Raw genomic sequence first — 144179 nt, forward strand, 5'->3', positions numbered from 1 at the left:
TCTCAATTGCTCTCGAAAAAATTATATTTTCTAAATACACAAGACACATAGTGGACTTTAAACCTCTCAATAACAGGTCAGTGAATCAGTGGAAAGTGACAGGTGCATTCTTAGACCAAAAGGCATGTGGAGAAACTCATACAATGCAGAAGGAACCACAACAGCCGTCTTCGGTCGATCTTATAGTGCAATCGAAATATCATGGTACCCAGAGAACATGTCAAGTGTGATAATGTGTCCAGTGTTTTGTCGATACAGGGTAGACGGTGTCAGGTGTCATGATGTTACTTACCACTCTCATATCACTGCATAGATCGTAGGTTTTTTCTCCATTGACGAACTTCTTAGGGACCACAACCATTTGTGTCGACGATGGGCTTTAAGAAGGATTAATTAACCCAATAGCTACCTGCTGTTGAATAATATCCTCAACAAAGGATTGTAAGTGGAATGGTACTTTGTATGGTTTCTGAGCAATCAGAATTTCTCGTGGGATTTTCGTACTGTACAAGGTGAGTTGCCGACAAATAGTGCCATTCCTCGTATAGCCACGCATATTCCTCCAGAACTCGGTACAGAAGGCTCTATTCTGACTCAGGCAGATGTACTAACTTCTCCTGTAAGTGATTTCTTAGCCAAGCTGTTATGGCATGAACCTTTCTCACTAGAAGCTTCCTCTTCCTATATATTATGTCGAATCCGCTTTTCACACTGAACCACTTCTTCAATTACTTTCTCTCCACTGGTCAATATAGTTCTGCATGGTATCTCAATATCTCTATGACCAAAGTTATTAACACTAATTGATACCTGATCGTTCGTTCCTAGTGCTTCTGTTTAAGTTATACTTCTTTTGACATGGAATTGCAACTGGAGAGGAGTGTTGCTCTAGCTAAGCAGATCTACCAGGAGGTCTAATTTCATCAGTATCTCAGTTTTGACATCAATCCAGAGAACGTTTTCCGTATCTCCACTGATTTGGACAGTAGTGCTAGTTTTTAACACCCCTGTATACATTATCATCGAAACATGTGAAAGAGATCTCACATAACAGATTCCTTGTGACTAGGGTGCACGCTTGCTGCCAAATCAGTGACTTGCCCCATCGGATTGTACAGTTCACTTCTTATACTCTATCATAGGCTGAAAACGGTTTAGGAAGTAGTTCCACAAATTGACATCGAAATCTCGTTGGTGTTTCCCCACTACTTCCATGTCCAATTCATATTTACTCCAACAATCTGCAAATATGCCAAACAATTACCTGCAGGGACTATTATCTCCCCACCCAACTCACTTATTTCGTATCAAGGCAGCTTGAATGCACATCTACCATTTTATGAAACAAATTCTGAGTTCCTCTATCGATTAACATTGTTTCAGCCCTTCCTTTGAGCTTGCCTTCTAAGACCATGTTTGACACCATTCTGATTTCTCCGATTCTCGTTGGATTCATTGTTCTTGTAGGGTGGGTGGGTGGCAGAACCTGCCCATCTCGTTTTCCCACTGTGCATTTGCATTTCCCCATTCCGACCTCTCGTTTCGCCTATTTCTTTGCAGTGAATTTTGCTGTGGAAGCCCTGCCTCAGATTTTATGTGCAGCCATCACTGGTATGCCCTGTGGTACAACATGAGAACAATTCGTACAACAAGGAATGTGACAGCGCTGAGCCAAGTGTTCAGTTTTCTACACTGCTGCCAGCTTGTACCATTTCGATTGATGTGGCATGGATCACTGCTGTGCACAGTGGCTGAAACAAATAGACCTGCTTCCTCACGCAACAAAGCCAATCTGATGGCTCTGTGTAATGAGGTGGAGGATGCCTTCTTAACTTCACTCCCAAAATGTGGAAAACTCCATAAATAAATACGTCAATAGCTCTTGCTTCGGTTTCTTCAATTAGAACCGCTTTGCCCAGCGCATATGTGTGGCAAGGCACAGTTCTTATTCTGTCTGCAAAAGCCTAGAATACATTGTCGTTTTTTTGGCGCAAAGTGGACGACCAGTGTCGGTAGTAACTCACATACTGTGTGATCAAAAGTATCCATACACGCCAAAAACATACGTTTTTCTTATTAGGTTCGTTGTGCTGCCACCTACTGCCAGGTACTCCATATCAGCGCCCTCAGTAGACATTAGACAGAGAGGACAGAATGGGGCACCCGTCAGACCTCATGGACTTCGAATGTGGTCAGGTGATTGGGTATCACTTGTGTCATTCATCTGTACACGAGATTTCCACATTCCTAAGCATCCTTAGGTCCACTGCTTCCGATGTGATAGTGAAGTGGAAACGTGAAGGGACACATACACCACAAAAGCGTTCAGGCCGACCACGTCTCTCGACTGACAGAGACCGCCGACAGTTGAACAGGGTCGTAATGTGTAATAGGCAGACATCTATCCAGACCATCATACAGGATTCGAAACTGCATCAGGATCCACTACAAATATTATGACAGTTAGGCGGGAGGTGACAAAACTTGGATTCACTTCTGGGCAGCTGCTCGTAAGCCACACATTATGCCAGTAAACGCCAAACGACGCCTCGCTTGGTGTAAGAAGTGTAAACATTGGACGATTGAACAGTGGAAAAGCGTTTTGTGAAGTGACGAATCACGGTACACAATGTGGCGATCCGATGACAGGGTGTGGGTATGGCAAATGCCCGTGAACGTCATCTGCCAGCGTGTGTAATGCCAACAGTAAAATTCGGACGCGGTGGTGTTATGGTGTGGTCGTGTTTTTCATGGAAGGGGCTTCCACCCCTTGTTGTTTTGTGTTGTACAATCACAGCGCAGGCCTACATTGATGCTTTAAGCACCATTTTGCTTCCCACTGTTGAAGAGGAGTTTTGGGGGTGGCGATTGCATCTTTCAACACGATCGAGCGCCTGTTCATAATGCACGGCCTGTGGCGGAGTGGTTACACGACAATAGCATTCCTGTAATGAATTGGTCTGCGCAGAGTCCTGACCTGAATCCTATAGAACACCTTTGGGATGTTTTGGAACGCCACATAGCAGATGTTTTGCAGAAATGTGGTGACACTTTTGCTGGGTTTCCCCTAAAAGGAAGGAAAAATGAAACTGCAGAAAGAATACTAGCAAACATGTGATATATATATCACTGTTTCCACTGTAGATGCTCTAGAACTGCTTGCAGGCCTACAGCCTGTCTAGTTTCACGTTCACATTGATGTACTAGATCAGCAGTCTGCTCCTGTAACTGTATTTTATGTAATAACTGTGCATTAACCTGTTCTTGGATGAAGGGAGCATTATCTGTCTCAACATTCCTGGCAACAGCGGCTTCTTGCCATTCGTCCGGCCAATTCGCCCCAGAGCACATGCCAGGCATTGTTACAAAATTTGATACCGAAAGTGCTAGAGACCAGAGATATTAACAAACGTAGAGACCTAACCGTGTCGAAGTGCAACGGCGGCAGCTCGCAGAAAGACAGTGGTAGAATGTAACTTCTCGTAGCAGCGAGACTGCCATTCGTGTTTCAAGAGTCGGGTGGGGAGATGTGTCGACAGCAGTGTCAGCGCGGTCAGCAGCACAGTGTGAAGTGTCGGCGACGTTGGAGTCAGCAGGATCGGCGTCAATACAGACCCTCAACAGACAGCGCAGTGATGATGAGATGTGGCTTCGGCCTTCAGTGGCGACGGGGTTGACGTTGGCTGTGCTGGGATAGTCAGTGCAGCAGCATGATGTGTGGTGTGGGTGGTGCACAGCGAGCAGTTGCTGTATGTAAGGGGCTGCGTGTGTGGCAATGGAAGGCCTGGTGCAGACGGACACTTGGCAGTGCCAGCAGCGCATATCACTCACACACAAACGTGTGGCATGGCACGAAAGAGAGCGTCAAACACTAACTGATGGAAGTGGTGCAGTAAGGCAGCTCTCTCTCTCTCTCTCTCTCCCTTAGGATTAACAAGTGGCGATTATCTGCAAAGGCTATGCCAGCCCACATTGACAGGTTAATTCTGCCCCATAACTGACACCACTCTGTTCAGGCACAGACAAGTTAGGATGGTGGTGGGATGGGGGCACCCAGGTTTGCTAGGAAATTTCTTGAAATGCAGACTGTGACCAGAAAATTAACTATCACAATTGGAATGTATTATCTACAGATCCTAACATTAAAGAGAGGCAAGTGATGTGTTCTATGGCCGGTAGGCAAGAGAGCAGCTGTGTGGTCAGGTGCCCCTGTCGCTGGCGCCCACTGTTTCTAGCTTTCTTATTGGCTAGCAGATGGGTACCTTAAGGTATCGCATGGTCACTATGCCTTTGGAATAGCATCCCCTGTCAGCAGTACCCTCTGTGAACTGAGTGTGGGTAGGTGTGCATCGAGTAACATGTGGTATAGCACCAGTCCAGGCCAAGCAACTGTCTCATCATAAGATGCTATACCAGAACCATGAAATAAGAGCTTGAAAAACTCCCCACAATGTTTTAGATAATCACTCAGTCTGAATGCTCACCACTCTCATCATCACCACCCTCTTCACATTCTATATCATCATTAATGTTCACCACAAGTTTGTCATTGTTGGATAAATAATACCGGTAACAAATTTTAATAGTTATTTCATTTTTTGTCCCACTATCCACACACAATTTTTTGGAGATTGCTCGTAACTCCGCTTCTGAAAATGATGATTCAATGAATGACTTCTTAGCTTCAAGTTCACAAGGCACTGACTGAAAAGGGAAACAGGGAAATTCTCACAACTGTTTCTGATTACTTCTGCCAGCTGAAATTGTTCAGAAAATTAACTTATGTAGAGCTCTAATGGTTTTAACCAGTGAAGTGGTTTACTTTTCCGATTTCACTTAACACTGCCGTTTACAGAGCTTTCTCGCCAGCTACTTCTCTTTTTCACCACGTTTCAAATGTCTCCTTGTGTCGCTCTGCTACTGCTAATCGTCGTTAAAATATAAATCCTTGTCGTAGATACAAAATCACCAGAATCACATGTCGCTATGTCGTCGCAGCAAAACGACGCTTAGAAAAGTTTGGAGTAAACGTCGTGGATTAGACACCAAAACTGTGACAACACTCATGCAGTTGATTTCGGACAGGGCACCAAAATTTGTAGGAAAACCAGTTCCGACTTTCACAAAAAAAAACTATTTATTAATGTCCGCGTTACAATAACCATCAAACTCATGTTTTTTTTCCTTGACCATTATTTCTCCAGGAACAAACAAAACTACTTTCCAATAGTCAGCTTCTCTGGGGTGTCACTAGTCTCGTCAACAGAAAAACATTTAAACCCCTCATCTGAATTCAATAGTAGTGTTTATCGGGCCTTAGAAGAGATCATAAACATAAGAAGACTTGAATTTGCATATGCCATGAGTAGCATTATTTCATCATAAACATAAAAATACTTGCATTTGCATATGCCATGAGTAGCATTAAAATGACAGTACTGTTTCTCAAATCTAATAACGAACTATCTATTCTATCAGTTAAATGCAAATTGCTCCAGATGGGTAATAAACCAGATAAGTTTATGCTTACAGTAGTCACAATGGGATACAAAAGTGAGAGGAGTGCACCAAGAAAAAAAAGGCAGGGATTGGTTGTGCATGATTGAGGGAAAAGTGAGCATGCATGGGCAAACAGAAAATGGACTGAAAGGGTGGGAGGAACTAGAATTTAGGGAAGGAAGGTGTACAAAAGAGAACAGAATGGTGTCTTCATTTGATTGTGGAACCACAAGCTAGGCAAACACAATATTACTGTTTTTTGAAATGGTGACTGTCAATGTCAACACTAATAGGTAAATGTAGATGTCATGTTTAAATGACTGGTATCGACAGTCTTTAGATGCTGGGTGCAGTAAGATGATCTTTGTGAAATCTGCCTGGCGTGTGATTTTGGAATCAGGTGAGGGCTTCCTTCCATTCCCACTTTATTTGCATAGTGTTTACTGTTGTTTTGTATGAATAGTGACTTATTTTTTATCATCATATATTATTATTAAAACATTATGTGTGTTTGCATATTCTGCCAAGTATGATATTGTTTATAATGGCTGCATTCTTTATGATGTTAAGTAGTATATGTATCTGTTTGTCTATGCAAATTTCCAGTTCAAATGGGGTTGTTATTAATTTGGATGGTACACTGCTATATAAATTGTAATCATCCATTAGGACATGTGGTCCACAGTCTTGTCATAATGTTGAGGCATAATCTCCTATAGTTTTGTTCACTTCATCACCCCAACCATTCCCCCTCATCCTTCTATTTCCTATTTAGCTTACTTCTTCCCTTCACCATGCTTGCTTGCCTTCCCATTACTCATACTCAATCTAACTCCTCCCCCCCCCCCAACCCCTTCTCCTGCTGCATCAATGTGCACTCTGTGTGTTAAATTATGTCAAATCTGTAAAGGAAACCAAGACATGGTGCCGTTCAACTGAACTATGAGGTCCAGCACCTAGAACAACTTCCATTCTGTGGTGAGCAAAGAGTAAGATAGGTAGAGTCTAAACAGGCGAAGAATGTCTGGTCTTCTGGCCATTCAGGAAAATAAAAGAAATGTTGTGACCTGTCAAAGATATTATTAACTACAGAATGCCAGGGATTTATGATTCTTTGTGAGTGCGGCATTAATTACATGCGACAGTATGTGAGGCTGTTGCTAATTAGTGTGTTGAACACTGTCACCTTAAGTGCACAAACGTTAAAAACGCAGCAGTTTGTGGAAACACGAGATTACGTTTGTAGAGATGAGGAATCTGATTAGCATTTCAAACTGTTGGATCTCTGTGATTAGGGAAGCAGTAGAAATTAGACAGTATACTCACAACTTCAATAGAGACACTGGCAATGCACTTAGCAATTTATTTATCTGCTGATTATTTAGTGTGTTATGTAGATACAAGAACAGACCAAATGTTGCACAAGTGTTAGTATATAACACATAATACATATTTTAACTCGATTTCAAACAAGTTAGTATAAGTAAAACAGTATATAGAGGCATGCACTTGAGAAAGAAAATTGATAGAGGAAAACTTAACGTAGTTCTACATCTACATCTATCAGTTAAATGCAAATTGCTCCAGCTGGGTAATAAACCAGATAAGTTTACGCTTACAGTGGTCACAATGGGATACAAAACTGAGAGGAGTGCACCAAGAAAAAAAAGGCAGGGATTGATTGTGAATGATTGAGGGAAAAGTGAGCATGCATGGGCAAACAGAAAATGGACTGAAAGGGTGGGAGGAACTAGAATTTAGCGAAGGAAGGTGTACAAAAGAGAACAGAATGGTGTCTTCATTTGATTGTGGAACCACAAGCTAGGCAAACACAATATTACTGTTTCTTGAAATGGTGACTGTCAATGTCAACACTAATAGGTAAATGTAGATGTCATCTTTAAATTACTGGTATTGACAGTCTTTAGATGCTGGGTGCAGTATGATGATCTTTGTGAAACCTGCCTGGCGTGTGATTTTGGAATCAGGTGAGGGCTTCCTTCCATTCCCACTTTATTTGGATAGTGTTTACTGTTGTTTTGTATGAATAGTGACTTATTTTTTATCATCATGGATTATTATTAAAACATTATGTGTGTTTGCATATTCTGCCAAGGATGATATTGTTTATAATGGCTGCATTCTTTATGATGTTAAGTAGTATATGTATCTGTTTGTCTATGCAAATTTCCAGTTCAAATGGGGTTGTTATTAATTTGGATGGTACACTGCTATATAAATTGTAATCATCCATTAGGACATGTGGTCCACAGTCTTGTCATAATGTTGAGGCATAATCTCCTACAGTTTTGTTCACTTCATCACCCCAACCATTCCCCCTCATCCTTCTATTTCCTATTTAGCTTACTTCTTCCCTTCACCATGCTTGCTTGCCTTCCCATTACTCATACTCAATCTAACTCCTCCCCCCCCCCAACCCCCTCTCCTGCTGCATCAATGTGCACTCTGTGTGTTAAATTATGTCAAATCTGTAAAGGAAACCAAGACATGGTGCCGTTCAACTGAACCATGAGGTCCAGCACCTAGAACAACTTCCATTCTGTGGTGAGCAAAGAGTAAGATAGGTAGAGTCTAAACAGGCGAGGAATGTCTGGTCTTCTGGCCATTCAGGAAAATAAAAGAAATGTTGTGACCTGTCAAAGATATTATTAGCTACAGAATGCCAGGGATTTATGATTCTTTGTGAGTGCAGCATTAATTACATGCGACAGTATGTGAGGCTGTTGCTAATTAGTGTGTTGAATACTGTCACCTTAAGTGCACAAACGTTAAAAACGCAGCAGTTTGTGGAAACACGAGATTACGTTTGTAGAGATTAGGAATCTGATTAGCATTTCAAACTGTTGGATCTCTGTGATTAGGGAAGCAGTAGAAATTAGACAGTATACTCACAACTTCAATAGAGACACTGGCAATGCACTTAGCAATTTATTTATCTGCTGATTATTTAGTGTGTTATGTAGATACAAGAACAGACCAAATGTTGCACAAGTGTTAGTATATAACAAATAATACATATTTTAACTCGATTTCAAACAAGTTAGTATAAGTAAAACTGTATATAGAGGCATGCACTTGAGAAAGAAAATTGATAGAGGAAAACTTAACGTAGTTCTACATCTACATCTACATACACACTTTGCAAGCCTTCGTGTGGTACATGGCATGGCATAACTTATTCCACTACTAGTCATTTGCTCTACTGTTTCACTCACAGAAAGCACAAGGGGAAAACGGCTGTCTATATGCCTCCATATAAGCCCTAATTTTTCTCATATTACCTTTGGAATCCTTACGCAAAATGTACATTAGCGGCAGTAAAATCGTTCTGCACTCAGCTTCAAAAACCGGTTCTCTAAATAATCTCAATAGTGTCCCCTCAAAAGAACGTCACGTTCCCTGCAGAGATTCCCATTTGAATTTCTGAAACACCTCTTCAGTACTTGCGTGATGTTCGAACCCACTGGTAACAAATCTAGCAACAAGCCTCTGAATTGAAACTTCCTGGCAGATTGAAACTGTGTGCCCGACCAAGACTCGAACTCGGGACCCGCTGAAGGCAAAGGTCCCAAGTTCGAGTCTCAGTCGGGCACACAGTTTTAATCTGCCAGGAAGTTTCATATCAGCGCACACTCCGCTGCAGAGTGAAAATCTCATTCTGGAAACATCCCCCAGGCTGTGGCTAAGCCATGTCTCCGCAGCATCCTTTCTTTCAGGAGTGCTAGTTCTGCAAGTTTCGCAGGAGACCTTCTGTAAAGTTTGGAAGGTAGGAGACAAGATACTGGCAGAAATAAAGCTGTGAGGGCCGGGCGTGAGTCGTGCTTCGGTAGCTCAGATGGTAGAGCACTTGCCCGCGAAGGCAAAGGTCCCGAGTTCGAGTCTCGGTCGGGCACACAGTTTTCATCTGCCAGGAAGTTTCATATCAGCGCACACTCCGCTGCAGAGTGAAAATCTCATTCTGGAAGCCTCTGAATTGCTTCGATGTCTTCCTTTAATCCCACTTGGACCGACACTCAGACAGTATTCAAGAATATGCGGCTCTAGTGTGCTATAAGCGACCTCCTTTTGCAGATGAAGCACACTTTCCCAAAATTTTCCCCGTAAACTGAAGCCAACCATCTGTCTTCTCTACTACAGTCCTTACATGCTCTTTCCATTTCATATCACTTTGCAACATTATGCCTAGATATTTGAATGACATGACTGTGTCAAGAAGGACACTACTAATGCTGTATTCGAACATTAGGGAATTGTTTTTTCTATTCATCTGCATTAACTTACATTTTTCTACACGTAGAGCTAGCTGCCATTCATCACATGGACTATAAATATTGTCTAAGTTATCTTGTATCCTTCTACAATCACTCAACGACGACACATTCCTGTACAACACAGCAGCACCAGCAAACATCCGCAGATTGCTATCCATCCTCTTGGCTAGATCTTTTGTGTATATAGCGAATAACAGCAGTCCTGCCATGCTTTCCTTGTACACTCCCGACAATACCCTTGGCTCTGATAAACACTAGCCATGGAGGACAATGTACTGGGGTCTTCAAACCAGTCACATACATGGTAATCTATTCCATATGGGCGGGTTAAAAGAACAGTCTGGATCGCAATAATACTTTATTAACGACGGTTTGAACTTCTACATGAAATCGAAACAGGCCAATAATAAAAAGTTACTGCAGTCTAGATTGTTGTTTTAACCTAGTTGTATTCCAGATCTCTATTATTCATCTGCAACAATTTGACCAAATTTATGATGTAGTCTATATGAAATTCACCATCTGATATGAGTCATGATGCTGTAAACTATGCTGGGTAGCAAGCACAAACGTAACTTATGGGTACAGAGGACATCACACAAGCATACACCATCTTCCTGATATCATTATGATGTAATTTAGCCAATCAGTTGCCATCCACTGGGCACAAAAATGGTAGTTATACAGCAGTCCCCTGGTGATGGAGGACGTCATCAGAAGTTTTGGATTTGATCCAAATTTGATGTAGCATGTTAAATCCGAACTTTTTATCCATGCAAGTAAGAATATTGTTTAAAACTACTTGTTGACCATCTTACAGAAGCCTCTTAGTCCTTCGTATTCTTACATTTACATGTCAGTCTGTTGTCTCTCTAATGGTATATGTTGTTAATAGTGTGACTTATGATCATCAGTGAAATGAACCGGCGATATATTGGAAGCAAGAAAAATTTCCATGTTGTCTATCGATCCCTACTTTGGATTCAAAATGGGATTTTACATTATTATACAAAAATCTTTATTGGGTTGCTGATAGACATCCACCAGAATACTGGAAATTGCAAAATATTTATAAAAAAATACAAAGTAATGGGCTATCTTATTAGTCTTCCCTTCCATAATCATAATGTTTGGACATATACTACTTAACACTAATGTTCATATTAAAAGCTTTTTAACTTTACTGTTATATGTACAACCGATGGTGTTCCTTGTACAGTAATAAAATGGTTTATATAAAGTGTTACAGAAAATCAGCAGCTGAGTAAAAAACTATTCCTAGCTTTTAGGAGTCTTAATTCCTTCCTCCGGAAAGATGGACAAGTTTGAGAAGATTGGGTACATGAGGAAGGCCACTTGGACCACACATTGAGAGGGAACTACCTACACAGAACACTAGTGTGACCCATTCTTGCAAACAGCTTGAGTGTTTGGGATCCCCACCAGGTTGGATTAAACGATCACATGGAAGCAATTCAGAAGTGGGCTGTAATATTTATTAACTGTAGGATCAATCAACACGTGAGTATTATGGAAATGCTTTGTGAACTCGTATCAGAATTCCTGGGGGAAAGACAACATTCTTTTCGTGGAACACCACTGAGAAAATTTGGAGAACTAGCATCTCAAACTGGCTGCAGAAAGACTCTACAGCTGCCAACGTATATTTTGCGTAAGGACCATAAAATAAGAGAAATTAAGACTTGTGCAGAGGTATATAGATATCATTCCTACATCGGTCTATTTGCAAGTGAAACTGGAAAGGAAATGATTTGTAGTGGTACAAGGTATCCTCCACCAGCAAATATGGTATGTATCTGTGAATACATAGATGCTGAATACGGAAAAAATAGTGACCGCCTACTACATTAAAAAATTAGTTGATATTAGCTATTTCGTGATTTGTTTCAAATGATTTGTTCCACATTTAACACTGTACACTGTGATAGTCAGTGGCTTGCACGTATAACAGTCTTATAATTTGGAGATGTGAGTGTTGTCTACCTCTATTAATATTCCTCATTCAGCTCTGTTTATCAAACTGCCAAATACAGATAAACTGGATTCTGAAAAATTACATAGAGTTAGATGCACCTGACATGTAGCAATTTGTTTACATAACAACAATAAAAAAAATCAAGCATAACACGTATTGGGGCTAGAGAATATAAAATGAGGAGCCAAAACATTATGACCACTGTCCACTGCGAGGTTGAATGCCTTCTGGTGGTGTTGCGGGCGCATAACACAGTAAGAAAAGAATGTAAGTGGATGAGAGACGAATGGGCAATCATTATAGTGAAGATATGGGCCGCAAATGCGGAGATCCACTGATATAAGGGGTACATTGTTGTGGCGCTGCAGCTGGAAACGAGAATCTGTGAAACGATGAAGCTGGTCGCCTTTTGGCGTACTTCTGTCGTGAGCACTTACGAAAAGTGCTTCAAGGATGGTAACATAACGAGTAGGCCATATTGTATTGGACGACCACGTGTCATCAGGAAACGTAGCTATGTGTAATCCAGGATGGGCAGCGATCTGTGGCAGACCTGGCGACAATGCTGGGGCAGGCACAAGTATTTTGGAACACACCATTCAAAAATGGCTCTGAACACTATGGGAATTAAAAGGTATGTTCATCAGTCCCCTAGAACTTAGAACTACGTAAACCTAACTAACCTAGGGACATTGCACAACACCCAGTCATCACGAGGCAGAGAAAGTCCCTGACCCCGCCAGGAATCGAACCCGCGAACCCGGGCGTGGGAGGAACACACCATTCAAAGGCCAGTGTTGAAAATGGAGCTCCACATCATACGACCCTATGTGTTGCTGTGCTGACCCAGTGACACTGTTAGTTGTGATTGTAGTGGACGCAGCATAACTGAGTTGTCACAGTGGATCGGCTGAATTGTGTCGCCTGTCGAATGAGTCACATTTCTTGTTATAAACAGGTCAATGGTTGTGTCCTTACACGTCATCAACCAGACGAATGACCGCACGAAGCGTGCACTGCACCACAAATGCAGAACAGTAAGGGCAGAATTATGCTATGGGATGATCCTGTCTGTGTTGCAAGGTCCGAATTGTGCTACAGTGGTTTTAGGTGCATTATAGTGAAATCACATTGATGTTTTGGCCAGCAAATGTATCTGATCTGCACCTGTTGAAACCCATATTTTGGCGCCAGCTGTGTGCCTGTAAACCACCATTCCATAGCTTATGGGAATTGCTTGTCCTGTGCGTAGATATATGGTGCAAAATACTTTTGGAATCCTGTCAAGGACTTGTAGAATCCATGCTAAGCAGAATCTTTGTTGTACTGTGTTTTAAAAGTGGAACAACACACTGTTAAACAGGTGGTCATAATGTTTTATCTCATTGGTGTGTGTGGGATAGAGTATGATATTGCCTAGTATTTATGTTTGCGCCATATTTAAATGTACTTTGGTATATTTAACGCACTTTTTGTCATAAAAACTAAAACCCTATAGCAAAGCCCAACAATACATATTAGACAATTAAAAACCATCTGATGAATATTTTGATGCATATTATGTACGTACATCATATGTAAACCGCAAAAAATGGAAGAGAAATTCCAATATATAACTTTTACCCACATTTGGCCCTTTTTCCACATTTGTTACTGCTGCTATAGGTGTAAACACAAATTCTTAATTAAGTACTGCTAAGGCCTGATCATCAATTAGATTAGGAAGCACCGCTTTGTATATTGAAAAACGTTGAGACACATTGCAATGAAGGCGAAATAATATGTGTTATGCTATAAATCACTTTGTCATTCAATTAATAATTCATAGTCACTTCATTGGCTTCAGTCAATCATGTAACACATTAATCTGGGCTTAAGTTGGTGCTGCACCCCGCCACTACCCCTGAGATCCTGGTTGTGGTGACAGATTGATCTGTAGTGCAGCCTGAGGTCTAGGTTGAGACAAGTAATGAAGGTGAAATATTATTTGTTATGCTATAAATCATGTGTCATTCAATTAATAGTTTGTAGTCACTTCATTGGCTTCACTCAAGCATGTAATCTTGGCTAAAGTTATTTATTGGACCGTGTCCCTCCCCCTGAAATCCTGGTTGTAGTGACAGACTGATCTGTAGCGCAGCCTGAGATTTAGGTTAGGTTGGAAGGTGACAACTGGGTTGAGTTAGGGAAGCCAATGAATGTGAAAGCAGAAAATCTGGTTACAGTAACAAACTGGCTGGTAGCAAAGCCTAATATCTAAGTCCATGCCATATTGAAAAATGCAAGGGTGTCCAATATGTAAATATTACACTAATCTGTATCTGTTACTACGCTATGGACTAGTCTGTCACCATGGTCTCTCAAGATTATTCGTATTTGAACCTCTTTTCTGCATTTAATTCTCATGACCAAAGCTCCATTTAGCAGTATGTACTGACTTGACATTCCAAAATGGAGCTGCAGACAGGTCTGTATTTAAAGGCTTTGGGCAAGACATGAGCAACGTCACTTATGTAAACAGAGCCGCTTAAGACCAATTCACACTGTCTGTCATGCCACCGTCACAGCAACATCACATCACGGCGCTGTCACATCAGGGTGTATTCACGCCATCCATCATGGCATGGCACGTCAAGCCAATTCAAGTCGCGTGATCTCAACTCATATTACTGTCCTCAGCTGTTCTTTTCGTGGGAATTCCGATATTCGCAAGATGATTTTCACCTTTTTTACATGTGAAGTGCACATACACAACGCAGCAGCTTATATGTGTGGATGCTGGAGTCCAAATCTGTACGAAAAGGACATTTATTGGACTCAAATAGTTTGCAGCTTGCAGGGATAGCTTTTATATTAAAGAAGGGAATTACTGTTCAGAATTCGGTTTTGGTTGATATAATTCGTCCTTGCATTCAGTTATATTGTTCGAAGAATTTAAGTGATGTAGGTGGAAACAATATGCGGGTACAGTTAAAAGAATTGTTGAAGAGAGGCCTGTTACTGTAAACATCAAAAATAAACCAAGTCTAACGATTATTCATACCGGGCATGTATATTTGTTTCTAATGAAATGTAATAGGTGATGAGGCGCTATGGTCTCGTTTGAACATTGTTCATTCTAATTGTCATATTGGCCATTGTCTGTCTGTGAAGGAGGAGGTGGATACAACGCCGTCGCCATTTAGTCCGGAGACGCCAGTATAGGAGATTTCGTCCGATGAAGCATCGTGTTACTCGCATGATGAGACGACGAGCTGAGGACAATTTCATTAAGGAATAAATATACTGAGAAACAATGGTTAGAATACAAAGTTCCTTGAATAGGTTTCTACACGATCCTCTTGAATTTACACCACAAATGAGTCTTGTTACACTCTTTTGCACACTAAAAATTTTTGCTTGTTTTGACGAATTACCCCAGAATATGAACCCATATGACATAATGGAATGAAAGTAAGTAATCCCTGAAATTTAACACTGTCAAGCTTTTCAATATGCATGTCTTCATGTGTTATGCACATGCTGGAAGGAAATCTCCTACAAGTTCAGAACTGCTTATAGTGAATCAGCTTTAAACCATTTATTCATGTCAGTGAAAATTTGATTAGTAGCTATTTCTGAATCAGTACTTCACTTGGTACTTCTTCCAATGTTTGTATCATCTACAAACAAAACAAACTTAGTATCTCGTAATGTAACCGGTATGAGGTCATGAATGTACACAAGAAAATGCAATGGACCCAAGATAGAACGTTGAGGAACACCACATGTAATTAATTCCAGGTTATATAAGACTGACTATTTACTGCATAGGTATTTCGCAACGGCACCCTTTGTTTCCTAGTTAGATAAGAGTCAAACCATTTTGCAGCAGTGCCGGTGACACCATAATATTCTAATTTACTTAAGAGAATGTTGTGATTCACACGGTCAAAGGCTTTAGATAGATCACAGAAAATGAAGGTAAATAATAAAATTTTTGTTGATGGCAGGACTCGAGCCAAAGTAACCACATTTACAATTCAACTGCCTTCACCGATCATTACGTATGTTACCCACTGCACCAGAGTGGTTAACTGTAGTTTCACACTTTGTTCTGTTTCATATGCCAGCTGAAACTAGTAACCTCAATAACTCATTAGCTGACATTTAATGTCAATAAATTGTACCTTTTAGAAAGATTCTCAATGTATTTGTGTGGAACAGCATTTTATTATGTGGTTACAAGATAAAAGACACCAAATACAAGTTTGACGAAATTCAATATGGCCTCATGCAGGTGCTTCATCCAAAGTATATCTTTGAAAGGAGTGCAGCCAGAGTACCTCTCGTAACGTATATGCAAATAAAGGCATGTTCACATCTTTCCCAGCCATAAGCCCATATTATGCGGGAAGAGGATATGAACAGAATCAGTGTTCTGTGCATAACATAAAGCAGGCATGGAATGAAATTTTAAAAAATCTTAGTTCTCTGATCCTTCAATGGACAATGTGGGCTATATGTTCCCACATTTCACATCTACATCTATACTCTGCAAACCACCGTGAGGTGCACGGCAGAGGGTACGTCCCATTGTATCAGTTGTTAGGGTTTCTTCCTGTTTCTTTCACATATGGAGCATGGGAAGAATGACTATTTGAATGCATTGTGCGTGCAGTAATTATACTAATCTTATCTTCACGGTCACTATGTGAGTGGTACGTTGGTGGTTGTATTATGTTCCTAGAGTAATCATTTGAAGTTGGTTCTAGAAATTTTGTTAACAGACTTTCTCGAGATAGTTTACATCTAACTTCAAGAGTCTTCCAGTTCAGTTCCTTCAGACATTTGTGACACTCTCCCATGGGTTACACAAACCTGGGACCATTTGTGCTGTCCTTCTCTATAATGTTCAGTATCCCCAGTTAGTCATGACTGGTACAGATCCCACACACTTAAGAAATATTCTAGAACCAGTCACACAAGTGATATGTAAGAAACCTCCTTTGTAGTTGGATTGCGTTCCCCATTATTCTGCCAATAAACCAGTCTACCACCTGCTTTACCCAAGACTGAACACAGGTGATCATTCCATTTCATATTCCTACGAAGTGTTACACTCAGGTATCTGTATGAGTTGGCTTATTCCAAAAGTGATTAATATTATAGTCAAAGGATACTACCTTTTTTTCGTTTTGTAAAGTGTGCAGATTTACATTTCTGAACATTTAAAGCAAGTCGCCAATCTCTGCAGCACTTTGAAATTTTATCAACATCTGAATGAATGTTTATGCATCTTCTTTCAGATAGTACTTCATTGTAGATAACTGCATCATCTGCAAAAAGCCTGATGTTACTATTAATATTGTCTGCAATGTGATTCATATACAGCATGAACAGCAAGTGTCCCAACAAACTTCCCCGGACCACACCGAAGTTACTTCTACATCTGACGATGATCCTCCATCAAAGATAAGATGTTATAACCTCCCTGCCAAAAAGCTCTCAATCCAGTCATAAGTTTCACTTGATACACCATATGATCATACTTTTCACAATAAGTGTAGGTGTGGTGCTGAGTCTAATGCTTTTCAGAGATCGAGAACACAGCATCTATCTGATTGCCTTGATCCATAGCTTCCAGTTTGTTGCGTGAAAAAGTGGCCGTTAGGTTTTACGTGATCGATGTTTTCGAAATCCATGCAGGTTGGCATTGAGGAAGTCATTCTGTTAGAGATACCTCATTACGTTTGAACCCAGAATATGTTGTAAGATTCTACAGCAAATCGATGCCAAGGATGTTCAACGGTAGTTTTTTGGATCACTTCTACTACCCTTCTTGTAGATGTGTGTGACCTGTGCCTTTTTCCAAGAACTGGGCACTGTTTTTTGTTCGAGGTATCTACGGTAGAGCGGCTAACTCAGCCGCAAATTCAGTGTAGAATGTGATAGGGTTTTTGTCAGGCCCTGTAGATTTGTTTAATATTAACGATTTCAACTGTTTTCCAATACCACTGACACTAATACTTATTTCATTAATTTTTTAAGTGATATGAGGACTAAATTGGGGCAAATCTCGTGGGTTTTCCTTTGCAAAGGGACATTTGAAAATGGGAGTTATGTGTTTCAGGTTTTGCTTTGCTACCCTCAATTTAAGTTTGTGTCTCATCAGTAGGGACTGGACACTAACATGGTGCCACTAACAGTCTTTACGTATGACCAGAATTTCGTTGGGTTCTATCAAAGATCATCTGACAATATTCTGCTACAGTAGTCACTGAAGGCATCATGCATTGCTGTCTTGACAACCAAACACGTTTCATTCAGCATCTCTATATCTATAGCCTTAAGCCTTGTTTTACATGTATTATGCAGTAATCTCAGTTTCTTTAGAAGTTTCTTAATAGTGATTGTATACCATGGAGCTACTTTCCCATTATGAACTGTTCTAACATGTGCATATCTACCAGTACATGGTGGACTATTCTTTTAAACCTGAGCCAGAATTCCTGCCCCATACTGCAAGTTTTAAGCTCCTCATTGAGATATGACACTACTGATTTTTAATCTAGTTTACTGAATATATATATATATATATATATATATATATATATATATATACAGGGTGTCCCAGCTATCTTGTCCACCCAAAATATCTCTGGAACAATAACAGCTATTGGAAAACGACTTTCACCGGTATCAATGTAGGGCTGAGGCCCATGAATGTACATATTTGGAAACATTCTAAAACGAAAGCATATGTGTTTTTTAACACAAACTTATGTTTTTTTAAATGGACCTCCTATTTTTTTACCGTTGTTTCGGACCTCTTGATAAGTATGGAAGTGTGACTACGCATGTCAAACACATCGCGATTACGGGCAGCATGGGGTTCACGTGTGAGCCTCAGGACGTGCGCTAGCAGCGCATGTCGGGTGTTTCAAGTGCCAACTTCGCGTCTTAATATCTCGGGATGTAATGGGAATATTGCGATGCAATCAATGCCATTGTGTATGTGCTTTGTCATGCTATGGATTTCTGAAGAATATATATATATATATATATATATATATATATATATATATATATCTGCTTGTTTCAATTGTCCTTTGTACTTTGGTAGTTATGGTTGCTACAATCACATTGTGGTCATTGATACAAGTTTCAATGTGGACATCCTCAATAAGATCAGGTCTATTTGTTGCCACTGGATCCAATATATTTCCATCATTGGTGGGGTTCCTGGCTATCTGTTTTAGGTAGTTTTCAGAAAAGACATTTCATAAATTTCCACTGGATGTCTTATAATGCCTACCACTAACAAAACTATAATTTTCCCAATTAATTGTTGCATGATTGAAGTCTCTACTGATGATTACAATATGAGTGAGGAACTTACGTACAAGTGAACTGTAAAGCTTTTAATTACATTAGAAGATGAGTCTGGTCGACAATAGAAGGATCCAATTATGATTTTTATACCCACCCCTGATACTGACTCTTGCCCAAACGATTTCACATGCAGCTTCAATTTCTACCTAGGTGGATTTGAGATTCTTGTCTACTGTGACAAATACATCATCTCCGCCTCCCATTTGCCTATCCTTTCAATATATAATTAACTTTTCCTTATAAATCTTAGTGCTATCAATTTCAGGTTTCAACTAGCTTCTGTACCTATTATTGCATGAGCTCCACTACTCATCATTAGTGCTTCATAATCTGCTACTTTGTTGGGTATGCTTTGGCAGTTTACCAGTAGGATTTTAATATTCTCACCTGTTGGAGGCATTTGAGTAGCAAAAAAAAAAAAAAAAATAAAATAAAATAAAAAATAAAAAAAAATTAAAAAAATTGTGTGCATCCTGCGCACAGTTGTGGTATTTTGGTATTTTAATGAACTATCGTTAGAGGACCAAGTAGAAGAAAGTAAATTTTGCATACTTGTGCCTTTGATTTAAGTATGAGGACGAAGTAACTCTAAACAAATTATTAAATGTTTCACTGTCCATCCGCAGAAAGCTGATGTACTCATCGGGTTCTGAGTATAGCATTTCCATTAAGTGGTTTTTGTCATGTGTATATTTCTCTCTCATTTTAAACCATTCCATGGACCAGCGTCTTGTTTTCTTCTATAAACACAGTGCCATAACTGTGTTTGTAGCCACTCCCAATAGTGTTAAAATAGAGCATATACGGCACGAGAAACGTCTGCTTCAGAAGTAAGGTTACATTGACAAGGTTTTTTGGTACATGTACGAGCTTGTTTGACACTTCTATGGCTATATAAGAACGAGTTTGACAGACAAGTTTGTCCTTTTACTGTCGCCTTAACAAGTTAGTGTAAGTTTCTTTGCCCATTCGAAGGAAGTTGCTGTAATCTTCTTGTTCTAAGAGTAATATTTCCTTTGACAGATTATCATGTGTAAATCTCTCTCTCACTTTAAGGCATTTCCTGGGCAAATGTCGTGTTTTCTTATTCTTCTTTAAACACAGTACCGAAGTCAATACGAGGACTGCTTTGTCTCCATTTGTGGCAATTCGCCCTACTCTCAAAATACTCATGAACACAAACAATGTCTGCTTCAAAGTGGGGTTAAATTGACAATCTTTGTTTTTAAGTTCAGTAAATCCGCGGCTACATAAGGGCGAATCTGACAAACAGGTTTGCTTGTTTACTAGGGCCTTAATCACAGTGCAGACTGTGTGGCCTTGACGTAAAGCCGGGTTCACACTGGCAACAAAAGTATCGCCACTGCTGATGACGAACTGCAGTTACTTTGTACTTGCATAATCGAATAACGTCATTCGATTGCTACCTTGCGGCTGGATTCAAACCTTTCTAATGCGTATTCGTTCGCAGATATTGCTTTTGTTTGTGCGTTTGCTATTAATATGTCGAAAAAGTGTTCAACAGCGACAATTATGAGATTATTGGAGATGTATCAAGAACGAGAATGCCTTTGGAACCACAAAAGCGAATCATACAAAGACAGAAATTTGAGAGATGCTGCATTAATTGAAATAGTATACAGTATGCGTGAATATGTGCCTGGAATTTATGTAGCTACAACAAAATTAAAAATTCGAAACATTCGAAATGCTTACATGAATGAACATGAAAAAAGTACTGAAATCACTTAAGAGTGGTGCGTCTACAGACGGTATTTATAAACCCAGCCTTGCTTGGTTTGAAGCTGCATACCGGTTCTTAAAACACGTAGTCGAGACAAGAGAGACGAGAAACAGTTTGGTAAGTAATATTTTGCATTTATTATGTTTCCTAAAGATCTTATTTAGTAATACGTACAGCCATTTAATCAGCTGAGACAGATGACGCCATTTTGCAAACTGCGCAATCACGAAGAATTTGTGGCGTCCTGTGTGAACGGTAGCTCACAACGCCACTCCAGAATGACTTGTGGCGATACTTTCGTTGCGCGTGTGAACCCGCCTTAACAGCCACACGCGTACTAGTCGCGAAATGCTCCCCACATGAGGACAGGTATATCTTTGCCCTCTTTGCAGATCAGTAGCGTTAGTTTGTTCTTCCGCATTTATTATCTTAGAGCACAAGACAATAGCGTGTTGCAAAGTTGCTGCGAATTTATGTTTTTCCGAAAAGTGGTAAATTACGTTCTTCAGGTAATAGACAAGTGTCTAAGGATTAGGGACATGTACGAAGGAAAGACAACAATTTATTTTGGAACTAATTTAATACCTGAAGCAGTTCGCCAATGTCTTGTCATGGTGTAATGACTTCGTAACCCAATTGTATTTGTTTATTACGGTTGTTGGACACATTTGAACATAACTTTATTTGGTATTTAATTTTCTGTGACAAGATCACTTTCGGTGTATTTGGTTGTGGCTTTGGATGGTGTTATGAATTTCATACATAACTCTTTATTACAACTAAACAATTGCGTTACTTTCATCGAGTATGCAATTTTTCGTATTGCGTAAGGGAGTGGAATACTTAATAAAAAAGCCTTTTTCGTCTACTGTTGACAGTCATGATAAAGGCACGTTTTCACGTATGTGTAGTGTCTTGTGAAATGCTTGCTATTTTCGCAATGTATGATAAAATCGCTATGTGTGTCTCTCGTAACTTCGTAAAAGAAGCGGCCGAGAGTGTGATGTGAAGTTACTGGAACTGTTTCTCTGTGCTGTGATCCACGTGAAAGTCAGTGTTAAGTATTTGGTGACAGGCGGAAAGGGCCACTGTAAAGTTTCCCCATTGAAAATATTAGAATGGTTATGTTGACGTGCACACCGCATGTAAATATAATAATGTTTGTGAAGGGACAACCAGAAACAAAAGAGAATTTTTCTATGATCTAATGTATACCTCTTTCAGATTACAAAGTGAGCAGTTTGATTGTCATTTCTTTTGACACAGGGGCCCATAGTTATTACTAATCATTTCAGAGATTCGTTACATTGGGATGAAAGAAAGTGCTGTGTAATCCATTCATTCTGTTGGTTTTCAGTGTGTGTTTATTATTCGTCTAGTTCGTTCAGTGAATCGCTTAAGAATTCAAAGTGCAGCATAGAGTGGTATGATAATAATTACAGATTATATTCTGTTGTCACCATTTGTTAATAATGAAAGGATTATAAAACGCTTTGATAGTCAAGGAAAGCTTTGGAGTCCAACCATTTGTTTTGACCCTCGCTGTAAGCGTGTTATGTTGTGTGAAGTCCTTCTCCTGGGCCTCGGGTTTGTGAGTCGGGTCATGTCTGTACATAGTTGGCGTATTGCATTTGGTGGCGCGCGCTTGTGGGTGTTCATGTCGGAAGATGATTTATGTGTGGCATTCGGTGATGTGAATTTGTATAACAATTATGTGGATTTGCTGGAAGAACGTATTACAGTCGCCAGTGAGTTGATCTATTGTTTCAGGGGATTATGTGCTCATGTTGTTTGGTATGGACTGACATGTGTTAGTGTTTTCTTGTTTTTTGTTGGTATGGATATGACAGAAGAAATGTAAGTTATGCTATGCGGTTCCACAGGGTAACGATATGACAGTAATAAGGTTTATGCAGCGGTTCGGTGTGATTGCCTACAATGTGGGGTGTGGTGTGTAACGAGAATATGAAGTTAACTAAGAGTCCTGTCTCCTTGGATCAGTGACCTGTGTATGTGACTCTGACGCCACAACAATATTTTTAGATCTATTCAACGGAGGACCTTGTTTTAGGTATCAGGAAGATTGTTTTAGTCAAGTATTATATTGGTTAGCGTTCACCTTTCCATTTTTTTATGTGTGAATGGTATTAGTTTTTGTTTGTTCTATTTCCTTGTGGGTGTTGTGATTAGGACTAATATTCAGTGGGTTGGTTGGTTAAGGGGGGGGGGGGGGGAGGGTTGAGAGGTTGTGGTTGTTTGGAGGTTTTTGTTCCGTTTTTGTTAATTGTGTGTAGGGGGCACCTTGTTGTATTCGTTGGTGGCTGTGGTTGGTGAGTAATGTTTTGTTTTTATGTGCTTTTTAATGCCTTATATATGGTTTGTTTGTTTTGGTGTAGGCCTATAGTTCTTGTTTCTATTTTAATTGGCCAAGTAATCAGGGCGTTTCGGATTTTCAATTTGTCTGTGGGGTTTTGCTATCATTGGCTTTGTTTGAGCTATGTAGGTGAAGGGCATTAGTGATACAATGTTTTGGAGTTGCGCATTTTAGTTTCCTGATACCGGAGGCTTCATTTTGAACTCTGTAGTTCAACATAGTGTACATTTCGTGTGATTTTCGTGTTTGTAATGTTACGTTGTACGTTGAGAATTTTTTGTTTTTCACGTAGGATGTGATATTTACTTTGTGATGTTGTTTTTCGTGTCCTCGTAAATTTAGTGCCTACTTCCTACAGTTGTGCCGTTAGTTTCATTTTATTGCTAGAATGAAATTTTCTGGTGACGTTTGTATTTTTATTCACATTTGTAGGCAATGACATTATGGTCAACATATTGTATATGGTGGAACTAGGGGATGTCCTCACCTTGATGACGTCATGGGTCGAGCCAGGTGGGTGGAATCAGATGTTTCCGTAATGCACACTTACATTGTATTGTACCTCAGGATAGACTCAGAATCATTCCACTAACTTTGATGTAACAGATAACTGCGAGCTCCAATTTAACCTTCCTTTCATTGTCTGCAAAATTTGGTCAACTAGTGTACATTATGGTTTTACTTAGTAAATTCACTGTACTATATTAGTTTCTTTACTTGATCATAATGCCAAATGTAGAGTTCATCCAGATAAATCTCTCTCCCATAGTTCACAAAATAGTGCGATGTACCCTAAGCCAGTGCCCCATAGTGCATTATACCTTAAGCCGGTACTCTAAAGGAACTGTAGCAATCAATGTACATTTATAATACAATATTGCAGTGCCTGTATTGTTGAGGATGATGACACAATGGCTGTAGTTGCCGCAGCACTTATTCCTGCAGACATGCATGCATGTCCGAAGGAACATTGCGTCATTTCTCTTAACAGCACAGAAACTGAAATATCATATTTATTCACCAATACTGGGCAGTGACATCAAATTAAAAGTCCTCCCCTGTGTGGGAATTATGTAATGTGTGTATGAATACAGGTTGTGGCACAGGAACGATGACACACATAAGTTTGGGTATGGCTGTGAGTCGTGGATGGATAGCCAAAGTGGTTAAGGTGACCACTTGTGGAAAGCGGGAAATCCAGATTCAAATTTTGGTGCAGCACAGATTTTCATTGTCATCATTCCCTTAAACAGCTGATGGTTGTTGGTATTCGCAACTGTGAAAATATTTCAGTATTCATTTATTTGCATTGTACATGATTTTGAGATTGTGTTCTGACTATCTGTAAAAAATTAGGTCATGTTGGATGCTTGTTTCTTAGCCAGGGTCATATGTATTTCTTGTATAGTTTGTTGTTTGCTGCGGTCCATAAGAGACAGAAAATATTGTCTTTGAGCTATACCTCATAGTGACAATGGAAATTGAGTACAGCGGTTTTTATCTGATTGTCTGTTTTTCAGACGTGTACAGTGGCAGCCATGGATGACATGAATACTATCCGGATAAAACAAGAGATAACAGATGAGGTGCCTTCTGAGCTGGACCCTATGGTGAGTGGCTTCCTTTTATTTCATTAATTTCTGTGTGCAGTATGGTGTGTGAGTAAACATAATTCATATTTTGTTGCTGTATGAGTGAGTAATTCAGTCTCAATTTTCTAAAATTGAAGTGTATGTTCATGTGAAATATTACATGTTACAACACTACTTTATGTCATTGCTGGTGTGGAAGCTCTCTTACAATGGAGGTAGTGCACCAACTAATTCTTTGATGGTATATTTGGCTTAGTGAGTTTATTCCGATCTGATATATCTCTTTTTAAATGTCAACTTTATTGACCTACATAATACTAAAGTTCATTTTCTCATGAATGTTAGCAATGTCACTAAATATAAAAATGAAAAACATTACATCTTTTTACACTGTGTGCACCACGAATTTAGATTTCTATGGAATTGATTTAAAATAATTATTTCAGAAATGAGTGTGAAGACACACTTATTGTGTTCATCAGTCTGAGAAATATGTTTCATAATAATATTTACATTCTGCATTGGCTTCGAATATGCAAACGAGGCTTCAGTAAGGACTGATAGCAATTAAGTTCACTGTTAGAGGGATATCATTAATTGACATCAATTAATAGTTATGCAATTTCATATATGTATGCAGCTTTACTGTATGGTTAAAAGATAATGGCATCCTCTTGGTAAAATAGTCCCTCATTCGGTTCTACGGGCGGGGACTACTCGAGAGGACGTCGTTATCAGGAGAAAGGAAATTGGCGTTCTACGGATCGGAGTGTGGAATGTCAGATCCCTTAATCAGGCAGGTAGGTTAGAAAATTTGAAATGGAAAGTGGATAGGTTAAAGTTAGATATAGTGGGAATTAGTGAAGTTCGATGGTAGGAGGAACAAGACTTTTGGTCAGGTGAATACAGGGTTCTAAATACAAAATCAACTAGAGGTAATGCAGGAGGAGGTTTAATAATGAATTTAAAAAATGGGAGTGCAGGTAAGCTGCTACAAATAGCATAGTGAACGCATTATTGTGCCCAAGATAGACACAAAGCCCACGCCTATTACAGTAGTACACATCTATATGCCAACTAGCTCTGCAGATGATGAAGAAATTGATGAAATGTATGATGAGATAAAAGAAATTATTCAGATAGTGAAGGGAGATGAAAATTTAATAGTCATGGGTGACTGGAATTCGATAGTAGGGAAAGGAAGAGAAGGAAACGTAGTAGGTGAATATGGATTGGGGTTAAGAAATGAAAGAGGAAGTTGCCTGGTAGAATTTTGCACAGATCATAACTTCATCATGGCTGACACTTGGTTCAAGTTTCATAACAGAAGGTTGTATACATGGAAGAGGCCTGGAGATGCTCAAAGGTTTCAGATAGATTACATATTGATAAGACAGAGATTTAGGAACCAGATTTTAAATAGTAAGACATTTCCAGGGGCAGCTGTGGACTTAGACCACAATCTATTGGTTATGAACTGTAGATTAAAACTGAAGAAACTGCAAAAAGGTGGGAATTTAAGGAGATGGGACCTGGATAAACTGAAAGAACCAGAGGTTGTACAGAGTTTCAGGGAGAGCATAAGGGAACAATTGACAGGAATGGGGGAAAGAAATACAGTAGAAGAAGAATGGGTAGCTTTGAGGGATGAAGTAGTGAAGGCAGCAGAGGATCAAGTAGGTAAAAAGACGAGGGCTAGTAGAAATCCTTGGGTAACAGAAGAAATATTAAATGTATTTGATGAAAGGAGAAAATATAAAAATGCAGTAAATGAAGCAGGCAAAAAGGAATACAAACGTCTCAAAAATGAGATTGACACGAAGTGCAAAATGGCTAAGCAGGGATGGCTGGAGGACAAATGTAAGGATGTAGAGGCTTATCTCATTAGGGGTAAGATAGTGCCTACAGGAAAATTAGAGACTTTTGGAGAAAAGAGAACCACTTGTATGAATATCAAGAGCTCAGATGGAAACCCAGTTCTAAGCAAAGAAGGGAAAGCAGAAAGGTGGAAGGAGTATATAGAGGGTCTATACAAGGGCGATGTACTTGAAGACAATATTATGGAAATGGAAGAAGATGTAGATGAAGATGAAATCGGAGATATTATACTGAAAGACCTAAGTCGAAACAAGGCCCCGGGAGTAGACGACATTCCGTTAGAACTACTGGCAACCTTGGGAGAGCCAGTCCTGACAAAACTCTACCATCTGGTGAGCAAGATGTATGAGACAGGCAAAGTACCGTCAGACTTCAAGAAGAATATAATAATTCCAATCCCAAAGAAAGCAGGTGTTGACAGATGTGAAAATTACCGAACTGTCAGTTCAATAAGTCACAGCTGCAAAATACTAATGCGAATTCTTTACAGACGAATGGAAAAACTGGTAGAAGCCGACCTCAGGGAAGATCAGTTTCGATTCCGTAGAAATATTGTAACACGTGAGACAATACTGACCCTATGACTTATCTTAAAAGATAGATTAAGGAAAGGCAAACCCATGTTTCTAGCGTTTGTAGACTTAGAGAAAGCTTTTGACAATGTTGACTGGAATACTCTCTTTCAAATTCTGAAGGTGCCAGGGGTACAATACAGGGAGCGAAAGGCTATTTTTCAATTTGTACAGAAACTGGATGGAGTGGAGGGACATGAGAGGGAAGTAGTGGTTAGGAAGGGAGTGAGACAGGGTTGTAGCCTCTCCCCGATCTTATTCAATCTGTATATTGAGCAAGCAGTAAAGGAAAGAAAAGAAAAGTTCAGAGTAGGTATTAAAATCCATGGAGAAGAAATAAAAACTTTGAGGTTTGCCGATGACATTGTAATTCTGTCAGAGACAGCAAAGGACTTGGAAGAACAGTTGAATGGAATGGACAGTGTCTTGAAAGGAGGATATAAGATGAACATCAACAAAAGCAAAACGAGGATAATGGAATGTAGTCAAATTAAGTCGGGTGATGCTGAGGGAATTAGATTAGGAAATGAGTTTTGCTATTTGGGAAGCAAAATAACTGATGATGGTTGAAGTAGAGAGGATATAGAATGTAGACTGACAATGGCAAGGAAAGCGTTTCTGAAGAAGAAAAATTTGTTAACATGGAGTATAGATTTAAGTGTCAGGAAATCGTTTCTGAAGGTATTTGTTTAGAGTGTAGCTGTGTATGGAAATGAAACATGGATGATAAATAGTTTGGACAAGAAGAGAATAGAAGCTTTTGAAATGTGGTGCTACAAAAGAATGCTGAAGATTAGATGGGTAGATCACATAAATAATGAGGGGGTAGATCACATAACTAATGAGGAGGTATTGAATAGAATTGGGGAGAAGAGGAGTTTGTGGCACAACTTGACTACAAGAAGGGATCGGTTGGTAGGACATGTTATGAGGCATCAAGGGATCACCAATTTAGTATTGGAGGACAGTGTGGGGGGTAAGAATCGTAGAGGGAGACCAATCGATGAATACACTAAGCAGATTCAGAAGGATGTAGGTTGCAGTAGTTACTGGAAGATGATGAAGCTTGCACAGGATAGAGTAGCAGGGAGAGCTGCATCAAACCAGTCTCAGGACTGAAGACAACAACAACAACAACAACAACAATAATATTTACATTCTGCATTGGCTTTGAATATGTAAACGAAACTTCAGTAAGGACTGAGAGCAATTAAGTTCACTTTCAGAGGGATATCATTAAGTGACAGCAATTAATAGTTATGCAATTTGATGTATGTAGAATGAATCACTATGCAGCAGTGCAGTTGTGACAAAGCCATAGGGTTGCCCTTTGACTGTTAGCATGTTTCTTTGCTACCACCCTGTAAATTCATTTTCCATTGTCATTAATAATGTTCGTAAAACTGCAGGTATGATACAGAAAACCAAAGCAGTTGTTGGTGTAAATTAAAGGGCTACAGAGTTAAGCACTGTGAAGTTTCACTCAGTGCAACCAATTGGAGGCTGGTCAGCAATTGCTGGATAGACTAACTCACAGGGTGCCATTAGTCATTCTTACAGTGCTTCCTACAAGGACGGACGGGACTGACACAACTATGCAACAGTTGACTTTTGAACTACCTGCAGGTCCCAAATATGTTTCCTCAAGCATCTGTCAAAATCCTAAACTAGCTCTGAGAAAATTAGGGAAGTAACTACATATAATCAAATTTACTGAAAACAGTAATAGGTTGAGTAGAACCTGCTGATATCAGGCTTTGGCATTAACTCTTGATGTAATGAAAGTTGGCTCATCCTTAGGGTAGCTTAAGGTATAGGTTAATGTAAGGTGATTTTTTGATTTTGAGCTGGCAAAGCCAAAAAATGGGATATTGTAAGGGTCACTATTATTATTGTTGTGACATTTATTTTAGACCAGTTGGGTTTATTGACGGGCAGCTTTGGCAAGTTCCATATTTGGCATTACTGCCAGAAAGAGCCCTGTTACAATCTGGTAGCTTAAACTTACAATCTTTGCAAATTAATTGAAAATTTCAACTTTTTAGAATAGATGAGAACTAGTTTGAACTTCAACTCTGAAACTATTGCGAAGCCCCATGAAATCTTCTCACACTTCATTTGCCACTTTAGTTGGTAGACTGAATATTTTCGTTGACTTCTGATATTTATTTGGGTATGAATTCATTGAAAGCCACCTTTGTTGCCAAATTTAATAAAACGTAATATTTTTGGTTGGTTTATATATCATTTGCTAAACACATGGTGTCATCATTCTCTCCACAGTTCTACTTTGACATTGTTCCCATGGCTTTGGTCAGTGTCCATTTGAAGTCGTAATGGCTGAATGAATATTTGCCAGTTCCCATCTTAAAAGATAAATTAATAATGATGTCAAAGATTGTTGTATTTCCATCTGCCGTGAGGTTTCCATTCAAAAATTTTTTGGCCACCGGTCTGGTGTTCTCAGGAAATGTAGATAGCACTTTAATGATTCTGTTTCCATGCTGTCACTGTTTCATTTATCATTCTATCTCTTAACTTCACCATTAGTTTTTTCCACAATTCTTGACATTCTGCTACTTCTCTTTAAATAATAGATTTCTCCAGCTATCACACTTCTCTTTAGATCAATATTTAAAATCCTTAGTTCTGTTAATAGGACAGATACAGCCATTATACTACTCTCTCCTTTATTGTTGTTGTTGGAAATTTTCTTGTCTCACAAAAAAAATTCATATGCGTTATTACTTTTTTTCCTTTGTTGTATTCAGTGTTACGCAATCCACTCTTATCGGCACATGACCCCTAGATATTTAAAGCATTCTACCTGCCTTGTAAATGCTATGTCATTGATGTGTTTGTAAAAACTATCACTATTCAGTGTGACATATTGAGTTTCTGTGAGGCTCGCCTACAATCCCCGTTTGTCATATTCCTGATACAGTTAAGAGCCAAAGAAACTGGTACACCTGTCTTACATCATGTAGGGACCACGTGAGCATGCAGAAGTGCTGCAGCATGATGTGGCATGGCCTCGACTTATGTCTGCAGTAGTGCTGGAGGGAATTGACACCATGAATTCTTGAGGGCTGTCCATAAATCTGTAAGAGTACGAGGGGGTGGAGATCTCTTCTGAACAGCACATTGCAAGACATCCCAGATATGCTCAATAATGTTCATGTCAGGGGATTTGCTGTGGCCAGCGGAAGTTTTTAAACCCAGAAGAGTGTTTTTGGAGCCTTTCCGTAGCAATTCTGGCTGTGTGGGGTGTTGCATTGTCCAGCTGGAATTGCTAAAGTTCCTCGAATTGCACAATGGATACGAATGTATGCAGGTAGTCAGACAGGAAGCTTATGTACATGTTACCTGTCAGTTGTATCGAGACATATCGGGTGGGTTCCATATCACTCCAATTGCACAAGCCCCAACCATTACAGAGCCTCCACCAGCTTGCTGTGCTGAAATGCATAAATTATATTATTTGTAAGTTATTAATATTTATATTTGTTGTTCATAAAATTCATAACAATTGTAGCAGAGACATAAATTACACATATAGCACAGTGTTTAAAAGTCCCTGATACAAGCAGTGAAAACAAGCAGACATGGCAGCATGATTACCCCAGTCTGTGACAACTCCAATTTGTGTGGGCTTTTTTTCCTTCGTTTTTTACTATAGTTCAGTGTTAGAGCATGTGTAAAGTTGGTGTTCTGACTAGTCAGGCTGCAGCAGCAGTTGTAGCAAGAAGTTCATAAAGTGCTTTATTATTTTATGAGGCACATTAAGTTGCAGGACACTTACACATTAGGTTCTGACCACATCCTTTGTCACAAAATGAAAGAGAAACACCATTAATTCACACAAGCAAGCACACCTCATGCAAACATAATTACCAACCCTGGCAGCTTGGACCAGAGCTGCTTGGGGGTCCTGTGTGTGTGAAGTGTGCTTGATTATGCGAATGAATGATGTTTTTCTCTTCCTTCTTCTGATGAAGGGTGTTGCCGAAAGCTAATGTGTAAATGTCTTTTAATTGTGCCTGTCTGCAACTTAATGTGTTATCCGTACAGTAAGTAGTAATCTGTCTTTTCCTTGTGTTGTTGACATTCCAACCAGGAGTTTCCCTAGTTTTATTATCGAACAATTTAGATTTAAATTGGTTATTGTCAGCATTACCACGTCCCGTAAGAGCTTAAATATGGTCCAGGAAATTATATTCCACAGGTACAGACAACAAGCAGTCAGACAACAAGCTGTGCTCCAATTTAGAGTGGTGAGGTGTTCATTTTGTCTGGCGCCATTCGGCCATATGTCTTCCTACTGCACTTCCAGCGTCACATGTTGAGATTGTGGACGTCCATCACATCCTAATACTCCACGTGCTGCACCTCCCATCTGTGTCAACTGCCGAGAGCATCATTCACCTTGTTCGCCAGACCGCAGGATTTTACAGAAAGAGAGGAAAATCGTGGAATATAGGATGCTGGACCAACTGACCTACACTGAGGCTAAGAGGAAATTTGAGTGCCTACATCCTGTGACTATGACCTCCTCTTACGCTGGCGCTACAAAAACAGTTGTTGCCTCATCAGTTCCTCACATTCCTGTCGCCTCTCAGAACCAGGAGACTCCACCTGCCCCTTGATGGTGGGGGGCACTTCCTTCCCTGTTGCTCCCACACCCCCTATTTCGGAAGCAACACCGCCACCAACCATCGAGGATATCAGTCCCCACTTATGAGCCGGAGAAGTGTAAGTCTTCTTTGGCTCCTCTTGCTAGGAAGGGGTCCCTTGGGTCACTGCCTTCCCAGGTTTCTGCTAGTGGAAGGGATGACACCTGCCAGTGTCTGAAGAGCCCAAAAGCAGCTGGTCGTAGGGCTTCACGCTCATCCTCAGTCCCGGAGACTGAATGAGTGAAGTCCTCCCAGCCAGGAGAACCCAAGAAGCAGTGAGAGAAATCCAACAAGAAGGTCCCTAAGAGCAAGGGAATTGCAGTGGCACCCACACCACCACTACCTACAAGCTCTGCTTCTGTGGATGAGGCCGCTGAGGACCTAGATCTCCAGCCAAATGCGTTACATGTGGCAGGGTTCCCATGGGGGTGCATGTCCACCTCCGTCCCTTCGTTGCACCAACTGTATGGATGACCACACTGCTTCCTCTAGAGATTGCCCCATTTTCAAAGATGAATGGCTTACTCAGGAAACCAGAGTGAAGGAAAAGGTGTCTACATTTTAGCTCATAAGGTTTTCGCCTGTCGCTAGCCCACTGTGCCTCCAGCAGGTAAATATAGCACTGTCCTTGCATCTCCTTGGCCTTCTAAGGAGGCAGCCATGCAGACTTGTGATCTCACCTTTAGTGCCACGGTCGTCAGATTGGCCAGTGCAAAGATTGCCAATTCAACCTCCACACTATCACCTGCTCACTCTACAGCTCACCCTTCATTGGCACCTGCTCAATCACGAGCCCCAAAATCAGACACCCAGACTTACAAAAAAGAGCCTACTCGCGAAGATTTTTTACATACCCCAATTTCACAACCGTCGATTCCTCCCTCATCTCAATGTCCTGTTTCCAAGAAGGCTCATAAGAAACGAAGTTCCTCTCCTTCTCCGCCATGGCATCTGGCGGCCGATCAACTGACCAATCGCTGGTGGCAGGAACTGCCCCCGAACAACCTATGGATCAGGATCTTCTGCCTTTGACTGAATGCCGTTCCACGCTGTTGGCCTCCGGCTCTCAGAAGTCGTTGAGTTGAGAGCAACCGTGGTAAGATTCTTCCCTTTTCTGTCCACCCTATGTCAATTATCCACTGGAATATCTGCAGCATTAGAGCTTATCGGGATGAATTATCAATCCTCTCACGATCATACTTGCTGGTCAACTTCTGTCTTCAGGAAACAAAACTGCGTTCCCACGATCGCTTTGTTTTCCCTCATTTCCAATCAGTACAGTTTGATCTCCCGTCTGTTGATGGAGCTCCAGCACACGGGGGACTCATGATTCTTCTCCATGATGCTGTCGATTATCACCCAGTCCCCTTAAACAGTTCCTTCCAAGCTGTTGCAGTCCATCTTTCCCTTTCTGGATATGTCTTCTCTCTTTGTACCGTGTACATTCCATCATCCACACCGATGACAAGAGCACATCTCCTTCATCTCCTTGGTCAGCTCCCAACCCCCTATTTGCTGGTTGGGGACTTCAATGCCCACCACCCGCTTTGGGGGTCTCTGTGTCCTTGTCCGCAAGGCTTTCTATTGATTGACCTCTTCCACCAAGCAGATCTTGTTTGCCTCAACACTGAGGAACCTACATTTTTGTCTGCCTCCATGACAAATTTCTCTCATTTGGATCTTTCAGTCGGTACTGTTCAGCTAGCTTGGCGCTTTGAATGGTTCACTCTTGCTGATACACACTCGAGTGACCATTTTCCATGTGTCCTTCGATTGCAGCTACAACTGCCATCTGTGACCTGAAACGCTAGAACTTTGCTCAAGCCAATTAAACACTTTTTTCGTCTCTAGCGACATTCGATGACCGTCACTTTCCTAGCATCGATGATCAGGTCACCCATGTCTACCGAAGTTATTCTTACAGCTGCGGAACGTTCAATACCTCGCACCTCCGATTTGCCCCCGTCCCCCCAGTTCCTTGGTGGAATGAGGCGTGCTGTGACTCAGTACGCGAGCGGAGACATGCTCTTCGCATTTTCCGCCACCATCCTACTTTGGCCAACTGTATCCGCTATAAGCAGTTACGTGCGCGATGCCATCGCATCATCTGCGATAGCAAGAAGGCAAGCTGGGAGTTATTTACTAGCTCTTTTAACACTTTCACTCCCTCCTCAGAAGTTTGGAGTTGAATTTAGTGGTTACCTGGTGGTGCACCTAGTTTTTCCCTGATCACTGGGCTCACTGTCGCGCATGATACCTTAGTGGACCCAGTCGCAATTTCTAACTCATTGGTCAACACTTTGCGGAGATTTCGAGCTCTTCGAATTACCCGCCAGCCTTTCTCCCAAAGAAAGGTGCAGTGGAAGTGCGGCCTGTTGCTTTCTCATCTCAAAATAGCGAAAGCTATAATACTGTTTTCTCCGTGTGGGATCTCCAACACGCACTTTCTTCTTCTCACTCTTCTGCCCCAGGACCAGATCGTGTCCACATCCAAATGTTGCTGCATTTATCCTACCATAGTCTGCTTTACCTCCTTCGCCTTAATAATCAAATTTGGACTGACAGTACTTTTCCCAGAAGATGGCGGGAAGCTATCGCTGTTCCTGTACTGAAACCTGGAAAGGACAAACATCTCCCCTCTAGCTATCGCCCCATTTCTCTCATGCGTAGTAGTTTATGTAAGGTTTTAAAGTGTATGGTGATTTGCCATTTAGCCTGGTGGCTGAAGTCCCGGAGCCTTTTAACACCCGCCCAATGCGGTTTCCGAAAGCATCATTCTGCAGTTGACCATATTGTTGCTCACTCCACTTATATCATGAACAATTTTCTCAGGAAATGCCGAGTGGTAGCAATATTTTTTGATCAGGAGAGAGCGTACGATACCTATTGGAGGACAGGCATCCTCCGCAGAGTGTTCTCTTGGGGTTTTAGCTGTTGGCTACCCCTGTTTATTTGTGAATTTATGACAGAGTGCACGTTTAAAGTGCAGGTGAGCACTACTCTCTCCTTTACTTTCTCCCAAGAAAATGGGGTGCCCTATGGCTCCGTGCTAAGTGTTGTACTGTTTGCCATCATCATAAATCCAGTTATAGATTGTCTCCTTCCCGATGTCTTGGGCTCCCTCTTTGTGTACAATTTTGCGATCTACTACAGCTCTCAACGGACCAGCCTTCTTGAACGATGTCTTCAAGGATGTCTCAATCGTCTCCACTATTGGAGCATCAAAATTGGCTACCCCCTTTCCCCCAGTAAGACCGTTTGTGTAAATTTTTGGCTTCACACGGAATTTCTTCCGCTTTCCCTACATCTAGGCCCTGTCGACCTTCTGTTTGCAGACGTCGCTAAATTCTTGAGACTTGGGTTTGACAAAAAACGGTGCCTGTCCTCACATGTTTTCTATCTTTTGGCTCACTATCTGCGATCCGTCAACACTGTGTTCTGAGTGGTCCCTCCTGGGGAGTGGACTGAGTGGTCTTTCTCCGCCTATGTTGCGCCTTAGTGCACTCAAAATTGTACTATTAGCATAGTTTACTCCTCTGCTCGGCTGTCTATTCTTCGGCATCTCGACTCTGTCCACCACCGTGGATTGCTTTTAGCATCTGGAGCTTTTTAAACCATCCCTGTGGAAAGCCTTTATGCTGAGACTGCTGAACCTCCGCTGTCCAATCGGCGAGCTGTCCTTCTGAGTCGTTATGCTAGCCGTCTGTCTTCCATGCCTGCTAATCCGGCCCATGACCTTTTTTCGATGCCTCCATGGATTTGGGATATGCAAGACGCCCTTCCTCTCTACTACCAACAGGAGTCCACTTCCGTCAACTGCTAAGATCTCTTTCCTTCCACGTTCCTACAACTTTCTTGACAACTGGGCATACAGCACTGCCTTGGCTCCGCCTCTGGACCTGCCTGCTCCGTGACCTTTGTCAGCTTCTCAAGGATGGTACCCCTTCTCTCGTTTTATCGTTGGGCATTTGCTGCTCTATGCGCACGAATGAAGGATGCCGTATTTATTTACACTGCCGGCTCAAAAACATAATTTGGTGTTGGGAGTTCCTATATTGTTGGCGACACCCGCGAAGTCGTCTGTTATGCACTTGTCGGCATCATACCGTTCATCCGGAAGCAGAACTTTACCTCGCTGATGATCCCTTCACTGTAGTGGAGACACATTGATATTTAGGACTGGTTTTTGATGCCCTGATTAACTTGGCTTCCTCATCTGCATCAACTTGCTTGGAACTCCAGGCAGAACCTCAATGCCCTCTGCTGCCTGAGCAACACCAACTGGGGTACAGATTGCTCTACGCTGCTGCAGCTCTACGGAGCCTTTGTTCAATCCTGCCTTGACTATGTGAGTCTGGTTTAAGGTTGGACCCAGGGCACCACTGTGATGTTCGACTAGCGACGGGAGCTTTTAGGACGAGTCCGGTGACCAGTGGCCTGACAGGCTGGAGTTCCTCCATTGCAGGTCAGGCATGCACAACTGCTCACCAGTTACGTTGCACATGTTCGTAATTCTCCTGTGCATCCGAATTACCGTCTTGTTTTCCCACCCTCGGCAGTTCATCTCCAGCATTGGCGGCCCAGGTCAGGGCTTACAATTGCTGTTCACATTCAATCCCTTCTGTCTGAACTGAAGTCCTTGCCTTTACCACCTATACTTGAGGACCTTCTGCGTACGCCTCCATGGTGTACACCTAGGCCGCGGCTTCGCCTGGATCTTTCACATGGCTCAAAGGACTCCATTCACCCCGGGGCTCTCTGCCGTCATTTCCTCTCAATTCTTGACATGTACAGAGGGCATGAAGTGGTTCGCACCTACGGCTCGATGGCTGATGGTCACATTGGCTTTGTGTATGTCCATGGAGGACATATTGAACAACATTCGTTGCCTTATGGCTCCAGTGTTTTCACTGCAGAGATGGTGGCTATATCTCGTGCTCTTAATCACATCCGTTTATGCCCTGGGGAGTCGTTTTTTCTATGTACTGACTCGTTGAGCATCCTACAAGCTATTGACCAGTGCTACCCTCTTCATCCTTTGATAGTGATCATCCAAGAGTCCATCTATGCCCTGGACCAGTCTGGTCGTTCAGTGGTGTTTGTGTGGACCCCAGGACATGTCGGAATCTCAGACAGTGAACTTGCTGACAGGCTGGCCAAACAGGCTATGGATATTGGCATTCCAATAACTGACCTGCATTTGTTTTTACGCCGCCAGGTTTTTTGGCTTTGGAATACGGAATGGCATAGTCTCAGTACGCACAACAAACTGCATGCCATTAATGAGACTACGAATGTGTGGCAGTCCTCCATGCAGACCCCTTGCAGGGACTATGTGGTTCTCTGCCGGCTCCGCAATGGCCACCCTTGAGCAACCCACAGCTACCTCCTGTGCCGTGAAGACCTGCCTTAGTGTCAGTGTGGCACCTGGTTGACAATGGCCCATATTCTGGTGCACTGTCCAACTTTGACTGTCCTCTGATGAAACCTTTGGTTACCGGACTCGTCGCTAATTTTATCTGAAAACGTCTCATCAGCTGATTTAGTTTCACATTTTATTCGTGAGGGTGGGTTTTATCATTTTATCTAAGTTTTAGTGCATCTCCTTTTACCCCCCTCTGTCCTCCACCCTAGTGCGTTTAGGGTGGAGGTTTTATTGTGTTGCAGAGTGGCTGGCTTCTCCTTTTTATTCTCATGGTCAGCCAGCTATGGTAATCCGTTTCGTTGTTTTAATCTCTTCTACCTGTTACTTGTGTTTCTGTGGTTTTCTTCTCTCCTTTTGTCCATTTAAGTGTTCATGTGGTTTTTCCTTTCTCTCTGTTTTGTGTTGTCAGTCTTGCTTGTTATATTCTCACCCTTGTGGCATTGTTTTATTCAGAACAAGGGACCGATGACCTATCAGTTTACCCCCCCCCCCCCTTTTAAACCAACTAACCTTAATTACGAAGACTGCTAGCAGATTTTGAAGTGTCACATGAAGGTCTTTATTTACAACAAAATAAACATAGATGAAATGCAGCTATCGTGGTACTCACTAACATTTGTGTTATTCAGCTGTGGAGGCACGAAATGATAAAGACACCGTATTTCACACACACATAAAACCTGTTACATGGTACTGGTACCTGGAATACAATGCTACTGTAATATCACCAGACTTCTGGTGAGTTAAACAGTTCCAAGTTAGTGCTGGATCTCGGTTATTGTTTGTTTTTTCAAATTGTAAACATTTATCCATTTTTAAGTCAGTACCACTTTTGATATTTAATAAGAAATTCTCTTTGGGTTGAGCGTTTTCTGTAAATCTGTCACTTCTGCCTTCATTAAAGTTGTGCTCCTGCTGCTGTTGGAAGCTTTGAGCTGTGAAGTACAAATGGCTGCAGACAACAACAATAGTTGCTCATAGTGCTGTGACAATACTGATGAGGTGTTACCATAGATATGTGTTACAAACTCATGTTATGTCATTTGTTGTGATAGAGGTGCAAAGCAACCATACCAAACCCACCTATTTTGCTTGCTCTGCAATAGGCTTGTTTCTTCTTAGCTGCCCCGACTTGTGGTCGTGACTCACTAATCATCATGCCATTGTTGTTTACAGGTAATTATTGTTATTGCACATCCATTTTTAGTGCTCCGTCATCTCATATTCCTTTTATCATTGTGTTTTTTGTACAGTACTGCACTGTGAAGTTTTTAGTGCTTACTGTTTATTGATTGTGTGGCATAGTTCTTCTGTATTTGTTACAGTACTGTATATATTTGTGATTGTGTGTGCTGTACAGCTTGTGTGTGTGTGTGTGTGTGTGTGTGTGTGTGTGTTTTCAAAATGTCAGAAGTGAATGATACACATGTTACTCTTTCATTAAATGAAAAGTTAGCAGTGCTACGAAAACTGGACACAGGGTAATCACTCGAAAAAATTGCAAAGGAACTCATCAGAGGGTTCATGATAACTAAAGAGTAGAGAAGAATTCGGACAGACTTTGAATCATGTAGAGTGACAGTAGATGGTGAAAATGCTCTTAAGAATTGCAGAACATTGAAAAAGCCTAAATTTGAACTGCTTGATAATGCATTGTGGATGTGGTTCCACAAAGAAAGGAAGAAGGAAAGGAGCCTGATATCTGGGCTCATTATAAAAGAAAAGGCAATAGCTTTGGGGGGGGGGGGGGGGGGGGGTGATAGAAGCCAGAAGCGATTTAGCAGCTAGTGAAGGCTGGATTTATTGCTGGAAAACCCATGATGGCATTTGGTGTGTTTCAATTTCTGGTGGAAAACTATCTGCTGATACTGAGGTGGCTAAGGAGTTTTGTATGAAGTTCCAAGGAACTTCTGAAGAAAATGAAGTGTTAGATTGCCTAGTCTATAACGTGGACGAGCCAGACCTGAACTATAAAATATTTGCTGCATCAAATGAAACTGAGAAAGGAATGAAACATAAAAAGGTTAGGCTAATTGTTGCTTCTTGCAGCAGTGCTGATAATTCACACAAGCTTCCCGTTTGTTATTAGGATATGTAAGAAGCTTAGGGCATTCAAGAACATTACCAACTTATCTTCCTTTCAAGTTTATTACTGCAATCAAAAATTGCTTGTATGGACTGGAATCTTTTCAAATCTTTTTTTTGAGAAGTTTGTTCCTTCTGTTGTAAAAGACTTGAAACAAAAGTTCTCTCTTTGTGCTCTGTTGCTGTTCGATAATGCCTCATCAGATCCATCTGAGGAGGATCTCGTGAAAGGGGACAAAAACGCCATCTTCCTTCCATCAAATATCACATTGCGTACCATACCAATGGAACTGGGAGTAATGGTTAAAGAGGCAGTATCGCAGAAAGTACGTCAGCTCAATTTTAGAAAAATACCAAGGAGGTTGTGATGTACTTGAAGCTGTGAAATCCCTCAATGTCAGAGATGCTACCTATACAGTTGCTGATTCATGGAAGGAACTAAAATCTGACATGCTGCAAAAATCTTACCATAAGCTTCAGGTGGAAGTTATGACCGAATCTGACCAGTTTGAAGGGGAGCAGAATGACGTCACGCAGGATGTCATTAAAGATCTACATACTGTACCACCAAATGCCCGTGCTAGTGAAGTGAGGAGTGGATTTTCTAGTGTGACAAAGACTGTGAAATGAGTGAAGAGGTCCATGACGATCGTATTATTGCTGCTGTTTTGCAAGAAAATGGTGAAGAAATTGTGAAGGTCTTGGCTGGTGAAGACAGACCCCCTACCTGGATTTCACACATTGATGCCAAGTATGCTTTTGTTATTGTCCTTCAGTACATTGAGCAGAAATCAACTGCAACACCTATGGACATTTTGTAGACCAAGAAATGGAGGAACAATACAGCTTAGTCCAGAATTTTACCTTCTACACAAAAGATCTTTAACTGACTTTTTTCCTAAGTGATTTTTTACTAGTGTATAGGGTACCTTCAGTTTTTACTGTACTGTACATATGTATTCTGTGTATAGTGCAGTAGATAGATACTGTAGTGTGTTGCTCTTTTTCAGTATGTAATAATAAGGGGGTTGTGGAGTTTATTGCAGTGTTTTTACTGTAGAGAACAATATGCATATGTATAGTAGTCCCAAAACTGTGAACAGAGGGGTCAGTTTTACATGATCAGTGGTCATTGAATATATTTTTATTCTTGCAGAGAAACTTTTTTCTTTAAAAAAGAGCCATCATGTAGCAGCACAGAATCATGCTACAAGGTTTTAACATCTGCTAGACAGGTCTGTATTTCTGTACGTGTTTCCTGTGACTTCTTACAAATTAGTGTGGACTTTGCCTCTTTATAATCACATGCAACAGACCATTGTTTTGGTAACTAATAATGATGTTGCCAATGTGGAGCCAGTTTTACCCCAGATTTTTTTATTGAATCTGTTGGCTACTCCTTTAGGCTCTGTAGCCTCCTCTGTGTTCAGCATTTTCATCTGTTGTGTATTCCATATAGAATTTGAGATTTTTGTAGCTATTTATTTCTAGTTTCTCGTTTTTAATTTTGTTAGCACAGTGCTATTGTGGTTTGATTAGAGTAACTCTGAATCTTATCTTGAATTCTGCAGTTTTCTAACATAAGGTGACTTTGTGGCTCAGTGGCAAGTGTGAGGCTACAAAAATCCAAGTCTGTAAGGCTTCTTTCTGTGTGAGCTATGATTTCTCTTGTTTTGATGATTTCTGTGCATGCAGGTCAATGTCAACAAAATAATTTCGCATTCAAAGGAGGAAGTTGGTGATTGAAATTTCTTGAGAAGATCCTGCTGCAGTGAGAAACGCCTTTGTTTTAATGATGTCCATGCAAAATCCTGTATCATGCCCATGACACTCTTTCCCCATTATCCCGATAATATAAAAATGCTGCCCTTCTTTGAACTTTCTTGCTGTACTCTGTTAATCCGGTCTGGTAAGGATCCCACACTGTGAAGCAGTACTCCAAAAGAGGACAGACAAGTGTAGTTTAGGCAGTCTCTTTAGCAGATCTGTGCACCTTTAAGTGTTCTGCCACTGAAACACAGTCTCTAGTTTGTCCTACCCACATTTTCAATGTGTTATTTCCAATTTAAGTTGTTCATAATTGTAATTCCTAGGTATTTAGTTGAATTTATGGCTTATTGTGTAATCAAAGTTAAATGGATTCCATTGAGGCTTCATGTGGATGACCTCAAACTTTCCATTATTTAGAGTCAATCGCCAATGTTTGCACCATGGATAAACAACAGTAATATCTGCATACATTATCCCCTAAATCATTTATATAGATAAAGAACAGCAGAGGGCCAATAATACTACCTAGGGGAAATTTTGCCCAGCATTTCTTTCATTGCTGGCAATGATTTGTGTGTGTAAAAAATGCAAAGTTTCACAATAGTTTGTAGTGTCTGTTAAATATTAGTCAATGAAGAGGTCGGAGGAAGGTTGCGGCATACCACACTCGGTAGAACCATGCTTCGTAGAACACTGCAGTCATAACAACGTCTATGTTGATGGGAGGTTTAGTTAAGGTTTACATTTATTTTCTCTGACATTTCATGACATGTATGTGCCAATGGCGAGCAAGTGAGCCATTCTTAGCTCTGTCATGTCCTTTACTTAACTGCATCTAGGCTTTACAAAGGGCTCTCCAAATGTAAAAAAAATATGAGAGTACATTCCAAATGTACTGTGCTACTTACCTGGTTTCTTCCTGAGAGCACTGCACCCGTGGCTTCTTCTTTGTGCAGTAACATAGGCTGCAAAATATACAACTGAGGCTATCAGAAATTCAACAAAGAGTTTGATATGAGCCTTCAGCTCTGCTTGGAACTGGCTGACTGTCATAGGTGCAGAACATGATACTGTTAATTGAAAGCTTCACTTCTGACTTGGTAACAGATGTAATCTTCATAACCCTTTCAGCCGATGGCCAAAACAAGAGCTGAAGAGGACTTCAGAGTCCATAAAACTTAATTGTTGCTACATCTACATCTACATCCATACTCCGCAAGCCACCTGACGGTGTGTGGCGGAGGGTACCTTGAGTACCTCTATCGGTTCTCCCTTCTATTCCAGTCTCGTATTGTTTGTGGAAAGAAGGATTGTCGGTATGCCTCTGTGTGGGCTCTAATCTCTCTGATTTTATCCTCATGGTCTCTTCGCGAGATATACGTAGGAGGGAGCAATATACTGCTTGACTCTTTGGTGAAGGTATGTTCTCGAAACTTTGACAAAAGCCCTTACTGAGCTGCTGAGCGTCTCTCCTGCAGAGTCTTCCACTGGAGTTTATCTATCATCTCCGTAACGCTTTCGCGATTACTAAATGATCCTGTAACGAAGCGCGCTGCTCTCCGTTGGATCTTCTCTATATCTTATATCAACCCTATCTGGTACGGATCCCACACTGCTGAACAGTATTCAAGCAGTGGGCGAACAAGCGTACTGTAACCTACTTCCTTTGTTTTCGGATTGCATTTCCTTAGGATTCTTCCAATGAATCTGTCTGGCATCTGCTTTACCGACGATCAACATTATATGATCATTTTAAATCACTGTTGTGCACTTGAACTGTGACTCATAGCTGCCCAATAGAGTTTACACCACATCTCAGATGAGATCCTCTGGCAAACCTGTAGTGTTGACAAGTCTCTTCTGTCCTGACAAAGCTGCTGTTTCTCTCCGACATTGGGGCTCCTAGTGATGACCCACAAACTGAGTGGTGTGTGTGTGTGTGTGTGTGTGTGTGTGTGTGTGTGTGGGCGCGCGCTTGCGCGCATGCAAGTACACACGGATTATTACTTGTGAAAATTAATTGTGTGTATATATTATAGGAACTACAGTGTATGTATTGTAGCTATCAACATGAACATAAATTAGAAACTCTCGTACTTAGGTTAAGGAGTACAGGTACCTGAAGTGATTGTCCTCTGATTCAATAACTGAGACAGTAATGCAAATGACTAATGAAACTCAATTGGTAGTGAAATATTTGACACATTGTTGGATATTATTAAGGACTCCTCCATCAGTTTTACACCTGTTGACATAATGATTATCAGAAGGTAAGTACCATTCATCATACAGTCAACATGAGGGTCATACACAGCAACAGAAACAGCCATAGTAGAGTAACTTGCTAATAGCAGCTCCTGACAGAGAAAATAAAAATAAATCTTAGTACATCATCATTTGTGCATAAATATTGAGGGACGTGCCACTGTACGTACTGTCGCAAACTTTTTTCGGTTACTTTCTGAATGAGCCCTATAAGCTTCATATTTTTTCTCTTCAACAAAGTCATGCAACCAAATTATCATAATGAAATTACAATGAAATCCAGACCATCAGCTGCTTACAGGCGTTGATAAGTATCAGCGGGGACAGTTATTTATGTGATGTTTGGATCTCACTTTCAACAATCACGGTTACTGTTTGTATCTATTATAAACTCCATCACAAAGTCCATGGTCCATGAAAGCGTTTCTATATGCCTGTATCTCTGTACAGTTTACCATGCCTCTGCACAAAACTAGCATAGTCCCTGTGGGTATTTAACTATCAGATAGCAGTTACTAGTAAGATGAAAGGTTCTGAATGACTCACATCTACATGTACCTCTCCATCAACATGGCTACTCCTCAAATTGCACTTAAGTGCCTGGGAGAGGGTTTATTGTACAATCTTCACACTAGTTCTCTATTATTCCACTCTCAAACGGTGCACAGAAAAAACGAACACCTGTATCTTTCCATGTGAGCTCTGACTTCCCTTATTTTTTTATGATAATTGTTTCTCCCTCTGTAGGTCGGCATCAACAAAATATTTTTGCATTTGGAGGAGAAAGTTGGGGATTGATATTTGTAATTACTAGGAATTTAGCTGAATTTACGGCTTATAGATTTTATTGATTTACCATGTAACTGAAGTTTAACAGACTTCTTTTACCACTTGTGCAGGTGACTCATGCTTTCCTTTATTTAGGGTCAGTTGCCAGTTTTTGCACCATACAGCTATCCTATGTACATTGTTTTGCAATTGGTTTTGATCTTGTCAAGATTTTGTTAGATGATAAACAATCTACGGTGGCTGTTCAGATTCTCATAAATCATTTACATAGATAAGGAACAGCAGAGGGGCCATAACACTACCTTGGGGAACACCAGATATCACTTCTGTTTTACTCGATGACTGTCAGTCAGTTACTATGAGCTGTGACCTCTGACAGGAAATCACAAATCTTGCCTCTCTTGAATATTGGTGTGACGTGTACAGCTTTCCAGTCTTTGGGTTCAGATTTTTCACCAAGCAAGTAGTTATATATAATTAACTAGGAGTCATTGCATAAGCATACTCTGAAAGGAGGTAATCTGAACACGGAAGACTTACTTTAATTGATTTAAGTTGCTCCACTACTCTGAGGATATCTGTTTCTCAGTTACTCATGTTGGCGGTGTTCTTGATTCAAATTCTGGAATATTTACTTCATCCACTTTGGTGGAGGAATTTCAGACAGCTGTATTTAGTAACTCTGCTTTAGCAGCACTGTCATCAGTGGTGTTTCTGTTGCTATCATTCAAGAAAGCTTTGAATGTGCTTTGCCGCTAGCCTACTTCACATATGATCAGAGTCTTTTTGGATTTTCTGCCAGGTTTCGAGACAGTTTCACTGTGGAAACTGTTATAAGCATCTCACATTGAAGTCTGTACTAAATTTTGAGCTCCTGTAAAAGATTGCCAATCTTGGAGATTTTGTGTTCATTTAAATTTGGCTTACTTTTTTCATTGCTTCTGCTAGTGTTCTGACCCATTTTGCATACCATGAGGGATCAGCTCAATCTTTTGTTAATTTATTTGGTATAAACCTCAGTTGCTGTTGACACTATTTAATAAAGCAAGTAAGCTAAATGCTTTGCACAAAGAAAGTACTTTCGGCTGCTGGAACTCACCCTGCTTATTTTTGCAACTGGGGTAGGTTTTCAATAGTTGCTGTTCTATTCAAGTCAGCTGACAGTGGCATATATAGCAGGGCAAAGACGGTCCACAAAATTTATACATTTGGCCTTATTTCTCACAAACACACAAGTGATAAAAATGAGCCTAAATATGCCCTGAGAAAAGCTTACATATTCTAGATGAACCTAAATGTGGACTGAGAAAACCTTACATATTCCTGCTTATTCAGTAACACACAGTAAAACAAACAAAATACCTTGTGGAAAGAACATTCTGCACTTGTTCTGTATGCACTACGTGACCACTTTAATTTGCCGAAAATGCTACAAGAGTTTTTAAGTTCAATGGGACAGAAAATAAATTCATTAAATCACTGCAACTGTATAGATAAGTTCATGAAACTAGGTTTGATTGATGTGGAAACAGTCCATCAATAAGGTACATAAATTAAATGAAGTAAAGAATCAGGGAAAGAATAAAGATGGGTGTGAATGGAGGGCAGTTGCTCAAAACTGACCTACTGTAGCCCACCTTGTCATTCACTGAAAGCTGAAATTGTGCCAAGTGTGTGTTTGGGTTGTTTAGACTGGAAAGTTTTGGGGAGAGAACCACTAAGAATTTGTACGTTACTGCATGTAAGGCAAGTGGTCACTGCTATTTACTTCAGAGGCTGTATTCATTCATAGTCCTGGTGGAAAATTTGTCTTTAGTTTTGGATTAATACAATAATGGTCATTAGAGTGAACATGGCATATACACTAGCTGTTTTCTATGATTTATGTAGTCTTTCTAGTGTTGTAGGTGAAGCCAGTATATTTTTATCTGTACAAATTTAGGATAATTCATAATTTGTATAATTTCAAGTGTAAAATAAATGTTGTGGTTGATAAAGCCTCCATAATTTACTGTCTCTGTAGCATGACAGTGGTATTAGAGAGAAGGAGAAGGTTGTGTTCTATTTTCTGTGCAGAAATGAAATGCCACTCTGTGCAGAATGGTGGAACTTCTAGTGAAGAAAAATAGCGGATCTTGTGTGTGTGTGTGTGTGTGTGTGTGTGTGTGTGTGTAGTTGGTATGTAAGAATTAATTTTTGTTGATATTTGGTGGTTTATCTTCTTCTGACATGGCAGACTTCCAGAGTGAATAGACATTTGGTTTAAGATGTTTGACTGTGGCATCCACATTTCCTTGCTGTTTAGGGATAACTGCTATCTACCTTTGTAGCTGAGGGGTTAGCATAGCTGACTGTCATAAGAGTGACATATGTTTGATTCCCAGGTCGATCAAAGGTTTTCCTTGGTGGGAGGACTTAAATGGGTTGACCACATGCCCCCCCCTCCCCCCCAACCCATACCACATCCAATAACACTATCTGCAGCAGATGATATGGTGAGACAAGCCAAAAAGTGGAAGGTTAGAAATTTAATACTAATCGTTACTTCTGTGACATCATTAGTCATTTGAAAGCATTCCCTCCACTTTCCCCTCCTCCACCCCTCTTATGAGAGAGTCACATACAGCCAAGGTACAGAAGTTTTGATTGCATTATTTTTTTATTTTCTTAAAGTTCCATTGAATAACCGAAATCCTAGTGTTCACTGCTTGTGAATGGCTCTGAGCGTAATGTAAGTTTTTGAACTTTGTAAAAATATTTGACATGTAAGTGATGTATGAAAGTTAAATGAACACTTATAAGAAGCGTAACTTTATTAACCGTGACCATTGGTGATAACTTTTTATTACATGTATAAGTAATGGATGCCCAACATCTACATGATTACTCTGCAATTCACATTTAAGTGCTTGGTAGAGGGTTCATCGAACCACAATCATACTATCTCACTACCATTCCACTCCTGAACAGCGCGTGGGAAAAACGAGCACCTAAACCTTTCTGTTCAAGCTCTGATTTCTCTTATTTTATTTTGATGATCATTCCTACCTATGTAGGTTGGGCTCAACAAAACATTTTCGCATTTGGAAGAGAAAGTTGGTGACTGAAATTTTGTAAATAGATCTCGCCGCGACGAAAAACGTCTTTGCTTTAATGACTTCCATCCCAACTCGCGTATCATATCTGTCACACTCTCTCCCCTATTACGTGATAATACAAAACGAGCTGCCCTTTTTTGCACCCTTTCGATGTCCTCGGTCAATCCCACCTGGTAAGAATCCGACACCGCACAGCAATATTCTAACAGAGGACGAACGAGTGTAATGTAAGCTGTCTCTTGAGTGGACTTGTTGCATCTTCTAAGTGTCCCGCCAATGAAACGCAACCTTCGGCTCACCTTCCCCACAATATTATCTATGTGGTCTTTCCAACTGAAGTTGTTGGTAATTTTTACACCCAGGTACTTAGTTGAATTGACAGCCTTGAGAATTGTACTATTTATCGAGTAATCGAATTCCAACGGATTTCTTTTGGAACTCATGTGGATCACCTCACACCTTTCGTTATTTAGCGTCAACTGCCACCTGCCACACCATACAGCAATCTTTTCTAAATCGCTTTGCAACTGATACTGGTCTTTGGATGACCTTACTAGACGGTAAATTACAGCATCATCTGCGAACAATGTAAGAGAACTGCTCAGATTGTCACCCAGGTCATTTATATAGATCAGGAACAGCAGAGGTCCCAGGACGCTTCCCTGGGTAACACCTGATATCACTTCAGTTTTACTCGACGATTTGCCATCTATTACTACGAACTGCAACCTTCCTGACAGGAAATCACGAATCCAGTCGCACAACTGAGACGATACCCCATAGGCCCGCAGCTTGATTAGAAGTCGCTTGTGAGGAACGGTTTCTTCCGGAAATCTAGAAATACGGAATCAACTCGAGATCCCCTGTCAATAGCGGCCATTACTTCGTGCGAATAAAGAGCTAGCTGCGTTGCGCAAGAACGATGTTTCCTGAAACCATGCTGATTACGTATCAATAGATCGTTCCCCTCGAGGTGATTCATTATGTTTGAATACAGCATATGCTCCAAAACGCTACTGCAAACCAACGTCAATGATATAGGTCTGTAGTTTGATGGATTACTCCTACTACCCCTCTTAAACACTGGTGCGATCCGCGCAATTTTCCAATCTGTAGGTACAGATCTATCGGTGAGCGAGCGGTTGTATATGATTGCTGAGTAGGGAGCTATTGTATCAGCGTTATCTGAAAGGAACCTAATCGGTATACAATCTGGACCTGAAGACTTGCCCATATCAAGCGATTTGAGTTGCTTCGCAACCCCTAAGGTATCTACTTCTAAGAAACTCATGCTAGCCAGCTGTTCGTGTTTCAGATTCTAGAATATTCCATTCGTCTCCCCTGGTGAAGGAATTTCGGAAAACTGCGTTCAATAACTCCGCTTTAGCGGCACAATCGTCGGTAACAGTACCATCGGCACTGCGCAGCGAAGGTATTGACTGGTGTCAGTGTATGAAGGAAGATTCCTCCCTGCAGTAATTGTTGCTCTGTTAACCTGCCTTAATGTTACATTGCTATAAGAGAAAAGCTGGTAGCCATAAGCAGTAAAATATCTGGTTGGTATATATTTGAAACTTAGTTGTTACTGTTCACTGAATACTTAAAGTTAAGGAAGATGGTTGTATCCAGTGCACAAGGCATACATTTGAGTTTTAATGCACAAGTCGCACCAATATTCATGAAAGGTAGTAAGAGTAATCCACTCAATTACAGGCCCATATCATTAACGTCAATATTCAATGGGATTTTGGAGTATATATTGTGTTCAAATGTTATGAATTACGTTGAAGAGAATGGTCTATTGACACACAGTCAGCACAGGTTTAGAAAAAAATCATTCATATGTGTCTACAACTATCTCTTTACACTCACAAAGTGCTGAGTGCTATTGACAAGTGATTTCAAATTGATTCTGTATTTCTATATTCCCAGAAGGCTTTTGATACTGTTACACACAAGTGACTCATAGTGAAACTGTGTGCTTATGGAATATCGTCTCAGTTATGTGATTAGATTCGTGATTTCCTCTCAGAGAGGTTGCAGTTTGTAATAATTGACAGAAAGTCATGTAGTAAAAGAGAAGTGATTTCTGGCATTCTCCAAGGTAATGTTATAGGCTCTCTGCCGGTCATTATCTATATAAATGATTTAGGAGAAAGTGTGAACAGCTGTCTAAGGTTGTTTGAATATGATGCTGTTGTTTATCATCTAGTGAAGTCATCAGAAGATCAAAACGACTTGCAATACAATTTAGAAAAGTTATCTATGTGGTGCGGAAATTGGGATCTGGCCCTAAATAACGAAAAGTGAGAGTTCATCCACATGAGTGCTAAAAGGGATCTCATAAACTTCGGTTACATGATAAATCAGTCAAATCTAAAGGCTGTAAATTCAACTCAATACCAAGGAATTGCAGTTACGAACAACTGTAATTGGGAAGAACACAGAGAAAATGTTGTGGGGAAGACACAAATCTACCAAAGGGACTTCCTACACTGCGCCTGCCTGTCCTCTTTTGGAGTACTGCTGCGCAGTCTGGGATCCTTACCAGATAGGGTTAACAGAGTATGCTGAGAAAGTTCAAAGAGCAGCAGCACAATTTGTGTTATTGCGAACTACAGGATTTGGGGTGGACATCATTTAAAAGATTTTTTTTGTTGTGACAGAATCTTCTTACAAAATTTCAGTCACCAACTTTCTCCTCCAAATGCGAAAATATTTTGTTGACGCCAACTTATGTAGGGAGAAACGATCATTGTAATAAAATAAGGGAAATTAGAGCTCGCACGGAAAGATATAGGTGCTCATTTTTTCTGCGTGCTGTTTGAGACTGGAATGATAGACAATTATTGTGAAGGTGGTTTGATGAACCATCTGCCAGGCACTCAAGTGATTTGTGTAGTATCCATGTGGGTGCAGATGTAGAATGGAGCATTGCATTTCCTAAACAGCATGCACTGAAAAGACATGGTGACAGTGTGAAGCTGTGTAAATAGCACAAAATTTGGTTAATTCTATTGATACTGTATTCATTTTATGACCAAAAATCACTTTCTGTTTGTGGGTTTTCAGTTGACAATGCAATCATTTGCTGTATTTCCTGAGTTTAATTAATTTTGAAATGTTATATCACCTCTCCCCTGCCCCCCCCCCCTCCCCCACCACCACCACCACCACCACCACCACCACCACCACCACCCACACGAGTGTAAGCTTAGGATACAGCAGGTCCTCATGCGACTCAGAGTAGATTTTGACAGAGATAGGTAATGAAAGTATGCCAAGAAGATCATTCGTACAAGCAGAATCAAATTTATGTTCTATTGTAAGAAAAAAATGAGCATAAAGGAAATATCTACAAATATGTGATAGAAGACTCCGGTATGTCTGTGAAGCTAGGAAGTTTTGCAAGTCTCAATATTTATGGTGGATATGTAGCTAGACTTACACATTTTATACACTATCTGGTCAGAAGTATCCGGACACCTATTGCTGAAAATTAATATGGAGTGTCCACTTTTCTTCTTTATGAAGGCATGAACTCTGTGGGACACTTTCAGTGATGTATCTCAATACCTGATGGCAGCTCATTCTTCCTTAAGAGCAGAAACCAAGAAGGCAGTATCGATGGATGTTGGGGACTGAGTGGTGGTGGATGTTCTGTCTAATCCCAAAGGTGGTACATAGGATTTGTGTCAGGATTTGGGTTGGTGTAGGCTAGTGCAATTCAGCACCATTATTGTCCACAAACCATTGCTTCACAGATGCTGATTTATAGCAGGGGGCATTACCATTATGATACAATAAACATCTCTGAACTGTTCCTGTACTGTATACACTGTATTCAGCACACAGAACGGTAAAACATGTTCGTATCATTCCACATTTAGCATTTTCTTAGGTGCAATAAGAGAAGCACGCACCAGCCACAAAGTACAGCCCTATACTGTAACTACCTGTTCTCCATACTTCACAGTTGGCACTACACATGATGGGAGGTGACATTCTCCAGGCATTCACCAAACCCAAAGCATTCCATTGGATTGCTGCAGCATATAGCATGATTAATCAGTCCAAATCACTTATTTAGTCACGCATGGCCCAGAGGCATCATTCTTTATACCACCACGAACATTGCTTACCACTGACTACAGAAATGGGTAGCTTATGAGGATATGCTCAACTGTTGTAACCCATTCTTTTTAACCCCCTACACACAGTCATTATGCTAGCTAGACTGCTGGTAACAACTTGGAACTCAAGACTGTTTCCTTCCATTAATTCGAAAAGTACTGAGAAGAAGGGCAGGATGATAGGACTCATGTTAAGACATTGGGGAGTAACTTCCTTGATATTGGAGACAGCTGTAGACGACAAAACTTAAGGGGAAGACAGAGGTAGGAATACATCCAACAAATAATTCAGGGCATTGAATTTGATACAGATACAGAAGAGGGCAAAAAATACAAATATTAATGTTACCCATGTCAAACAGGATCTGTAAATGAAGTACAGTTAATTGTTATGTAGTGCATAGCAGAAAATCATGATACAGTGTCATGAGAGAGGCTCAAAACTGTAAGTAATTTATTTATTTACTTTTTTCCTTGAGAAGCATGTGTCATAGGTCCATTTCCAAAGGACACAGTAAGAAGAGTCTGAAATTGTAACATTTATTCTAATATATGCCTCGCAAAATGACTGCGATGGCGAAACCAGAGGCTGTAGAACCCATAAAGATGCTTTCCAACACTTCTTCTTCCCAAGCACTTGAACTACACAAAAACATCTGAAATCTTTAGATGTTTTTATAGTTGTATCTCTCTTGTTGGGAAGTGGGAAATATTTGTAATGGTGCCAGAAGCACACTCTATAATATACAATAAAGTGGCTTGCATGGTTAAGATGTGACTTGAATGACAGGTCTCAGGGATGAGCATGTGGCATAATTTGTTGTAGGCAGGGATATAGACTGTAAATTACATATTTAGTGTGAAACACATCTTGGAGATGTTCCAGGAATTGAAATAACCCATGTCTCCAATATTTGTAGATTTTACAAGAGTGGACAGTAATCAGACATCGATCATTCAACAGTGTGGGGGAGTGTTGGAAATCAAGGAAGGTAGTGTACTTAGTGAGAGGGTGGTAAGAAACAACGGTAAGGTGATACAGTAGAACCTAGCTAATGTGACCTCGGATAGTTCAATTCCCCACTTAGTCTGACCATGCCATTTCTGGTTTTTGTGTGCATACCCCGTCTGTCACTACAGTTAGTTCTGTGATGTGGATCAGTAGGCAGGTGACCATTGATAGATGCAGTAATTCGATCAGTTTTAGTATGAAATAACTTGTTTCTTACCTGATCAGTAAGTGTTACTTTGAATTCATTTTATAAATTAGTGACCATGTTTTTTTTTACATATCGAAGTATGTAATGTTTTTTTTACATATCGAAGTATGTAAAATTAAATTATAGCATCAACTAAACGTAAACATGTGATGCTGTCTTTAGCAGAGAAACTGATAGGATTTAGAAGGTTTGCTAAAGAAGTGTCTCTTTAAAAAACTGCAAATGAGGGGATGACAAAACAACAGTTGAAGAATGGAAAAAAATAGAAAAATTTATGAAAGTGACACAGTGACGATTGATGAGAAGAGTGAACTGAAAATGAGAAAGACTTTGAATAACACCAAAAGTGAAATTCTAGGTGATGCTTTGTGGGTATAGTTTGAGCAGGAGAGAAGAAAACAAAACTCTGTTGTGTGGACTAATTGTAAAAGAAAATACTGGCTGATCAAAAAGTCAGTATAAATTTGAGAACTTAATAAACCACGGAATGATGTAAATAGAGAGGTAAAAATTTACACAAATGGTTGGAATGACATGGGGTTTTATGAGAACAAAAAACAAAAAGAAGTTCACAAAATGTCTGACAGATGGCACTGGACAGCACAAAGTCAGTGACTGCACATGACAATCGTGTATAAAAGGAGCTGTAATGAGAGAGAGAATCAGATGCGCCAGCAGTCGCAGCAAATTGATGTTACTTGAAAAGGCGCATTTAATGAAGCTGTATTATCAGAATGGGGAATGTGCTTGTTCAGCGTTACGGTCCTATTGCTATAGGAAGGGGATTCGAATGGGTAAAGGTCCATTGACAAATGCAGCTGTGGCGAGAATGATTTCGAAGTTCGAATCCACGGGTTGTTTAGTCGATAGACCCCATAGTGGCCAACCGAGCACAAGGCGTAATGCTGCTGAGACAGTTCAGGAAGAACTGGAGACTGTAGAGGGTTCGTCCACGCACAGGGAAGTCAGCGCTCGTGCAGTCGCACCAGCATTCCATACACTACTGTTTGGTTGGCACTTAGGCGTACCCTCTGATGCTATCTGTAGAAAAGCCATCAGCATCATGAACTGTTACCTGGCGTTTTAGTGAAGTAGAGGGCATTTGCGGTGTGTGCATTTCAAAAGATGGCGGAAGATGACAATTGGCTGAGTAACGTGTTGTGGACCAACGAAGCTCATTTCACGCTCCGAGGGTCTGTCAATGCCCACAACTGCAGAATTTGGGCTACCGAAAATCCTAGAACTGTCGTGGAAACTCCATTGCACGGCGAGAAAGTCACAGTGTGGGTTGGATTTACCACATCTACCGTTATCGGGCCTTTTTTTCTTTGAGGAAATGCGTGATTCTGGTTTTGTAAGTGCTACCGTGACAGGTGAGAGGTACGACAGGTGAGAGATACGCCGATATGTTACAGAATCACATCATCCCCAGTCTGGCTGATAAACACCCACTGGAACGTACGATGTTTATGCAGGATGACGCTCCACCCGATATTGCTAGATGAGTGAAGATCTCTTGCGCATGTTGTTTGGTGATTATCGTATGCTCAGCTGCCACTTTCATCATGCTTGGCCTCCCAGGTCCCCAGACCTCAATCCGTGCGATTATTGGCTTTGGGGTTACCGGAAGTTGCAAGTTTATCATGATCGACCGACATCTCGAGGGATGCTGAAAGACAACATCCGACACCAATGCCTCACCATAACTCCGGACGTGCCTTACAGTGCTGTTAACAACATTATTCCTCGACTACAGCTATTGGTGAGGAATGATGGACATATTCAGCATTTCCTGTAAAGAACATCATCTATGCTTTGTCTTACTTTGCTATGCTAATTATTGCTATTCTGATCAGTTTTTTTGTTCTAATAAAACCCCAAGTCATTCCAAGCATGTGTGTCAATTTGTACCTCTCTATCTACATTATTCCGTGATTTATTCAGTTTTCAAATTTATATTGACTTTTTGATCACCCGGTATATTGATTTTGTATGAAAGATTAGGAGGAAATATTGGAAATGCAAAGTCTGTAACAGCCTGTAACTGTAACATCAGTGGAATGGCATTTGAAATGTAATTATTTTTGGTATGAAACTGTCTGCTGACAAAACAGCTGTCAATGAATTTGTTCCAAAATTTGAAAAAATTATTAAACATCAAAAGCTGATACCTTGCTAAATGTATAACATTGATGAGTGTGGCTTAAACTACAAAATGCTCCCTACAAGATCTGTTGCTGCACAAAATGAGTCTGTAATACATGAATAACTTGCAAAAGATAGAATAACTATTGATCTCTGTAGTAATGCTAATGGAAGCCACAAAATGCCATTGTTTGTAATTGGAAGAGGAAAAAAAACCAAGGGCGCTCAAGAACAGTGATATGACATCACTACCTGTGTATCGTGGTAACCAAAAGTCAGCATGGATGGAATACAGCCTCTCTAAGAAAAGGTTTTATGATTAGTTTATCCCTACCATTACAGAATGAAAAAAATAAAAATAAAAAAACCCTCCCTCAACATGTTAGATTGATACTTGACAATGTGACATCTCATCCATACGAAGATGAATGTGAAAAAGAAGTAGTAAAACTTTTTCTACCTGACAGTTTAACATATCTAATCCAACTCGTGGATGAGGGTGTCACTGAGTGGCTGAAGAGGTGATACCATTGAAAATTCACTGGATCAATTTTAGAAAGGATACAACAAGGTAGCAGCTTGTTTAAAGCTATGAAATCAATACATGCAAAAGATTTAAACTGTACAATTTCCAAAGCTTGGGAGGAAATACTGGCATCAATATTTGAAAAATCTTGTCAAAAAATGAATGAAAGAAACAAGTGAAGAGAATTAAGGTGAAACAGCACGTGCAACAAGTGATGAAAGTCAATACGTAGAAACACCAGCAGTTCTTAGAGATTTGCAGTCTTTACAACCATATGTTGAGGTCACTAGTCTGAGTGGATCAGTACAGCTGAAGTTGACTGCACAACAGAAGAAGAATTAACTGATGACAAAATGATTGATACTGCAACTCAAGCAACTGATGAGAATGAGGAAGATGATGAAGACAATGAACGTGCAGCTTGGTTCAGATCAATAATCATATACAGGTGCTAGAAAAGCATGTAATAAGCTCTTCAATATATCTCACATTTTGTGGATAGGAAATGGCAGAACAGTGCAGCAAAATCAAGCTTGTCATCTGCTGAGCAAAAGAACATTACAGACTTTTTCATCCTGCTAAAGAACAGAACATTTTTTGTCATATGAGTTCTCATGTTGTAATCAGTTAAGTGGAAATTAGTTGTGTGTCAGTGCAGTACTGTAATAAGGTATGTGCAGATGTTAAACTGCAAGAATAAAAGGAAGCCAACCAGTTGCAATAAATGATGGGTTTCAAATAATCTTTAAATCTGTCTTCTTCATAAGGAAAAAAAAAACATCAGAATAATACTTCATTCAGTAAAAGCTGTCTCCACATTCTGTCTGTATTGGCAATGGCCAGTATATCCCACACACTTAAAATAAGACCATATTAGTTGCTACATGCAGACCCTACTGCTAGTTACTAATGTGGTGTGTTATTTTAAGTGTTTGGTTTTACTGATTTGAGAAACCCTTGATTCTAGGGCCCTTAATCTTTACATATGGATATGCAAACTGTTGCCGATACATGTAATGTAGAGACAGCTTTTACTGGATGAATTACTAATGTGAAGTTTGTTTGTTCTTCTGAAGAAGATGGGTTTAAATCTGTCAAAACCAGGGTAAAGGTTGTTTGAAATCCACCATTTATTGCAGCAGGTTGGCTGTGGTTTATCCCTGCTGTTCTGTAACCATTGCTGTTGTGCAGCCATGTTCAAAATAATTCAAGTTGTTAAATTTTCATTCATGGTAACACTATCTTACTGTACAATACAGATGTATTTTAGACTGTAGGTAAGATTTTTTAGTGTATCTACATTCTCTTTGTGTTTTGCTTCTGTTTTAACAGTGAACACTATTTCAGACAGCACTTCCAGTAGAAAATTAAAGTTGTACTAAGATGTTATGGGTCAGTAAAAGGGTTCCTATGATAAACAACTTTTTTTGCATTCTGACCATGTTACTGGTCTGTAGCGGACAGATTGGCGAGGTAATACCTAAAATATTTATAGTGAAAAGTTTCTGTGCATGCACAGGTTGATGACAAGCTTATGTCGCTTGTCCAAGAATATTCATCATATTAATTAATAAATTAGAAGAAACAGCAAAGGTGGTAACTTTACTGGCAAATACAGGAGCTGAACACAGGACAATTTTATACAGCCATGGCAAAGTCCAGAGATGGGATGATGGTAATAGTGAGGTTTGTAGCCAATAGGACAGATGGAGCTGACCTGGACAGTAATCTTGAGAAAACATACATAATAGTTTTTTGATTCTTTCGAGAGGTCTAGTGCAGACTGCTTCACTGCAAGCTGAGAATTTTATTTTTGAGCCTAGGAAAATTTTTAAATATGGGTGCAACATACAGCTGCATATAAAACAATGGAGCATTCCAGAAAGTAATGTACTGCAATTTTTTTCTTAATTGAACAGAATGAGGATTATGCACACAAGAGAATGGTATTTTATCTACACACCCTATTTTTCCACGTAATCTCCATCTCATTCTAAGGCCTCCTCCAGTACGAGACAAGGGCCTCGGTGTCCTGTCGGTATCAGTCCTTGTCCTGATGGTGGATGCAGTGCTTCACTATGTGACTCGCCACCTCATTGTCCTCAAAGTGCTGAGTTGTAATGTGTTTGTCCTCACAAATGAAATCAGCCCACTACAACATGTCAGGTGTGACAGTTGTTGGTCTCCCGACAGCTGCAATTCGTGGAGCTCCACCAAACCGCCTTCTGACAACCTCACTCTTCATGCCCAGCTACTAACTGTACTTTTGTCTACAGCAGATGCTCCATAGACTTTGCGCAAGCGTTGTTGAATATTCCCCATAGTTTCTTCCTCTGCAGTGAGCAATTCAATGAAGGCACGCTGCTTGTAATGTACATCACCTACATATGCCATTTTGAAACTGTCTGATGGAAGTGATGGAAATTTGGCGTGCTCACTCAGGAGACTTCAGATTATGCATACATAATGTTTTGCATATGTAGCATATGTTTTGGCTGAGAAAGAAAATGTGGTGCATTACTTTCTGGGCAACCCTCGTTCATCCATAACCTTGCAAGTACAACAACAATTGACATCACACGCTATCCCAAAAAAACTGAAATCAAGGCATATAATGCAGTTACATTCCCAGTGTTGATTTATACAACTGACTCCTAGAGTCTTAAACCCAGATGATGATGAAGCTTGAGCTCTAAATCTCCAGTATCTTTGGTCCAGTGGAAGGTTCTGGTGATGTCTGGACAGAAGGAGAAATCAAAGGAAACAGCTGAAATGACAATGTAATGTTGTCAGAGAATGTCTTGTAAGCCAAAATACATTCGACCCAGAGCTGTGAGCATGAGAATTTGTTAATTTTGCAAACTCGGACAGCACATAGTAGGCGAGTTCATTAAATATGGAACAGAAGTTGTGGTAAATGACGAGGTGATGGAGGCGGCAAACTATTAGGTCAGCACATAAAGGTAAAGATCAGTAAGTGCTGTAAAGTATGCTGCATAGCAAAAAGAACTGGATCTTTGTAGTGCAGTTCAGCACAAGTTGAAATCATGGGAATGTGTGTTGTTATACAAGCAGCTCAATAAATTATGTTTCTAAATGTATTTGAGCATAAGTGATCAGAATCTTAGAAAGAATGGATGAGATTCACAAGAAAGAAATATTGAGATCCATATCAGGAGAGCAGCTTTAATTGAGAGATTGTTTCCTTTTTTTTTTTTTTTCAGGTTCTTGAAGATCCAGAGGGGAACTCCTGCCCCACTGACTTTATCAAAGAGGATCCTGAACCAAATTTGCATGTGGATGAAACTGAGAATATTGTAAGCATTCACATCTCTGATTTATTGCATATAGAGTGAGGAAAAATGCCTTTGGTTGTTTAATGTAAAGGATGTATTGCAAGGAATTAGGCATATATTGAGAGTTTTCTTGGACTAAGTGCCCTTAATAATTTTCCACTATTCTTGTACTATTAAACTTGACTTGGATTGTGATCTATTATTTGCTGACAGTTATGATTAGAATCTGAGCAGGACTTTTAACAATATGTGTAAACCTATTCTCAGCAACCCTTTTTGGTACCAAACATTTTATATGTGATGGATGCCTTGCATTCACATTTAGTAGATGTATAAATTCTGATGGTGTAGGTTGTTTATGAAATATTCCTATTTTCAATAACTTCTGATTAATGCAATTGAGAAGAATACGTTGGACTTTTTTACCTTTTCAGTGAATCTTTGATATATGTAAGTTTATGCCAAGATTCTTAATGGGTGGGAAATTTGTTAAACGTTACAATATTTGTGTGTTCTAAATCATCCTTGATACTTCAGTTTCAACTCATTGTACTTGCGCATATATGTGAAATGTTGAATGACTAAATTAGTTTGCCAATACTTGTCACAAAGATAGCTAATAATTTCTTTAATCATTAAGTTTATAGAGAATTTTATATTTTCTCAAAAATATTTAAATTCCTAAATGAGATTTGGGTGAGTTAATGTGAGATGAGTCTTAATTTCTGCTGTAAAAGAATATGAGTCATGTTGAGGGGTTCAGAGGATCTATGTGCCACTGTATCTCAAAATATTGTATATAGAATGTGTGGATCAGATGTGTGTTGAGCTAGTTACACAGCAAAAGATAATTAATTTTGTTCTGAAAGAATATTTTCTTTTGATTCTCTGTGGACCATTATGATGAATGGCCCAGACTATGATTTAAAATGTCACGCGTTACCAGTAAATGGTGGAAGCATTCAAGAAAAATTTATTTTGCATAAAGAAAAGGCATGAAAGGATTAGCAGGGCCTCTTAATTAGTTAAGAAATTTGTTTCATTGTAGAAATGACTGACTCATTTAAGACTATTCAATATTATTATTTAAAATAATTGGTATAGGTAGCATGGTTATAGTCTAGCAGTGAAAATGCATAGGGGTACAAAAGATTTGAGTCGTTATGGGTCAATTGAATCACAAGGGAAATTTGTTCGATTAAAGAGCCATGTCGTATAGTCACTCATTTTTCACTACTCAGTACGTTAACATTTTCTTTCCTAAATGACTAATATTGCATTCAGACACTTGTCTGAACAGAATTAAATATAATCCATGAAAGAAATTTGGTTTTACATTGTATTTCAGCCAGAAAATTAAAGGTTCCATATAGATTATGAAAAGTACCTTGCACCACACAAGAATGTACGGATTCTAAAAATTCCAAGAATTTATTGGCATTAAAAACCTACCATTAAAATTCAAATTCATGAAGAATGAAATACTTCAGCCATTCAGTAACTTACCTAAAACTTGAAATGTTGCCCAGAAGGGGAGGAAGAAACAAAATGAGACTTCACAGGTTTATGGTATGTTAAATTATTTCAGTGATTATAGTATCAAGTCAAATTTACAAAGAAATTGGTGATATGAGGTCACTTATCATAATGATGTACTTTCTCTGGGTTGCATGCTTACACTGAGTTGGTTGGAAAGAGTTCCATAAAGTGATTGCAGGTGCTCCTGAGGCAAGCTGATCCACAACTATTTTATGTAACTGGTTGTAGGTAATGTTGATACTGGTATTGGGAAAGAGTTGACATACAAGCTGGTTCCACTCTTCATTTACGGTGGTCAGATTTGGGAATCTTTCTGGCCGCAGGAGTACCTCAACATCAGACAAACAGCCTTAGAGGCATGCCATATCTTGAGCATTTTCCTGTTGAAAAATAGTACCACTACACTGTCGCATGAGAAGTAATGCGTGAAGGCACAGAACATTTCTGATGTACGAGGGTGGTTTGAAAAGTGCTCAAATCACCATGAGAGGTCAGCACTAGTGCAACGAGTAGTTCACGTGATATTAATTGGAGTGCTGCCTGTAAACATGTGCTGCATCGCTGTTCTTGGAAGAGAGCTGTGGCAGTGATGTGGCTCTGTTGTTGTTCCCACATAGTGATTTGTGAAGATACAAAAAAATTGAGATTCGAGCAATGATTTAGTACTTCGTAAAGAAAAGTATGAAAGCAAAGGACATTCATGCTGATTTCCAGAATACATTGGGGGACTCTGCTCCTTCATATTCGACTGTTGCCAAGTGGACAGATGAATTTAAATTTGGTGAAGAGGATTTAGATGATGATCCGCGCATTGGTCGGCTAAGATTTCCTCCAGAAATCATTGCAAAAGTGCACAAAATGGTCACAGAGGATCTGCCGATTGAAAGTGCGTGAAATTGCTCACGCTTGCCAGATGTCATTTGAAAGGGTATATCACATATTAACTGAAGAATTATAAACGAAAAAATTATCTGCAAGATTGGTGCCACGACTGTTGATGCGCTCCCTGTGTGCCATCGCCATGACAAAATTACACGAACTAATGTATGAATTGTTGCCACACCCACCTTATTCACCCGATATGGCTCTGTCAAAACTTTCATCTCTTCCCAAAACTGAAAATTTTTCTTGATGGACAAAGATTCACTTCAAATAAAGAATTGTTAGCCATAGTTAACAACTATTTTACATGCCTGGAGGCAACTCTTTTTCGAGATGGGATCAAGGTACTGAAATATCGTTGAACCAAGTGCATTAATCTGCAAGGAGACTACATTGAAAAATAAAAAAAAGTTTCGGTCTTGTAAGTATTTTTTTCTATTCTGTTCCGAGAACTTTTCAAACCACCCTCGTACTTTTATGCCATCATAGTTCTTCCAGTCACTATCAGACATGACTTGAAGTCACACATGATGGCTGTGCACGTAATGATGTCAGGAGTAACACTATTGTGCCAGTCAAAAACATTGGAAGAACGTGATCTCTTCCCAGGCATTCCAGCAGGCCGTGCTTCCAAGTCAAGGCAACACTTCGAAACCCAGTGATTTCTGTTGTGGTGTTAATGGCAGCGTACCCATAGTATAGTAATTTCCTAGTCCGGCTGCTGCTAGTTTCCGAACAGTGGTTCAGGATGACAGAATGTTACAGGGAGCCTATAACTTTTTCTCAGATGGTGGGCACAGTTGTGAAGAGACTAAAATGTGCTTTGTGTGTAATGCAGCGATCCTCCCTTGCAGTGGTGGTATGTGGTTGAACAGAACCTTCATGATGAGTATGCCTGTCCTCATACGTGAGAGCCCCACAAATCTGGATACTGCTGCACAACTGAATCAGCTGACCAAATGGGCACCTGCAGTGAAACAGCTTCCTAATTGTCAGGTGCTGATAACACAGTCTCGCAAGCGTGCAAAACATCTTGGTTTCCTTCACAGTGCACTCAACATCTGACACTGTTCACACTCCTTATAAGGAGTGTCTAAAAAGTATCCAACCTTTGATTTTCCTGCACAAAACAGAGACGATAGCACAGCGCCACTGGACACAGTAAAGGAAGAGACCTTTATATGCATGCATTAATTTGGTCCCCGCCTTCCAGCACGTCAGTTGCCGAGCGAGATGCTACACTACGTGTTCGTTGGATTACCAATTCTCTCAAAATGATGGAAAGTGTTGAGCAAAGATACTGCATCAAATTTTGTTGATAGCTTGGTGATTCTTGAAGTGAAACAATTTGTAAGATTCAGCAGGTGTTCGGAGAAGATGTGATGGGTGTAACACAAATTAAGGAGTGGTTCAACCGATTCAAATACGGCCGCACATCAGCAGAGTGTGACCAGCATTCTGGCAGGCCTCAAACTGTTTGGAGTGCAGCTGTTGTCGAGAGGGTGCAAAATTTGGTGATGGTAGATCGTCGATTGACTGTGTGGGATATTGCCCAAGAGGTTGGAGTGAGTAAAGATTCTGGACATGCAATTTTGCATGATTTGAACATGCACTGAGTGGCTGTGAAATTCGTGCCAAAGTTGTTGTTGCTGGAACAAAAAGACTTCCGTTTTGACATTGCACAGGATCTTGTGGACACCACCAACACTGATACTGGGTTTCTGAACGCCATGATAACTGGAGATGAGTCATGGGTGTACAGGTACCATCCAGAAACAAAAAGACAGCCATTGCAATGGAAGCATCCCGAGTCTTCAGGGCCAAAGAAAGTGCAGCAGGTGCGAAGCAAAATCGAAATGGTGCTGACTGCCTTCTTTGATGTCCATGGAATTGTGCATCACAAATAGACACCGGAAGGATGAACAGTGACAAAGGATTACTATCATGATGTTCTCCATGATGCAGTTTGGCGCAAAAGACCAGATATGTGGCTGGTGAAAAACTGGCAACTGCATCACAACAGCTGCCCTGCACATTCATCCCACTTGATCCAAAATATCTTGGTCACAGCTGTTCACCAGCCTCCCTACTCTCCAGACATAGCTCCTTGCAAATTTTAGTTGTTTCCAAAATTGAAGATGCCACTGAAAGGATGCCCTTTTGAGAGTAGAAAAGAGAGAATGAGTAACATGGCGACGGAGCTGAACACTATTCCAAAAGAAGACTTCCAGAGGTGTTTCCAGCAGTGGAAGGATTAGAGGGCTAAGTGTGTGCAAGCATAAGTGGCCTACTTTGAAGTGGATTAGAGCCCAGATCACGTAAGAAACAGATTGCCCGATCGCATGGTCTAGCAGGCAACCCTTGTCAGAGAACGGCCACCAGGCGGCAACAGCGTCACACCCTTACTTGTGGAATCAACCACTAGATGGCACTCCGTTCTGTGAAATATGTGGCAACATCGGCCGAACGCGTGCAGCTTTCCACTATTTGGCGTCTGTGAAGTACAGCTGTTTCTGACATACCGGTGGTAGTGAAACGAGTCGTCATGCCATGGGCCTGCGAGTATATCGACTGTAGAAGGAGTAGACGAACAAATCCTGAACTAAAAATGTTCAGATTTCCTGTCAAAGATAAAGAAAGGTTATGCGAGTGGATTTTAAATTCAGGTAAATCAATAAATTAGTTACGAGTAAGAATTGATAAAGAGCCCTAAGCATTCGATCCTATCTAAATTTTGTCGATCTTATATTCTGATATAACATGGCAACCCTTCCTGTACAAGAATCATATCATATAATTTTTAAATGAAATCTTTGCTGCGATTTGGACTTTTTTAAACTGTTTACTCACTTCACTATCGTAATTTTGGCTGTAGAGGCATCTTTGTGTGTAATGTGAAAACTGAAACCAATATAAGATATGGATAACAAAATGCAAAGCATAGTGTGGTAACATTTGGTAAACAATTTAAGAAGCATTACCTTACAAGACCTTTCCCTTGGCACTTTAAAATGGTTCTAGAGCTGAAATCGCAACAGTGGAATAAATGAATAATAGCGATCATCTAACTGCTAGGTCATCGGTCCCTCTAAATCCTGGTATATACTAGAGCGAACGATGTGAACGAGTGTAAAACATCGTTTACACTGCTGCAAATAAGTATTCATAGATAATTCGCCAATGTTCACTGCCATTCGTTTATACGTGTGAACAAGCGTTTATACTGGAATGAAGGGAAGAGAATAGAAGAGAACGAGCATAGCATGCAAACTATAGACGCTGCCTATTTTAATTTTTTTATCTGTGCGCTAATAATCCTCACACAGCTTTCACTGGAAAACAACACTACTTATAGTAACAGGTCTGCGCGAGTGCGGATATCCCTAGTAGTAACTGCGTTGCAGATAAAAGCGTACGTCTGTTGCGAATATTTGCGAGTTATTGTTAAACTGTACAAAGTAAATTTTTAACATAATTATGGTTTGCTGTCTGTGGCTCTTCAAAGTTGACACCGCCAAAATATGCTCGAAAAACACGCTTTCATTTGTATATTACCGCGTTTGCGGCGCCCTTTCAACAACAATCCAAAATTCATCGTTTTGTGCCACTCTTATATCATTTACGATAAGTTACATGCAAAGTAAAAGAATTTAAATTTGAAATGACTGTCACTGAAATACGTCAAGCCTTAATTCGCATCACAACCGAGTGCGGACATCAGCAGACAAAAATTCAGGCCAGGCACAAGTCTCTTATCAGAGCAGAGGTGGGTTAAACTGATTTACAAAACGTTAATATCTCAGAATGCGGATAAGCAACTTGGCAGATGTGGATAATGATCTTGTGGATGCGGTGCACATACGGACGGCGGCATTTTTCCTGTCCGCGCAGACTTCTAGTTACAGCTACGATGTAAATCTTTGATACTGAGATAAGATTATTTTGCCCGCTGGTTTTGATAAAGCAAACAAATGGCGTAGGAAAATAATTATGTCGGTAACGTCAGGACGCGAAACCCACTGCTCAGTGCAATATGTGTCAGTAAATTAACGAATTATATTTCAAAGACGTTGAGAAGATTTTGAAAATTTTCTAGTGTTAACCTGCATGTGGAGATCTTTTTTTACCACCTAATCCGTATCAGAAGAGCTGTATAACAACGAGGAAAGAGACGGCATGGAAGGCGAGTGTAAAACCTATGCGACTGCAATACAGTCTGCATTTAAATAGAGAATTATTTGTGTGTTGATTTCCATTTACTTCATTTCGCATATGATTATGAGAAGTATCCCTACAGTAGAAATAAACTTGGTTTGTAGAATGACAGGTGGTAATCTACATTCTTCGATTGACAACTCGGGAAAAACCATAGCCGATCATGGTCTCCAGTCAGCTGTGTGACGAATGCAATTCGCGCGCAGCGCTCTAGCTGAACACAAATCAGCGTCATTCACGTCACCGAAGATACAGCGTTGCCAATTCCGTGACATGGACAGGTCAGTTAGCATTGACCGACGGGAAAACTATTTTTACGGTATCCTGTTCCGCCGTAAGGACGGTCAGTGTGTTTCTTACGTGATCTGGGATTAGAGTCCCAACCCCGACAGGTATCAGAAATATTATTTCTGGCCAAAGGTCGGATACTTCTTAGGCAGGCCTCGTATATTATACTAGGCCTAGGGTGACCATTCTGCCTGTCTCACAGACAAATTTACATCAATTACATACCTGCCAGTGGTGTGTGTTTGTGTGTGTGTGTGTGTGTGTGTGTGTGTGTTTGTACAAAGTTTTAGTTGACACTTGACCATGTATTCTGGGTGTGTCATTTCTTTTCTTGGGCAGTGTATTAAAAACTGATCATACAATGGCTTTCATGGCTGGTACTGTCTTCACTTAAAACTTCCGGGCTGATAGGCCATGGTCTATGTATAAAGCTCTCTCCTGACATTTCCTCCGACTGCGGGAGACGTCCTCAGAGGTGAAGTCAGTGCTTTACCTCAGAGGATGTCTCCCGTAGTTGGAGACAAAATGTCAGGGGAGAGTTTTATACATAGACCACGGCCTATCAATCCGGAAGTTTTAAGTGAAGACTCAAATTCTGTTTGGCACTCTTTTGATTCTGTACAAGACCTATGCAAATACAGGGTGTAAATGAAGTCTGGGAACATTTCAGTTATTTGTTGCACGAGAACTAAACATTGTACAGATGTCATACATATTGCATTTTAAAGAGAAACTCTGAAAGTTTTTTTTCAAACGTTCGATATGCGAACCATTAGTGATCTGGCAGGTGTCAATATGGTAATAGAATTCTTGCCATACCCATCCGAGCGTGGCATTGTCAACTGTGGCAGTCGCTTGCTGTATCCTCTCCCAGAGCAAATACACCAGATCTTTGATGTGTCCCCACAGAAAAGAGTCACACGGAGTGAGATCTGGTGATCGGGGAGACCATTTCATGAAACAGCTGTCCCCTTCTCTAGCACAGCCGATCCATAGATGCGGCAGCTGTGTGTTCAGGAATCCACAAACTTCACGATGAAAATGGGGTGGAGCCCCATCCTGCTAAAAGATGAACGGAGAGTTTGATTGCATTTGAGGCATCAGCCATTGTTGCAACATATCCAAGTAGGAATATTCAGTGACAGTGCTCTCGGTGAACAAGAATGGCCCATGCAGTTTTCAACGTGACAAGGCACAAAAAACATTTACCTTTGGGGAATCACGCTCAAATTCAATGTTGCAACTGCGAACAAAATTCAAAACACTTGTCTTTGTCATCGTCATTGAGCTTCTGCTCTAGCTCCACATTTGAATGGTGTCATAGACAGCTTTTGTAGCAGGACTTTCCACACTGGCAATGGAGCCATTTCGAGTTCACGGGATGCATGATGCACCCATTTCCTTGGACTCCTTATGAGTGTCTCTCGCACGTGCTCTACATTCACTTCACTCACACTGGAACGTCCGCTTTTCTTTGCTGGGCAAAAGCAAACCGCCAGTGGTAAATGGCCTTCTTTGTTGGAAGCTTTGTACCATACTTGGTTCTAAACATCAGTTAAACAACTTGTAGCACACTTGTTTTTGTTGAACTCCAACACACAGAAAGCACGCTCCACACCTGAACTCGGCATGTTTGCGACTAATGCTGAATATCGGCTAATTACTAAACTATGTTGTGGTGGTATACGTGAAAAAATCTTTCAGGATTTCTCTTTAAAATGACGTATGATATCTGTACAATGTTTGGTTCTTGTGCAATAAATAATTGAAAATGTTCTTGGACTTTGTGTACACCCTGTACTTAATGCAGTTTATGGTACTCTACAAAACTAAGCTATACATAAATTATGAACATTCGAAAAATCAATGTTTTATTTTTACTTTTTTCAATTTTTGTGTTACTTTTTGCGATTAAAAATTAAGATAGTTGCAGGTCCCAGTTTTAAACAGATTGGTTTGTGGAATAACCATTGGTTCATTTGTTAGTCTTAAAACATAGTCATGTTTGACAGAAGAATTGTCACTTTCACTTGGTGTTGTTCAAATGGCTCTAAGCACTATAGGACCCAACATGTGAGGTCATCAGTACCCTAGACTTAGAACGACTTAAACCTAACTATCCTAAGGACATCACACACATCCATGCCCAAGGCAGGATTCGAACCTGCCACCGTAGCAGCAGCGCGGTTCCGGATTGAAGTGCCTAGAACCTCTCGGCCACAGTGTCCAGCATTTGGTGTGCAAGTATGGATTTCAGAAAGATCACTTTAACTTCTACACTTTCATTGCCACATTCACAGTTCCCATAAAAATTAGTTTTTAAACCTTTTTCATGTAAAATTTCTGTAGTGATAAACAGTATAGGAATTATCAGATCAACATTCACATTCTTGTAGTATGCCTTCTAGATGTGTGTCATCTGCCACATCTGGTTCTTCATAAGAATCAGTATACAATTCTGAATATGCAACAAATCTTTGAACAGTTGACTCCCAAGTTGTGACTAGAATTCTACCTCTACATGACTACTCTACAATTACACTTCCATGCCTGGCAGAGGGTTCTTCAAACCAACTTCAGACTATTTCTATACTGTTTCACTGCCTAACAGTGTGTGTGTAAAAATAAACTCTTAAATCTTAATGTAAGAGCTCTATGCCATGTAGTATGGTGACAACATTTTCACATTCAGAGGAGGAAGTTGATGATCAAAATTTCATTAAAACATTATACCACAATGAAAAATGCCTTTATTTTAATGGTTGCCAGCTCAAATTACTTGTCATACCCATGACACTCTGTCTCCTATTTAGTGACGATACAAAAGGAGCTGCCCTCCTCAGGACTTTCTAAGTGTCCTCTGTCAGTTCTATCTGCTGAGGGTCCCATGCAGCGTACCAAGATTCCAGCTAAGGATGAACAAGCATAAAGTAGATAGTCTCTGTAGTGGACCTGTTGCATTTAGTAAGTGTTCTGCCAATAAAACACAGTCTTTGGTTTGCCTTCGCCACTAGATAGTGTATGTGATAATTCCAATTTAAGTGGTGTGTAGTTGTAATTCCTATGTATCTAGTTCATTTGTAAACTTAAATTTGTCTGATTTGTTGTGTAACCAAAATTTCATGGAATTCTTTTCATCCTCAGCTGGATGACCTCACATTTTTCGTTATTCAGAGACAATTGCCACTTTGCACCATACAGATATGTGTGTCATTTTGAAATCGATTTTGATCTTCTAATGCCTTTACTAGATGGTAAATGACAGCAGATTGTCTCCTAAATCATTTATGTAGATTAGGAACCACAGAAGGCCTATAACAATTCATTGGGGAATGATGGATATGACACCTGTATTTCTTGAAGATTTCCTGCAATTACTACATACTGTGACCTTTCTGACAGGAAATCATGAATCTGGTCTGTGTGGTACTTCCCACTTATTGAGTTTGGATGAGGAAGGGCTGGGTGAGTGGGCATTGAACATTATTTGTTGCAATAACAGTGCTAAATGCCATTTATTTAAAAATATAGATTCACTTAAAATACAGTAACACAAAAGATTCAAGACAATGTTTTTTACGTCTTCAAGATAACAGCAGCTACCTTAGTTGCTGCAAAATAAGATTATAGGAGCAGCTAGTTAAACTGTACAGTAAACCTCAGTAGCAGTAAAGCCTGAATAGTATACTAGTTAATCTCGGGAAGGTTAAAAAACAGATCAAACAGGAATTAATAATAATACTTTAAATCAGGCATCAAATATTGATAGCAGAAAATGCTTTAAATAATGAATTAAATCTTGAACAGTAGATGTCATAAAATCAGAAATAAAGTTTCCAGAGCAACTGTGAAAGTGCACGAGTCTAAACAGTATAGGCTCTGATGTCACTGTAAACTGAGACATCTCGTGCTACACTACCTGAGCAACTCAGATTACCCTCCTGCGGGTCCGGGGATTAGAATAGGCCCGAGGTATTCCTGCCTGTTGTAAGAGGCGACTAAAAGCAGTCCCTCCCCCTCAAGGGGGTGGTTAGCGCCTGCATCCGGAGACGGACGGTTCTACGACCTATATTTGCGGTCATTTTGGTTTTTCACTTCTTCTCGTTTCTTCCTTCCTTTGGTTGGTTCCTTACTTTGTCCTTCTCCATCTCACTGTCTTCCTTACTCTTTCCCTTGCCTTCTTCTCCTTGCCCTCTCTGGTCTCCGCCTCGGTGTTTGAGACAGTCTGTCCTCTCTCTCCCTCTCTCTCTTCTTTTTCCTCTTCTTCCTTCCTCCCTGTGTGCGCCTGAAGGCCGACCCACGTGTTCGCATGCATAGCCGGTGACGGGGTAACGCATAATTCCCCGCCCTGGGTAGACAAGTAAGGCACGCACGTACCCCCTGGTAAAGGCCAGGCCCAGGGAAGGGTGATTGCCCGAGCTGATACCTTCTGACCATGCCGATTGGTCCCTCCGTCTGTTTCTCGGGAGGTGTGACCTGAGGTGTAAACATTCACCTAAGGCAGGAGTGCCCTCTGAGAGGGTCCCCACAAGGAAGGAGCGCGCCATCGGAGACGCTGGCAATCATGGGGGAATCCTCCGCAATGGATTTCACTCCATCTCTCTCGACTTCTGCCCAAAAACGGAAACTTGACCAGCCACCAGTGACAAAAGTACTACCGCCTGCCCCACAGTTCCTCATAGTTTCTCGATCTGAGGACGGCAAGGATTTTTCCTCTGTCAACCCTTTCGTTATCCAGAAGGGCGTAGATGCCATAGCTGGATCTGTCAAGTCGTGTACCTGGTTACGTAATGGTACCTTGTTACTAGAAACTGAGAGCGCCTTTCGGGCACAAAAACTGCTTTGGGCCACACTCCTGTACACGTTCCCTGTCCGGGTGGAGGCTCACCGCACTTTGAATTCGTCTCGTGGTGTGGTATATACTCGATCACTCCACGGATTGACTGACGAGGAGATTCAGTCTTACCTCGCTGAGCAGGGCGTGACGGCTGTCCATAGGGTCATGAAAAAGGTCAACAATGACCTTGTACCGACCCGGACACTTTTCTTGACCTTTGATAGTGTTCAGCTGCCGTCGCGTATCAAAGCGGGCCAACAGGTTATTTCTGTTCGCCCCTATGTCCTGACACCTACGCGCTGCTACCAGTGTCAGCATTTTAATCACACTCGCCAGTCTTGTTCCAATGCGGCTAAATGTGTGACTTGTGGCAGGGATGCCCATGAGGGTGACTGTCCACCTCCTTCTCCTCGTTGTGTGAACTGTCAGGATGACCATGCAGCGTCCTCCCGCGACTGTCCCATCTTCAAGGAAGAACGCTGTATCCAAGAAATTCGGGTCAAAGAGAAAGTGTCCACCAAGGCTGCTCGCAAGCTATTTGCTAGTAGGAAGCCCACGCTGCTCCCAGCGGGAAAATACAGTACTGTCCTCGCCTCTCCTCGGACTACCAGGGAGGTGGCGACACAGACATGCGATCTGACCTTCAGCTCCATGGTCGTCCATTCGGCCAGTGCTAAGATCGCGCAGTCGATGTCTCCTCTTCCTCCCGTCACCCCTCAGACACAAGCACCTTCATCAGCTTCTGCTAAGACCAAGACCCAGAAGTCAGATGCACGGGCCTTCAAGAAGGAACCGTCCCGTGCAGACTTCCTACGTACCTCGAACTCCCAGCCGTCGACCAGTACTTCCACTAAACAACATGCCAAGAAGGCTCATAGGAAGCACAGTTCTCCTCCGCCGCAGCGCATTTCTTCTCCTGTGCCACCCAGCGGTTGCCGCCCCAGGCCGTCATCCGTTTCGCCTGGCCGCGCCGCTGGTAGCCAAACATCCAGCCATCCACCGGCGGAGGAAGCTCCTCCTCCCGGCCATCTTAACGAGATGGCCGATGAACCTATAGAACCAATGGATGATGACTGTCCGCCTACTGATAGCGGTGGCAGTGCTCGCTCGAAGCCTGTCCCTCAGCGGCCTTCGAGGTGACCCCTTCTTTCATCTTCCTTTTCCTATCATGATGGCACTTATTCGCTGGAATAGTCGCAGCATTCGCTCCAACCGAGAGGATTGAAGTTGCTGCTCCGCTTGCACCGTCTGCTCGTCGTAGCCCTCCAGGAAACGAAGCTACGCCCATGCAATCACATTGCCTTGGCACACTACACCTCTGTGCGTTTTGACCTACCCCCTGTGGTAGGTATTCCGGCTCATGGAGGGGTTATATCGCTGGTCCGGGATGATATTTACTATGATCCCATCACATTGCACACCGGCCTACAGGCAGTTGCCATCCGAATTACTCTCCCCACTTTTCCATTTTCCATTTGTACCGTTTACACTCCATTGTCGTCTGCCGGTACCAGGGCAGACATGATGCAAATTATTGCTCAGCTACCTGCACCATTTTTGTTAACTGGAGACTTCAATGCCCACCATCCCCTTTGGGGCTCTACAGCATCCTGCCCGAGTGGCTTCCTGTTAGCAGACCTTTTCAACCAGCTCAATCTTGTCTGCCTCAATACTGGCGCCCCTACTTTTCTTTCGGACACATCTCACACCAATTCCCATTTAGACCTCTCTATATGTACTACCCAACTTGCACGCCGGTTTGAGTTGTATGCCCTTTCTGATACATATTCGAGCGACCACTTCCCATGTGTCATCCATCTCCTGCACCATACCCCCTCTCTGTGCTCAACTGGTTGGAACACATCCAAAGCAGACTGGGGGCTCTTCTCTTCCAGGGCGACCTTTCAGGATCAAACCTTCACAAGCTGCAATAGTCAGGTCGCACACCTCACGGAAGTCATTTTCACTGCTGCTGAATATTCCATCCCTCACACTACTTCTTCTCCACGTCGCGTACCGGTCCCCTGGTGGACCGCAGCATGTAGAGATGCTTTACGTGCTTGTCGACGTGCTTTACGCACCTTTAAACGCCACCCTACAGTGGCACATTGTATCACTTATAAACGATTACGTGCACAGTGCCGTCGTATTATTAAAGAAAGCAAGAAAGCCAGCTGGGCTGCTTTCACAAGCACCTTCAACAGTTTTACTCCTTCTGTTGTCTGGGGTAGCCTGCGCCGGCTATCTGGCACTAAGGTCCACTCACCAGTTTCTGGCTTGACGGTCGCGAATGGCGTCCTTGTGGCCCCTGAGGATGTCTCCAATGCCTTCGGCCGCTTTTTTGCAGACGTTTCGAGCTCCGCTCATTACCACCCTGCCTTCCTTCCCAGAAAAGAGGCAGAGGAGGCTAGGCCACCTAACTTCCGCTCCTTGAATCGTGAAAGTTATAATGCCCCTTTCACCATGCGGGAACTCGAAAATGCACTTGCCCGGTCACGGTCCTCTGCTCCAGGGCCTGATTATATTCATATTCAGATGCTGAAGAACCTTTCTGTTGTGGGTAAAGGTTTCCTTCTTCGTACTTATAATCGCATCTGGATTGAGGGACATGTTCCTGCATGCTGGCGCGAGTCTATTGTTGTACCGATTCCTAAGCCGGGGAAGGACAAGCACTTGCCTTCCAGTTATCGACCCATCTCGCTTACCAGCTGTGTCTGTAAGGTGATGGAGCGAATGGTTAACTCTCGTTTGGTTTGGCTGCTCAAATCTCAACGCCTACTGACCAATGTACAATGTGGATTTCGTAGGCGCCGCTCTGCTGTTGACCATCTGGTTACCTTGTCGACCTTCATTATGAATAACTTCTTGCGGAAGCGCCTGACCGCATCTGTGTTCTTTGATTTGGAGAAGGCTTACGACACCTGTTGGAGGGCGGGCATTCTCCGCAACATGCATACATGGGGCCTTCGTGGTCGCCTCCCTCTTTTTATTTGTTCCTTTTTAATGGATCGACAGTTCAGGGTACGTGTGGGTTCTGTCCTGTCAGACACCTTTCGCCAGGAGAATGGGGTGCCACAGGGCTCAGTTTTGAGCGTCGCTCTCTTCGCCATAGCGATCAATCCAATAATGGATTGCCTCCCAGCTGATGTATCAGGCTCCCTTTTCGTGGACGATTTTACCATCTATTGCAGCGCGCAGCGTACATGTTCCCTGGAGCGCTGTCTTCAGCGTTCTCTTGACCATCTTTACTCCTGGACTGTCACCAATGGCTTCCGTTTTTTTGCCGAGAGACGGTCTGTATTAACTTCTGGCGCTACAATGAGTTTCTCCCACCGTCCTTACGACTCTGTCCCGTTGCTCTCCCATTTGTGGAGACAACAAAATTTTTAGGTCTTACATTTGACAGGAAACTTAGCTGGTCTCCACATGTGTTTTATTTGGCTGCCCGTTGTACCCGTTCTCTAAATGTCCTCCGTGTTCTCAGTGGCATGTTGTGGGGAGCGGATCAAACCGTCCAACTTCGCCTATATCGGTCGATCGTCCGCTCAAAGCTGGATTATGGGAGCTTCATATACTCCTCTGCACGGCCGTCCATCTTACGCCGCCTCAACTCCATACAACATCGGGGTTTACGTCTCGCGATCGGAGCATTTTATACTAGTCCCATCGAGAGTCTTCATGCTGAAGCTGGTGAATTGCCACTGACCTACTGGCACGATATACTGCTTTGTCGGTATGCCTGTCGGCTACTGTCAATGCCCGACCACCCGTCTTATCGTTCCTTTTTTGACGACTCTCTCAATCATCAATACGGGTTGTATGTCTCTGCCCTGCTACCCCCTGGAGTTCGCTTTTGTCGCCTCCTTTAACACCTTGATTTTTCACTCCCTGCAACCTTTAGAGTGGGCGAGAGCCACACGCCACCTTGGCTCCAGGCTCAGGTTCGTGTTCACCTTGACCTCAGCTCGCTCTCAAAGGAGGTTACTCCCGGTTCGGTATACCACTCCCGTTTTGTCAAACTTCGTTCGAAGTTCGTTAATATGACCTTCATTTATACAGATGGCTCTAAGACCAATGACGGGGGCGGTTGTTCTTTTATTGTCGGGGCGCAAAGTTTCAAATACCGGCTCCATGGCCATTGTTCGGTCTTCACAGCTGAGCTCTTTGCCCTCTACCAGGCTGTTCTTTATATCTGCCGCCACCGACATTCTGCTTATGTCATCTGCTCCGATTCCCTGAGCGCCATCCAGAGCCTCAGTGATCTGTATCCAGTTCACCCTTTTGTGCACCGGATCCAACGCTCTCTTCAGCAGCTGGTGGACGACGGTTCCCCGGTTAGCTTTATGTGGGTTCCTGGCCATGTCGGTATCCCTGGGAACGAAGCTGCAGATGCCACGGCCAAGGCTGCGGTCCTCCAGCCTCGGACAGCTTCTTGTTGTGTCCCTTCATCAGATTGTAGCAGGGTCATTTGTTGGCGCATTTTATCGCTGTGGCATGCCGATTGGGCTGCACTTACGGACATCAAGCTTCGGGCCTTGAAACCTCTTCCCGTGGCTTGGACGTCCTCCTCACGCCCTTCTCGGCGGGAGGAGGTAGTTTTGGCCCGGTTATGAATTGGACACTGCCGGTTCAGCCATCGCCATCTGCTGATGTCTGCGCCGGTGCCGTTCTGCCCATGTGGGCAATTGCTGATGGTCCGCCACATTTTAACGTCCTGTCCGGATTTTACTACACTGTGTCTTGATCTTGGCCTGCCATGTACTCTCGATGCCATTTTAGCGGATGACCCAGGAGCAGCTGCTCGCGTTCTTCATTTTATCAACTTCACACACCTGTCTAGGGACATTTGATTATGCCGTTTTTTTAATCCTATGCCTGTCGATCTTTTATCGTGTTTTCCCTTTTAGTTGCTGTTTTAAACTTGTGCCTCGCGGTGCATTGCTAACGTAGTCTGGGCGCTAATGACCATTGAGGTTGTGCGCCCTAAAACCACAAAAAAAAAAACCTCAGATTCCCCTCAGGGGCTCAGCATTTAGTTGCTTGGTACGGGCTTTGCGATCCCGGGGTCCCTTAGCTGGTGACTGGAAGCGCCACCAGTCCTCAATACCGTAAGCTCTGAGCGTGCTTCAACGCCCACCGTAAGGTACGGTACAGAGCCCGGGGATCTTGGCTTTAACTGCATGGGTCATGAGGATTGTATAAACCTCTATAAAAAGAAACCTCAATCTCAAGGTGTGCTGCGCGCTGAGGAGACGAATGACTGTTGAGGTAGAACTGTTGCTAGCGGGCGACCTCTGGGGAACCTGCCGCCCCCGGTTGTATTAGGCTTACCCAGACAAGTGGGGCTCTGTCTGGGTGGACATTCCTTTCCCTAGCTGCTCGTGGGACCACCATGAAAAGAAATACGAATAGTGCACAAGCACGAGTCTCTAAGAAAGGAAATTTCAATGTTTTAGTGTATGACCCCCAATCGTTCCCTTCCCTGCCCACACCAGGGGAGGAACGGCGGTCTAAATTACCTGGTGAGACGTATTCTCCTCAATTTCTGGTTTGCAACTGAACAGATGTAGACTCATTTCTGACCGTAAAGCCTCATTTTTTTGTGGAAAATGTAGAGGACAAGTTTGGAGAAGCTGAGGGCATGTCTAAAATGAGGTCTGGAGCAGTCCTCATACAGACAGCATCCCCAGCACAGTCATGGCCATTGCTTGCTTGTGACAAACTCGGTGATGTTGCAGTCTCCATTACGCCTCATAAGAGCCTCAGTATGGTTCAAGGACTTATTTTTCATCGTGACCTGTTGTTGCAGTCTGACGACGAGCTCCGTGCAAATCTGGAACGCCGCGGTGTCCACTTTGTACGACGTGTCTTCAGGGAACCTAAAGATAGTAGGGTCGCCACCGGCGCCTTCGTCTTGGCTTTCGAGGGTGACACCCTGCGCGCGAAGGTGAAGGTGGTGATATATCGATGTGATGTTAAGCCTTACGTCCCTCCTCCCATGCGCTGCTATAAGTGCTGGAGGTTTGGGCACATGTCATTGAGATGTGACGCCAACTCTACCTGTCGGGATTGTGGACGTGCCTCCCACCCCAGCGTCCCATGTCCACCACCCCCTGTTTGTGTCAACTGCAGACAGAAACATTCACCTTGCTTGTCAGACTGCGCGGTTTATCAAAAAGAATGGAAGATTATGGAGTATAAGACCTTGGACAGGCTCACTTACATGGAGGCTAAACGCAAGTATGACCAACTTCACCCTGTGCTCATTTCATCGACGTATGCTGCAACAGCTTCGATGTCGCCATCCCTGGCGATGAGCCACCAAGCTCAGCCGCTTTTTGTGAGCCCTCCAGCCCAGCCGCCTATGCCTGCCCCCCCCCCCCCCCCCCGCCCCTGGTATTTGGGGGAACACCCTCTTCCGTTGCTCCCCTGTTTCCAACATCGAGAGTAACAACCTCGCCTTCCTTGGGGACTGCAGTCCCTACCTCTGAGCTGGAGAAGTGCCCACCTCCTCCGGCTCCCCTCGTGCGGAAGGGATCGCTTGGTGCCCTCCCTTCCACCGTTACTGCCCCTCCAGATGTCAGTCATTGGCTGATAAAGCCACCACCTGAGAGCCGTAGGGCTTCCAGGCCAGTCCATGAGACTGGGTCGGAAAAGCCCACTCAGCCTGATAAACTGAAGGACAAATGGGACCCTACCAAAAAGAAGAAAAAGCAAAAAGAGGAGGACATAGAGAGAGAAAAGGAGTTCACCACTGCACCTGAAGATGATGATGGGCATCTAGCATCCACTCAGGAGCTAGATGTTGCTTGACCCGCAGCTCCTATGGAAGTTGATCAGGCTACTTCACAATCGGTGGCGGCGAGTGCTTCGAAAGTGTGATCTATCTCCCCCCCCCCCCCCCCCCCCCCCCAGGTTCTTTCATGTCTTCACGGTCGGATACCATTATCCTTCAATGGAATTGCCGTGGTTTTTTCCACCACCTTGCTGAGTTGAAACAGCTTTTGTACCGCTTCCCTGCCATTGGCCTGACCCTACAGGAAACCTGGTTTCCTGTTCGGCGGACCCCCTCCCTCTGTGGCTACCGGGGTTACTATAAGAACCGCATAGAATACGACAGGGTGCCTGGCGATGTCTGTGTTTATGTTCTTGCCACTGTTCCTAGTGCTCCAGTGCCACTTCACACGGCTCTCGAGGCTGTGGCTGTTAGAATCCGTGCAGGATTGGAGCTTACCATCTGTTCCCTCTACCTTCCCCCGGATGACATTGTCCCTCTTGCTGACCTAGCTGCCTTGTTCGCCGAGCTCCCCCCGCCATTCCTCCTTTTGGGGAACTTCAATGCCCACCACCATTTATGGGGTGGGGCCCAGATCTCGCGCCAGGGTAGGAATGTTGAGGCTCTCTTGGCACAGCAGGACATTTGCCTCCTTAACACTGGTGCTCCCACATATTTTAGCTTGACTTATGGCACATACTCGGCCATTGACCTCTGTCTTAGTAGCCCAGGTCTTCTTCCATACCACAGGTCCATGACGACCTCTGTGGTAGCGACCACTTTCCTATCCTGGTTTCTCTTCTTCAATCCCATCCCCCTGACCAGCTGCCATGATGGTCTCTTCGTGGAGCTGTTTGGGCAGCCTACACGTCAGCTACTTTGGCCATTGCTCCGCTTCCTGGTGACATTAATTTTGCAGTGGACGAGGTCACAGGCCATTGTTTCTGCTGCCGAGGCAACTGTCCCCTGTTCTTCAAGTACTCTAAGGCGTAAGTCAGTCCCTTGGTGGACACCAGAGATTGCAGAAATTATCCGGGACCGCCAGCAAGCCCTGCAATGACACCGGCGTCATCCTTCCCTCATCTGGTTGCCTTTAAACGGCTGCGGGCCCGGGATGGGCAGTTAATCCTGCGGAGCAAACAGGACTGCTGGGAATGATATGTTGCCACCATGGGTTCTCGCACCTCCCCATCTCAGGTGTGGTCATGGGTTCGGCGCATTTTTGGCTTTCACCATCGTGCGTCTGTCCCTTACCTTTCTGTTCGGGGTACACTTTGTACTGACCCAATTGCCATTGCCGAACATCTGACAGAGTACTTCGCTCGTAGTTTGGCGACAGCAGGCTACAGCGCAGAATTCTGCGCCATTAAAGAGCAGGCTGAGCGTACGCAGTTGTTGTTTCGCACGCACTATTGGGAATGGTACAACACCTTGTTTGGTGAATGGGAGTTCCAAAGTGCCCTTACAGCTTTCCCCGATACTTCTCCAGGTCCAGACCAAATTCACAACCAGTTTCTTCGCCATCTCTCGGCGCACTGTCAGGGTGAATTACTCGCCCTGTTTAACTGCATCTGGATGGAGGGCGTTTTCCTAACTCGTTGGCAGGATAGCGTTACCATCCCAGTGCTGAAACCTGGTGCAGATCCATTGGTGGTTGATAGCTATCACCCTATCAGCCTTACCAACGCTATGTGCAAACTCCTGGAACGGTTGGTGAGTCGGAGTCTCATGTGGATCGTCAAAGCTCCGGGGCTCCTGACCCAACATCAGGGGGGCTTCCATCAGGGCCACTCAGCGACCGACAATTTAGTCTCGCTAGAGACGGCTATTTGTACAGCTTTTACTCGGCGAGAACATCTATTAGCTGTTTTCTTTGATCTCCAGAAGGCGTACGATACCACCTGGTGCCGTCACATCCTTGCTATGCTGCACGAATGGGGTTACAGGGTCCACTTCGGATTTTTCCTACGGAATTTTCTCTCCACTCGCTCCTTTCGGGTTAGAGTTGGCACTTATTTTAGCTCTGCTCATATTCAGAGCGGTGTCCTGCAGGGCTCAGTTCTCAGTGTTCCCATCTTTTTGTGGCGATTAATGGTCTTGCGGCTGCGGTGGGCTCATCGGTCTGTTCCTCTCTATACGCCGATGGCTTTTGTCTTTATTAAAATTCCCTAAGCATCAGTGTTGCTCAACGGCAGCTGCAGGGAGCTATCCGTAAGGCACATTTTTGGGCATCCAACCATGGTTTTCAGTTCTCAGCCTCTAAGACCCGAGTGATGCATTTCTGTTGTCGTCGAACGGTCCACCTCCATCCAGAGCTCTACCTTGCCAATGAACTCCTTCATATTGAGGAGGCGCATCGCTTTCTTGGCATGCTGTTTGATGCTCATCTCACTTGGACACCTCATCTTTGCAATCTTAACCAAACGGTACTGGAGGCACCTCAACATCCTTCACTGCCTCAACCACAACCTTTGGGGGGCTGCACGAACAACCCTCCTACAGCTCTATAAGCCCTTAGTCCAGTCCCATCTCGACTACGGGAGCGTGGTGTACGACTCAGCAGCACCTTCAACATTGCAGATCCTTGACCTGATTCTCCATTGTGCCGTCAGACTGGCGACAGGTGCCTTCCGCACTAGTCCCGTGACTAGCCTTCTTGTAGAAGCTGGAATCCCTCCCCTACGATTCCGCTGACAACATTTGCTTGCATCATACATCGCCTGCGTCCATGCCTCGCCCGACCACCCAAACCGCAGGCTCCTTTTTCCATCTTCTGCACTCCCCTCCCCATGACTGCAGCCTAGCTCAGGTCTCCCGATCGTGGTTCGCGTTTGTTCCCTTCTCTCGTCACTCGAGTCCTTTCCCCTTCCTCAATCCTTCCGGCCCTCATCTTCTGCCCCTTCTTGGTCCCTCCCTCACTTGTGGCTTTGCTTGGATTTGTCCTGTGACTCCAAGTCCTCCGTTCCACCTGCCAGTCTTCGTCAACAAGTCATGGTTCTTCTTGCCTCATTTCGCAATGCAGATGTAGTCTGCACCGATGGTTCTGTGGTCGATGGACGCACTGGGTTTGCTTTCATTCACGGCGACTATGCTGAGCAGCATTCCCTGCCTTGTGGGAGCAGTGTTTTCACTGTGGAGCTGGTTGCTCTTTATCGTGCACTCGCTCACCTTTCCTCGTGCCCTGGGGAGTCATTTGTCATATGCAGTGACTCCCTGAGTGGATTGCAAGCACTCGACCAGTGTTTTTCTTGGGACCCTTTGGTGCGCGGTATTCAAGATGTGGTTTTTGCTCTCGCCGAGTGTGGTCATTTAGTGACATTTATGTGGACCCCGGGCCACATTGGCATTCCAGGAAATGAACGTTTCGATCGGTTGGCCAAGCAGGACACCACTTCGCCACCCCAGGAGCTTGGTCTCGTGGAAAGAGACCTCCGGTCAGCCCTACATCGCAAGGTCCGTGATGTCTGGAGCTCTGAATGGTCTGTCTTGAACACGCATGGTAAAGTCGTCCACAGCCGTATGGAACTCATCCTTGAGGAGTACGCATAGTGATGCAGTTGTTCTCTGCCATCTCCGAATTGGACATACGCGGTTGACCCACAGCTATCTCCTTCGCCGTGAGAACGTGCCCAAGTGTCGCTGTGGTGCGGGACTGACACTGGTCCACCTTCTGATGGACTGCCCCCTTTTAGCCCCCTTGCGGCAGTCCTTTAATTTACCAGCTGCACTTCCTTTAATTCTCGGTGACGATGCCTCTATAGCTGATTCAGTTTTATGTTTTATCTGTGCAGCTGGGTTTTACCACTCACTATAGTGTGGGTGCTCTTGCATCATTTCTCAGACTTCACCCACTACAGTGACTTTTAATTGTGACGTGGATACCAAAATAGTGTCTTTTATGGTAACAAGTTGTGTTGGTACCTCTATCAACACTTTCCAGCTGGAGGTTCTTCGTTTGTATTTGAGTGGTTGACCTTTTATGTGATCCATCAACCACTGTAGTCTGTTTTAATCTAGTCTGTTTTAATCTAGTCAACTATTTGCTCTGCTCCTTTTAAGTGTCCTCTATTTTGTGTTATTGCGGTGTTCATTTTAGCTCTGTACCCCTTGGTGTTCCCTCCGTTTGGGTGCAGAGGTTACGCTTCTACTGTGTAGGTCTTTTACAAGTACGTCTGTTTGTAACAGGGGACTGATGATCTCAATGTTTAGCCCTCATCAAACCTCCCAAAAAACCAACCAACCAACTCAGACTAACTGCCTCTAAAACACACACACACACACACACACACACACACACACACACACACACAAACAAACAAACAAAATACAATTCTGAAAGAAGAGAGAAGATGCAGACAATCATGCAGCAGCAATATGCCAACTCGTTTCCCAAACAGTTAAGTGAAGGAGTTTCTCTCTCTCTCTCTCTCTCTCTCTCTCTCTCCAGTTGATAATTCAAGAAAAGGGAATCATACTAAATAAGTGACTAACAGATCACTTCCTGTAGGTAAAGCAGGTGACGACAACTGGTAATTACTCATTTAACAGTTCCTGCGCAAGCAGTCACAAGCAAGTAGTGAAGTTTACATGCTTGGTGCTAAGGACATCCATAATATACCTTAAATTTATAAACCACCAAATACATTTATATGTATCAAGATAAAGGCATTAAATAAAGATCAGATAAGTACACCGGAAGGACATGGGAGACCGAGTATAGCCAAAACAAGGCACCAGGTTACACTCACAATAGTGAAAGTTTGGCATGAGAAAAGTTCACTCGGCAAACGTGATAAGCTGGCAAGCACCTTATACACAAATGCAGCACACCCGGAGATATACAGGTGGAGTTGCGCAATGTGGAAACATCACTGGGAAAAGACCACTTGACAGCTGAATTTTTGTGAACCATTCCAAAACTTGCCATCTGGTATCTTTAATGGAGACTCGTCAGAAATTTGCTTCCAGCTCAAAGATATGAACTGCTGTAGCCCCTGTAGCGTTACAGCAGAATGCTCCCCTCGGGTAGCAATGGTCCTCTCCATCTCCGCTTGGTTGTGCCGAAATGATGCTTTCACTTGCTCTCCTCCAACTTCTGCCGAAAGATGCCCAATGTGTCTGACGGACCAGCACAATGTTGCTCTCAGCTGTGTATAAATTCATTTAATAAAAGTTCAGGCATAAAAATGTTTTAATTTTTGTTATTTACTATTATTACTGTTTATTTATATTGGAGCATTAAGCAATTTAACTCTTCTCCACATTGTTCTCAGAACTGTTGTATTTCATCTGCATTGTTTCTGTTCTCACAATTTATTGGTGCATGTGTATTATTTAATGTGTACCTCTTTTTTACATGTTGAATTGTGAAGGCGAAGTGTCCTTCTGAAGATGATGGAAAATTTGATACTGAGTAGTGTAGATTTGTTAATTATGAATGCAGTGGCTAGGTGTGGCATAGTTCTCATGACACTCTTCTCTGTTTCCCCTTTGAAGAGCCTATAATCCTCTGAATGTGATATTTCTTCACCTTTGAATATGGTATTTTTAATGCCGATATTCTAACTTGTAAATTAGCAATTTATTTCAGTAGTTTGAGTTTGCCGACATTTAGTACTGTTTCTATATTTAATGTTACATGCCTGTACTTCATTTTGGGTTTGAGTTTTGTAGTTGAGTTTAGAAGATACTCAGTTGCCTTTGCCTGTTGGTTTGGACTTTCCAGAAGACAAAGTCCCAAATGCATCACTCGTGATATAATTTTATAATGAAAGAAAGTAGAGAACTTTTACGCAAGTCGTGGGAGATGAGATGTTTCTGGCCACTTTCCTGTTTGAAGTATCAAATAGGAAGTATGGTTTTAACTGAACCACTACGTTATTATAGTTACGTATGGTACTAAAAACAGTGTTGAAATGAAGTTTAAATTTTTACTTGTACTGTATTTTGTGTCAATAACTACTACAGTTTTTATGGCATGTCCTCTTTATTGCTATTTGCAAGCATTACAGACAGTATCTTGTGGAACAGTCAGATGGTAGTTGGTGTGTATTAAGTTTTATTTATTTAGTGTTTCATCACTTTTAAATCACTAATAATTTCTTGAAATATTTCAGGTGTTAGCCTCAATAAGATGTGCTTCTGATAGTGTAAGGTAAGTTCTTGTTATTCATTGCAGAACTCTCTCTGCAGTTTACATTTTTATTTACTGCACATGAAAGTAGATAAAACATAAAATCTACTTTAATAATTGTTAATTATTATCGATAAACAACAATAGTAAAAGGCAGAATCCTTAGTATGAATGCCAGTTGCATAGTAAACATGCTGAACGGCTAATATATAACCATATAAACGATGGCTGTCATAAAATAAAATTGAGAACTTTTAATATACATACAGGGAAATGAATTGCAGATAGAATTTCAACAGTTATACTGTACTTCCCAGAAGATAACTTGGAACTATGGAAGTTACTGAAATTCAACAGATTCGTGTTGATGGGTATAAGCTAATGCTACGGTACAAGTGAGAAGAGGGGCTGAGTGGCTGTATATCCAAAAATTATATTGAATTTCCAGCCTCTTCAGATTAATGAACATAGTGTTGAACAGTTGTTTGAATGTTGTGCCACAATAGTGGATCAGGAAACACATGATCTTGTGGTACCAACATTCCACAGGCCACCTTCAAAAAGTATCTTAACTATTATTAAGCAGCTGAAGACAGTTTTAGTAATATTATGAAGACCTAACTGATGAGTCAATGTTTGTAGATACTTTTATATTGATTCTCTGTCAGATAATACTAACTGAAAATACCTCAAATTGCTGATGTCCACTGTCAAAAACCTACCACAAAAAAAAGCCATACAAGGACTTACAGACATAGTGCAAGAGCTATCAAGTTTGTTTAGAAACCCAGCAACCGTCAGTGATGTAGTAGCAAAACAATTGGTCACCAGTTTCCAGAATGTGGTAGCCAAATGTATACTGATCAGTTAGGCTTCGATCACAGCAGGAAAGTATTATCACAGAATTGAAAGCAATGATTCAGTTACTGTATTAGATTACAGGATGAATGTTGTTAGTTGAAAAGACAATGTGGTCAGAAAATTATACTTTTTGCTAACCATATTCCTAGACTTCTTTACCTCTGAAAAGGTATAAAATTGAACAGAAGCTTGTGGGTTAAGTATCTTGTGCGAGGAAGAGGGAGCTTTATATAATTCAGAGGACAACTTTTTTTGTTTGTATGGTTTAAGTTTGATGACACTGTGAAGAATTTTGCTATACTATTTGTAGTGCACATTCAAATCTTTGTTAGACCTACCCATCTGTATTGACTTAACCCTAGCATTACCAACGGGGGGGCCTCGTAGGCCCACTGACTCAGTTTTTCTATGTTGTATCCACACCCTTTGATATATGAACTTGAAAGCAAAGGTAATTGTTCGTTATTGAATGTACTATTGAGTCATTACAGAATTTCGGAATAAAAATGTAATTAAAATTCATTTACTTGATTTAATTCTCTGTGGGCCTTAGAAGCCCACCCGTTGGTAATAGCAAGGAAAGATTTACGAGGTTGAGTCTCTCGTTTCAAATTCTTACCATGAAACGAATTTTGGCATTGTTGCCTTCAGACATATTATTATGAAGCGGACCATTGTTATTTTCAGTGTTTCTGCTGCTGTTGAACCAGCAACATGAGTAGACATCGTTTACATGATAGTTCCATTGAAAGAGTGCTAGAAGAAGTTTTGAACGAATCGGATTTAGAGGAAAGTGAAGTGAATGATGATGTGGAAGAAATTAGAACTGATTCATCGTTTGAGAATGAAGATGAGGTTGAAGCCAATCCACCAGATGATAATGATACGGAATGTGATAAATTCATTGCAAAAAGTGGACGAGAGTATATTACGAAGCCATCTCGACAATATCGGCGTTCTGTACAAAATATAGTGCGAGAAAGAACGGGGCTAGGACAACAAGGAAGAATTGCGTCTCCGAAAGAGGCTATAGAGCTCTTTTTTACACCTCAAATTATGAATCTAATAAAACTACACTCAAATGAAGAGGCTTCTCGACTAGGTATTCAGCACACAGATGAAGATGAGTTATTTTGTTATATAGGACTCTTGCTAATCATGGGTTCAAATCATGACAATAATATACCTGTCCAAGATTTATGGTCTTTGCTTCAGGGCCGACAAGTGTACTATGGATCAATGAGTCGGACCCGATTTTTTTAATTGACTAAAATATTGAGGTTTGATGATAAGAACACAAGAGAAATTCGTCGCCAGACTGACAAGTTTGCTCCAATGAGGGAAATTTTTGAAAGCTTCAATTCTTCCCTTCCATTGTATTTCATTCCTGGTCTACATACAACAGTGGATGAGATGATGTCTTTGTTCTGTGGTCGCTGTCCATTCAAGGTGTTTCTAAAAGAAAAACCTGGAAAATACGGCATTCTAATTCGAATGCTGTCTGATTCTGAGACTAGATATGTGATCAGCATGGACATCTATACAGGCAAGTCAGGAAATACACAGCATCCAAATGGACCGATGGAAATTGTAAAGAGACTAATAAAACCTATTGAAAAATCAGGCCGTAATGTTACCACAGATCGGTACTATACTTCAGTGGAGCTTGCTGAGACTCTATGGAATGATTTTCACCTCACACTTGTTGGCACCCTACAGTCTAACAGACGACACATAGCTGAAGACTACAACTGGCCGCAGTTTACACTCTTCCATCTTTGCTTATACTGACCCTCAGACACAGAGGCCACCAGTTACTCTTGCATCAACGCTAGTCCGCGAGAAGCCAAAACGACTGCTGTTGATGCTTTCAACTTATCACTCAGAAGGGGTGTTGAATGAAGACTCAAAAAAGACTAACATAAATCTTTTTTATAATTCTACAAAGGGAGGCGTGGACACCATAGACCAGATGGCAAGACAGTACAGCACAAAGAGAGGAACAAGAAGATGGCCTTTGTCCCTCTTCTACACACTCATTGACATAGCAGCAATAAATGCATATTCACTCTTCCTCCTCAACTTTCCGAATTGGAAAAAGAATTTTCTAAACCGTAGAAGAGTTTTTATCACTAACTTAGGTCTCGAACTAATAAGATCTCAAGTAGATAAACGGGCACAAAATTTGTATGGACTTCAGAAGCCAGTAATAATGGTAATGGAAAGCATTACACAACGGAAGCTCAGCTGCTGTGTAGAAACATTATCCTCAACAGCAGAACCAGGAACACGTGGACGGTGCCACCTATGCTGCCAAGAAGCTGCATCTAAAAAGATCAAGTACAACAAGCTGGGAAAGTCAACTGTTACCTGCTCTCAGTGCCACAAACACGTCTGTGGGGAACACTGCAGGAAGACAGTGTTGTGTGAAAAATGCGTTGCAGAATGAGACAGTAAATTTTGTTTGCTTCATGTAGTGTATCGAATTAAAAAAGTCGTTTTTATAAGAAAACACTATTTTGAAACATTATTCCAAAAAATATATAAACTGAATCTCGTGATTTGTTCATTTTATTCCTATTATAATAACATCTTTTATTATACAGTATACAAAAACAATGTCTAAGCATTTTGAATTGTTATTAGAGGTATCAGAAGTAAATAAACTTGATTTATGATAAAATAAATTGTGGTATTCTTTATGGGCCTTTGAGGCCCCCCCGTTGGTATTACATGTAACAAAAAATACGTTGGTAATGCTAGGGTTAAGCTCTCCCTGGCACATGATACTTGAGTTCAGATGTTAACCACACTTTCTCTTGGCATAATAAACTGTAATTACCTCTTATGTGTTGTAAAAGAACACATTATTCATAGTGTTGCAAAAATATTTACAGGAATTTGTTAAATTTCTCATTTACTACGTGTGTATTTCCTCAGTATCCTAGCAGTGTACTGAAGTCTGCCACCAGCTTTATCTATGACTGAGCCAGTTTGATGATTCCATTTTAGATCACCACATATTGTTACATTTGGATATTTGTAAAAGATGGGACATTGATGATGTAGCCATAGTACATTATTTCTTTTTATTTTTGTGAAGTGTACTGTTCTATGTCTGAACATGTAAAGAAAGTTGCCAATCTTTGCACTGCTTCGAAATTTTAAGGGACTACATGATACGTTCTTTCCAATCTCTTCATCATTTGCAGAGCTAATATGTATATACACTACTTATATTATGGATGACTACTTATATTATGGATGGTCATGGCATTGTGTCCATGTTGGGTGTAATACTGTGTTCACTATTCTGTTCATAATAATTAATGCACATTCCTAAATTATTATTTAGTATTAGACCTGTTACTGCATTACCCTTATTTCATTTTGTGTTGATAACCTGTATTCATCTGATTAAAAATTCTGTTCTTCCTCCCACTGCACATCACTAATTCCCATCATATCCTGCTTGAACCTATCCATTTCTCTTTTCTGTTCTCTAACCAACCTACTGGACTAAGGGATTAACATTTCGCACTCTGACCCATAGGATTATTTGTTTCTTTTTCCTGGTGACAACATCCTACAGAGTAGTCCTGAGTTATGAATGGCAGATTATTTTACTTCTGGAATATTTTATCCAGCAGGATGCCATCATTATTAAACTGTACAATAGAGCTACATGTCCTCAGGATATCTAATTATGGTAGTTTCGCCGTTCACAGTACCGGTGTAGAAAGACCATCTTAGCTTATTGTACAAGCCCTGATCAGTCAGTTATCCAAACTGTTGCATCTTCAACTTGTGAAAAGGATTTTGATCTTCTGTTGTAGCCACATTTTAGTGGGGGCTCTCTCTAGATGTCATGTCATTGCTGTTGGACCTGTGGTATGGCTGTCTGTTTCATTAAGGCATACAAGCCATCTGGTTTCAACTGGGTCATTGGTTCATGTGGAAAGGGGAGGGGGTGTGTCACACAGCTGAAGGATGTAAAATAATTTGACCGCTACCAGAACTCACAGACTTTTAGAAAATGACATTTTGTCATGGAGATATTAAATGTACAATTAACAAGTCAAACAATATCAAAACAGGCTGGACTTCAGCAATTGTACACTTAATGTCATGGAATATCTCAACATATTAAACTTTAGTAAATGTATGGTTTCTTGTAAGCCATTTTTGGGAATTTAACCTGTGGACCATGCACTAAAAACTGAGTTCAGGGTGCCTGGTGGTGCAGTGCTATTAATTCTAAGAACAGCATTTGGCCTCAGTTGGCAGTATTAAAGAGATGCTACAAAGTTTATTTAGAGTTGTCTATCAGCAACAAGTGTTGCACTAGGTTGTGTAATGGTCATCTAGCAGATATTGCTGACTTTTCTGTAGTTTAAAGAAGACAGAAAAGGTAAGGACTTAAATGACAGCGATGCAGAAGCGTCAAATGCCGAAGTACTGACTGCTGACAGTGATTCTACAAGAATGTAGTCTGTTAATTGTCATGCAGGGGAGAATAAATTTGCACCTATGGGGGCACCATGTGTAAAACTTCATTTTGCAAATCCTCTGAATCCACTTGAGGTTACACTTTCTTTTTTGATGAAGGGATGTTAACAATGATAATTAGTAAGAATACTTTGCAACTTCACATGCAGATACTGTACTGATCATGTAAGCACACATGTTAGCAAACAATTGAGATGTGTATTTTTGTTTGTAATGTTATTCCTACAAGGTGTAGTTGAGAACCTCGATTTTGAAATGTATTACACGAGGAAAGTAATCCTTGAAATACTAATTTTTGGAAAAGTAATGTTTATGCATTCACTCCTCTGATAAAATCCTTCACGAGACTATCAAATTAAATCAAATGGAACAAGCTTATTTTCGTAGCACACATTGCTGCTGCCAAAAGCTTCAAATCACAACAATCATTTGATTTGAGTGAAGCACTCCAAAATGGTAGATTATGCTGTGCTGCAAGAAAGCACTAGAAGGCACGAGCACAATTACGTGGGTTGGAAGAGAGAATGGTGCAAGATATAGCCAAGTCAAGGGGCTGAACAGGAATTGGAGGATGGCTGGTGGAAAGGATGCAGCAAATAATTGAGGAAAATTTTAAATCATGGGAATAGTGAGTTGGATATCAACAGTGGTATTAATATTAAACTCCACTTTATCATTGTTAACAGAATGTGTAACTGCTTAGACAGCATTGAAGTGATGCTATTTATCCCAAGTAGGACAAGCTATTGATCTATTTAAAGTTTTTTTTCAGTGGGATTTCACTGTATAATTTAGGAAACCAGAAACTTTGGAAAGTACCATAAAATTACACATGGAGCAGTACCATGATGTTACATTTCAAAAGTTTTTGTTGACTGTTGAAACAGTTATGCAGTTTTGAGGAATGACTAACTGGCATTGATGATGGATATTCGCTGTCATTTGGTTTTGTTATGGGAGATGCCATTCAGAAAAGATGATACATACAATGTTCAAGCTTTCACCAGCAATTTTTTCGAGAACACATCCAATGGTGGACCATATGCACAGACTGTTATTCCTTCCAGATTGGGAGCTGATGCAGCAGTTAAAAATATCACTTAACATTCTACTCTTTCCTAGCATTCAAAGACAGATAATATTTGACCTTTTAAGACCAAAAGGACCACCATAATCATCAGAGGAAAACATATAGATAACAGTTGTCAAAAGAATTGGACACCAAGCTTTCACAGCATCAAATTCAACATTTACTCAGTGATGTCTATTTTGTTTTGATTACTATGCCAAGGCAGCCCTTTGAAAGTTGCATTACTAATCTCATCTGCAAAGCGAGGCATCCATTTCTTTTTTTAGGAGGTATTAATGGCAGTAATATGTAATAGAATTCCAGCACGCCCTGTGGTCAGAATGCAGAAAACTTGGTCGTTACAAAAGCTGTCTCTTCTGAATACAAGTAGTAGCATTTGCTTCAGCAAGGTAACACATTCTGCAACTAATCTCTTATCTTGCTTCGTAGTGGTTGCCAGCTCCTCTCAGGGGCTTGTTCTTTGTAACACAAAAGGATGTCATTGGGGTGGAAACCATGTAGAACAAATTGGGCAATGTTTTACCATCTGAAAATTTTCAAAATTGCTTACAGCATCTCAGACAAGGAATATCATGGAGTAGACTAACCACACTGCTGGTACACTCCTATTGTGGAACTAAGTATTTCAGTCCATAGCAGGCATTTTTGTACAGCTTGGTGACAGTTCCAATGGTGATTATGTACAGGGAACATCAAACTGTTGTAGATTAAGAGAACATTTGTATCCTTAACATTACCCCCCAGAACAACTTTTCAGAAATGTATTTTGTTTTCCATTGTTTACCGAGCTCAGTGAAGATACGAGAAACAGAGTGTGATTTATTACTGTCATAATAGCTCACCAAAGCTATTATATCAGCAGGGATGACATAAACACTGGAGAGTGTAGTTCAGTGGCGAAAACTGTACCATGAAAAACGTAGATATTCCTTTTTATTTTCAGTGAGTACTAATTGGTACAGCCTTACAGACCTAATATGCAAGCATTTGCTATATGTTCTTGTGTAGTTTGGAGCCTGTATTCCCAAAAGTCAAATAAATTCCATCACCCCTTGAAATGGGCTCTTTTTAATTAAAAGCTGACTGACTAGAGATTTTTGTACTTAATGCTAGGAAGCAATCTGATTTCCTCTCCTGAAACCAGAGAAGGACTGTACGTTTCACAAGAGCTGTGATAATGTGGCCATAGGTAGCTGTGAGCAGCATTAAATAAAAAGTTTTCTGAGCAAGTGGCTTACTAGGCTGTAGAATCCAAGAAACTATTTACTGACTTCCTGCCTTGATTCAAAAGGTATCACTCCACCCTGAACAATCCAGCTGCTGGAATACACTGACTTCCACTCCATTCCTCTTTGTAGTTGCACTTGGAGGACTCTTACATGGACAGTCATCACCTTGCTGCTGTAGATGTGAAAGTATGAGGTGTTCTGGGCCACCTCTAATATGAGTCCACAGAATACAAGAACCAGACAGATACAATATTATGCATTAGCTTTGTGACTGAGGAGTTCTTCTTAAAGAATAATTTGTTATGTATATTCTTGGCAATGAATACTATTAACTAATGTGTTGCTTAACTGCAAGTATTTTGATTAATCACATAGAAAATGTATTTGTCCAAACACTTATACTAAGTAATTATGTACACTGTTCAGTATACAAATCCCATTAAAGTGAAAGTTCCTCTTAGAGGTCACTTAAATTTTCTCTTTGTTGCAAACTGTTTGCATGAAAGAGAAATGAGACAGAGTGGGGGGGGGGGGGGTGATTTTGAGAGGGAGGGACACACACACTCACAGAGGTCAACATCCTATTCATCACTATACATAAAGAAAATAATGACCTCTCTTTCAACTTCAGCATAAAAACCCACATCAACATATGTAGGGTGCGCACAATTAAAATTCCAGTTTCAAAGCACTGTAGAAAGAGAACTACTACTCAGAACGACGCCAAATTTGAGCAGCATATTATTGATGCAGGGGCAAAGGCAAAGAAACAAAAAGTTAACGAAAATTTTACCAGTACACGGAACTGCACGCATCTTAACATAAATTGGGTCAGCTACAAATGACAGATGAGTCACAATACGATGGCTATGATTTGAGATGCACATTACACCATCTGTACTGTCAAATGTACAGGACTGCACAAGTTTGGTAGTCAGTAGTTGTGACACTGTTAGTTAGGTAAGCCCATGCATCAAGACAAGATCCTACCACATTGGATGGGAAAAAAATCAGTTTTTAATTGTCCTGAGGCCAAAAACTGCATAAAAAGCAAAAGGACATCGGTTTCTAGTTGAGGGACTGGTAGACATACTCAATATGCTGTCCACCATTTTCTGTGACAAGTTGAAATCGAGAAGCAGCTTGTTCCACATCAGTGTGTTTTGGGGGTCACATTCAGAACACATTGCACTGAGGGTGCCTTAGATTCAGATACGTTATTTCAGATAACCCCAGAGCCAGAAGTCGCACAGTTTAAAATTAGGTGATCTGGACAGCCAGGCTGTTGGAGAAATGATAGATAATAATTCTAGCTTTTTCAAAATGCGTTGGCAGAAGTGTGATCTTGCATAAAAATAAACCTACACACACATTCACAATGTTGAAGTGATGTTGATGCACAAATGATTCCCAAAGCATTTACCAGGAAAAGTACAGATAACAGGGCCCACACTACTCACCTCCTCCAGAAAATGTGGCCCTACAATTAACGATGCTTGCTGTCAACCTGCACCACACAGTTAACATTTTCAGAATGAGGTGGTACTGTTTGATGTGTGTGCAGATTTTCCATTTGCTATATTCAGCATACTGCAACATGTCCTTGGATATGGAAACCAACTTCAGAATGTTCCATGGAAGAAATTCTGCAGTGAGCTTCTGTCTTGCTGGCAGGCCAGCAGGAAGTAACTCCTAAATATGGATAATTTTGCATGGATAGCACTGCAGGATGTTAAACAGTTATTAATGCACCGTGCTTGCAGGCATGTTCAGCATTCAGGAAATTCCTCATGTGCGTTGCACACCACCACCACCTCCAAATCGAAACGAAGTTGGTCCATTGTAATATGAGACACAATTTAGGTCGAATGAATGACGATACAGCTACAGTAGTTTGGTTCGAGTTGTAAGCATAGCAGTTAAGCTTTACCAGGTAGCCATTGCTATGCGTCAGGCGCTCCGTCCGTATTTATTCGGGCATCCTTCCTTTTTCACATGCTTCGTCTGGTTTGAATCGATTGCTTAGTTTGCTTTGATCTGATAATTGCCGTTTTCTTTGTTATAGGTGTTTACGTCACTCTTAAGCTGAAAATGCATTACTGTACTGTGTCATGCATTGTTTGTCGCATTCTGATAGTGCGTGTTTACGGCCTGTCGCGGCTCGCGGCATGGCTTACTTTTGTGCGCGCTACTGCCGTTTACAAAAAAAAAAGAGAGGAATTGTCTCATTAGCGAAACAATGGCAAGAGACTGCTATTTGTTGTTACTTACACTTCTGCTTTCTATGATAATGATCAACAAGAACTAAATAATAGACTGCGTATGATAGAACATGTTCTGAACGAGAGTTAGGTGAAAATTTTTCTCCGTTTGAAAATCTTTGCGGCCGCTGCTTTGGTACATCAAATTCTGCACAGAAATTAGTCATCTTAGGTTTAAAAATCTAGTCAGTTGCCGTGCTTCATTTCTGACTGTATCACTATTAGGCATAAGAATAATACGAATATAAACATGGCACGATACGTATATTCTTCCGCATTTGCTGTTGTCTCACTCTAGTTTTGTAGTTTATTAGGCAGACAGGATTTAAATGAGATAGCAGCAAACATGAAAAATACGTGGCAAAATGTTTATATTCGTATTATTCTTATGGTGAAGAGAATACTGCATGTGATTCACATTTCATCAGGTTCCTATTAGCAACCATCTCTTCTCACAGGTAGGAAAAAATTGAGAACGTAGAGTTGGCCATATTGACAAACATCCCAAACAGTCTTGCCAGTCGGATTTTCGTAGCACATTGAAATTCTGCTACATTCGAAGATGAACAATACGGAATTTGTATTTACTTCGTTGGATAATGTATGAAAATGCAGTGGTCGAAACTCAGGGTGGAGAGAAAAAAAGCTCGTCTTGCACCCTTCTTTTTTTTTTTTTACTGGCGCAGAGGTTTTGGCGCCAGTATTTATCTTTGTGCCTACAATGCTTGACTGTGTAGCGCTACATATATTCGACGGCAGAAGTTAGTTGTGGCAACACCTACCAACATTTTTCAGAACTTCCGCTTGCTTTGCACTCGTTTCTAAGACGCAGCCGGTTTTTTGGATTACAAAAACCGAAAAAAAAAGTGCGGCTTAGATTCGTGTAAATATGGTAAATCACTAATAGAAGAGCATCAATCGCTCATAGCAATGCAGAAAAAAATGTTACTCAGTTCTTAAGCAGTCAAGTTAACACAGTTTTAAGTACCACAAGCAAGAGACCACCTCTTCATCAATTTCAGAATGAACGAAACACTACACATGCATATCTTGAAAACAAGAATTTCAACAGGTAAATTAAGAGAGGAATATTTGTCCATACAACACCAGAGCTGTGATGTAGAGAAAATTGGAAATATGTATAAAAAACACTTTCTATTTACCAGATACTGTGCCGAACAAAACTATACATTCACACCAAAACGCAAACAAGTCAGAAGCAACAACCAGAAAAGAAAAAAAACACACACACACACACACACACACACACACACACACACACACACACACACACACAACTGTAGATGTAATGACTGGACCCAGACACCACATGGGTAGCCCAGCGAGTAGCTTCCATTAATGGCCTTCGGTATGGTATTATAGCTTCCACTGTGTGTGATCTGGAGACCTAGCCTTTAACACCTGTACCTGAATCAGTTCAGGGTCTTCTTGCATCCCAGGTGATCTGCTGTTGGGGATTCAAAAAAAATATTTTAAAATGCCTGATTGTAAGTGTATTGTTAAGCTTACTATTGTTTCCACCCTGCCAAACATTCTTGTGGTCTTCAGTCTGAATAGGGTTTGATATAGCTTTCCATGCTACTTTATCTGGTGGAAGTCTGTTTATCTTTAGATGATTACTACAATCTACAGTCATTTGAACCTTCTTACTGTATTCTGCTCTTTCTGTATAACTTGTACCACTGTACTTTCCTCCAATACTAATCCATGATTCCTTGGTGCTTCACAATGTGTCCTGTCAGTAGATTATTATTATTATTTTTTTTTTTTTAGTGACTTTAGGTCACAAATTTATTTTCTCCTCAATTCTATTCATTATTTCCTCTAATCTTCAGCATTCTTCTGTAGCAAAACACATAAAAGGATTCTATATTCGTTTTACATCTGAACTGTCAGTTCCCATGTTTCACTCTCATACAAGGCTATGCTCCAAGCAAATAGCTTCAGAAGACACTTCCTAACACATTAAATTTATATAATTTGTTAATAAATGACTTTCTTTCTAAAATATATTTTTTGCCACTGCTGGTCTGCATTTTATGCCCTCTCTACTTCAGCCACAATCAATTATTTTGCTGTCCAAATAGCAAAACTCATCTTTTACTTTAAGAATCTCATTTCATAATATAATTTCTTCAACATTGCCCAGTTTAATTGGACTACATTCAGTTATCCTTGTTTTGCTTTTGTTGATGCTCATCTTATAGTTTTCCTTCAAGACACTGTCCATTCCATTCAACTGCTCTTTCATGTCCTTTACTGTGTCTGACAGTATTATCATACAACTGGGTTATTTTTCTCCAAAGGTCTCACTAATTTTCTTATAGGTGATATCTATCTTCTCTATAGTTATAAATGCTTCTATAGGCTTGCATTTATCGTCTAACCATTCTTGCTTAGCCGTTTTACACTTTTTGTCAACATCATTTTCTACACATCTGTAATCCATTTTGTGTGTTTCTTTTGCTGCATTTTAATGTTTTCTGGTTTCATCAATTAAATTCAGTATCCAAGGATTCTACCAGATCTTGTCTTTCTACCTATTTTATCTTCTACTGCCTCAAAGCTACCCATTCATCTAATTCTTTTCTTCTGTTTCAGTCAATCTCTGCATAATGCTTCCTTTGAAACTCTCAACAACCTCTGCTTCTTTCTGCATATCGAAATCCTATGGCCATGTTGGCTGACCAGGCCAGTCAGTCATCCAGACTGTCGCCCCTGCAACTACTGGAAAGGTTGCGGACACACTTCAAGAACCATGTTTCTCTGACCTCTCAACAGATTTCCTCTGTTGTGGCTACACAGATATTATACCTGTCTGTATTGTTGAGGGCCACTAGCTATCCTGTCTCGGAAAGGTCTGTGGTGTATTGGAGGGGTGCATGTGTGTACCATGCATCATTTGCATGTATACAGGGTTTTACATCTGTTTCAGAGCCAATCTCTCTCTCTCTCTCTCTCTCTCTCTCTCTCTCTCTCTGTGTGTGTGTGTGTGTGTGTGTGTGTGTGTGTGTGTGTGTGTGTGTTTGAAATTAATTAATTAATTAATTCCTCAGCATATTTGTTTGTTTTTATTTATTGAACTGAAATTGTTTCCTGTTTACGTACAGTCATTATCCACGCGATTGGAGCCATACTAGATGGCCAATAAAAATGCTGCAGCTTGCCCTTGTTTCTGATTTACATGAAATCAAATAACAAACTTTGCTGTTTTACTCAATGAAATAAACTTATCAATGACTGTTTTACCTGAAGCTAAAAATGTTTTTCAAAACAAAGGAAAAGCCAACTGCAAAAGTGTTATTTTGTCATTATTTTAAAATCATTATTTGCTCTACTTTCCTGGTTCTTTTTGTGTCCTAGTATTAGTTGTACTTAAAAAGTCTTATAGAATGAACTGGACATTGTTCACTTGTGAGATGAGTGTTAAAGAAGTAAGGATCTAATTATACATATTCAGTATTTCTCTTACATAAATCTGAAATGTCTCAGCCTTCCATTTTTGGAACATATTGAAGTGCAATTAAAATAAATAGGTATGAACCAGTAGCTTGCAGTACCATATGTTAAACAAAATCACACACTTTTAAATTAAAATGTATACTAAAATGTAACAACCTGAATCAGTAGTAAATAATGTTGTTGTTGATATTTGTCTGATCATTTTCCTTAGAAATGTGTTAAACCTTAGCATATATTTGCATTACTTAAGCCTTATGACGACTCTGGATTTGGAGGACATGTCACCAATCAATGTTTTTATGTTCTTCTCATTCTTCAGGTTGGTTCATAGTATGGGTGAGAGCTGTGGCATTTCATTCGAAGAAACTGTTCATGGAGGAGTAATCCATGACAAGCTGGAGAGAGGTGCAGAGGACACAGTACCTGTCTACATATGTGGTACCCATACACAAGGATTGACTTTGCAAGAGGATAGCTCATTCAGCACCAGACACAATTGTAGTTTAAGTGAAATGGAATTGCATGAATTTAGTTGCAGTTTCTGCTTACAGATATTTCCTTCAAAATACAGGCTTATAATGCATATCTTCACCCACATTGATGGTGTACAGCCACCTATATTTGTTTGTAGGTCATGTGGGGAGGTATTTTCCAGTAAATCTAGCTTGAACAAACATTTGAAAGGTAGTGGAGGAAATGAAGCCTTATCTGCTGGCAATAGAGAGATATTTGACAGCTGTGATGAGCATGAAAACATTATCTTGGAAGATGGTAAAGCAGTTTCTGTAACAGAACAAACTGAGAAGCAGTTTTCACACAAAGGAACTTTGAAAACTTCAAAGAATTGCATGAAGGACATATGTGACACACACAGTATAACACATGTTGCAGAGAGACAAGACAAAAGTGATAGTTATGGAACTTCATGTACAGCAGATAATGCCAGTACTGATGCTGCTGTAGTTACTGTAAAGAGACCCCACAAATGTGACATCTGTGGCAAATCTTTCTTTGAATTGTGTCATCTGAAGACACATTCGTTGATTCACACTGGAAAGAGACCACACAGATGCAATATTTGTGGCAAATCTTTTATTCAGTTAGGTCATCTCAACAGTCATTCATTAATACATTCTGGAAGGAAACCACACAAATGTGACATTTGTGACAAATCTTTTATTGAGTTGCGCTATCTCAAGGGGCATTCTTTGGTTCACACTGGCAAGAGACTATACAAATGTGATATTTGTGGCAAATCTTTTACACGCTTGCATAATCTCAAGAGGCACGAATTACTACACGCTGGATATAGGCCTCATAAATGTGACATTTGTGGCAAATGTTTTGCTCAGTTGGATACTCTCAAGAGCCACACATTAATGCACTCTGGAGAGAGACCCCACAAATGTGACATTTGTGGTAAAACTTTTACTGAGTTGCGTTGGCTCAAGAGGCACGCAACGATTCACTCAGGAAAAAGACCACACAAATGCAAAATTTGTGGCAAGTCTTTTACTCAGTTGGCTCATCTTAAGAGCCATTTACTAATACACACTGGCAAGAGACGTAAGGAATATGCTACCTAAGGCAAAGAATTTGCGCTTGCTGGTGCCCTCAAGGTCCACATGATAATACATATTGGAGGAAGACATTGATACCTGTGAAAAGCCTTAACATGTGTCAGGATTTTGAAGATATATGCAGTAATATGCACTAGAAAGAAGTCACAGAGAATGTGACAGATCAATTTGTTTAGCAAGACATTTCACGAAGTTGCAGTACTAAAAATGAGAAACCAATCACCCGATGTGGACTCTGTGATTGATACTCCTATGTCCCTATTGCACTTCAGAAGTTCATCATTGTAGAGAAATTGCTTACCTACATTAGTAATTGAACATATCATGCAGTATTCATCACTCCACATAGTTGAAGGAAATGTAATGGTTTGTCAGTTATCATTCTAAAGATGGGATGTCAAGACTCATATTAGGCATAGAGCAGGAAAAAATAAGTTCATGGCATATCCTTCACTCAGGTTAGTATTTGGAGAAAGATCACAGTAACGTGATGAGTGTGGTAGTTGATACTCGGGCATACTTACACAACAGTAGTGCTGTGTATGTAATGTTGTCTACATATGTGTACTTATTCTGCTGATCCTCTGTTATGAAATATCTGGTAATGGCAAATATATACTAAGGAGCCAGAACTAGATCATGGGATTAATAGTGTGTTGGCCCACCCTTGGAACACTTTGCAGCAGTCATTCTGCATGGTCTGATTTCCAGAGCTATGTTGTGCCAGATGTCTATACATAGATCACTCAGTTCCCAAATTGTAGGCCAACTGGTTTGTGAGCACAGAACAAATGCCAAGTTAGCTTCCCAGATGTGTCCCACTAGGTTTGTATCAGGTAAATTGGGTGGCCAATATGTCAGTATGAGTTGTAGGCACGATTGGCATTGTGACATGAACAATTATCCTGGAAGATGCTAGCATTGTAGGGTCAGCCATCAAGCATGAGGGCTGTAGGTTGCTGCAGTAATGGTCTTGTAGTCCACAGACATCATTGTCCTTCAGTTATCGTTTGTACTCTAGCAGCCCAAGTGAATGCCCCCCGTTACATAATACTTCATGCATTGACTGTGTCTCTGGGGTGGTGCACATTTTGAGCAGGTATTGATATGCATGACGACTTATTTGGACAGTACTATTGACCAGCTGTAACAAGTAAAATCACTTATGTGTCCAGGTGACATTTTCATTGGGCTGTGATGCAATCCCAATAATCTTGTGCTCACCGCAGTCATAATTGTCAATGTTGTTGGATCAAAATGGGAACATACAGTGTTCGTATGCTGTGGCACTGTTGTCACACCTGCTAGTGTCACTGTTTCTGTTGTTTTAGAGAGAGGATCAGCTTCTTACCTTCACATTCTGCAAAAAGACATGGATTTCTTAATCTTTGTCACCAGTCTGTGGTTTCAATGCCCTTGAACAACTTTCCATGGATGCTCACAAAACTAGCACACAAACAGCCAACCAGTTTTGTTGCTTTTCAGATGCTCATTCCCAGGCAATAGGCCCTAACAATCTGCCCTTCATCAGAGGCCGTTGTTGTAGTGGTCTTCAGTCCAAACATTGGTTTGATGCAGCTCTCCACACTACTCTATCCTGTGCAGTCTTCCTCATCTCTGAATAACTATTTCAATTTACATCCTTCTGGATCTGCCTAGTGTATTCATCTATTTCTTCCACTCTATGATTTTTACTGCTCCACCTGCCTCAAGTACTAAACTGATTATCCCTTGATATCTCTGAATGTGTCCTATCACCAATATTTTCTTCTAGTCAGTTTGTACCACAAATTTTATTTCTGTCCAATTCTATTCATTACCTCCACATTAGTTACTTTATCTGGTCATCTAATCTTCAACATTATTCTGTAGCACTACATTTTGAAAGCATCTATTTGCTTTTTGTCTAAGCTGTTTCACATCCGCACAAAAGCTTTTAGAAAAGACTTCCTAATGCTTAACTCTGTATCTCATGTTAACAAATTTCTCCTCTGCAGGAACACTTTCCTTACCATTGCCAGTCTACATTTTATGTCCCCTCTACTTTGGCCGTCATCAGTTATTTTGCTGCCCAAATAGCAAACCTCCATCTCCCACTTGTCTCGTTTCCTAATCTAATTCCTGGAGCATCATCTGATTTAATTCAACTTCATTCAGTTATCCTTGTTTTGTCCAGTCCATTCAGCTGTTGCTCCAAGTCCTTTGCTGTCTCTGACAGGATTACAATGTCACTTGCCAACCTAAAAGCTTTTATTTCTTTTCCCTGGACTTTAATTCGAACTACAAATTTTCTTTGGTTTCCTTTACTGCTTGCTCAATGTACAGATAGAATAAGATTAGGGATAGGCTACAACCATGTCTCACTCCCTCTCAACAACTGCTTCCCTTTTATGCCTGTTGATTCTTCTAACTGCCATGTGGTTTCTGTACAAGTTGTAACCAGCCTTTTGCTCCCTGTATTTTACTCCTGCTACCTCCAAAATTTCAGAGAGAGTATTCCAGTCAACATTGTCTAAACCTTTTTGTCAGTCTACAAATGCTATATACATAGGTTTGCCTTTCCTTAACTAATCTTCTAAGCTGAAGTCATAGGGTCAGTATTCCCTTGAGTGTTTCTACATTTCTCTGGAATCCAAACTGATCTTTCCCAAGGTCAGCTTATACCAGTTTTTCCATGCTTCTGTAAAGAATTTGTGATTGTATTTTGCAACCATGACCTATAAAATTATAGTTTGCTGATACTAACACCTGCTGTGTTTGGAATTGGATTTATTACATTTATCTATAAGGTATGAGTGTATTTCATAGTCTCATACATCTTACTTACCAGATGGAAGAGGTTTGTCATTGGCTACCAGTAGTTCTGACAGAATGTCATCTACTCCCAAGGCTGTGTTTTGACTCCTGTCTTTCAGTGCTGAAATTCTTCTTGCAGTATCATACCTCCCATGTGATGTTCATCTATGCCCTCTTCCATTTCTATAGTATTTCCTTAAAGTTCATCACAGTATGCTCCTGCCTTTCAGCTCTCCCTTCTTTGCTTAGTACTGGATTTCTATCTGAGCTTTTGATATTTATACAGCTGCTTTTATTTTTTCCAAAGGCTTCTTGAATTTTCCTGTATGTAGTATCTATATTTCCTCTAGTGATTCATATGAATCCTTGTACAGGGTGACACACGGGAAATGGACGGTGTTGAATTGCGTAGTACTGAGGGCGTGGTGGTGGGGGAGGTGGTCATGGTGGGGATAATTCTGATCCACACAAGACGTCATTTCATGTACTCAGTCACTATGGAGCAGTGGGGCTTGCAACATCGAGTGTTTGTCTATGACAGTTTCGTGAAAAGTGGTGAGCCTATTATTGCTACGCAGCGATTGTTTCGTGCGCAGTTTAAAGTTGGTCAACATGGAGCTGTTCCGAGCCGTAACACAATCCTCAGATAGGTGGAAAACTTCAGATCAACTGGAAACATACTGGATAAGAAGCATCCTGGTCCGAGACGCAGAGTAACGACACCAGAAAATGTTGAAAGGGTAAGGCAAGCAGCAGTCAGAAGCCCAGGACGGTTAGCTTGATGTCATGCTAGTGAGTTACGAATCAGCCGTGAATCGGTTAGACGAATTTTGCATAAAAAATTAATATTCCATCCCTACAAAATGCTCATTGTCCAACAACTTCAGGAAACTGATTTTGCTGTACGAGAAGACTTCACTTACAGAATGAAAGTGATTTTGGGATCGAATGAAAATGAAATTTTATTGATGAGCGATTAAGCTCATTTTCATTTAAACAGGACCATGAATAACCAAAAACTATGTTACTGGGCTCCAGAGCATTCACACCTTATCCACCATCATCCTCTACACTCAGAAAAAGTAACAGTCTGGTGTGCTCTTGGCTCTGTTGGCATTGTTGGACCTTATTTTATTTTATTTTTTAAGAGAATGGGGTCACAGTTATTGTTAAATCAATTTGTCACGTTCGTATTCTTGAAACCAGAACTAAGAAGATGACGAATCCCTTTAAAACACATTTGGTTCCAGCAGGATGGGGCAACATCGCGCACTGCAAGCACTTCAGTGACAGTTGTTGGACGCATGTTTCCTGGCCAGATTGTCTCACGTTTTGGCAATGTTCCTTGGCCTCCCAGGTCTGCCAGCTTGTCAGTATGTGACTTTTTTCTGTGGAGTTACCTTAGGAACTGTGTCTGTAACCTAAACCTCAAAATTTGGACGAGTTGATGAATGCAATCATTCAAGAAATTGCTGCCATCCCTGCAGAGATTTTAGTCCATGTGATGGAGGATTTTGAGAAGAGAAATGATGGACATCACCTTGACAACATTATTTTTCACAAATAACTTTGTGAACTAAAATGACAAATAATGACATTTCATTTTGTGTAAATAAACATGCATTAATTTTAAAGTTGGCTGAGTATTATTTCATTAAAAACTGTCCGTTTCCTGTGTGTCACCCTGTCTCTGTCCTCTAGCCATTCCAACATTGCAGTTTGGCACTTGGTGTCAACCTCGTTTTTTAGGTGTTTGTATTCCCTTTTACCTGCTTCATTTTCGTATTTTCCCCTTTCATCAGTTGCATTCAATGTCTTGTGTTATTCAAAGATGTTGACTAGGCCTTGTCTTTTTACATATTTAATCCTCTGCTGCCTTCACTATTTCATCTCTCAAAGCTACCCTTTTGTGTTCTACTATATTCATTTCTCCTGTTCTGGAGAGTTGTTTTGTAATACTCCCTCTGAAATTCTCAACAACCTCTAGCTCATCCAACTTATCTAGGTTCCATCCCCCTTAATTTCCCACCTTTTTGCAATTTCTTCAGTTTTAATCTACAGTTCATAACCAACAAATTGTATTCCGAGTCCACATCTACTCATGAAAATATCTCGTAACTTAAAATCTGGTTCCAAAGTCTCTGTCTTACCATCACGTAACCATTGTTAAACCTTCTGGTGTCTCCTGGTCTCTTCCACACATACACTCATCTTTCATAATTTGTAAACGAAGTGTAAGTCCCTAGAATGCCAGTTTTATTTCTCCTGAGGACATCCTTTTGAGAAGTCCACTCTGAGATATGAGTGGAGGACTATTTTATCCCCAGAATATTTTACCCAAGAGATGCCATCGTCATTTTAACCACTGAACTGCATAGCCTCAGAAAAATTAAAATGTACACTGATAGGTTCCGGCACAGCAAGGCCTGTTTGGCTGATGTTAGATCAATCTGTCTTAGAGACTATTGCCCCTGCAACTACTGAAAAGGCAGATGCCTCTCTTCAGGAACCACACCTTCGTCTGGCCTTTTAACAGATAATCCTTTGTTGTGGTTGCTCCTACAGTATGACCACCCCACCAATAATAAGGCGTGGGCGGGGGGGGGGGGGGGGGTTAGAACTGCTTGCATCAGTGAAATTACACGTCTGTGGCCTGTATTTTGTAGAATGATTATCCATTCGTTTTAGGCTTTGCTTATGTACAATCCTTACTTTGTCGTTTGAGCACCGCTGCCAGGTGGCATTCGGTCTCCAGTCATAGTGTATTTGCTTGTCAGTGTATCTTCATAAAGGAGTGTCAGCCAGTAAAATATATAACAAATTTATCAAGCTTAGTTGCGCCTTATACCAATCCATTACTGCTCATTAGAGAGCATATATTTATTGAGATATGCTTTCTATATATTATATAGCTCTGTACATGATTTGGGGTTGATGAACATTAGTGTTATGCATGGGAATTCTAATTTATTTGTTCCATGTTTAATACTTCATAACCTCTGCACAAAAATACTGGGATGGACAACTGCATCATATAAGGTTAAGTTTAAGTCGCCAGTTGCTTCTGTAAAACATGAGGACACTATTTGAAAGAAACCTAAGTGTGATTACTAAGGGCCTGAATTTTACCCTTCAATGGGCACACATGTGGCAGTTTCCCTCAAGATATAGTTTTCTTTTATTATCAAAGGTAGCATTATAGTTGGGTGCCCATCCAAATACTTGTTTGTTATTCACAACAGATACCATCACTACATTTGTACAAGTATTGTTGTTCGGAAAATGAGTATTGTGGTTGTGGTGTGTTTCCAGCTATGTGCCTTGTGATGTGTTTTCTATACTTGTTTTCTTTCACTTCAAAGCTATCTTTCCTTTATTCTAGTATGTACCGAATATTAGAATCTAACCGAGATACCATATGCATTACTCATTATTTTTTTTAAAATCTTGGGTATTCATTTGCAACAATATCTTACTTTTATAAACATTTCTTTGCTAGGTCTCATAAAAGAATGGGAATAGAGAAAACAATAGCATTTTACAGGCACTGTCAAATTGTACATCCTGAAGACTATGATAATTTTCAGAATAATTATTGGAATCGTCCAATTTGTGTGAATCTGATTTGGAAGAGGAAGTTATTGAAGAAGAAAACCACAGCACTGACTGAACAACCAACTGTGGAAGGAGATGACCATATGGGTGAAGAGGGATGACAACAAACATATATATTTTTACACAGGAAAAGATGAAGAAAGTATTTGGATTAGTGAACCACTTCCTCCTTGTAAAATCAAGGCCAAGAACGTCCTAAAAGTTTGGCAAAGTCCAAAAGCAACTGCTGAAAGTACAGAAAATTGTGGAAAATATAAACTGACACCCGCAGAATAGTGAAAGAGCTGAAGTTAAACATTCAATAGAATGAGACCTTAGAGACACCACAAAACCATAGATAATGGCTCTTCTAGGTGCAGTATATGTAATAGGTATAAAAAGAGCAGCACACATGAACTGCAGTGAACTGTGGAGTTCAGATGGCACAGGAATGAACATATTACAATCTCTCTTCAGCTATAAGCATTTTTCCTTTCTTTTTCGAATTCTTAGGTTCAACAACTTGGGGATCCTGAATGAGAGAAAACAAAGTGACAAACTAGCACCTATTGATGCTTCCATCATGAATTTGTCAACAACTGTCTTGCTCACGACAGTGCGAGTGAGTTTGTCATTGATGAGAAGAGATGTTGCGTTCTTTCAGAGGATGCTGTGTATTTGTACAGTATCTTATAAATCAGGGGTAGGCAACCACAAAGCTTTCACGATCTACTATTCCTTACCAACATATGAAAGTGATCTACTTTTAAAAATTCAATAGCTACATTTTTAATTTTTGGATGCCGGTACTGCAAAGCAACTATTAAAACTAAAAGCTTTAAATTTTTACTATTTATTCGAAACATAATAATTTTCTTTCATAATATTCTGAAGTATACTCTTACATTAATAACCCAAGTATTATTTTGCATTTAATGTGAAATCTGAGTAGTTGTTTGGTGTTTAACTTGTTACACTTAGTCGAATACATGAGTCCAGATGTTTATTAATCAACCTTGTTCTGTGTTTATTTTTAATGAAGTTCATATTTGAAAACAGTGATTCACACAGGTAGGTAGAAGCAAAGAAGGCCTTTATTCTAGGAGCAACATTAACTAAGATAGGGTATTTCTCCTGAGGAATTAGAGGCCAACGGGACTGGGTTCTGCAACACTTTTGAGAAACAAATCATTTTTAATGATATTATTTCAAGTTCAAGAGCTGCCCTATCTGTCAGAAACTTCTGCAATGGAAGAAGATATATTCAATAATTCAATGTTAGCCCAAAGGAAAGATACAAACTGGGTTATCACTGAAATCTCCCCTCAAACTGGAGATCATTATTGCATGATATTCACTATTGTAAGGTATCTCACTTTCTTCTATTTGTGTCTTCAGAGTTGGAAAATGTCTTAATTCACCCCTCGTAAGGCAGCACTCCCACAAAAAACAATTTTCAGTAAAAGAATTTACTTCAGATATCATATCAGCAATATCTTTGTCATTGCCTTGAAATTTCAAATTCAGCTCATTAAGCTTATCTGTTAGGTGAATTAAGGAAGCAAAATTCATAAGCCAGAGAGGATCTTCAATACAAGCTGACCACCCTCATCGTGTTCTTAAAAAAACAGTTTGATAGACGGTAAAGGCTTGTGGAAATGTTGCAGCACTTTTCCCTTGCTGAGCCAATGCACTTCAGTGTGGAGCAGTTAATGTCCATACTGTAGTTCTAGTTAATTTGCCAAATCTTTGAAATGTCTTCTTTGAAGACAGTGAGACCTACTTTTGTTGACTGTCTTTACAACAGTATTCATAGTTTCAACCAAATTTAAAAACTTTCCACAGAGAGACTGCTGGTGTAAAATACAGTGGTAAGTTAAAAACGGTGGAAAGCTTTCATCTCTTTGGCACAGAGCAATAACACCACTTTTAGAACTTCTCAAGGCTGGTGCTCCATCTGTGGTAGTGCTTACAAGCTTGTGGATAGGTATTTTCTCCGATAGAATGAGTTGCTTCATGGCAAAAAGTATCTTCTCCTCTTGTATGGCCTTTCAAAGAAATTACTTTCAAAAGTTCTTCCTTGACAGTAAAGTTATCAAAAACCATCCTTACAAAAACTGGCAACTGAGCAATACCTCTTGCATCAATGGACTCGTCTAATTGCATTTAAAAATGACAGCACTCATCCAAATCTGTTTTCAGTTGAAAGGAAACTTCATTAGACATAATTTCAACTCTCCTTGTGACTCTTCTTGATGAAAGTTGAAGGGATTCAATGGCAGCAACTATTTTAGACTTTTTCGTGAAATTATGAAACAACTCGTCAGCAGCTTCTCAAAACGCTTCTTTTACAAATTTACCGTCTTCGAAGGGTTCCTTCCTTTTCGCCAATACATTCAAAACACGATAAGAAGCATGAGTGGCAGCAACACTTTCGTCTACTGGTTTCGTGAACATGCTTTGTTGTACACTTAATTGATTTTTAAGTTTCTGGATTTTCTCATTTCTCTGTTCGGAGTTTCCTGTAAACTTTGTGTTAACATGTGAGTGCACAGTTTTGAAATGTCTCTCGACGTTTGTCTTTTTCACAAATGCAATTTTAGCGTCACAAAATAAACAAATGCATGTGCCGTTTCTTTTTGTTATGAAAAATTCGTGTACCCATTCAGAATGAAAATGATAAATTTTACGTTTTTTTGATACATAACTCATTATGTGTGAAGTCGCTGCACTACTCGTATGTTCTCGAAAATTGTCAACAAGGTACGCAACTACACATGCTCAGCGCTGAGTACGACAGCACAAAAAAGTTCTACCTATGTCCTTTTCATTATCTATTACATCGCGGAAGTTGGTCGTGCACGGCACAGAACCCACCGCCACTTCCAGACACGTACTGAACACATGTCATAAAGATGAATGAAACAGTGAAGCAGCGAGTGGCACACAGGTGGTGACTGATTTAACTAATGCAGCAAAAAATTTTAGGGGTTCAAGGTAGTTGTTGGTGCCAGTTCAACGCTGTTATTAACAATTAAAACCACTTGTATCGAAGGAACACGCATTTATACTGCTACGGAAAACAATTGATTTTATTCAACAATTTTTCTTTTGCACTCGCATTACTCATGCAATCTACCAAATAAGCGCTCGCGATCTATCAGTAGATCGCGATTGACGTGGTGCTGACCCCTGTTCTAAATAAACCTACAAAATAGGGAATCATGATTTGTGCCTTGTGTGATGTAAAAAGACTTTATACCGTGAACTTCGAGATTTATTGTGGCAAGCAGTGGCAGTTTGAATGGCATGCCTGCTGAAGGGTTAATTAAAAGGCACAATTTGTGTTGGACTAAATACATACACAGGAATTATTTCAGTTTCATGCATTCTAAATGTAATTTCATATTGTGTATTTTTCTTACATTCTGTGAATGAACATGATGTATTCAGAACTGTCTACTTACGATTTGTATTTTATTTCATAGTCGTGGTGGTTATGATCAATTTATTTTCAGTTTTACTACCAATTCATTATTAGTGTAAGACATCTGGTTTGGTATATCTTGTCAAACGTGTAATAACCTAAGGTAATCATAACTGAGGGGCAGTTTTGCAACTCTTGTAGTGATGCCATAACAATTGTTGTTGTTGTTGTTGTTGTGGTCTTCAGTCCTGAGACTGGTTTGATGCAGCTCCCCATGCTACTCTATCCTGTGCAAGCTTTTTCATCTCCCAGTACTTACTGCAACCTACATCCTTCTGAATCTGCTTAGTGTATTCATCTCTTGGTCTCCCTATACGATTTTTACCCTCCACCATGCCCTCCAATGCTAAATTTGTGACTCCTTGATGCCTCAGAACATGCCCTACCAACCAGTCCCTCCTTCTTGTCAAGTTGCGCCACAAACTCCTCTTCTCCCCTATTCTATTCAATACCTCCTCTTTAGTTACGTGATGTACCCATCTAATCTTCAGCATTCTTCTGTAGCACCGCATTTCGAAAGCTTCTATTGTCTTCCTGTCCAAACTATTTATCGTCCCTGTTTCACTTCCATACATGGCTACACTCCATTCAAATACTTTCAGAAACGACTTCCTGACACTTAAATCTATACTCGATGTTAACAAATTCCTCTTCTTCAGAAACGCTTTCCTTGTCATTGCCAGTCTACATTTTAAATCCTCTCTACTTCGACCATCATCAGTTATTTTGCTCCCCAAATAGCAAAACACATTTACTAGTTCAAGTGTCTCATTTCCTAATCGAATTCCCTCAGCATCACCCGACTTAATTCGACTACACTCCATGATCCTCGTTATGCTTTCGTTGATATTCATCCTACATCCTCCTTTCAAGACACTGTCCATTCTGTTCAACTGCTCTTCCTTTGCTGTCTCTGACAGAATTACAATGTCATCGGCAAACTTAAAAGTTTTTATTTCTTCTCCATGGGTTTTAGTACCTACTCCGAATTTTTCATTTGTTTCCTTTACTGCTTGCTCAATATACAGATTGAATAACATTGGGCAGAGGCTACAACCCTGTCACACTCCCTTCCCAACCACTGCCTCCTTACATGCTCCTCGACTCTTATAACTGCCATCTGGTTCCTGTACAAATTGTAAATAGCCTTTCGCTCCCTGTATTTTACCCCTGCCACCTTTAGAATTTGAAAGAGACTATTCCAGTCAACATTGTCAATAGCTTTCTCTAAGTCTACAAATTCTAGAAAAGTAGGTTTGCCTTTCCTTAATCTTTCTTCTAAGATAAGGTGTAAGGTCAGTATTCCCTCATGTGTTCCAATATTTCTCTGGAATCCAAACTGATCTTCCCCAAGGTCGACTTCTACCAGTTTTTCCATTCGTCTGTAAAGAATTTGCATTAGTATTTTGCAGCTGTGACTTATTAAAGTGATAGTTCGGTAATTTTCACATCTGTCAACACCTGCTTTCTTTGGGATTGGAATTATTATATTCTTATTGAAGTTTGAGGGTACTTCGCCTGTCTCATACATCTTGTTCACTAGATGGTAGAGTTTTGTCATGACTGGCTCTCCCAAGGCTGTCAGTAGTTCTAATGGAATGTTGTCTACTCCCGGGGCCTTGTTTTGGCTCAAGTCTTTCAGTGCTCTGTCAAACTCTTCACGCAGTATCGTATCTCCCATTTCATCTTCATCTACATCCTCTTCCATTTCCATAATATTGTCCTCAAGTACATCGCCCTTGTATAGACCCTCTATATACTCCTTCCACGCTTCTGGTTTCCCTTCTTTGCTTAGAATGGGTTTCCATCTGAGCTCTTCTCTTTTCTCCAAAGGTCTCTTTAATTTTCCTGTAGGCAGTATGTATCTTACCCCTAGTGAGATCAGCCTCTACATCCTTACATTGGTCCTCTAGCCATCCCTGCTTAGCCATTTTGCACTTCTGTCGATCTCATTTTTGAGACGTTTGTATTCCTTTTTGCCTGCTTCATTTACTGCATTTTTATATTTTCTCCTTCCATCAATGAAATTCAATATTTCTTCTGTTACCCAAGGATTTCTACTAGCCCTCGTCTTTTTACCTACTTGATCGTCTGCTGCCTTCACTACTTCATCCCTCAGAGCTATCCATTCTTCTTCTACTGTATTTCTTTCCCACATCCTGTCAATTGTTCCCTTATGCTCTCCCTGAAACTCTCTATTACATCTGGGTTAGTCGGTTTATCCAGGTCCCATCTCCTTAAATTCCCACCTTTTTGCAGTTTCTTCAGTTTTAATCTACAGTTTATAACCAATAGATTGTGGTCGGAGCCCACATCTAACCCTGGAAATGTCTTACAATTTAAAATCCGGTTCCTAAATCTCTGTCTTACTATTATATAATCTATCTGATACCTTTTAGTATCTCCTGGGTTCTTTCGTGTATACAACCATCTTTCATGATTCTTGAACCAAGTGTCAGCTATGATTAATTTATGCTCTGTGCAAAATTCTACCAGACGGCTTCCTCTTTCATTTCTTACATATTCACTTACATTTCCTTCTCTCCCTTTTTCTACTCTCGAATTCCAGTCACCCATGACTATTAAATTTTCGTCTTCCTTCACTACCTGAATAATTTCTTTTATCTCATCATACATTTCATCAATTTCATCATCATCTGCAGAGCTAGTTGGCATATAAACTTGTACTACTGTGGTAGGTGTGGGCTTCGTGTCCATCATGGCCACAATAATATGTTCATTATGCTGTTTGTTGTAGCTTACCCACACTCCTATTTTTTTATTCATTATTAAACCTACTCCTGCATTACCCCTATTTGATTTTCTATTAATAACCCTATATTCACCTGACCAAAAGTCTTTTTCCTCCTGCCACTGAACTTCACTAATTCCCACTATATCTAACTTTAACCTATCCATTTCCCTTTTTAAATGTTCTAACCTACCTGCCGGATTAAGGGATCTGACATTCCACGCACCGATCCATAGACCACCAGTTTCCTTTCTCCTGATAACGATGTCCTCGTGAGTAGCCCCGCCCGGAGATCCGAATGGGGGACTATTTTACCTCCGGAATATTTTACCCAAGAGGACGCCATCATTTAAGCATACAGTAAAGCTGCATGCCTTTGGGCAAAATTACGGCAGTCGTTTCCCTTGTTTTCAGCCGTTCGCAGTAGCAGCACAGCAAGGCCGTTTTGGTTAGTGTTACAAGGCCAGATCAGTCAATCATGCAGGCTGTTGCCCCTACAACTACTGAAAAGGCTGCTGCCCCTCTTCAGGAACCACACGTTTGTCTGGCCTCTCAACAGATACCCTCCATTGTGGTCGCACCTACGGTACGGCCATCTGCATTGCTGAGGCACGCAAGCCTCCCCACCAACGGCAAGGTCCATGGTTCATGAATTATCGTTCTCATTATCATTCTCGTTCTTGCAACATAACACTGTGTCTTTTAAATTTTTATGTAATGTTGACTTACTTGCTATTTCTGGTCTTTCATGCTTCATACATATATGACGACAAATTTTTGTTGCGATTCAGAGTGAAAATACATTGATTTCAAATTGTGTTACCTTATTCTGTGCAAACTTCAGTCAACAGTAGTATGTTCTCCTTCACTGCTTACAATAGTCTGTCAGCACTATAGTAAATGTTGGACTCTGTGCATGGAGAAGTCATCTGCTTTTGGGGCGAAGACCTTGTCATTTTCATCTGGTAAGGAAGTCCCTTGAAGGAAGTCAATAGAGTACAGGAGAGGTGAAAATCTAAAGGTGCAAGATCAGGTGAAAACTACTGTGTAGTCATTTTTGTCAGTCTAGCAGAATGTGGACAGGCATTATACTGGAGTTTTCACTTCATGCAGTCTTCCCGGTTGTTGTTGCATTGTCTTTGCAAGATGTCAATTAACAGTAAAAGTAAGCAGTTATGGTTACTACTTGTGGAAGCAACTTGTAGTACATCACACCGTTGCTGTTTCAGCAGATGCATGATATTATCTTTTATGGATATGTGCATGTCTTTGGACAAGGAGTTGCTGCTTTGTTTTTGCTCAACTCCGTCTTTCTTTTCCTTACGTTAGCATGAAGACAAGTTGTGGTTACACTTTGCAAAAGTATTCCAAGAGATATTTCCCCCAGAGTTTATTTTGTCAGTTTCTTTTGCAGCCTTGAACTTATAACATACTTTTAAAAAATCGGAACATTGAGTCCATGGGCCCCATAAGGAAGAACCGAATAAAGGACTGCCGCCGGCCGAAGTGGCCAAGCAGTTCTAGGCGCTACAGTCTGGAACCGCGTGACGCTACGGTCGCAGGTTCGAATCCTGCCTTGGGCATGGATGTGTGTGATGTCCTTAGGTTAGTTAGGTTTAAGTAGTTCTAAGTTCTAGGGGACTGATGACCTCAGATATTAAGAGCCATAGTGCTGAGAGCCATTTGAACCTCTAGACATGCAGAACTCTTTTTAAAATCAGGCAGTGATACTTTTAAGAATTTCGTTTAAAATTTCTTCTGTTTCTGTAGATATGCCTGGACTGATTACAATACTAGTGTGATCTGCAAAAATAACTACTACTGCTTTTTGTGTAACAAATGGAAGGTAGTTTACACATACTAGGAACATCAGTGGACCGAATATTGAACTTTGGGGAACCCCTATCCGATTTCTCCCCAGTCAGAATTATATCCCTGGAGTATTGCTTGAATTACTAAGTACAACATTCTGCATTCTTTTGATTAGATGCGACAACATCCATTGGTTGGCTATACCATCAATCCCATAAAATGTCAATTTATATAGGAGAATACTGTGATTCACACAGGGCTCACAGAAAACATCAGCTGGCTCTGTTTCATTATTTAATGGTTGTAAAATCTGGTGAGTAAACATGTAAATGACATTCTCAATAGAGCACCCTTCTGAAAACCAAACTGTGACTTGCTAAGGATACTGTTGTTGCTAAGGTGAGATACTGTTCTAGAGTACACCATCTTCTCAAAAAATTTGGAGGATAATGACAGCAGTGAAACAGTTCGATAGTGATTTGTACCCCCTCTGATCACCTTTCTTAAAGAGGGGTTTAACGACGATATATTTACGTCTCAGAAAAGATGCCTTGAGTTAACGATGCATTACGTATTTCAGATAAGTCTGGGTTTTGTGCTGTGTCAAAAGCATGGATTTAGTTCACGGTTACAATTGCTGAGCATCCAATCTGGTAAATGGCCAATAAACCCTGATGAATACAACAATGTGTGTATGATCTATTGAAAGGCGATAAAACTTGTTGTAGATGACCCGAGCGCGCCGCAGAGAAAACAGATGGTGAACAGGCGCGGCTTCAGCGATGTAACAACTGGCCATTGCTGATTCGAGAGATGCTATGTTAGTGACACGACATAGCCGGCTGCTATCGATGTTGCCTGATGGCCAAATGGAATAATAATTTAACTGTCTGAAGTTGGCGACGCATTGTGTGTGTGTTCATGTAATTGATGCCTATTGTATGACATCAGAAAATAGTTAGTTCCCCAGTAGACTTCTTACTGATAAAGTTAATCTTGGGACAGGTCAGGGTTGGATGTGGTACCGACCCACTGTGTGTTGTATAGAGGAACTGCAATTAGTGTTTAAGGCTTGGGAGAGATGGAGTTTGGTTGGTGAAGCCAGTGTAGTATGTTGTGCAGTTTATGAAGACAATGTGGCAACTTTGTCTGTCGTTGAGGCCCCTGTTGATAGATATAGCTGCAACCGCAATTTTCCTCCCAAGGCCAAGCTACGGAATATGTGTAGGTTCGGGATTTTGAAGTAGTTGTGGATTAGACCCTTTTTTGATGAACTTGTGTTTTTGTGTGGTCGATTGGTTGGATCCTGTGGACAGTTCGGGAGGAAGGAGTGGTTATTTTGCTGTGGTAGATACAATGTGAGCCGAGTCAGAGAGATTTTCATTTGATGATCTTTAGAGAATCGCCAGAACCCGATATCCTGTCCGTGTTGCGTGATTAGTTATTGTGGCTCACCTATAGGTAATTGTGTTGCTGCTGTTTTTGGGAGTGGTGTGGCAATGACTGCTGTGTGTCAAGAAGGGAAAACCTCGAACACATTTCTTGTTTGGATGCCACGATCTTACTGTGGATCTTGTATTGGCTTGTGTATATTTGAACTGTTTCACCTCGATATGAGACATCTCACCACTAGGTTGAGTTAGTAAGCGATGGGAGTAGAAAGGAACCATTTACAAGCAACACATAACTAAACAAAAAACTTGGTTAGTTGAAGTGGAGAGTGGCCTGATTTAATTTAGGGAACTTTAATGGGTCGTGTTGTGCTAACGCCATAAGAGGCTCAGTTTTGTTTGACTTGTTCATTATGGTTAAGGCAAAAGAGGCGGTGGCGCCTATTTTTTTGATTATATTTTTGTTTGTTCTTGAATATCCGTTTCTATGGGGGGGTTATAGTCTTTGCTGGCGCTTGAACACTTATGAGACTTGAACTTGTATTGAGATACCTAGCCCAAATAAAGACAAGTTTCCTTGGGTCAAAAGAAACCTTTATGTGTTGTTAATTAGTAGCTGCTGCATGTAGTTCATTGTGATGTAATTGCAAGTTTAAGTGTCACCCTGAAAGCGATGTGTTTGAAGGATACTTAATTTCAAAGTGCAAGGGAAACTTATTTTGGTTGAAATTGAGTGATGAATAATCTCTGAAAACAGTGTTATCACGTAAAGGTGAATCAATAGAAACTCGTACAAAACGGTGAAAGCAAAGATATGTTTCAGAGATATTACTAGCTTCCTGTGTAACATAATCTCGAGCTGACATTAGGAAATTTTGGTTTACATGAAAATTACATAATTGCGTTGGTACACGCAAATTACACAAGAGTCCGATACTAATAAAAGCTAACAAGATCAAATTTACGTAAGAGAAGTTCTATGTGAGTGAAAATCAGAATTGAAGTTATTTGAAGCTGTTACGAAAAGTCAGCGAGTATACTCACAAAGATGTAGAGGTTAATCTGTGGAATACATTACATGTCATTATTTTCATAGGAACGTTAGATTAGACAGCAAGAAATAGAATTATCGCTTCAGTTATCTTTATTCATGTGTAAACGTTTTCCAAATAAGAGTTTAATATTTTGTTCAACTACAGCTTATCTCCATCTGCCGAAGGGATACAACATAGTAGTCAAGCAATAACTTTTTATTTACTAATGCCTGAACACCAATCAACTGAAAAACATGTCAATAGAAAGAATACTTAAAAAAATCAAAGAGTAAAGCAGATTGCCCTTGTGCTCGTTGTCACAGAATAATGCTGCACAGATGTTCTTCTGACGATTCCCACAATGTGAATTGGTCTTTGGACTCAATTCATATTTGAGATGAATGTTAAGAGATATTAAAAGACTACAAGGTGGTTCCAGAGTGATTGTTCTGTGTTGGAATGAGGTCATTGCTTGTGAGGACAATTGCAAGCTGGATTTACGATTTAGCTTGACAATATAAACAGGTATCGTATTTAAATAATTTTGGTGTCTTGTTTTGGACGATAGGAAGATAACGTGTGTAGTTGCTGTTTTCTGCTAGTCTCGTCATTGCTGGTAGATAGCGATTGATCGTGTTATTTGGATATTTTGGTGTATCAATTTGTGGTGTATCTATTTGTGCTGTAGTAGCATTGCTGTATGGCCTCGAATTATGCATATAATGAAAATACTGAGTGTTATTGTCTAGCATTTGAGTCTGCTGTCTCATCAGTGTTTATTGTTGCAGTTGCTAATCACCAAAGGGTTGATCTGTCCTCAATGTGTTGTCAAAGAGTGCAGCCACTGTACAAGCTAGGGTTCAAGAGTTTGCCAGACGCTCGGCTACTACTGGAATCTCCTGTGATTGGATAGCGATCCACAGTCATAACAACGACTGTCAATACAAAAACTGTACCTAATTCTTGCTGTAGTGGTCGATTGATTTGCTCAAGCAATTTTGCGTAGCAGGAGCCCATACATCAGGGGGATCGTGATGTTGGTACAGTACAATCCCTTGTCGTTTTGAGTTAGATCTTTAGTTCTGCCAGATGGTGCTTTACAGCTTGTTACATGGAAACAAATTTTTAGTACTCTTTTGAAAACTCATCAAAACCAGATGAGCTTCCGTTTTTGAGAGATTCATTCATATAGGTTGAATTTTATGACAGTGAATTTTTCAAGATACTGCAGTGATATTGTTCTTGAATTGTTTGTGCCTATGCTTTCTACTATATTTAAGAAATGATTATTACATGCATTTGCTACCTGTGACTCCACATTTTTAGTCAATAGAGATGTTGCCATGTTCTGTGGCTGGTTGTCCTGTCTCTCGTTTCACTATATTCCATATAGTCATAAGTCTGTTGCCAGAAGTACTGATTTCTGACATTATGTCCATGTTCCTTGATTTTTTAAATAACTTTTCTAAGTAATTCTGTGTATTTCTTATAGTGTGCAACTATTCCACAGGATCCCTAGTTGATCATGGCAAAAAATACACTTCTCATTTTCTTTCACAATATAATTTAATCCCTCTGGTGATACATAGGTTGTTAAATGTATTTTTAGCACCCTTCCTGATTTGCTTATGAGGAAAGCTATTTTCAAATAATGACATGAATTTATCGTGGAGCAGATTAAATTTTGTGTTACCATAAAATGAATCCCATGTCATCTCCTGTAAACTATTCTTAAAACCATTTGTTGTGGAGTCATTAATTATTCTAATTAATTTCCACTGAGGAGTATCTGTACTGCAGAGGTGCTATGTTATTTACCCTAATCAACTGTGCACCATGATCAGAGACAGCACCTATTACTGGGTAAACAGTTATTTTCTTACTTTGAGTATCATCAGAGGAAACATTATGAATTACAGTTCTACTGTCTTTATACACTTTTGTTGGAACGTTAATTACTGAGACTAAGTTGTAGGATTCAAATGAGGTTTCCAGACCGTTTTTCTTGTCAGAATCCCTAATAAAATCTACATTGAAGTCACCACAGTCGATTAACTGCTTGCTGATGACTGACAGATAGCATAGTAAGGAATCCAGATTCCTTAGATATAGTTCGAAATTTTCCCAGTGGGGATCTAATACAGTTAAAATTGAAAGTGAACTATTTTTCAGCATTCACTCACAAGCACACTCTTCTAGGTGCTGATCATTACAAAATCTACTTGTCACAATGTTTTTGAACTTGTTTTCTGTCATAATGTCTGTAACAACTCCTTTCCCTTGTAATTTTTGATGATGAGTAAGCAGCAGTAGTGTAATATTTTATATGTAAATAATCTAACCCTGTCATTATGTGGTGCTCAGACAGGCACAGGATGTGTATCTTTTCAGAGCTCTCTAAATTTTCCAGACAAGAAGCTCTTTTTCATTATTACTCAGTCCTATAATATTTTGATGAAATCAACTAACCTTACTTTTCTGTGTACTATTAAGCATTTTATCAGGCTCTTCTGTTATTTTCACATTTTTCAAAACAGGGTGCCTGAATTCTGATTCTAACTTAAGGAAGGTGCCCATCTGGCGCCAGGAACCACAAGGCTCTTGTTATATGTGATGGTGCCCCCCCCCCTCCCTACCTCTGTATATTATCAGCGAGAAGCTCAGCTATCCTATGTTTCCTTCTCCTATTCTGGTGTAGGCCATACCTAGTGTATTCTCATCTCCCAGTTGTAACAACTGGCACTGCACTCATATGAGATTGTGTTTCAGTCAGCTCAACTTAGTATTCACACATCTCTCAGTAGTGTTTACCCAGGGCTGGCCATGGCGCTCCAGGACCTCCACAGAACTCATCTTTGTGTGTGTAGTTGCGACTTCCATCTCGTCCAGGTCACCCCTAATGCTGTAATTACTGTTCTGCGCTGGGCAAATCCCCACTCCACCAACTATAATTACTTGTTCCTCTTTGCCAAAACCTTTGCAGAAATTCCCTATTACCTTTATCACCTGGCTAGGACTAGCACTTGGCTTTACAATACTTGTGACCTGGTAGCCAGTTATTAATTTGTCTTGTATGATCTGGCCAACTCCTCTCCGATGACTACTACTTAACAGCAAGACTGTTTTCTACTTACTCTATTTTGGTGCCAACCTACATTGAGTTTCTTGTGTAGAAGCCTACTGTGGCCCATAACTGGATGTATCACTTCCCCTCCTACTTCAAGTAACAAGTCAAAATTATTTGATACTGTTAGCTCAGATGTAGTGAAGTTGAAGAGCTGTCCTCCTTTCGCCTTTACCCATATTCCAAGACCTTTTTCCCCATTCAACCTATCTAGTTCAAATTTCTAATTCAGCCTGAAGGGCACAAATCTGTGCCTCCTACTTAGCGATTCTCTTGTGTTTTTTTGCAAAGCCTGCAGTCCCATTGCAACACAGATTACGCCTTTAATAACAGAATTAAATCAATTGCCTCCCTTTACATTACACGAATATTTGTTACTTACGAGCAGTAAAAATTTGCCCTAGATGTTAGTGGTTCAGGTGTATGATATATCGTCAAAAGGTATTCTTTACACTTACAAGAAGAACTCATGACTCACTCAACTGCTGTATCCATTAAATTATTTTAATCAGAAAAGACTGTAACTCTACGCAAACAGCACATAAACGACCGACTAGTGAGAAAGATTCTAAATAAAACAAATCAAGATTTGCGCTACTTTCTGGAAACATGAACTTGACAGTGAGTGGAAATGCTCAAATTAAATTATTGGAAAGAAAAACAGAACAACTAAGCGGAATTCTCTAAGTTAATTTTGCCAAACGTAAACAACTGTACAATTACAGCCCAAAGTTACAGTCTCTTCGCGTTTTCTGGACTAATAAATAAAGGAAGGTGACACCTTAAATAGTAAGCTTAAGAACGCCCTGATACCTCTATTTAATGAGTAATTTGTACTAAACTAACTGTTATTACAATCTAAAGAACTCATCTTTAGGAAAGTGCAAAAACTTAGAACTTAAGAAAGTAATGCATTCAAAAGTAGCATCACATATTTGTAAAACTGAAGTACTGACAAAATGTCAGTATGGTTTGCAAAAAGGCTTTCCAACAGAAAATGCTGTATATGCTTTCATTGATCAAATATTAAATGCTTTGAATAACTGTACATCACCCATTGGGATATTTTCTGGTCTCTCAAAGGCTTTTGATTGTATGAATCATGAAATTCTTCTAGATAAGCGTTAGTAATTTGGTATGAATGGGACAGTGCACAAATGGTTTAATTCATATGTAACTGGAAGAATGCAGAAGGTTGAAATTAACAGTACAGATAGTGTGCAAAAATTAGCAGAGTCCTCTAACTGGGAAAGTATCAAGATGGTGTCCCATAGGCATCAGCCTTGGGTCCCTTATCGTTCCAAATATATATTAATGACTTGCCACTCCACTTTCATGAAGATGTAAAGCTAATTTTTTTCCCTGGTGATAAGAGTATGGCAATCACACCCAACAAACAAGAATCAGCTGAGGAAATTGTAAGTAATGCCTTTCAGAAAACTGTTAAGTAGTTCTCTGTAAATGGACTCTCACAAAATTTTGAGAAAGCACAGTACATACAATTCTGCAGAGTAAATGGCATAACACCATTGACAAATATAGACTTTGACCAGAAGTCTGTTGCTAAGGCAGAATCTTTAAAATTTCTGGGTGCATGCACTGATGAGAAATTGAATTGGAAGAAACTTATTTAAGGTTATTGTAAATTTTAGTGATAAGCATATCAGTAAATTAGCCTACTATGCTTATTTTCATTCACTTCTTTCATATGGCATATTTTGGGGTGATTCATCATGAAGAGAAAAAGTATTCATTGCACATAAACATGTAATCAGCATAATAGCTGGAGCCTACACAAGATCATCTTGCACACTTTTATTTAAGGAACTTGGGATATTCACAGTACCTTCACAGTATATATAGTCACTTGAAAAATTTGTTATTAATAACCCAACCCAATTCAAAAATAATAGCGAAGTGCATAGCTACATCACTAGAAGAAAGAATGATCTTGACTATTCTGGGTTAAATCTGACTTTGAAACAGAAAGGGGTGAATTGTGCTGCCACCAAAATCTTTGGTAATTTGCCAAATAGCATTATAAGTCTGACAGATAGGCAACCAACATTTAAAAACAAATTAAAAGAATTTTTGAAGAGCAGCTCCTGCTCAATAGATGAATTTTTAGATATGAAAAAAATTACTTATATCATGAAAAGAAAACTTGTGCTAAGCTGACACATTCCACATCATTAAAAAATGTCGTATTCATGATCTATTAATGTAATGCAATGTAACTCATATATTTTGCCTGGTGCAGGGCTGCCAACCTTAGTGGCTGTGAATATCTACTGATCAATGAGTGAGAACGCAGTGACATTGTTCATATGTAGTAACTATACAGTCTCATCACTACGCCAAATGGGGTTAGGCAACAGCTAAACAAAAAAAGTGTATATGGCGATATAGGTCATCAGCAATTTACAATAGCTTGTTAAAGAAGTCTATACGTTCTATAACTTGCATGTGAAGATCATGCATAGCAGTGTAGTTCACAGTGAACTTGCACTGACAAATCTTTGGATATTGGTCTAGTATTGAATATAGTGAATGATGACTAGTATAGCTAATAGAATGTCGAGTTGGGCTGATTTGGGCAGTGACTGCAGATAAATCAGGTATGGTATTAATACTGTTGAACTGTCTGAGTGAAACTGTGCATCTGGTTATATCCGGTTTTGGCAGATGGATGTTCACTTGTGAACTATCAGTGTCATGTAGAGCAGAACTGTAACATAGTTCAGGTTGTGCACACAGTCTTTAGTGCATGATTGTAGTTCTGTTCTGCCTCTCTGGAGTCTGTCCTTGCAAGTGTTGCTCTCTTAGTACATGGTTCTGTTTCACATCTCTTGATGACACAGCATTTGTGTTATTTGGTACTTTGATAGATAAAAAGATGGCTAATATAAATAGGCTCCGTGTACTGCCTTTTAAATATTGTTTGATGTACTTTTTTCTTAGTAAATAAATGTTGATTTGTTGAAATTGTAGCACTGTCACTATTTTTGGACGTTTGTGTGGAAAATGACACGTGACCCACAGTAACTGAATGAGCCATAAGCAGCCAGAAGGCGCCAAAGTGTTGGCACACTGTTGCAGTAACAGGGCTGATGTGGACGGAGCCAGGCCAAGCACAGCAATCCTGATGCTGCAGGGGAAAGATGGGGCTTTTTGCAGGACAAGTAGAGTAGTTATTACACCATCAGCCAATGGATTTGTTGTTTATTACAGGGCTGTAAGTACTGTATCAACACAGCAAATGAGCTTCTAACGAGTATAAACAACCATCAATTATAGCATAGGTATTCGCAGTCTGGCAGTACGTACGACATCAGCTTATGGAGCAATATGGGTCAGTGAGAGCCACCAGGAATTTGGGCCTGTGTGACTGCTGGACCATCTTCTGCTACTAATTCCTCCTCCCTCGTCTTGGCGGCCTTTCTGCTGGTGAACCACCTCTCAGTCTCATTTTGGCAGCAGCCAGATCTCTTCCCTTGGAGACCAATGTGGGGGGAATGGGGGCAGCAGTTCATGACTGCGGTGATACAGCCATTTGCCCTGCATTGCTGATGCGGGCATCCAGGCACCAAATGCCTCTGCTTGCAGGGTTGAGTTCCAACCTTGGAGGCTGTCATCCACTCCAAGAACTCCAGCGGGCTTCTGCACCGCTGGTGCCTACCACAAGCAGCCACACTGCACATAACTGTGACACAAATGCTCCTGAGCAGTCTCCTGGGTATCAACATTCCTGGGGCTGATGTCACAGCTGGTCTCCTAGCAGATAGCTGGCCACTGCAACACACCCCAAGTCAACCATGTCAGTGAGCTGAAGACACTGTGCCACAATTCTATGAGTGTAGTAGCATGAATCTGAATCAGGTGTTTAATTTTTTGATGCAATTTTCATGAACTAACAACTTCCTGCATCGCCACCGCGACGCACCACTGCAACACCACCCTGCACACAAGTGACTCTTCACCCCTGGCCAGTGCTGTTGGTACCAGAAAAGTCGCTATCCATGCAGCACCACATCACAGCTGCAGCTCACAGTGTCTACACCAGAGCCCACATTTGTATGCAAAATGCAAAGAGTTTTTTAATTTATTTAGAGTTCATGTATTTACCATTCTCGCCTTTACTAGTCAGTTTTAAAGTGCATAGAGTTGAATATTTTGGGGAAAACTGGTTTTGCAAGTGTATTTATGAATTTTTTTCAAATAACGACATATTTTTTTTCTCCCCAAAATAAAATTTCTCATTCGTAATAAAACAACATTTGTCACCAAATTCTGAAGTACTGTATGTAAAATTCTGGTTCATTGACACATGCAATAGTTTTTTTTAATTTTCTTCGAATAATGAGTGTATTTATGAGTTCATCATATGAGCTAATTATTTAACCACGTTGCAACTCAGGCTGGGGTTTCTGTTCTTCGTAGGTTGATGGTAATCATCTGAGTTTGCCTTAAGATCACTTCTGCTGGATGTGTTGCATGCATTTATCTGCAGTTGCAATCACAATTCAAAAACATGAATATGGAGTCAGTAATACTTTGCTTAATTACGCTAGCAGTGAAACTGCCATGGTTGTCGGTGTTACATAAATATGTTATGTTGTTTGGCATTGATAATTTCAATGAGGGTGGACAAGTATTATTTTGTTTGTCATGTGGAGGAAGTATTGCTTCTGACAAAAAGTTCCAAGTAGTATAGCATCTGAACACTAAAGCCCAAACCAACTAGAGCCAGAAAATCTACTTTACGTCAAAAATTTCTAATTAGGTCATGTAGGGGACAGGTCGACATCCCCACAGGTTCATGTCACTCCTCCGTCAAGGACATATGTTCAGCGTTTATAAATAACACGTATCCTAAAACGTTATTAGAAAGAGACCTAAACAAAAGAGATCTTGGTGAACCTACCATCAGAAATTTGTGTCCGAGTGTTTCAACGAAGTTATTTGTCATTTCCAGGAAGCGTGAAAACATTTGGATTTCAGTAGTTGAGACCACACTGCATGCCAGTGTATATTTAGTGCTGTAGTCAGTTACAATGAAATCAGGAAGTAAAACGTACCTTTTAAATATTCAGACATTAGAAACAGTAAAACATTTTACAGTTGCAATATTTTATTAATTGTTCCCTAGATTTTTTGTGGCCAAATGGTATAAAATATGACAGTTTACTGTTACTCGTATTTTCTACTGACACTGCTCCATGCATTTCGAAAGCAGCAAATGCATTAAAATCTCTCTACTCCAAACAAATACATTTGCCCCAATTAGCCCTAACCCATAGCATAAATGGGTAGATCGCAACATCTGGAAGTTGACCATCTTGTTCCCAGTGTCAAGAAACGTTTCATTGAACCAGCTGCTAAAGTTTAAATTTTCAGAAGACTGGCGCCAAAGTTAGCATTATTTCCTCAGCCTATGTTAACTTGGTTGAGTTTGTGATCGGACACTATATGCTACTATTCTAACATTTCTGTAGTTTGAAAAATTGTAGACAGTTCAGACCTGAAAGACGCAGCTTCTATACAGATAGCGCAACAGAGTTTCAACTCAAGTGACATAAAAACTAAATTGCAATACATATGTAGTTATTCATCAATAGTACTAGAAATCACAAAGCAATTAAAAGCTAGGAATAATTTATTGCAACAAACATAATTCCTAGTGAATCAGGTATTGCAAGCATTGTCCTTTCAAGTACATGGAGTTGCAAAAATTGCTTCTGATAAGCTGAATGTAGTTCTTGGTAAAAATACAGGCATTTTGTGGAATTGCAAAACACCTGCCTGAGAAATCTTGTGAAGTGCAAGAACAACACATGAAAGACCTTTGAAGTTTCTCATGTACTGGTGACATCTTGTGATGCAGAGAGCTATTTTTCGCTCTACAAAACCTTTTGTGACAAACGAAGGAAAAAAGTTAATTAGTTACAAACTACAGTCTATGCACTTTTTATTCAACATGTAAATATCACTACAGATATTCTGATTTAGGCTATTAAATGTTCGATATGCCTGGCATCCTTGGCGATGATTTGGCGCAGACGACTGGCGAAATTCTGTATGACCCGCTGAAGTGTCGGAACATCGATACTGTTGATGATCACCTGAATGGCTGCTTTCAGCTCAGTAATGGTTTTGGGGTTATTGCTGTACACTTTTGTCTTTAATGTAGCCCCACAAAAAGGACTCGCATGTGTTCAGATCCGTGGAATATGGCGGCCAATGGAGGCCAACGCCAGTGGCCTCTGAATATCCCAGAGCCAGAATGCGCTCCCCAAAGTGCTCCTCTGGACATCAAACACTCCGTATTGCAGGAACCACATCTTGTCAATATCAGGGTCGCTTTGGATAATAGGGATGAAAACATCTTCCAAAACCTTCATGCACCGTTTGGTTGTGCAAAAACATGCATTTTCATGCCATCGAGGATATCACACTGATTATTCCATGAAGGCACATTGCACACCACATGGACACAAGTTGAGGGTGAAGACACTTCCTGATCGTGAAATGCGGATTCTCAGTCCCCCAAATGCGCCAATTTTTCTTATTGACGAACCCATCTAAATGAAAGTGGGCTTCGTTGCTAAACCAAATCATGCATGCACATACTAATTCCCATCATTTCCACATGGCCAACCGTGCAGTTTGAACGTCCTATCACGAACTGCTCAGAAGTTATGACGATTTTATTTAATATAGTTCAATAATTGTCACTCTGTATTTCACTGTGGAAAACTTCAGAATGGCATTTCTCATTTATTGCAACAGCAGCATTGGACAATAACGTTTCTAATAAATAATATTCTTATTTCATTTTCCTTTAAGATTTAGATTAAAGCAGTCCACAACGTTTCTGAAGTAACTGACTACCAATAACTAAATTGTGATGAACTTATGACAATATTTGTTAATATTGCTATTTTTATTTTTCACATTGTTTATCTATATTTTACGAATTTTGGTGCATATTACCATACATTTTCATGCATTTGTTTTTACATGCAAATCCAGGCTCTGATCATCGCGCATAGGGGTGACTGAACGAACTGTTTGTTATTGCTTTCATGAGCAGAGGAGCTAGTATCAAGGTGGGACTGACATCTAAGTTTAAAAGTCACAATAGTGGAACTCTTAGAACTTGCTGATGTGTCATCATTTCGTGGCAGTACCAGAGAACATTATGTGGAACCTGTAAGGTGTTCCCAATGTAATTCATTGGAGAAGTTGGTGGGAGTTGTGTATTCTACTTGTCACTGATATGACCACATGACTAGGCAGTGGAGTGAGTTGAGATGGCTCATGATAGGGCATATGGTATGCGTTAATGTATTGTAACTGTGACTGTGTGAGCTATGTTGATTGATGCTGTGTTGTATCTAATTGTGTAATGACAGTAAAGATTCCACAGTGTCAGAGTCCAGGGCACAGAGTCTTTCTCAGCAAGACGCATTACAGTGTTTACTTGGCAAGATACCGTAGTTGAGAGCAGACCATACCAAGTGGGCAACTTGCAGATAGGGAGGAGCGGTTAGCATTAACTACATAGCCTAGTTCTCAGATAGATCAACGTACCATCAGTTTAATCACAACCCCCTTTTTTTGCAAGTCATCTTAGGATGTGATGTCTGTCTTGGACTACATGGAATCGGTGAAGGTTGGAAGTTGGTCAAATGATCGGGTAGATTAGATTAGATTAGATTAGATTAATACTAGTTCCATGGATCATGAATACGATATTTCGTAATGATGTGGAACGAGTCAAATTTTCCAATACATGACATAATTAAGTTAATTTAACAACATACTTAAGTTAATATAACAACTTTTTCATTTTTTGTGTTTTTTATTTTTATTTTTTTATTTTTTTTAAATATTTTTTTGTTTTTTTTTTAATTTATATCTAAAAATTCCTCTATGGAGTAGAAGGAGTTGTCATTCACAAATTCTTTTAATTTATTCTTAAATACTTGTTGGTTATCTGTCAGACTTTTGATACTATTTGGTAAGTGACCAAAGACTTTAGTGCCAGTACAATTCACCCCTTTCTGTGCCAAAGTTAGATTTAATCTTGAATAGTGAAGATCATCCTTTCTCCTAGTATTGTAGTTATGCACACTGCTATTACTTTTGAATTGGGTTTGGTTGTTAATAACAAATTTCATAAGAGAGTATATATACTGAGAAGCTACTGTGAATAGCCCTAGATCCTTAAATAAATGTCTGAAGGATGATCTTGGGTGGACTCCAGCTACTATTCTGATTACACGCTTTTGTGCAATAAATACTTTATTCCTCAGTGATGAATTACCCCAAAATATGATGCCATATGAAAGCAACGAGTGAATATAGGCGTAGTAAGCTAATTTACTAAGATGCTTATCACCAAAATTTGCAATGACCCTTATTGCATACGTAGCTGAACTCAAACGTTTCAGCAGATCATCAATGTGTTTCTTCCAATTTAATCTCTCGTCAATGGACACACCTAAAAATTTGGAATATTCTACCTTAGCTATATGCTTCTGATTAAGGTCTATATTTATTAATGGCATCATACCATTTACTGTACGGAACTGTATGCACTGTGTCTTATCAGAATTCAGTGAGAGTCCGTTTACAAGGAACCACTTAGTAATTTTCTGAAAGACAGTATTGACAATTTCATCAGTTAATTCTTGTTTGTCAGGTGTGATTACTATACTTGTATCATCAGCAGAGAGAACTAACTTTGCCTCTTCATGAATGTAGAATGGCAAGTCATTAATATATATTAAGAACAACAAAGGACCCAAGACTGACCCTTGTGGAACCCCATTCTTGATAGTTCCCCAGTTTGAGGAATGTGCTGATCTTTGCATATTATGAGAACTACTTATTTCAACTTTCTGCATTCTTCCAGTTAAGTACGAATTAAACCATTGTGCACTGTCCGACTCATGCCACAATACTTGAGCTTGTCTAGCAGAATTTCATTATTTACACGATCAAAAGCCTTTGAGAGATCACAAAAAATCCCAATGGGTGGTGTTTGGTTATTCAGATCATTCGAAATTTGATTGGTGAAAGCATATATGGCATTTTCTGTTGAAAAGCCTTTCTGGAAACCAAACTGACATTTTGTCAGTACTTCATTGTTACAGATATGTGAAGCTACTCTTGAATACATTACTTTCTCAAAAACTTTGGATAAAGCTGTTAGAAGGGAGATTGGATGGTAATTGTTGACATCAGATCTAGCCCCCTTTTTATGTAAATGTATAACAATAGCATATTTCAGTCTATCAGGGAAAATGCCCTGTTCCAGAGAGCTATTACTCAGGTGGCTGAGAATCTTACTTATCTGTTGAGAACAAGCTTTTAGTATTTTGCTGGAAATGCCATCAATTCCCTGTGAGTTTTTGCTTTTAAGCAAGTTTATTATTTTCCTAATTTCAGAGGGAGAAGTGGGTGAGATTTCAATTGTATCAAATTGCATAGGTATGGCCTCTTCCATTAACAGCCTAGCATCTTCTAATGAACACCTGGATCCTACTATATCCACAACATTTAGAAAATGATTATTAAAAACATTTTCAACTTCTGACTTTTTGTTCGTAAAGTTTTCATTCAATTTGATGGTAATACTGTCTTCCTGTGCTCTTGGTTGACCTGTTTCTCTTTTAATAATATTCCAAATTGTTTTAATTTTATTATCAGAGTTGCTGATTTCAGACATGATACACATACTTCCGGATTTTTTAATAACTTTTCTTAGTATAACACAGTAGTTTTTATAATGTTTGATAGTTTCTGGGTCACTACTCTTTCTTGCTGTCAGATAGATTTCCCTTTTCCGGTTACAAGATATTTTTATACCCTTAGTAAGCCATGGTTTGTTACAAGGTTTCTTACGAGTATATTTAACTATTTTCTTGGGGAAGCAGTTTTCAAATGCATTTACAAAAATGTCATGAAATAAATTATATTTTAAATTGGCATCAGGTTCACAGTACACCTCATCCCAGTCTAACTGCTGTAGGCTTTCCCTGAAATTTGCAATTGTTAAATCGTTGACTGAACGTACTACTTTGGAGGACTGTTTAGTATTGCTGAATGGAGCTATGTCATATATTGTAACTAGCTGTGCACCATGATCAGAAAGACCATTCTCAACAGGCTGAGCATTTATCTGGTTAAACTTATCTTGGTCTATAAAGAAGTTATCTATCAGTGAGCTGCTATCCTTTACCACCCGAGTAGGAAAATCAAGAATGGGTGTCAAATTGAAAGAACCGAGTAATACTTCAAGGTCATTTTTCCTATTACCCTCTTTCAGAGAATCTACATTGAAGTCCACACAAATAATAATTTGCTTCCCCCTGTCTGACAGATAGCACAACAAGGAGTCCAAATGTTTCAGAAATAGATGAAAATTTCCTGATGGGGACCTATATACAGTTACAATTATAAATGTGCCTTTATTTAATTTAAGCTCTCAGGCACATGCTTCTATATGTTTCTCTACACAAAACTTTTTTGTTTCTATACTTTTTGCACAATGATAACTTTTGACATATATGGCAACTCCTCATTTCTCCATATTTTCTCTCATTACATGTGCAGAGAGCTTATATCCACTTACATTTACCTTATCCATATCAGTAACAATGTGATGCTCAGACAGGCATAGTATATCTATTTCATCCTCAGCTTCTAAATCTTCTAAACAAACCAGAAGCTCATCTACTTTATTCTTTAAACTCCCAATATTTTGATGAAATATACTTACATTATTTTTAATTATACTTTTATGAGAACCTTTCCTTATTCTAACATTTGCAGTACTCTCCTGTCTGAGTTTCTCATTGTGCTTAGGCCTAGCTGCTATACCAGTGGTCACATGGTGTTCAGAGAGGCAGATTATGTCAACTGGGTTGGGTGACTTTAATTCATCAATGCAATTACCTAGGACTGAGATACAACTTGGTGGAGATAAAATTTCTGGTGATTGGTGAAAATTTATAATTGACAGCTGTGATTGGTGATCCAATGTGCTAGAATTGTGCTGTTTAATTTCTTTCCTAAACTGAAGATTTGTTTCAGTACTGACCTCTCGTAGAACTTGACATCTTTCTGTCTTACCTATCCTAAAAAAGGTGCTGCTCCAACAGCTGTAACCACTGGTATTTTACCATTCATGGCAGTGCGTCCCCCCCTTAAATTTCCTGCTATTACCCCAGCCAGTTTCCCCTTCCCTTTCCTGTTGAGATGTAGGCCGTGCCTGGTATAGTCCCACGTACTGAGAGAATCAACAGGAACCACACCAATATGAGCCCCCGCACCCAACCCAGGCAGCCGTTCCAACTCCAAATTAACTCTCCCAACAAAAGAGTTCAAATGAGGCTGGTCATGGCGTCTCAGGACAGATACAATTTCAACATTGGTGTGTCTCGATGCCGACGCAATCTTTACCAGGTCACACTCTATACTGTACCCATGATCTCTGTCGATGCTGTTCCCTGGCCCTCCCATAATAACCACGGTGTCTTCCCTTGTAAATCCTTTACAGAGTGAACCTAAATCCTCTGTCACCTGATCCAGACTAGCACTTGGTTTGAAAAAATTTGTGACCTGATATTCTGGTCCTAATTCCTCCTGCAGAAGTTGGCCTACACCTCTGGCATGAGAACTACCTAACAACAAAACTTTCTTCCTTTTCGATGGCTTTCCTACATTCTTTTTCAATTTCCTATTGAAAGTTTGTTGTGTCCTGTCTACACCTACCTCTGCTTGAGGCTCATCAGTTTCTAACTGAAGCAACAGGTCAAACTTATTTTTGACATTCGCCACAAAACTGTCAGACTTAGTTCTAGGCCTGTTCCTTCTGCAACCTGTTGCCACTTCCCACCTCTCTTTGCCCTTCTCCCTCCTTAACCTGTCCAGATCTTCCCTAGCCTGATCTAGCTCAGCCTGAAGGGCAGCAATTTTCCCCTCCTGTTCCACTATCTTCCTATCTCTGCTGCAAATCCTACATAACCACTGATGAGCCTGATCCACTTTCCCGACACCCACACCACTGCAGTCCCCCCAGTGAAAAAAACTACTGCATCCATCACACCAAATCCCGGAACTAACAATTCTACGGCAAGTCAGGCACTTCTCACTTATGGCAAAAATAATACTTTAGCTAGAATAAATCAATTAAATTACCGAAAATCAAAAAAGACGTTACAAGAATTAAGCCTATTCACAAATGTATATAAGCAAGTTTCTGATTTAAAATTCCGCTGTTTTTCTGACATCTGTATTAAAACAATGAAGGTATACGCTATTTATTTTATATTTCACTCGATGGAATGAAAAAAAGGACAATTAAACGAGATACTTTAACTTTGATTCTCCAAAAACGTTACGAGAATTAGGCCTATAAACAAATGTATATAAGCAAGTTTCTGATATAAAGTTACGCTGTTTTTCTGAAATCTGTATTAAAACAATGAAGTTATACGCTATTTACGGTAGTTTACTTATTTGTTACCGAGAAATTAGTTAAATTACCGTGAAACAAGAAACAAACACGTTTACAAAATTTAAGCCTAAGCGCGACTTCGCGAAGTTACGATCTTTTCGTGTTTTCTGAAAAAATACGCAAAGAAAAGTCAAACCTTTAACGGCAAGACTATATGATACACTAATGCATGTATTTAATTTGTTGTCAGAGTTAAACTAAATTATATTCCTGTTTAAATCACTTAACTTTCTGGAAATGGTTTCTGGCATCACGTACTCGGCGGCCATCTTGGAACATATTGGAGGTAGCAATATTACAGTTGGCAGGGGAGGTGAAAACTTTTATCAAATGGTTCAAATGACTCTGAGTACTATGGGACTTAACTTCTGAGGTCATCAGTCCCCTAGCACTTAGAACTACTTAAACCTAACTAACCTAAGGACATCACACACAGCCATGCCCGAGGCAGGATTTGAACCTGCGACCGTATCAGTCGCGTCGTTCCAGACTGTAGAGCCTAGAACCGCTCGGCCGCCCCGGCCGGCAAAACTTTTATCAGATTCGTGGAGGAGTGGTTGAGATATGCGGTCATTTGATCAGTTGAAACACTGCCTCCCGCAGTGTTTTAAAGAAACAGAACAGCGTGAGGTTTTCCGTGAACAATTAAGTATGTATAACAAAGACCCAGTGTGAAACAGTAGAAAGTTTTGCGGATAGGATACGTAAAATTAATTTTCAAACGTACAAATGGAGGAGGGGTGGGGAGTGACAATGCAAACAGGATTATGCTCCAGAAAGTCCAATCCAGGGCGTTAGGTGCTTTTCTAAGGGGCTTGTCGCCTGATCTGTGTAGAAGGTTCAGACAGATACCGCATAATAGCTATACACTGCTGTCACATTGGCTACAGAGTTTGAGAAGATTGATGTAGGGACAGGGGTATGTGATAAGCGAGTGGTGTTTTGTACTAATGTAGGATGTTACAGGTGCGGTCGGTCAAAGTATGTCCGTATGCAGTGTCAGCAGTCTTAGTGGGGTAAATGTGATGTGAATGTACACCAACAATGAGACTGAAAAAGTAACAGTAAAGATGGACATTGGTGAAATGGACATGTGTTAAATGCAAAAAGGAAGCCACAAGTCTGCTGAGTGGCGTTCCTGTTAAATTTTGATGCTACAAATCCATATGTAGAGGTAGAATATATTGTAATGGGAATTTTAGGCATCAGAAAACGTAAGTTTTTGTTGGGCACAGGGCCACATGGCAGTAGCAAGTCTGGATCTTGTAGGTCAGAAGAGATTGAACCTATTGTGCTATAGGTTACGTGGGGTGGGAGGCTGATGTAAAGTCATCTGTTTCAATGCTATTAAATTTTCATGTTGATGCAGAATAGTTTAAGCAGTGTGTCCAAGTAGTGCCTTGTGTAAGTGACGAGTACTGTCTGATCACAGGGTTGGACTTTCTATTCGAACATGAAGCCATAATTGAGCTTTTGGTGACATACAGTGAAATGCAGAGGGACAAAATTCCAGCTAGGAAAAACTATCACAAGTGGAGTATTGTCGCGAGATTCATCTGCCTTAAGGGGCAAACTAGTTAAACTTAAAAAAAAAAAAAGCTCTAAGTCTGGATTCACATGATATTGTGCCAGAAGAAAATGCTGGGAAGTTGCTTTGGGTTAATGAGGAATCGGCAATGCCTGTTGATATGTTGTGTGTGATAGAGCCACTACAGGAGAACAATGTATATGAAACATCACATTGTTTTTTTGCGAAGAAGAGTTGTATGCATACAAGAAGGAGATGGTGGAAAAATGGTAACATCGATTTTAGATAATTTTAGCACCAACAAGGTGAAGTTAACTAAGGGACTTTTGGTAGCAAATTTAGACATGTAGATATGGATGATTGTGACACATCAAATGTGAACCATGGAGATCTGCAGGCCACTGAAAAAACTTCGTTACATAAGAAGGTAGAGCATTTGAAAGAAATGGAAAGGGTAGAGATTGAGAAATTGCCATTAATATCCAAGAATATGTTCTATGCTCAAGGCCGTTTTCTGATAACACTCATATTGTAGCATCAAATTCCAACAGGAAATGAAGCACCGGTATATCAGAAACTATGTCATATACATCAGCATTTACAGCCATTGATGGAACATTTAATTAATGAACAACTAGCTGATGGAATACTAGAGAAGAGCTCTAGTCCATTGGGGGCCAGGGGGAGGAGGAAGGTGGGGGTGGATCATCAGTAACAGCTGCATATCTAATACACAGTGTGATGGAGACCATCGATAACTTGGGATAGTGATGGTAATTGTAGCAAAGATTTAAGGAGTGGGTGCTATCAGTTAGAGGGGTTCCAAAGGACCAACCATAGACAACATTGTCGGTCCCTTGGGGTCGTTATCAGTACTGTAGGATGGCATTCGGATTAAAGACTTCACCAGCAACATTTCAGCAGTTGTTGGTACTGAGGGGATTGAAACCTCGGCAATGTATGGTATACCTCAGTGGTGTAAATATGTTCTTGAGGGATATGAGGGAGCATATACAACAGTTAAAAGAGGTTCTGAAAAGGTTGTGTGCCACACATCTTACATTAATGATGGAGAAGCACCATTTTGTCTTGGAGGAAGTTTGTTACTTAGGGAATATAATTAATAAAGATGGGGTAAAGATGAGTCTGATGTTGATGCAAGCAGTTCGAGATTTTCTAGTCCCTGAGACAAGTAAGGAGCTGCACTCACTCTTGGGGTTAGCAAAATATTATGATGAATTTGTAAATGGCTTCAAAGATGTTATATGGCCACTTATGTAACTACTGAAAAAGGGCATGAAACTCAAGTGGTAAAGGTATGCAAAGTCCCATTCAAGGAGTTGAAAAAAGCTTTGACATGGAGCCCAGTGTTCATTATCCCAGACTATAAGAAGGACTTTGTACTGAGATATTATGCTTCCAGTCAGGTATTGGAGTGTGTTTTAAGTCAGATGGTAGATGGTGAATATCGTCCTGTGGCTTACACTTTACAACGGCTGAATAATGTGGAAAGGAACTATTCCATGACAAAAAAGGAAATGCTCAGATTAATATATGGAATTACATATTTTTGATACTACTTGTTTGGGAAAAAAATTCAAGGCGGTAATCGAGCATGCAGGTCTAAAATGGTTATTATGGTTGAAGGACCTTTCTAGTATATTCATGAGGTGGTATTGAGACTGTAAAAGTTTGACTATGTAGTTGTTCATATGTCGGGCAAGAAGCATGGAACATGAATGGATGGAGAAGGAAGGGAAGAGTAGTATGAGCCCTGAGTTATGGCCTCGTGGAGTGGCAGACAGTGCAAGCTACTGACGCCAAATGCAAGTTGGAAATGACACAACCATAGTTCAGCATGAGTGACAGCTGGTAATGTAAGTAAACTATGTTTGGGCTATGTGTGGTAGTAAGAGTTAAGCTCAGGGAAGAAATGTTATAGGAAACACACAATCACGCGCTATCTGGTCATGAATGTTATAGGGCAATTAATGAAATGGTAGCAGAATGGTGCTGGTGAACTAGATAGAAGGAACTTATAGAAATGAATGGAAAAAATTGTATATTGTGTGCACGACAAGTAAACATGGACCATAAGCAAGTACTATTGCAAATATTATCAGAGACAACTAAATCATTTCAAATGATATGAATGGATTTCCTAGGACTAGACTCCAGTGGGAAACCATTTCATTTTAATGATATTTGACTACTTCTCATGGTACTTAGAAATGACTGCCATTTTTCATCAGCTGGCAACTACAGTTGCACAGACCATGGTCAACAACTGGCTGCTCAAGTCTGGTGCACCTGAAACAGTGATCATAGACCAGAGAACGAACTTCATGCTGCACTTGATGAAACAGCTATGCCTTTTGCTAGAGGCTTAGACATTAAGAACAAGGCCGCTATGCTTGCAAACTAATGGCAGTATGAAATGCATGCATTGTGCTACTGATAGGATGTTGAGTTAGTATCTAAACTCTCACCATAATGGTAGGGATATGTACTTGTCATTTGTCATAGCTGCATGCAACTGAGCCATTCCATTATGAAGTGGTGTATGGGAGAGAGATACCTTCACTGTTCGATATGGTAAGACCAAAAATTAGCAAGGATGGGGAATTGGTTCGAAATTTCGCCAACACGCTAGGGGAGTATCGAGATGTGTGGCAGGGCAAACACCAAAGTCCCTGGAATGCCAAGAGTCAATAGGAAACCACACTGGAGAATTACCACAATATAGAACAGGACTATGAGTAACGCTATCAAGGCTGTATACCCCAAATGGCATAACAAAAGAATTTGTTATGAGATACAAGGAATTGCATTAAGTAATAGACAACATCACCAGTTAATGTCAAGCTTCAGTTGCCAACTAGAATGATAATAGTTCACGTCAGATGCCTACGACCATTTTAAGATTCTCCAGATTCATTATGACAGATAGAAGCATCCATTGCTGAGAACAAGGTTACAAGTAGTAAGGGTAAGTATGAACACAAGGATCTGGCGCAACTTGCGTATGGGATACTGTATTGTGAAGGTCGAGGAAATAAAGAGGGATATTTTGTGTTATGTTGTAATGTAATTAAAGAGAGTAACATTAGTTGAGCTGTTGTATTGTGTGGCTATCGGAAGGCAACATTTGATTGTAAGGAAGATGCAAGGAACAAGTTTTTATATCATGGAGTTAGTCATTGTGCCTGAGAGAATTATGTCTTGTGACAGCAAATCTTTTCAAATAGGGGAAGGAGAGTTATTTGCAGCTCCCTTTTTCCAAGGAATCCTACTCATAGCAGTGTTTCACCTGTTCACCAAGGGTGGAGTGGGAATGTTGTGGGATTAGAAACTGAAAAGCAGACTACTTTTTACAATTACCTGAGGGACCGTGTGACTAACTTTTAGTGCATGTGAGGTGAGGAGTTTGGAGGATGTATTCTCAGGGTTGTAAGAAGAAGTGGAGAACAAAGTTGTATTTAGAGAAGTGTGGGAAGTTGGAGTACAATAAATTGTGTATGTTCTACAAATGGTTACTGGGGCAAATGCAGCAGCCAGTAGATGTAGTACAGTGTACCTTGCAGTGGCGCTAGAGGGGTTAGTTAGATGGTGAGTGGAGGTATTGCAAACTTTATTCGGGAGCGTGAAGAGCAATGCTATATGGGAGCTAAATAGTGAATGGAAAGAGTAAGGCAACACAGCAGTTGTAGAATGGTATGTCACACAGTTGTCAAGTTTGGAACAACATGTGTTAAACAATAGACATGCATTACAGGAATTGATGACAGAGGTAAAAGGATATATGAGGACAACAGTTGACACTGTGAGCCAGGGTCTAGAGATTATACAGACTGGAGAGGATGCATTGGCCATGAAGATAATGGTTGTGAGGCTGTTGCAGTCATTAACCAATGGCGTATTGGATGTACAAGTAGTGATGACGAGTTTACAAGGAGCCATTCACCGTGCAGTACATGGACAGCACTGTTAACACCAGGGCAGAACTTGATTGTTATCGGATGGTACAAGGGCAGTTACCATTGGGACTGGGACTGATCACAGAGCTCTTTGGATATCACTCATAGCAACATCTTCCCCCTTTTTTATTTTATTTCTGTATGTATTAACAAATGGAAATGTTAATTAACAAATATTGAATCATATTTCCAGTAAAAGTAACATACATTCTACTATTAATTGTCAGCTATATGAAAGTGCCAGTATTCAGAGTTAATTAGAATATGGTGAAAAAATGCAAAATTTCACATAGGAAGTGAAAGACTTTTCTATTTCTGGCGACTGAGCAGTATTATTGACATGTGTAACATTTTAATGATAAGATATTTTGCATATCTGTATCAAATTTGTATTTCTTTTCATATGATGAATAATAAAAAATAACAGGATTTCTATTTGCTAATAAATATCGAATTCAAATTAAGTTAAAAAAGTTGTTACTGGCGAGATTTCAGCCAAGTACTTTATCATTAGTGCATCTGACAATATGGTTTATTTAGTCTACATGTTTGGTGCTCAACAGCGCTCAGAAATCTTCCAATTTTCGTACTGTTTTTTGGAGTTTGAGAGTTGAATTGTGTTGCCTAAAATAGTGATGTCCTGGCGCTGACCTCCAGACCCTACAAGTATGAAGAAAACTGGAGAGGGCAGAGCGGTCTGTGGAGTTGCCTTGCTGGCTAAACAGCACTTGTGTTGTGCACCAGAACAGACATTATAAAGTACAAATCTGACAAATAGAGCAACTCTCAAGCAAAGTGCACGAATGCTCAGATGACAGTGCTGGGAAGCATATACAAATGGAAGATACAGTAAGGCCTTCTCCTGAGCAAGCTGCTGCACTCCATCGCCTGCTGTACAGTGGTTTCTCCTGTGTGCCCAACTGCCAGCAGGCTGAACGTGAGCAGTTCAGCACTCAGTCGGTGCGGCTCCCAGCACCCATGGAGGCAAACAGCTGTGAGGCAGTGTGGCAGTCTGTGACGTGTAACCTTCAGCAGTGGCAACAGCGCAGAGGAAACTGTGTGGCGATTCTCAGCTGTTGCATCAACAGCAAAAGCCAGTGTGAATGTAACTGCAGTACCTTCAACTGGCTGCAGTTGAACATCATTTCACCTGAAGACTCGTTTACATCAGAATGAATGAAAGTGAACACAAGTGAATGAGCTTTTGCAGGCAATTTGCCAGTGTTCACTACCTGTCCATTTTATCTTTAAACAAAAGTTTACAATGGAGGGAACAGAACACAAGAAAATGCTATGGATGCTACGTTGTTTTTATCATCACACTAATAATATTCACACAGATATCACCAGATACAGCACTAGTCATAGCAACAATAGAAAACTTTGATACTCAAGAGAGGATAATTTCGCGTAGTGAATGGGATGGTTTTGACAAAGCAAGCAACCTTATTTAGTATTATTCCAAATATCAACACATACATTTTTATATCTTTCCGTGGCTTTTTGTTCCGGTTGAGGTGGAAATTAAAAAGCAGAAAAATAATTATCGATGAGCAACACAACATGAATGAAGTCTAGTATTTATGCATGGTTACTATATTAGTAAGTCTTTAACATTTTAATAACTGCTGTGTGGCAAATAGTTCCTGGTGTCTGCAATAGCACATGGGAAGAGTAAGGTAACAAAGCAGTTGTAGAATGGTATGTCACACAGTTGTCAAGTTTGGAACAACAGGTGTTACACAATAGATATGCATTACAGGAATTGATGACAGAGGTAATAGGATATATGAGGACAACAGTTGACACTGTGAACCAAGGTCTAGGGATTATATAGACTCAAAAGGAAGCATTCTTCATGGACTGGTCTGTACACGACAGTACCCGGTACCAAAATGCTCCAAATAGCTGTGCACGAAAATGTGATTCTTCAGAGGATCGTATCTCGGATTCTACTGATCACAGAGGAAAGGGGCCAACTGTTTTGGATAGCCATTGGCCAGAACAGGTATACTGTAGCTATTCTATAGGATAGGTCAAAATTTAAATGTTATGCAATTCCTCCAAAGCAGGTAAATTGAGAAAATTTGTTAAGTGGATGTTAGGCGGCTTATGAAAGTACCATTTATTCATGGGGGGTTCTTAAGAAATCCCTGAAAAACCATGGGTTTTTGGTACGAAAACTACCAATTGCGAGGATGGCCACTTCTATAATTTCTATTCATGGCAGTCATCGAAATTTCTTCCATGTGTTCTTCAGATGATGACCTCAGGGAAATTTGAAATTTTTTTCGATAAAATTGTCGATTACCGAGATTTAGAGATTCAGAGTTACCATATGCACGTAAAATATGCACATCATGTCCAGTCTGAGGCGTAAATATAGTTTTCACTATCGTAGTGAACACATTTCAAGGGTTATAGGTTCATCACAAGACTTCTGAGGTCACCAAACTATGTTTCTAACCAGTACTTTTTCACGAATAAAACTTTATAAGACGCACTGTCTCCATGTAATGGGCATTTCATGCCTATAAAAGAACGTCCAAGCCTGAACTGCAGTGACGAAAAATGGGCTAAAAGGGGCCTGAAAAAAACTTATATTACTGCCAAAATTATATGGAAATAGAAAGACTGCAAAATCAGTAAAGTATTCCTAATAACACGTTTACTTTTTTAAGATACAAATCTTAAGTTCGTATTTCGGTGAAGAGTGTTCAATGAGCAAAGTATCCAAAAACAAATATATGTGTCAAAGTGTGCAAATGTTTTATATAAGCAGCATAACCTACGATAGTGGGGAAAAGAAGGGAAGTGGGAAAATGATCATGCCAGAGCACAAGAAAGGAGAGTATGTGCCTCTTTAAAAGACTCTGACAGAAAAGTGGGGAATCAACTGCTTCAATGCCTCACCAAAAATATTTGGCATGCGAACATATTCATGCATTTTGTGCTGAAAGAGAGTAGCAGAGTGTTAATACCAGTGGAGAGAGGAGACAGTGACGGTGGGAGAGAAAAAGTCGCAGTGAAAGACGAAGATAGATGGATGAAGCCAATAACAGTGGGAGTCTAAAAGAGAGATTCTCACGTTCAGTGAGAGGTGGTGGCAGTAAAGGTGAAAGAGAGGTGGATGGAGGTAGAAACAATGGGAGCGAGAGAGGGAGGGGACAGTGGAAATGAAATATATAGATGATTGGAGACCATATATAGGCTTGGGGGTCTGGACACCCCCAGACTGCCGGGCTTTAACACGCAGGTATAATAAATTGGACTGAAATTTGGACCGAAATTTTAAACACCTTGGTACAGGGGAAAAAAATTATGGAGCTGCTGAGGTATGGTAGACACAGTGCCAGTGGGGAAGAAAGACAATAGGAGACAGTGTAACAGAGAGAAGACAGTGGCAGTGAGATATACTGTAAATTAGTGGGAGAGACATATACAGACAGTGGCAGTGAGAGGGAGATGCAGTGTAAGAAGGATTAACTACAAAGGAAGACCATGTAAAAGGATTTAGAATGTTCTGTGTTATAAGACCGTGAATAAGTTTACATGTGGAAATTTTTGGTGATTAGGGCAGAATGAGGATTGAGGCAGCTGGTTCCCACTTTTCTGTCAGGGATTTTTAACGAGGGACATAGTCGCCTTTTTCACGCAGCAACAGAAGCATTTTTCTACTGATCTTATTAATAGACATATGAAGAAGATAATTTCAATAAATCAACATAATAGATACCTAGTTCTACTTTTTTACTTTCAAGGGTATTTATTGTGCTGTTCCCTCTTAGCAAAAAGTAATGCAATGGTATTGTTAATTCACTCCATTTGCTGATGACGGAATAATATAATGAATTTATTTCCTCTCCACGTCTCCAGGTGAAATGCTTTGGCAGTTTGCTACAGACTGTAATTATTTTTCTTCAATTTTTTTGGTATAAATCTTTATTATCCCATGAACACCTATGATATCTATATTCTAATATCACAAATTGCCATGATACACCTTGTGTTTGCAGCCATGTGCTTGTGTATCGTGAAGATGGTTATTGTTGTAGATGTATTTAGTTACACATCTGTATATGGGTATATTCTCCCTTTGTTTGCAGTTTCTTGCTGTGAATATTTATTATTAGGATCCAGACAGTGTAACACGTCATACAACAATGTATGATAACAGTATCGAATTTTATTTGTTTTCGTTGCTGTTGTTGAATAGCAATGTCCATTATGATCAATGTCTGAGTTGTTTTTCAACTTCAAAAAACTTATTAAAATATCTTTTTTAATCTGTGTACACTCATCACTGGTATATAACACATCCCTTCTTTAAATAATTTTATAGTACTACAATCCTTTCCAGAATGAGATTTTCACTCTGCAGCGGAGTGTGCGCTGATATGAAACTTCCTGGCAGATTAAAACTGTGTGCCCGACCGAGACTCGAACTCGGGACCTTTGCCTTTCGCGGGCAAGTGCTCTACAAACTGAGCTACCGAAGCACGACTCACGCCTGGTACTCACAGCTTTACTTCTGCCAGTACCTCGTCTCCTACCTTCCAAACTTTACAGAAACTCTCCTGCGAACCTTGCAGAAATAGCACTCCTGAAAGAAAGGATATTGCGGAGACATGGCTTAGCCACAGCCTGGGGGACGTTTCCAGAATGAGATTTTCACTCTGCAGCGGAGTGTGCGCTGATATGAAGCTTCTGTAAAGTTTGGAAGGTAGGAGACGAGGTACTGGCAGAAGTAAAGCTGTGAGTACCGGGCGTGAGTCGTGCTTTGGTAGCTCAGTTGGTAGAGCACTTGCCCGCGAAAGGCAAAGGTCCCGAGTTCGAGTCTCGGTCGGGCACACAGTTTTAATCTGCCAGGAAGTTTCACTACAATCCTTGTCAGTTGCCATACTAAAAATATTTTCATAATATACAAATATCTGCAACATACACCTTTCTGGTTTTGTGACTGTAAAAATGTTATTTCACGTTTTGCGTATTTGCATTGCGCAAAGAAAACTGACTAATATGACAATAAATACTTTGTACATCATAACCTCATTAAATTTCCAAAATAAAATTTTAATTTTCTTTTTTAGCAGTGTTAAAAATTTACAATTACAACAAGCTGCTTTTGTGAACCACATTAAGTCACAAGGCGAAAAAGTTTCAGAATGTGACATAAATAGCAAATGAACTTTACATCTGTACATCGCTCTCATATTTATCATTTTGCAATTGCATTAATAGTGCTCACATGGAGTGAAACAAAATTGATGGTATTCTCTCATGGTCCCTCCCTGGTGGCTAATTGTATCAATCTGACTGGTGTTGTGATAGTCCGCTTCCAACCAAGTATATGCAACCATGTTGCTCTGATCCCTGTTTGTTAAAATGAAATGTAAAAAATAAATATTTCGTAGTTATTTTACAAATGCTATTGTGTAATCACTCTTTGTCGTCCTTGTGTTACTCAGGTAGAAAAGATAGAAGAGTGATCGAAATTAAGTTACAGTACAAACTTTTATCTACCTGGATTTAGACAGCCTTAAAACTTTTACGGCAGCCTTGTAAAAAATGAGTATACCTTGTGAAGGTTAAATTTTTGAGGAAAATCGTACATTTTTCTGTAAGGGCAAAGATATTGACAGTCCCAGACAACATGGTGGTAGTCTTGCATCTTTCAATAATGTGTTAAACAGCACTGAAAGCCCAATCATGATTTCAGAACACGTTATGACGTTGTATTTGTCAACTAATAGTGGACCATTGATTCAGATGTATAAGCCCCAATGCTGATCTCAACTGTGGACGTAAAGGTCAGTTTTATGAGTTACTCAGTGAAGCAGTGTGGGGAATGCACATTGAGCTTCACCTGTGCATTCTAGGGAATGGGTGTTGTTCAGGCATATCTCCAGACGTCCTAGACATACGTCGAGTGGGCAATATAAACGAGTATGATTTATGGCTGCTAGTATTTTTTGCAAAGTACCAGGTGTGTGTCGCTGACATGTAATTAAAATACAAAATGACACACAAGATGCCCCGGGTGCATCATTGGTCCTAGAGATTGCTAGTTGGTCTCTAATTATTTCATTGCACATCACATTTACTGTGTCTCCTGACTAATTCTTTCAGTCTGATAATTTAAACAAACTCAAGGTAGGATGAGCTAGTTGTTTGTTTAATTATTTTGTAATAAGAGAAAGCCAACTTCATTTTCCCTTTAGTACTTCTTGTAACCATATCCTAGGTGGTGTATGAATCTTTGCAATACTTTGCATAGCATAGACATATATGGTGGTAGGCTACAGCGTCTGCAATGCAGGTGCTCCAAAAGTGGGTGCAGCGCTGCTCCAAAGATGGTGACAGGTACAAGAGGACACTATTGCTGGTCAGGTAGCGATGCATTAGGTTGGCAAGAAAGACAGCTCTTTGGAAGGAAGTCGGGGGTTGGCTGACTTCCGGTGTATACACTGTAACTCCTCCAGCACTCTGGCATGGACGCTAATGGTAAGTGGACATATGGGAAAGCTCGGTCTGAAGGTGTTGTGAGATTCCTCGATCACTTTCTGAACCGTTTGGTTTCTGTTTCAGCATTTAGGATATTAGGTAATAGTGTGAATTAAAATGTTACTTGTGTGGAATATTTATGGGCGCTAGTTTTAAGGTCATTTTTGTTAGGTAATAGTTTAAATTAAAATTATTGTTATGTGGAGTATTTATGGATGCTAGTTTTAAGTTCATGTTTGTGTGAAGCCTTGTGTGAGACCAGTCTCTCACTCATGCCGAACGAGGGCATGAAAGGTTTGTAAATTACGATCTCTTCCAGGAGGAGATTATTAGGTAAAATTACGATAAAGCCCGTGTGTGAAATAAATGTGTTCATGATTAAGACCTACTTTACATGTGAAGATATGTGTGTGTCCATGCTCTCATATGTTCAAAGCAAGGGCACGCAAGGTTTACAAAATGTGATGTCTTTCAGGTGGAAAATATTAGGTTCTACTGCAATACAAAATTCTTGTTCGCATATATTTTACCTATGGTGACTTTAGAAATGATTTCATGTGAGTTATAGTCAGATGCAGCTAATGATGATCGCTATATGAGCGATACGTACGGGGTTATAGTATATTCCTAGAGCAATAATTCAAAGCCAGTTCTTGAAACTTTGTTAACAGTATTTCTCGGGAGAGTATCTCTGTGACACTCCCCCACGGATTAAACAAACCTATGACCATTAAAAATGAATTTATTTTGAATGTGGAACCAGTTTGTAAGGCTTTGTCAATACTGCGTGGATAACGGCCATTTGATTTAGAAAAAAAAGGGGATCCAATATTAGAATCACAATTTAAGAGAGCTTTGGAGGACTTAGGATCAAATAAGTAAGAAGGGATGGATAACATTCCATCAAAATTTCTAAAATGATTGGCTGGAGTGGTAACAAAACGGCTATTGACGTTGGTGTCTAGAATGTACGAGTCTGGCGGCATACCATCTGACTTTTCGAAAAATATCACCCACACAATTCCGAAGACTGCAAAAGCTGACAAGTGCGAGAATTATTGCACAATCAGCTTAACAGCTCATGCATCCAAGCTGCTGACAAGAATAATATATAGAAGAATGGAAAAGAAAATTGAGGATGCGCTAGCTGGCCGGGGCGGCCGAGCGGTTCTAGGCGCCACAGTCTGGAACCGCGCGAAGCTACGGTCGCAGGTTCGAATCCT

The 144179-nt window shown here is 40.4% G+C and overlaps 1 protein-coding gene across 8 annotated transcripts; it reads left to right on the top strand.

Annotated features, from left to right (window-relative positions):
* Positions 1-21337: 21337 nt before the first annotated feature.
* LOC124553577 (zinc finger protein 724-like) lies at positions 21338-100737 on the top strand. 8 transcript variants are annotated; one of them, XM_047127425.1, is made up of 6 exons: positions 21343-21414; positions 23712-23792; positions 24800-24889; positions 58675-58767; positions 83399-83436; positions 97168-100737. In XM_047127425.1, exons 3-6 carry the CDS (start codon positions 24818-24820, stop codon positions 98432-98434), a joined length of 1470 nt encoding a protein of 489 aa, XP_046983381.1. In that variant the 5' UTR covers positions 21343-21414; positions 23712-23792; positions 24800-24817; the 3' UTR covers positions 98435-100737. The 8 variants fall into 8 exon arrangements, with proteins under 8 accessions (XP_046983379.1, XP_046983385.1, XP_046983384.1 ...); XM_047127423.1 differs by lacking the exon at positions 23712-23792 and having other exon boundaries at positions 21338-21414; XM_047127429.1 differs by lacking the exons at positions 23712-23792; positions 97168-100737 and adding an exon at positions 96497-96792 and having other exon boundaries at positions 21338-21414.
* Positions 100738-144179: the final 43442 nt, after the last annotated feature.

Source organism: Schistocerca americana, chromosome 11 (assembly GCF_021461395.2).
Source record: "Schistocerca americana isolate TAMUIC-IGC-003095 chromosome 11, iqSchAmer2.1, whole genome shotgun sequence".
Taxonomy (NCBI): domain Eukaryota; kingdom Metazoa; phylum Arthropoda; class Insecta; order Orthoptera; family Acrididae; genus Schistocerca; species Schistocerca americana.

Excerpts from the sequence above, each read along its gene's own strand:
- LOC124553577 (XM_047127423.1), top strand. The coding sequence starts at position 21,379 with ATGTTTTTCCGAAAAGTGGTAAATTACGTTCTTCAG. Across the intron at positions 58,768-83,398 it reads TGGATGAAACTGAGAATATT|GTGTTAGCCTCAATAAGATG; the intron begins GTAAGCATTCAC and ends GAAATATTTCAG. Across the intron at positions 83,437-97,167 it reads TGTGCTTCTGATAGTGTAAG|GTTGGTTCATAGTATGGGTG; the intron begins GTAAGTTCTTGT and ends CTCATTCTTCAG.